This window comes from Mytilus trossulus, chromosome 12 (genome assembly GCF_036588685.1).
Source record: "Mytilus trossulus isolate FHL-02 chromosome 12, PNRI_Mtr1.1.1.hap1, whole genome shotgun sequence".
Classification (NCBI taxonomy): Eukaryota; Metazoa; Mollusca; class Bivalvia; order Mytilida; family Mytilidae; genus Mytilus; species Mytilus trossulus.
Window position 1 is genome coordinate 57,926,436 of NC_086384.1, and position 128,287 is coordinate 58,054,722.

Here is a 128,287-nt window from a genome sequence, read left to right on the forward strand (position 1 = left end):
TAGCTGATCTGTAACAATAACATCTTCATGCCTTATATATCATGTACTGTAGTACGCCGCTAGATTAAAACTGACGTGGAAAGGTAACATATGGCCACCGATAACTCTTTTATTGAGAGCCCAGGTGGTCGTGTGGTCTAGCGGGACGGCTGCAGTGCAGGCGATTTGGTGTCACGATATCACAGTAGCATGGGTTCGAATCCCGGCGAGGGAAGAACCAAAAATTTGCGAAAGCAAATTTACAGATCTAACATTGTTTTGGTTGATGTATAGACGAGTTGTATATACATTATGTGCACAGCCATGTATCACCATCATTGATGGCGATCCGATGGATACATCTGTTGTAGGGTTGTCACTGTCTCAGACGTACTTATGAATATAATTATTTTCTGTGACTGTATCTTACATTAATTTGTAGGATCCTTTACTATAGATAATTTAGCTGATCTGTAACAATAACATCTTCATGCCTTATATATCATGTACTGTAGTACGCCGCTAGATTAAAACTGACGTGGAAAGGTAACATATGGCCACCGATAGCTCTTTTATTGAGAGCCCAGGTGGTCATGTGGTCTAGCGGGACGGCTGCAGTGCAGGCGATTTGGTGTCACGATTTCACAGTAGCATGGGTTCGAATCCCGGCGAGGGAAGAACCAAAAATTTGCGAAAGCAAATTTACAGATCTAACATTGTTTGGTTGATGTTTAGACGAGTTGTATATATATATATATATATATATATATTGATACTGATTCAAAAATGGGCTTACCACATCACTGTCAAGTAAAATAAAATTAAAAAGTTCAAACAAAAACAAAATCTGATTTTATTTCGTGTCAGTACATATGCACTTGAAAGGGACAAACTGCTAGACAACACATAGACGGCACGATTCAAATATGGTACATTTTGTATCAAATCTTAATATTATTTTCAATAAAACTATTAATATATAGAAAGAGTGTTGGTTTTAAAAAAACTGAAATTGGAAATTTGATTTCCATTGAAACTGCATCTAAAACTATCATAATTAATAGACCTAGCTTTCCAATGTTAGCATTATATCTTAATTGCTTTGTATTTAGTTTTTTTTATCGTTGTTGTGTTTCTCGTTTTAAGCTCACATGGCCAAGATATTTTTTTTATTATTTGAAGTTTGTTGTCCGGCATTGTCTATCGTAAGTCAAGTTTACTATTACCCTTCTTTCCAATTTTGCTTTCTTTTTTGTGCCATGGCTTGTCAGTCTGTTTTTTACTTATGAGTTCAAATATCCTTTTGTATCTTTCACCTCTCCTTTTTAAACATATGACATGACCATGATGATAGTAAAATTGGAATTCATCAAATAAATAAAATCATCATATTCTCTGGTGGCATTTTTATGGAAAATACATTTAATTTCTTCAGAACAATTTGTTTAACATAACATTATCTTTAATTTTGAGCTTACTTGCTTAATCCTTTTGCCCCTTGGCGGAGTATAGGCCACTAACGATATTTCTCCAGCTCGTTCTGTTTTTTTCATAACCTCTCCACATCATGCTACGTGTACCATTCTTTCTCCATATTGGCTGTAACATTCCTTCTCCATGTGCATCCCTATGCCCGGTCAAGCTTTACTTGTGGATTCCACACTGGCAGTAAGGCTTGCCTTGTAATGTTAGTCTTTGGCTTCCTCAGTGTTTGTCCTATCCATCGTCATTTTCTCTTTTCAACTCTTCATCAACTGGGGATTGGTTGGACTTTTCTCAAAGATCTTTGTTTGATATCTACTCAGGCCATCTGATGTTAAGGATACGCCTGATGCAGTTGTTGACGAAGACTTATATTTATGAAGTAGGTTTTTGTTAATTTACAAGTCTCAGCTCCATATACAAGTATGGGTTTTACGTTTCAATTGAACAAGCATATTTTTGGTCTTAAAAGTGATGTTTCTTGCTTTCCAAATGCATCCCATCATGTTAAATGCAGTTCTAGATTTGCTAATTCCGATTTATTTCGTAGACTTGTAGAAGACACAATACCGTGCATAGACAGAAACATATGATTTTAACTCTAATCTCTCTGATTGGTTTAATAGTGGTACACAATTTAATCTCTTCCAAAGTTTCAGTCAAAACAACTTGGGTCTCTGACATTGGTTAGTTGTTTTTAGTATGGTACCTGTTTAAAAAAAAAATCTTTTTTCATCGATCAACAGTTTTCTTTATCTTAAAATTGTTTTAAACAGGCATCAAATGAAAGAGCATTGAAGACCCTCAATTCCAAAAAAGTTGTGCCAAATACGGCTTATGTAATTCATGCCTGTTAAACATGTTAAAGACGATCCTAATAAAATTGAGAATGGAAATGGGGAATGTGTCAAAGAGACAACAACCCGACCAAATAAAAAAACAACAGCAGGGGGGTCACCAACAGGTCTAAGTATTTCAAATAACTCATAATTTGCAGTAAATTCATGAATACGACCATACTATTGATGTTCAAGGCAACACCAAAGTGCTGACCACTGGACTTGTGAAACCCATTAAGTTTGCCAAAGAGATGACAACTTATTCCTATCGGTTATGTTTTCAATTACTCAATAAACAACTTCATCGATAAACATACCGTTGTTATCTCATAAGTTTTAAGTGTCCTACAGTTGAAGCATAACTAAATATGTGTAATCAGTTTAATTTATGTTTGGAGCTGGCATGTCAGTATACGTAACTGCTAGTAGTCCTTTGATAATTTAGGTATTATTTCCACTTTGGTCAGTTTCGTAAAAGTAAAAGCTCAATAATAAGTTAATATTGATATTAAAAGACCTCCAAACAAAAAGGGATGTTCAGATCCACGATTCCGAAGGTCGAGGGGATTTGAACAGCTGTTTTTGTGCGGAGGTCTTTTAATGTCAATAGTACCTTAAACATTGAACTTTTACTGACTTACAAACCGTCAAAAACGTAAGAAAAGTACAAAAGAAATTACTTGCAGAAGCCTTAATACCCTGAATTGGACCAGTCTAAATATATCTAACTTAAATAGTACTCACACTGGTATATACAAATAACCATTTCCAAAGTGCATTTGAAACGGACCGATTAAATGGTAGTACATCATTTAATTGTCTATTGATTCTAATATGACTTGCTTCTTTAGCTTTGTAAAGAACACTGGGATAAATGTCTCGATAAAATATACTTAGCGCAGACTCAGCAATAAACATAATAATGGCTGTTACAATATAGAATGTACTTCCCACGTAAATCTACATGTTTTGAAACCTATAACTGAAAGGTTCAAAATTTATGTAAATATATTACTGCTCACTCAATCTTATAATTATAATTCATAACAGAATTTTAAAACTTCTACTTCATTACAACATGGCCAGCTGAGAACCACCTCCGGGTCCGGGATTTCCTCTCTGCGTTGAAGACCAATTGGTGGTTTTCATCTGTTTTCTGCACTTTCGTCGGGTTGTTGTCTCTGAGACATATTCCCCGTCTCGATTCTCAATTTTATCAAATTAGCATCTTGAATGAGTCAACAGGTGGGAGGATGGAATTTTCCGATAGAGTTATATTTACCGTGGGGTTCGAAAAACAATATAAACCGGTCCGGTGATGATTACTTATCTCTTTACATATAATACATTAATAATTCCTTTTCTCAAACAATTAATAGGGGTCGAACCCATAATCCGACAGTCCCATAATCCGACAGTACTGTAGTCCGACAGTCCTGTAATACGACAGACCGATAGTCCGACTCACAGTCACTTGTCTCTGAAAAACATGCATATAAAGATCCTAGTATAAAGACATGGAACAATTGTAATTTATTTTTTTACGCAAAAAAATAATGTGTCAAATAGCTCAGTAAGACGTCTTCATACCTGTAAACTGACCAGTATCCTGCGGGTTTGACCTGAGAAAAATAAATAACCCAGGAATTCTGAAAATGACCCGATTTCACTATATTCAAAGCCTTCAGACTGATTTCACAAATGATTGCAATGCCGGTAAATTCGTAATTCTCCTTGGACAAGGAGTTCAACTAGCTGTGTAAACTCAATTTATCTGACCCATTTCAGTGCATGGCTTCACTTGGCAGCGTTGGTGTCAAACACACGCACTGTTGATTAACAGTCATTACCCATGCTTTATGACGTTAATAATTGTCTTTTACAGTTGTTTTAAAATAATAATTTGACTCATTTCACCTTTCACAGTACACTCCTTCACTTATATTTTTTTTTATTTTAAAAAGATTAAATCTAGAAAAAAAATGAATGCAAAAACATATCAGAACAAGAAAGTGTCACAAATACACGGATGCCCCATCCGCACTATCATTTTCCATGTTCAGTGGACCGTGAAAATAGGATAAAATATATAATTTGGCATTACATTTAGAAATAGCCTAATAGGCTATCATAAAGAACATGTTTCCTAAGTTTCAAGTTGATTGGATTTCATCTTCATCAAAAACTACCTCGACTAAACTACACTTTAACTTGAAGCGGGACGGACGAACGGACGGACGAACAGACGCATATACCAGGAAACATAAAACCATATATGGGGCATAATAATATTTCACTATTTTTCTACCTCAGAACAATTAACAAATAAAAATATTTGAAAATGACTTTTTTCATCTATAATACATCCTTTACTTATTTAACTTTATTTTTTATTATAATCTAATATCATACTACATAGAAAGACAAGGTCGGTAAAAACTTCCACTTGTTGAACATCGGAATCGGACCGTGTATGGACTGTATAGCCAGACAAGGCTGATTAGAACCTCAAATATAAGTAAAAGCATTTTACCGACCGTGCATGAGTTGTATAGGCAGTCTAGATCGTCAAAACATCCATCAGAGACATATAATTATAGTGTCTCTCCTTCAATATTATTAGTTACATGTTGTGTTAGTGACCTAATACGAGATGTATGGGGTGAGAGCGAAGATTCTGTGCTTCATACAAAATGTACTTCGGTCAACGCTTTTACACCCCAATGAAGTTACAAAAATGTATTCAATTTATATATAGGACGATAACCATATCCTTTGCAGCAGAATATCGAGCCCCCCTCCACTCAGTAGAAGAGATTCGTATCGGACCATCGGACTGTCGAATTAATGGACTGTCGGAATATCGGACCGTCGGACTATCGGACTGTCGGACTACTGGACTGTCGGAATTTAGGGTTGTCGAATTATAGCTACGCTCCCGTTGTAGAGTTGTCACTGACTCAGACGTACGTATAAATATAATTATTTTCTGTGACTGTATCTTACATTAATTTGTAGGATCCTTAACTATATATAATTTAGCTGACCTGTAACAATAACATCTTCATGCCTTATATATCATGTACTGTAGTACGCCGCTAGATTAAAACTGACGAGGAAAAGTAACACATGGCCAGCGAAAGCTCTATTATAGAGCCCAGGTGGTCGTGTGGTCCAGCGGGACGGCTGCAGTGCAGGCGATTTGGTGTCACGATATCACAATAGCATGGGTTCGAATCCCGGCGAGGGATGAACCAAAATTTTGCGAAGGAAATTTACAGATCTAACATTGTTGGGTTGATGTTTAGACGAGTTGTATATTGTGCCAAGTTAAATGAAAAAAAATCTGCGGATTTTTATAATCTACACAAAATACAAAAAAAAAAGAAATTTGATATCAAACTTTTTAACATTCTTAAAATTTTCCAACCATTCAATAAAATGTTATTTATTAAGGTTTCCCCGATGGCATGATGCACTCCGCCTACAGCTAGGTAGGTATGAGGTATTCGAAACACCAGAGCTGTGAATTAAAAAAAAAAAACCGGAATGGTATACCCGTAATTGGTTCTTAATATTAGACAACATATCTTTTTAGATTATTTCCCTTTGGCTAATGCAAAATAACATCAATAATCAGTTACTAGGGCGTTTATCTGGGTATGTATAATCAACGTTTGTTGTTAAAGGTTAAACACATGTACAAAATCAGCATGATCATACGCGAAAATTGCGATTAATTGGTCACTCTAGTATAATGTTGATAGCAGCCCCAGAGGCTCCCATATATATAAATAATTTTGGATAGAGAGATGGTCGGGGTTCTGATTCTTAAATCCTGAGCTTAAGAACATGAAATCCCTAGGTACCGAATTAAATGAAATTTAAATGCCGACATCCCGAAATTCGAAAAAAAAATTCAAGGATCCTGAAAGGATCAATCACAAAATCCTGACCTTTAAATCACTTGACTTGGGAGTCCCAAGATCCCCCCTCCATGTATACATCTACATCATACGACGCAGTGGCGGATCCAGAGGGGGGGTCCGGGGGTGCGCACCCCCTTTTATTTTTGCCGTTCAATGCATTTGTATCGGGACATATGTTTTGCACCCCCCTTTGCCCTGGGTTAGCACCCTCCCTTTCGAAAATTCCTGCATCCGCCCCTGCGACGATCCATCAGCACATTGATGACTATAAGTCGGCGCATCGCAAACAGACACTTATATATAAAATTTAAGGTTCATCATAAGGAATTGAAAAATATGGCCGTGTTTACACCTCAAAAATTACTATGAGTACAGACAAACTGGTACATCCAGGAAAGTTTTAAGGCATGGCAGGAACTAGATATATAAAAGTTATATGAAGTCTACGTTTCAGAAAATTAAAAACTTACCTGGATTTTGATGTCCATTTTTTTCCAGTCTGCAGAAGATAGCAAAATAAACAAACACCCGAGTTTCATTTGATACGGTCCACTCAGTTACCCATTTTAAACCTGTTAAATCACCTATTGTTTACAGGTGTCTATTGTCCATCTATTGTCCATTTAAATCAATACTACTCACAACATTGATTTTATGAGGGGAGCTCCTCAATCGTTTTCACTACTTAGTTAATTTTTGCACCTTCTGCAGGAACGAAAAAAAATGGATAGCAAAATCTAGATAAGTTTATAATTTTCTGAAACATAAAATGCATTTAAAATTTATATATCTAGTTCCTGCCATCCCTTAAAACTGTTGCAGGTGTATAGGTTAGTCTGTACTCAGAGCAAAATTTGGGGTGTAAATACGGCCATTTTAGCCAAAAGGTTATGATGAACCTTAATAACTATTAGTTATCCCGCCTGCCCTAAATAGAAGGGCGCCCCGCCCTTGGTGCCCCTAACCCCGCCCTTCTGCCCTCCAAAGCCAAATAATGCCCCCCTCTGCCTTTTCAAAAGATACATTTTACAAATTTCATGCCTTCTGGCTTTTCCGGTAAAATTGTTACCTGATTGTGTAACACTAATTAACTGACAATTAAGTTTAATAGCTAATGCCTTTGGCAGTTTTATCACCCCTGCTAATGATTGTTCACTGCTAATTAGTGGATTTAAGATAATTGAACAAATACTAGATATGTAATACAGAATGATAATTTTATAGCCATTTGTAATGTTTACGTATCATAGCATATGTACACATAAAAAAATATATTTTTAAATAAAATTTAAAACAATTTAAAAGGCATACTAAGTTTTGACTCAATTTATTAGTAGATTGGTAGATTGGTAAAAACGTTTTGTTTTATAACCACGAGTATGAAATTAAAAGAAGAACCAAAGAAATATGTATTTGAACATAACAAGATTGCACCACTTCCTGTGTTATTTCTTGTATTATAATCCTCCTTTCATAGGAGCACTTAACAAATGCTTTCATTTTTTAACCATAATGGAGTTTATACCTACCGTAATATATGCAATGTGCAATGTATTATTGCAGCATTATAATATAATCATCTCTTGTATCATCTGTTATATTTATAAAACTCCCTACTTAGGAGCACTTTGGTGTGCACTTCTTATACTTTTTTGTAACAATTTAAATGATTACAAGTTAGGTAACATTCAATAACACAAATACTATATGTCTAAACAAGTAATTTTAATGTAGATAATTTTATTACATAACAAATTCAATTTTGTTAAGCTCCATCTTTCAGAATTACTTGTTTATTTTTATAGACTTGTATAATTAAGTTATATAAATTATAAAATTAAAAAAAAAAAATTCTAAGGATTTTTTTCCTGATCAAAATGCAAAGTTTGCATAAATTAACATCAATTAAAATGATATGCTTTGTGTCATGGTATGATAATTTGATAATAAAAAAATCTTTCTGGAACCAACACTTGGAACACATTAATTTCTGAATAAGGTTAAAATACAAGTAATGTTTTGCAGCTGAGCCTATCAATATATATATGTATTCAAGGTTATTAATACACTGCCAAACAGTGCCCTTACAATTTGGGTTATTGCGCTAAATTGCCCTTTCAGACAAGTAGCACCCGTCTGTCCTGATATTCAAGCTGGACTTAGTCTAATGAGTGCAATAATTCAATACTAATTTTGTGAAAAAACGAAACAAAAATTAACGCATTTACCTTATTTACAAACACGTTAGATATCTAAATATACTGAATCTCGAACAGTATTTAATAACTAAGAGACAATCAAAGTGTACTGGTAAACATACTTTAATATAACGCTAGAGCTAAGTAATCTACACTCTACACAAATACATATTGCAATACGATGCACCGTTATACTGTTATATTATCTGCTACAGTTTGTATGTCTATCAACACAACCCAGAGCTCACGCTACCAGGCGGCTTGGGCAAATAAGTCGCTTTCCCGACCGTCACTTTGCTTTCCCTGACCCCCAAAAGGGAAGACAAGTCGCCCTGTTGTTTATGATACTCGCTTTCAGTCGCTTCCGTCATCGGACATTTTCAATTTATTACCAAGTTGATGAAACATCAACTTTATATTGATAATTAAAGAAATTCAGACATAATCGATTCATTATGTTATGAAAAGAGGATGAAGCATTGTTTTTGCAGTGTGTAGCAAGTTATTTAATAAAAATACAACTTTTTATCACTTCGTGCACTTCCGAAAGTTCCGGTGCTTGTTACTCAAAAACGTACATTAACTTAACTTTCGGCTGCAAAATAAGTTTTTTACTTCATTTAAACGTGATAACAGTTGCCTCCAGTAAATTTTCAATCCATTTATTTCATTTAAATGTCATGATCCTTTCCAAATAACTTGTCAAACATCATTTATTTTTGTAAATTTTCTTGCAATCGTCCGCTATTGACAGATTTCTAAACTACGGATCGGAAACGGACAAGCTATGACCGAAATCAGTATTTTTACAAAAAATACTACGGACGCACGGATGGAACAGCTGACAGAAGAATATTGATCCCAAAAGGGAAAATTACGCATTCCACACGCATTAAAAGATTTTGGTTACATCTAAATAAACTCATCATTGATTGGTGTATATCATTCCCTATAATTTAAATGGATTGTTGTAAACTATTGTAAAGTTGCTTTAATCTTAGACTATAACACTAATGTCAATATATTATGGCCCAGCTTACCTTTTTATATCTTTTGATGAGAAACACTAAATTTCATACACAAGCTTGGTTTTAATTAAATTGTAATTGTTATTTTATAATTTCTGTACCTTTTTAAAATTTTTTTTTTTTTTTAGTGCTTGATATTTAGTTGGTTGTTTCTCACAAGGCACTTAAAATTTAAACAACTTTTAATTTGAAATGTTACTTTAATTGTATACTAAGATAAAAATTAAACAATATAAAAAGAACATTATTTACAAATGAACGTTTATTCTACAGTAAAATCCAAACATTGTAGCGCACCACACGAATGACCACTTCTCTTTCAATTTTCACCACTTCTCCCTATCAGTTTCAAAATGAGAAGTCACTTCTCCCTATAATTCTGAAGTAGTCTGAGCCCTGCAACCATGCATTTGACAACGTGTGAGTGAACTCTGAACTACATAAATATTTATGGATGAATGCAATTAACAATAATTCAAAGGTTTCAAGTGCTTCTTTGGTCATTTTGTTGTTCCAGGGTCTCATTGGGGTCTAAGCGTGACGCAGGATTGTCGATTTTTCGTAAGCGTGATATGTGAAAGTCAAATTATTGTGTTGTGAAAACGTGAAATGAGGTCTAGCGAGACACACAGGAAATTACAAAAAAATGAGAATTGCTTACATACATAGTAAATATAATAAGCGGGTTATAGGAATCTGATAAAACACTGTAAGCGGGATCTGTGATGAAAACCCCCCAAAAAAGTAAAATCGCAAAAATACTGAAGTTAGAGGAAAATCAATACGGAAAGTCCAAATCACATGGCAAAATCAAATAACAAAACGCATCAAAAACAAATAGACAAGAACTGTCATATTCCTGACTTGGTACAGGCATTTTCAAATGTAGAAAATGGTGGATTAAACCTGGTTCTATACCGCGAACCCTCTCTCTTTAATAACAGTCTCATCAAATTCCGTTATATTTACATGATGCGTTAAATAAACAGTCACAATTAATAAAATAGTCAGCATATGGGTACATCAGTCATCATCGCATAACAATTTTAAAAGGGACAATTTAACAGAACACAAAAACATCTATCTACAAACACATGGATTGACCTGAGTGTCTGACGTCATAAAATTAGTTTACGTCACATAAATTTGTCGTTCAATGTGCATACAAATAGTTTTAAAATTTACATAGGCAATGTAAGCATACAGAGTTAAAAAATCAAAAGTATTTAAGAACAAATTACAGAAATAGACCGAGATTTAAACTAGTCCAAAAGTTATAGGTAGAATTTATGAGAATCCAAAAATAGTTAATTCCACTACGCGATTGAATGATTTTGACGTTTGTGGTTCAACGTATATAGTAATTCATAATAGAAATAAATAATAATGACATATAATAGACCAAAATGGATGATACCCCCTTTAATTTGTTGGTCTTTTGAATTTATTTTTGAATGAAATCGGCATCACTGTGGACCACAAGTTGACCCAATATCATGAATATTGAACTGTGATTTGAACATCATGTCTGTATTCTTTATTTTTTTAGCTCATTTTTTCTATAGATTCTATATACTTTTTGTCCATCATTCCATTATCATGTTTTTCTCCTGTCTTTGTTTATATTTTAGCACCTCATTATTCTCTCGTCTTTATCATGTTTATCATGTTTATATATTTGTCTTAGTCTATATATATATATTTGTCTATTTTTGTCTATTCTTTACACTTTTTATGCCCCCTGTAGCAACAGGAGCACAAGTCTGTCCTTCTGTCTGTCCCACCAACATTATATAGTTCCCAAAATTGGTTTCTGTTCTCTAATTTCAGCTTGCTGCAACGAAATGTATGAATCTTTTACAAAATGCTGTTTCCACAAAAAACAGATCAATCATGAATTTGGGTAGCGTTACTTTTACTATTCTTGAGTCAGTCAGTGGTACTACTTATACAAGTTATTTTTATTTACTTGTAGAAGTAAAACAAAATATACACATTTAAGTAAATAAAAAATGTTTGAATAATCTCCCCTTAATTTTCTTAAAAATGTACTTGCATAAGTAAATTTATCTTACTATCCCACAAAAATTCTCTAGTTTTGAAATGTAAAATCATGCCTTTAATGATTTTTCCCAGGTTTGCTCAATTGTTTTTATTAGAGTTCAATTGTTTTATCTCATTAATTCAACAAAGAAACTGATTGCGCAAAGATATTAAGTATTTGCAAAAGGCCATCAAAAATTTCTCCAGGGGGGGGGAGGGGGGGGGGGGGGGGTGAACATTAGCAGTGTTCTGGAGATAAAAGAAAAAAAGGATTTTCATTGTCCATGTAATTATAACACTTGAATGATCAGTAAAGACATCTGCAAAGGGCAGATAATTTAAAATTCTATTTGAGCATAGAAATCATAAGAATTCAATAAAAGAAGTTGGATTGACTTTTAAGCTTACCTGGCCCGAAGGGCCAAGTGAGCTTTTCCCATTACTTGGCGTCCGGCGTCGTCGTCCGTTGTCCGTCGTCGTTAGCATTTACAAAAATCTTCTCCTCTGAAACCACTGGGCCAAATTGAACCAAACTTGGCTACAATCAGTATTGGGGTATCTTGTTTAAAAAATGTGTGGCGTGACCGGGTCAACCAACCAAGATGGCCGCCACAGCTAAAAATAGATCATAAATAAATCGGACAACCTGTTGTTGGGTTGCTGCCCCTGAATTGGTATTTTTAAGGAAATTTTGCTGTTTTTGGTTATTATCTTGAATATTATTATAGATAGAGATAAACTGTAAACAGCAATAATGTTCAGCAAAGTTAGATTTACAAACAAGTCAACATGACCGAAATGGTCAGTTGACCCCTTTAGGAGTTATTTCCCTTTATAGTCAAATTTTAATCATTTTTCGTAAATTTTTGTTATCTTTTACAAAAATCTTCTCCTCTGAAACTACTGGACTGAATTAGCCCAAACTCGGCAACAATCATCTTTGGGGTATCTTGTTTAAAAAATGTGTGGCGTGACCTGGTCAACTAACCAAGATGGCCACCACGGCTAAAAATAGAACATAGGGATAAAATGCAGTTTTTGACCTATAACTTAAAAACCAAAGCGTTTAGAGCAAATCTGACAAGGGGTATAATTGTTTATCAGGTCAAGATCTATCTGCCCTGAAATTTTCAGATGAATCGGACAACCCGTTGTTGGGTTGATGCCCCTGAATTGGTAATTTTAAGGAAATTTTGCTGTTTTTGGTTATTATCTTGAATATTATTATAGATAGAGATAAACTGTAAACAGCAATAAGGTTCAGCAAAGTAAGATTTACAAATAAGTCAAATGACCGAAATGGTCAATTGACCCCCTAAGGAGTTATTGTCCTTTATAGTCAATTTTTAACAATTTTCATAATTTTTTATTAACATTTCCACTGATACTACTGGGCCAAGTTCATTATAGATAGAGATAATTATAAGCAGCAAGACTGTTTAGTAAAGTAAGATTTACAAACACATCACCATCACCAAAACACAATTTTGTCATGAATCCATCACATATATTAAGGTGAGCGACACAGGCTCTTTAGAGCCTCTAGTTTACTTCTAAAAGTAAAAAAATCTGAATGTCTAAGGGACATAACTCAGCCAAAATTTATACCCCCGCTTTAAAAAAAAGGGGGGGGGGGGTATACTGTTTACCTCTGTCTGTCAGTCAGTCAGTCCGTCCGTCCCATATAGATTAGACCGTTGGTTTTCCCGTTTGAATGGTTTTACACTAGTAATTTTGGGGCCCTTTATAGCTTGTTGTTCGGTGTGAGCCAAGGCTCCGTGTTGAAGGTCGTACTTTAACCTATAATGGTTTACTTTTTAAATTGTTATTTGGATGGAGAGTTGTCTCATTGGCACTCACACCATATCTTCCTATATCTACTTGTATGATTTTACACATGATAGCCAAGTTGAAAATTTTCGTCACATTTTTCTCAGGAACTACAATACAAGGATTTTTGAAATTTGGTTTCAAGATTTATATAAGTCAGCTATACCGTGTGATGCCTTTTCAGATTTATCACTCGACAACTTCATGTTTACCAAACACTTGCATATTTTTACACTATTAATATTTTCCACTTGCGGCGTGGGTATCATCAGTGAGCAGTAGCTCGCAGTTTCACTTGTTTTTTTACCTATACAAGTAAATAAAAGTCACTTGTATAAGTATCCTACAAATTTACTTATATAAGTATATTAATATTGCTTCTTCAAGTAATTAAAAATAAATTGAACAAGTAGTACCCCTGACTTTGAGTTATGTCCTTTAATCATTTTATTTTAATAACATTAACTGCAAGTGGACCAGGCTTTATCTGTGTCCATGCATTTGGCGACACATCCAAATGTATTTGCCCATTGTTCTCAATTCCACAGTCTTCAGCTTGAAAATATGTGAAAAGGTCAGGAAAACTTTCCAAAATATATGATAACAACGTAGTTCCATAACTTTTCGACTATCATCTTTCTTAGTTTTCCGGTCTGTGTTTTTATAAACCAATTTTTCCTTCTGGCAAAATTTGAAATTGGTATTCCACTCTTACATTACACACCACTGATGAAACCCAAACAATATCGGAGAAGGCTATATTTTTACCTACGCAATATATAAAAAGGTTTACATTTTTACGGCTGTCAATTTTGACGGGACGTATTATGGTACATGTATACACATGTCCTGTGTCTGTCCGTCTGTCCGTCCGTCTGTCTGTCTGGCGTAAACATGTCGCACCATTACTTGAGAACGACTTATCCAAATTTCATGGAACTTAATATAGTTGTTTCTTATGATGGTCAAATAATCTGTATACTTTTTGGTGAAAATTAGATTTTAACTTTTTGATTTACGGCACTTTGCAACTAAAACAGGGGTGTGTTTTTTTTCACATGTCGCACTGTATCTCAAAAACGATTCTTGATAATGGCTTTAAACTTTAAACACTTCTTAGTTATATTAATCTGAATATCTGTATACTTTTTGATGATGATTCAAAATTTCATTTTTGAGTTATTGAGTATTTTGTAAAAAAGGGGGAGGGTTTTTTTTACATGTTGTGCTGTATCTCAAAATCGATTTATGATTATTGCTACAAACTTTACACATGTCTTTGTTATATTAATCTTAAGATCTGTATACTTTTTGATGATGATTCAAAATTTCATTTTTGAGTGATTAAGTATTTTTTGATTAAATAAAAAGGGTAGGATAACAGAACCCTAGTGGCACCTTATCAATTAAGTATTGGATTATTTAGTTGATACTCCAATATATATACCACTTTCATAAACTTAAAATTGATTAGTAACAAGATTCAATCAGTTTGTTTGCATAATATGAAAAATTGATAAATTAAATGCCTTTAAATTTGTCAGAGCAATAAACAGTAGACATATATACAATTATAAGTTTGCTTTTTAAAAGGCAAGCATCATGTATATTTGAACTAATTTAAGAGGGTCTAATTGTGAATTAAAATACTGCAGAAAAATGGACTAAAAGAATTAAGTATAGAGAAAAAAAGGACCAAAATAATAAGAAATATGGAATAATGAGGTTCTAGAGAATAAAGAATAGGGAATGGGGGAAATGTATATAAAGAGAATTAAAAAAATGGCTTGAAAGATATAGACCCTGATTTAAAACATGTGATGTTATTGTTATAGAATTGATTTTTTTGGCTCTTGGAGCAGTACAATATTCCATTGGGAAAATTTGCTACGAATCATTTTATTCGCACGTTATAAAAGTTTCTATAGTTCACTGTTTGTGATCATGAATATTTTAAAGCAAATATCAATATTTTAATTATGTGTTTTTCTGGAAAATATTATTAAAAATATTAGAATTATTATTTTTTTTATAATTTTTAGGATATTATGTGGAAAGGTGCAATATATATAATGAATAAATTTATGGTTCATCGGATGAAACAGAAAACAAGTCTCAACTGTAAGTGATTTTCTTTTTTAGAATTTTTCTCAATATCTCAAAAACTAAAATCATATTTTAGTTTAGAACATTGTTAATAGAATATTAAAAATGCATGCAAATTTCTGTATTTACAATATATGAATGAACATAACAAAGGAGATTACAAAAAATATTCAATGTATATGGCCTATAGAAAATTATCAATGGAACTGCAACCCACACATTATTACCGAAAGACATTAAGATGCCTGAACATAAAGTCTAAAACAATAGAATGGTAACAAGCTTTATAAATCAACCTAAATCATGTAAATCTTTGGGAAAAAAATTGTAAATACATTGATATTAACATGTTATTTGGCTTTGACAGCCATCAAAACTGTTTTTTGAAGAAAAAAAATCATCTGCTGATCCTCACTATTATCATGATTATTTCTATTGCAAAATATCAAAAATATGGTAATTCTTTGCAACAATTGGGTAGTCGAAACCTTTGGAACACCACTTTTCAAGAGCTTTGATCAAAATAAACCCACAGGCATGATAGATAACCTGAAGATTCCTCTTGATAAATTTTGAGTAACTGGATACTTATATAAATTTAGTATATATACATATGTATGTACATGTACCTTGCAAGGCAATGGTGTCTGTCAGACAGTTTTCACTTGACCTCAACTTTACATTTGATGCATTGATCAAATCCTTTAAAAAAATTAAACTGTAGACGAATATTTATGTATCTTATTCGGACTAAGTTAGTATTAGCAAAACTGTTCTAAAAACTGATACTAGTACCTAAGAAAAATGTTGGAATGTTGGTCTTTGGACTAGCAGTTAGAAAAGATTTGGTGCAGACTGGGTGAATCACTTTTACTGTCCTCGAGTTAATATATACCTTTATACCATTATGTGCAAGAGGGGACACCATCTATGTACAATGGACACATGTTATATTTATTTTGTTTCATAGAGCTACATAATTTTTCATTTTGAAAATTTTCAATAATAAATTTGTTTTTAATTTTATTTCAGAAATTTATATTTATATTGCTTAAACAACAAAAATTTAAACTATTTTAAATGCTGATCATAATAATTATTTTATTCACAGAATGAAGAAAATTGTTTTTTAATTTACAGAATTAAGAATAAGAAATGAAAAGACACATATCTAAAGAGCTGCTCGAAGCAGAAAGACTGGCTAAACAGATGGAGTCTGAGGAATTAGTCACACCACTACGCCTCCTATTGGTGCTCATCATTTCTGTTGTCTTGGTTACGGCTGTATCCTTTAGCGCTGCCAATAAATCAGATTATTTACTTTCCTCATCTGATGAAACAATTAATTTGACTTCAGTTCCTTATATTTATGATTACACGAAAGCTGAAAAAACAAGGGAAGAGAACATGGAAATTTATAACCAACCTTTAGATCAGTGGAACGTAGAAAAGAGGTCAGGCCTGTCCTTAGATGAATTCTGGGATATATATGATGGCAAATGGTAGGATTTTGATGTATCAGCATATGTTTTGTTTTGTTGTATATATATATGAGAAAGAAGTACAGGCCCGGTATAAGGACCGATTTTGGCCTCAAATTTCAGGTTCATCTGACAAAAGATTTTGACCACTTTTTAAACACTTAAGTGTCTATTTCATTTGAATCAATTAGTTTATGTGAAAGATTTTAACTGATTAAGTCATTAAAAACGATCTGATTCAAGCTTAAATATGAAAAATCTACCAAATATGCTGAAAAATGTCACTTTTCAGATGGTTTTTGTCAAAAATGAAAGTGGCTGCATCCGTGTTCATCCTCAACTTTTATATATGTTATGTATTTTCGTAAAATACAACTTACATTTCAATATTAAGGATGAACACGAATGCAGACACTTTCGTTTTACACGAAAACCGTATAAAATTTAACTAAAATGCTAGAATTGCGACGATTTTAGTAATTTAGCATGACTTAATGGTGCTAGTTCCCAATATATGTGCATTGTATTGTCAAAAACAGCCCATATTTATGTAGCGGAAGCATTCTACTGTCCAAAAAATTACTAAACATTTTAACAATTTTGTAAAACTGCTATATTTTGGGGCCAAAAAGGGGTCTTATGGGACCTACTCCTTTATAGTTTATACACACTATAGCTATACACATGCTATAATGATGAGTGCTTCATGCTCAAAGATAAAAATTGTATTAAATAAGGGGTAAAAACTATGAAGTTCATGCCTTTTGCAGTGATTAAAGTTGGCTTCAGGTATTGAAGTGAACTTGTGATTATTGTGTGCACATTATAAGAAATGTGACAAATTTAGTAGAGTTGTGTTTTCAACGGAAGTTTGTTATTTGAAATGATTTGTATTGAACAATTTGTAAAAAACTTGTTAAAGATTTTGAACATAGTTCCAATAGGCTCTGGAGAAAAGCAGGCAAGACATGTCAGTGTGTGCACTCTTGTCATAAGATGTATGTTTTTTATCGAGTCTATATCATTTTCATGGTTATGTAACTTTATATTTAGGACTATCAACATAATAACAATGATTAGAAAAGATAGCAAAACATTTCAGTGTGTGCACTTTAGTTTTCATAGTAATTATTATTATAGAAAAATAAGAAAATGTGGTGTGAAAAGCTAATGAGACAACTATCCCAAAAAAAGACTATAGAACACAATGAATAATAAAGAAAAACAGCTCATTAGCCTTGACTTTGAAACTGTTTGAATGATGAAACTTTTTTTATAAATTATGAATTTATGTTTTGTAGGCCTGTGATAATAACAGATGTTGTTGATAAATGGCCAGCTATAAACTGGACTAAACGTTTCTTTCAACAAAATTATGCAGATGAAAAAGTTATGGTGAAAGCTGTTGTGGTGAGTAGGTCTTTTCTCATTCACATGCGTTGTCTCTCCTTGGAAGCTGTTGTGGTGAGTAGGTCTTTTCTCTCTCACATGAGTTGTCTCTCCTTGGAAGCTGTTGTGGTGAGTAGGTCTTTTCTCTCTCACATGACTTGTCTCTCCTTGAAAGCTGTTGTGGTGAGTAGGTCTTTTCTCTCTCACATGAGTTGTCTCTCCTTGAAAGCTGTTGTTGTGAGTAGGTCTTTTCTCTCTCACATGAGTAGTCTCTCCTTGGAAGCTGTTGTGGTGAGTAGGTCTTTTCTCTCTCACATGAGTTGTCTCTCCTTGAAGCTGTTGTGGTGAGTTGGTCTTTTCTCTCTCACATGAGTTGTCTCTCCTTGGAAGCTGTTGTGGTGAGTAGGTCTTTTCTCTCTTTTCTCTCTCACATGCGTTGTCTCTCCTTGGAAGCTGTTGTGGTGAGAAGGTCTGTTGTGGTGAGTCGGTTTTTTCTCTCACATGAGTTGTCTCTCCTTGAAGCTGTTGTGGTGAGTAGGTCTTTTCTCTCTCACATGCGTTGTCTCTCCTTGGAAGCTGTTGTGGTGAGTCGGTTTTTTCTCTCACATGAGTTGTCTCTCCTTGGAAGCTGTTGTGGTGAGAAGGTCTGTTGTGGTGAGTCGGTTTTCTCTCTCACATGAGTTGTCTCTCCTTGAAGCTGTTGTGGTGAGTAGGCCTTTTCTCATTCACATGCGTTGTCTCTCCTTGGAAGCTGTTGTGGTGAGTAGGTCTTTTCTCTCTCACATGAGTTGTCTCTCCTTGAAAGCTGTTGTGGTGAGTAGGTCTTTTCTCTCTCACATGAGTTGTCTCTCCTTGGAAGCTGTTGTGGTGAGTAGGTCTTTTCTCTCTCACATGAGTTGTCTCTTCATGGATACAAATAAAATATTTGATCGATTATTGTGTTTTGATAAATTAAATGACTTGTAAATAAAAGACATGGTACAATGTTTATATATATGTAAACATTCACAAGACATCAATTAAACAACACAAAAAACCACAACACATTCATGCATCTTCAATATTCAGGGTTATATGTATATAGTCCACAATTTTTCACTCCAAAATAAATATTGTCAGACAGAGGCGCCAATATTAGAGTACTTTTTGAAATAATACGATTAAAACAGCCCTTATACTATCAAAACAGTAGATGACATTGTCCTGGTCATATAAATCGCGTCATCTATATTGCTTTTTCGGACCGGTCCAATATTTCAATATCGACTGGCAATGAATCCTAAAAAACATGTAAGCATATATTGTCCATGTAATTCAGGATTCATAAATTGCCAGTCCGTATTTGAAATATTGGCCCTATATTCACATTATTGCCAGGCAGTATTGGAAATATAGTACGATTGCCTTGATATATATAACTTATTGTCTCTACTTTAAACAGTCTATGACATACTTTGCCATGTGCACCATTTTTCAATTGCTTTTTAACAGTAGTTCTTTTAAAGTGCTTCTTCTGAGAAGTCCAGTTTATCAAAGTTTGTTTCTAACTCATGTTAAAATAGCTGAAAAGAAATGCAACAAATTGAATGATTTATGTTTTTCTCCATCAGAATAGAAAACCTGCAGCATTAGCAGTTGACATGGACACTTTTATAAGTGAGCTGGACACTTCTGGACCAAATGGTTGGACCTATCTTGAGGATGAACTATTTATTATTTTATAATTAAATTTGTTTATTTTATAATTACAACAACAGGTGGTATGTTTGAAATACTGTAAACCAACTAATTTTCGCGGATACTTTATTTCGCTTTTTACCCTTTCTTGACCACTTCGCGGCTATTTAATTTCGCGATTATCTGATTTACTTGATGAAGTTTGTTAAGGAAAGATCAAAGATTGACATATTCGCGACAATTTATATTCGCCTTATTTTTCTACTCGCGAAAGTCGCGAAAATAAGTTGGTTTACAGTACTACAGCATAATTATTGATCTCTATCATTATTACATGTTTAATCATGCTCATCCCAAAAAATCTAAACCCAAAACAAGTGCAATTCTTAACATTGTTAGCTTTATGAATCACATTATTCTGTGTTTAATTACAGGTGTATGCAGAAGAAAATTTCTTTAATCTGTTCCCAGATGAAGTTAGACCTTGGGACTGTTTGATGTTGTGGGGTTCACAATTTTCTAGGTCCAGTTTACATATGGACCCTTACAACTGGACTGCTACCAATGCTGTTTTGTATGGACAAAAGTCATGGATGGTAAGATATATTGACATTCATTTATATAAATTGTCCATCAAAATGGCCTACCCTGCCTACTGGCCATTCTTAGTTTTATATAAATTTCCATTAAAATGGTTATTTGAGCCTACCCTGCCTACTGGCCATTCTTAATTTTATATTAATTTCCATCAAAATGGTTATTTGAGTCTAGCTACCCTGCCTACTGGCCATTCTTAGATTTTACATCAGTTCAAAAACACCATCTTGATATAGTACGTAGTGCTAATCTAGAAAGCAGAAACACAGTAATATAGTAAATGATTAAGTATTACAGAATACCTAGGCTATACTTACTTAGACTTAAATTGCTACTTATATTCAATCAACGAGTAAAAGCAGTAAGTCTTTTTTTAATGAATGAATCGATGTTAACATCAACCGGTTGTATGTTTGAAATTCTTAATGTGGTACCCAACACTTTCGCTATAATTAATTTGGCTCGTTTAGATTTCATAAAATTTTGACAAAGTATTTACTTTGATCCTTTAAAATGTTTAACAAAAATATAAAATTTCAAAAGTTTTGAACCAACCATTTTATTAGAAAAATATATAGCAGATTGACAAACACCAATTTTGATCACTGAGAAGCTTCTTGTTCCCTCTACAACACAATGTAATTAAAACGTTTAGATAACTTTACAGAGTTATCTCCCTGTAGTGTTAGGTACCACCTTAAGCATAAGCATTGATCTTTATCACTATTACACGTTTAATCATGCTCACCACCCCAAAAAATCTAAACCAAAAAACAAGTGCAATTCTTAACATTGTTAGCTTTATGAATCACATTACTCTTACATGTATCCAAGCTTAATTTGAAATATATAAAAAAGAAGATGTGGCATATTTGCCAATTGAGACAACTGTCCACAAGAGACCAAAATGACACAGACATTAACAACTGTTGGTCACCGTAGGGCCTTCACCAATGAGCAAAGCCCATAATGCATAGTCAGATATAAAAGGCCCCGACAATGTAAACCAGTTCAAAGGAGGTAACTAACAGCCTTATTTATATAAAAAAAATGAATGAAAAACAAATATGTAACACATAAACAAACAACGACCACTGAATTACAGGCTTCTGACTTGGCTCCACATACATAAATAATGCGGCGGGTTAAACATGTTAGCGGGATCCTAACCCTCCCCTAACCTGGGACAGTGGTATACATGATCTCCGTGACCTGTTCAACGATGGTGCAAAAATGAGCAAAACCCACACTGCATAGTCAGCTTAGAAGCCAGAAAGGACAAATTTAAATAAAACAATTTATGGGAGAAAATTATATTCTTATTTAGGATAATTATCCTTTCGGGACTATTCAGTATTGAAATGTCAGTAATTTTTTTATCAAGAAATAGTCTAATGTGTAAACTGCTGAAATAAATAAAGAAGAATTATTTTTATATTTTTGTTTACAAGCTTTTTCCACCAGGACAGGATGAGTTATTATATATATATCCAAAGAGGAAATGTCATTTTCCACTGGATTGTGTCCGATATGATAGGTATAAATACACATATTGTTGTTGTATACATTTACAGATACATTAGTGGTGTAACGTTTTGTTACGAGTAAAACATTGTAATTCTATACACTTGTGGTTGTGATATGTGTACTCCAGACACATTAGTGGTGTAACAATTCACTGGGGATAGAAGTTTAAAATTCCAAAATTAATCAAAGTCTTATACATGAACAATTGGACACTTGCATAAGGTCGATTTCTATATGAATCGGCTCAGATGCACTCTTTAGTCAGGTTGTTGTTTCTCTGGCATATACCCCATTTCCATTTTCAATTTTATGTATAAAATCTTTCCTGAAATATTGCAAAAGTACATAATTAATTGTGTGTAATGTTACACCTCTAACACACTCTTTAAAGATGTTCTTGGTGTTTGTATTTAATCACTGCTTTCAGGCTCGTAGCCAGGAATTTTCAAGGGGGTATTTGGGTTATTTGGACTCATGAACTTGACTTTAACAGTCACAATTCAAACAGAACGTTGACTTTAACAGTGCTTATTTGTTTTCAAGGGGGGTTCATCAGAACCCCCACAACCCCCTGGCTACGGGTATGGCTTTTAAGAGCTTGTATTTATTTACTATCGTAATAGAATTTTATTTTGTTTGTATAAGTTTTCCATTTGTTTGTAATTGTTACAGTAAAATTTGTAATTTGCCGAGTTATCTTGACACATTTATATTTACCATAAATCATAGATAAATGTAAATTCATGGACATGAAAACCCAACATTGTTGAAATATTTAAAATTTTAATGACTTTCTTAAAGTATCTTGGATGTGTACCAAACTTGGACAGAAGCTGTGGCAATTAATTTTATTTCGTTTGTAATAGTTTTCCATTTGTGTGTTATTTAGTGTAAAATTAATTTTTTTCAGAGTTGTCTTGACACATGCATTTAATTTACTTTTTAAAATTATTGATCTTTTGCAACTTTCAAATTATTATTAAACTTTTGTAACTTTTAAATTATTATTAACATTACATTATAGACACATGTAGATTCATGAACTATACACAACCTTATTGAATTATTATTATTTTTTTAATAACTTTCTTGGATTTGTACTTAATTAGAACAGAAGCTTCTTACAATCCACTATAGTATGTAGAGGAAAATATTTGACATGGTACTTCAACTGCATCAGGAACTAACATTAGTAATTCATGTCAAAATACTGAAATCTTCACAATTTTAGTATCACTGCTAACTTTAGACGTTTCGTGACTCAAATAGAAGTGGCCACACTTGTGTTCAGTCTTAATATTTTGGAAAACACTATGAACATGATGAAATTAATTTAATTTTTCAATGGTAAAAAATTGTTATGCAGAAAACAAATGATTTGACAGTAAACATTTAGCTGTTCATAATGATGCCTTCTGAACAAGATTTGTTTACTTTTGCAGATTTTCATAAAACTTTAATTTGTCATATTAATATCCTTAGCTAAAATTCACTGTTTTCTATTTTCAGCCCAATTGATGCTTTTGTGCCAGATTCAACCAAGTACCCACATTTTGATAAAGCCCAGTATCTAGAGGTTACAGTTACTACCGGAGAAATGTTAATTATCCCAACTGGATGGTACCATCAGGTAAGGAGAAGTAGGATTTGGAGAATGAATTGATTTTTTAGCTCACATGGCCAAAAAGGATATGTGAATTTTCTCAACACTTTGCGTCCGTCGTCCGTTGTTAAATTTTACAAAAATCTTCGCCTCTGAAACTACTAAGCCAAATTTAACCATACTTGGCCACAATCATCATTGGGGTATCTTGTTTAAAAAACTAACCAAGATGGCCTCCATGGCTGAAAATAGAATATAGGGGTAAAATGTATATTTTTGCTTATAACTATGAAACCAAAGTATATCTTTTATATAAGCTTGGATTTCATTAAATATAAATTATTTATGTATTGTCGAAATGCGCATCTGGTGCAAGAAAATTAGTTAAATTTTATTACTACCACTGGGTCGATGCCTCTGCTGTTAGACTATTAGTCCCTGAGGGTATCACTAGCCCAGTACTGGCATGAACATACAGATTTTTTGTGTTAATAAAAATTGCTGTTTCAAAATGATAGAAATTGTTATAAATTAAGGAATGTACAGTAAAACCTGTATAAACCAGCTGGCTACGGGACTATGAAAAAGGGCCGGTTTAGACAGTGAGCCGGTTTATTCAGATTTCTGTTATGACCGGAAGTAAATGACTTGTAACGTCCGATAGTTCCATAAAAGTTCCACTTGATTGTAAAGAACATCTGATCAATTAAAATACTTTCACTTCATTTTCCATTGTTTGCATTTGCATCATAATGCTCTCGTTGTTCGGATTGTGAGATGAGAGTTTCAATTTACTTCCATGATCATTTATTTGAAATGTTGGAATGGCCGATTAAAAAGCCAGAATATTATCAAACGTAATTTCATCACTATCGAAACGTTGTCGTACAGTGTACTATACGCATTGATTGTTGTCATCCGGTTGTTTTTCATTATCAAGGTCATTTGTTTAGGGGTTCACAGCAGGGAACCAAAGGTTTCAACATCACGATGTAAATTTCTTATGCTGCAATTTAAATTTGTTTATCTAAGTTACAAAACGTAAGTTAAATCCGAGATATATTCGGTGTGTCTTGTCGTTTAATTGACACGTTTATAATGTTTTAATAAGTAATACAGCTCACTACTGTACGATTGTAAGTTTACTTCAAAGTTTAACACCTGACTAATTGATTATCCTGAAAAGTCATATATTGTATAAACAAATATGTTTTGATTGCATATCGATCATTGAAATTATTTAAGACAAACTGGTTTTGACAGGTAATAATTAATGTAATCAAGAGTATTGGGACTTCATAATTAGACCGGAATTTGGAATACACAGGGTCCGGTTAACAAAGGGTATTTTAACAAAGACTTTGAAGGGAAAAAAACTGGGACTTTCATTTTCGGCCGGAATGTACAGGTAGCCGGTTTATTCAGGGTCCGGTTTAATCAGGTTTGACTGTATCTCCCACATGCAAAGCTCTCACTAGTAGCACGATTTCAGTCTGAAACGGTCATTTTGGTCTGATCACATCTTGATTGACTGGATTTACCGCTAGAAAAATTCGTCAAGATATTTCAGATCGTTTAGTCGCCGTTCAGATCGATAGCCTCATCAGGTAAATCAGTTCGTTAAGGCGTATCAAGACGGAAAAGACTGAATCGTCTAGCGGGTTGTTTAGACCCGTTAAGACCGTGTCAGACCAAAACAGACCATGGATACAAAATTACGTTCAACATGTTCAGACCCTGTTTAGATCCGTTTAGTATACCGGTTTGATAACACGAGTTAATGCATTTTAGATTAATTTGTATATATGTTTTTTTTTTATATTAGGATTTGTTTGAAGTATATTTTGATTAATTACAAAGAAAAATTAAATCTTCTGTTGATTCTTTATTTTTTTTCTTGTTTTGTCGAGGAACTAATAAATTATTCGTCTATATATGTTGTTTATTTTTTAATAAATGTTAGTTTATATAAATGTATATTGGTAATTAAATGCAAGGACGTATGTTAATTGTATACACACCAGAATGTATGCCATAAACCTTAAAATGTTGTGAACACCGGTGAAAATGTTTTTCGTATTTGAAGATTAGTAACGGAAAATCCTAAACGTAACCTAAAAAAGTTAAGGATCCACAGAAATGCACCGGAGGCAAATTAACACATGCATATTTTGGTTTTATGTATGACATTTGCTTTAATTCGTTTTCTGTTGATATATGTCCTAGTTAACCGTTGAAGCTGTTGCTTTTTGTTTGCGTGTGTATTAATTTAGTGAGATTTACTCTATTTAAGTTGGAAAAAAATATTCCCGACATCCGGAAATTCGAAAAAAGACTTCTCAGATCCCGAAACCTGATCATCATACTGCATTCATTCAGTCTCTGTCGGGACAGTGTTAAAGTATCACCGTATAATATTCATTTTCTAATCCATATGATAGGTATACTGTACTTAGTATACATATGGCGTTAACTTAAACAAAATCTATTTTAGTTAAAATGGTCGAGTTCGATGGCACGTGCTAGTAATCAACCGGGTCAACAGGTAACAAAATCAATGATCCGTAACGTAAGAAAGTACATGCCTATTATATATTACAATTACTCTCATCATCATTCTTAATAGAAAGGTGCCGTAGGGCTAAACATTAATAAAGAATTAATGAATTTGTGTATACACGTATTAGTGATGTCTGATCGTCAGTTTTTAATATACATGCTTATGTTTTCAAGATTTTAAATTGAGCAAAAAAACATGAACTGTTCGGAAGTTTGTTAAGTATTCAAAAGAAACTTTTCGCTTCTCTACTTATATAGTTTACAGAGTATTCCTTTAAATTATGTCAGTTAAATAAAGTAGTGTGTATTTGTATTCTATTTATTTTGCTAATTGTATCATTATAATATTCATTTTGTATTTCACTACTATATATACTTTAAGTTGTAGTGTGATTGATTGTTGTTTGTTAAAAGTCCAGTGGCAAATATTTCATGCCTTTTCAGGACCAGCTGTAAGTTGAAGACATATATGGAACTCACCGGTGTAGTTTTCACGTGTTATAATAGATAAAAGAATAATTAATTTCTAAAATATCGAAACATAAAGGAGGCAAGGCGCATGGAATACCCGCACTTATCAGTTCTTTTCTCTGTTTTGTCTTAAAAAAATAATGTTATTTTTTAATTTTTTTTTATATGTTTATATAATTCACGATAACTGCGGTGCATACGTGCTGTCAGACGAAAGATAAATATGTGCCCTTTAAATGTCTTTTTTACCATGGATCGCTTGCTTTCGTCGTATTGAATGGAAGCTGCGCTCAAAGTACTAATTCTTTGGCGTATAACGACCAACCATGATGTGAACAATCTTCTAAAGATTAATTTTGAAATGTCTGACATTGTAAAGTTCGACTACAGTAAAACTTGTAAAATGCATTTTTTTGTACAAAAAACACTTCATTTTGTTATAAAAATTTTAGTTCGATAAAACCTTTTTTTTTCATACATTTTTTGTTCGATTTAAAGCCAATGTTATCATTAACTACGTTTCAATATTATTTTACAAATATTTTATCATATTCCATCCAAAATAAGAGACTAATTTTTCATGTTTTAAAAAATTAAGGTGTTGCAATACTTTTTTCCATGTGTATATATGTTTCTGCATGGGTGATTTGTACAGTTATATAAATACAGATTTAATGTTTTACACTAGTAATTTTGGGGCCCTTTATAGCTTGTTGTTCGGTGTGAGCCAAGGCTCCGTGTTGAAGGCCGTACTTTAACCTATAATGGTTTAATTTTTAAATTGTTATTTGGATGGAGAGTTGTCTCAATGGCACTCACACCACATCTTCCTATATCTATTGGGATCGGCAGTTTACCGACTGGCGGAATTAAAGTCATTTTAATAACAAAAAGTATGCTGAATTAAAACGTTCACTTGTATATATATATACACAGTTACACCTTAAAATGTCTCTGTACATCATTGAACTAAAGGCTGGTATTTGTAGTTGAGAATAGACACATATATAATGTCCTATCTTGAAGCCATGCATGTATAGTATAAAGTTGTTTAAAATATTTTGGACAAATTTTATAGATACCAGCAAAAACTTCCTCTGAAATTGTACACAGAAATTTTAAATTTTAAATTAGCTTCGCATCCTAATAAAATGATCCCGCTTTCTGGATCGTTACACAATACAAAGTCATCATCTTTGTTTGTAACAACACCAATAGCATCCACTATTCAGTGAAATTCTGCTGGAATTTAAGTTGAGCCGGTGAAGTTTTCTTCTCTCTATATACATTTACTGACGCACATATTTTAAATCTTTTTTTTCTTAATTTTCTTCTTCAATTTTGAAGAGCTCTGGATTTATTATTTTTCTAGGTAGCTCTGACAACATATCATTTGCTTTTCTTTTGCTATAGGTAAAAAAATATTTACAGGTAAATATGGCGCAATTTCATTTAATTATTTGGTAAAAAATAAAGGTTCCGTTGTCAGCATTCACGCCGACTAATTCAGCATTTAGGTTCAGTCTGTGGTTAAAGTTTTGTTTTACATCAAAATCGTTGTCAAACATAATGGAATTTCGGGAAATTGGGACATTGGCTTCTTTATGTCCAAAACACAGTATCCAGGGGAACATTTTGCATATATTTATTTTCATTTTTCCGTATTTTACTACTAGATGGACTTCGTTTTTCCTGAACAGTTAATTTCATGTTTTGTCTGATGTTAAAGATTTTTGTGCAGCCATCAATAACCGGTTTGTTTAACCGTACAGTTGCAAGTTAAATGCATGTATCCATGCAGGTCAAGATCATGATAATAATAAATGAATGTTGAAACTATTTTGTTCTACATGGCGCTGGACTTTCACTCGTTTGTTCAAAATGCAACAGTCAGACTGAGAGCATGTATATATCTAATAAGTGGGCTTTTTTCCACCTATTTTCAAACTTGAAAGGAGACCTCTTTCAGCGACACGAGTCTGGAACATGTACATGTGGCAGTTGCAAGTAATAGCTATATAAATATAAAAGAGAAGATGTGGTATGATTGCGAATGAGACAACTGTCCAAAAGAAACCAAAATTACACAGACATTAACAATGTCACCGTACGGCCGTCAACAATGAGCAAAGCCCATACCGCATAGTCCGCTATAAAATGCATTTCAAAGATACTATAATTAGAATGAAATGTTATAGAGTATATTAAACGTACTTACAAAATATGTCATCTTGTAGAATGTGATTTCACAAATATATTATTTTCAAATTCGCAGTCCAAGTCAACGTAAAATCAGTTACACACATTTTTCATGCTATAAATCCATTTTAACAATATCATTTCAAACACACACTAGCTTGCCTTTTCATTAATTTAAATAATACAAATTCAGCTAAATTTTGTTTATTCCCATCAACAGAGAAATCTCACACTTATCCTAGACGTTAATAATACTCATGCACTTCAATTTTATTAAACAATTTATTGATACGGATGACAACACTTTAAAAATACGGTTACATCAGGGTGTAAAAAAAGTGAATTTGTTTTAATTTGAATTCAAAGATAGATTAAACGGTAGCTTTAATAGTGAAATGTACTATTTTTTGAAGACTCGCCTAAATGTATGTTGCATAGATGTATTTGACCCCAACAATTTTATTAAGATCATGCTGTAAATTATATTTATAAAACCATTCATTTGTAAAATACCGCATATATCTGCTCACTGTTTGAATATAGAAACTTGTCGATTTTATAATATTGAGACATATCCGAGATTTTGTAAAATGTGTGATAAACAAGTAATTGAAGATGAATATCATTTTATTTTAGTATGTGAAAAGTATAATGAACTTCGAAAGAAATTTATCAAACCATATTGTTGGAGGAAACCGTTGAGTCATAAACTTATAAGACGATCAATGCATTTGAACGGGGACATATAGTTGGAACTCGACCCTTTTTTTTTGTGTGATCGGTTGGGACCCCAATACAGGCTCATAGTATTTTGAAGCATTTTTGAAGTAATCAAATATAATAAACCAGAGACATATATAACTTGTAATTTATGTCTCTAAATGGACGAATGATAATTTTTACGAAAAGAAAGAAAAAGCAAGTCTATCCGAAAGGTGATTGTCTATTTGATATTTAAAAGGAAAATGTATAACTATAGTGTGTTCATTGTAAACTTAAACCATAATGCATAGAATTGTCTCTGCATGTTTATAACAGTCACAAGTCACTTCTAGAATTAAAGGTCAGCGATCGATTAAAAATTCGTGCAATTATATTTTGTCAAAATTTTCCAGAACACGTTAAATTTGATATCAGAGCCATATAATACATGTTTTATATCTTTGACTATTATGCTAGTAGACTAGTATAGTTTTCTCAGGTTATATTCTCCGTTGATATGTATCTTTCCTTTAAAGTCTTGTTTTTTTTTCTCTAACACTTTAGAATAGTATATAGGGACCTCTTCCGAAAATAATCTTTCAAAATGCAAATTTAAAACTTGTATGTCAAATAATTTGACCACATGACAAAAAATTCTACAATAAACATTGGTCACGCTCGACAGATTTCGATATGAGACAGTCACACGTGCCGTTACAATAGCCAGTGTACACGCATCAGCGCACACATGTATGTCAAATAGGTCTGATTGGAGGAATGTTTCCGAAAACACGCCTACCTCAAACTAATACCCAATCAAACGCCTTTACCAGAAACATAAATAATACTTGGAGATTTGGTTGCGTATTATATTCTTTTATTATTTTATTATTTACTTAATCTTAAATTTTTTACTTTTTTTATTCATTTATTTATCAAAATTTTTGCTTTTTAAATTTTTGTTTTTATTAAACTTTCTTATCATTCTAAATTATTTAAATTACGACATGGTAAAAATATTAAATTATTTAATGCCCAAAAAGGCGCAAGCCAGGGCCGACCGTACAAGGGCTGTATAGCCAGTCAAGGTCGTTAAAAACTTCCATTTGTTGGTTGCGTATTCAACATTTGAAAAAGTTTATAAAACTCTTTAATTCGAGCTAAGAAGCAAAGAATATGCCCGAAATGCAAGTTTCCCAATAAATTTCAGCTATCTAGTGATGAAAATAAATTAAAAAAAAATACAAATTAAAAGTTTTTCGAGTTATATAACTAGAAGTCTTTTATCTGGCAAGAACAGCCCAATTTAGCGGACAAGCAGTCAAGTTATTCTTTTTGCTGTTACTGAATATACCAAGAAAGAAAATAAATCCCGATATTAATTTGAAACTTTGTTACTGAATACTTTTCCAAGAAAATATTCACATCTCTTGGTAACATGCATGTCGGAACAGAAAATTATCTTGGGACGTCCAGTAGCATATATATAACGTGCATGTTGGAACAGAAAATTTGGCATACAGTACTTCAGAACGATGTTCACATTAAAATACATTATACCCAACAATTGTGATGACGAATTCCTTCCTTTGTTCGAGAACAATTTTATTTAAATAGAAATCTGTGATTTTACTTTGTCCATTACTTCGACGAACCAGAGCAGGTGAAATATCGACCTGTTTTTAATTCAAATTGGTTCTCTTCTTCTTTTGGTATACAATAGTCCATCGACATCCCACGATAACATGCTCAGTGGCGGATCCAGGAATTTTCGTAAGTGATGGCCCACTGACTGACCTAAGAGAGGGACCGCTCCAGTCACGGTTCAGTGATTCCCTATATAAGCAACCAATTTTTTTCCCAAAAAGGGAGGGGGCAAACTGCATGTTTATTTATGTTTAATTGTCATTTTGCTTATTTTCTTTGGTTACATCTTCTGACATCAGACTCGGACTTTTCTTGAATTGAATGAATTTTAAATGTACGTATTGTTATGCGTTTACTTTACTACATTGGCTAGAGGTATAGGGGGTGGGTTGAGATCTCATAAACATGTTTAACCCCGCCGCATTTTTTGCGCCTGTCCCAAGTCAGGAGCCTCTGGTCTTTGTTAGTCTTGTATTATTAAATTTTAGTTTCTTGTGTACAATTTGGAAATTAAGACACTATACAAATCTTTGGTTACATATTTGTTTTTGTTCATTTATTTTCATAAATAAGGCCGTCAGTTTTCTCGTTTGAATCGTTTTACTTTTTCTTATCGGGGCCTTTTATAGCTGACTAGGCGGTATGGGCTTTGCTCATTGTTGAAAGCTGTACGGTGACCTATAATTGTTAATGTTTGTGTCATTTTGGTCTTTTGTGGAGAGTTGTCTCATTGGCAATCATACCACATCTTCTTTTTTATATTTAAATAGTCTCCCCTTAATTTTTTGTCTGTAGTGTTTTTGTTGATTGCTGTTTAGCACATATTTGTTTGTTTGTAGCTCATGTATACTAGTATAAATCAAGTTGTCATCACTGTTGGGTTCTCGTCTGAATTTTTTACATTAACTCTGTTAGAAGCCTAGCTCTTTCCAAGCAGAGCCATTTATAGGGTGCTCATCATGAAGTTTAAGTTTTTGGTCTTTGCTGAAGGGTGTGCAGTGACCTATTATATAGTGACTAAAAAGAAAATCACTTGGTCTACATGGTTTATAGTTTAAGTTATGAAAGTCGTCTCATCAAAATTCATACACAGTGGTGGATCCAGGGGGAGGGTTCAGGTGGTTGGAACCCCCTTTTTTGGACGATCATGGAATGGGGACATTTAGTTGGAACCCCCCCCCCCCCTTTTGTCTTGGGTTGGGAACCCCCCTTTTTTAAATGGCTGGATTCACCCCTGATACCATATCTCCTTAGGCAAAAAAAAAATTATGTTTGTTTCCAACATGTTCAATGTAGCTTACAGCTTCTGAGAAACAATTCAAACATTGATGACCTTCTGCTGTTGTCTGCTCTGTAGTCAGGTTGTTGTCTTATTGGCACATTCCTCATTTCCAGTCTCTAATTTCATTACAAAGTATCTGAGAAACAAACCTAACCATGTTAACATTGTATTAAACTGAAATAACCTAAATCACTTAAATTATCCATGAAATAAAATTAAGGTCAGGTCAACCTAACCTGATAGACAAGTAGACCTTGCAATGTACTCATATACAATAAAATGTATCCAATTACATGTAATAAAATGTAACAGTATATTTTACACTCATTCACTGAACCAGCTCTTTTAGCTTTTATAAATGTAACGCTCTATTAAAAATAGCTTACATCATCACCCCAAGACTGTAATACATATTTCTTGCATATATACAACCAACTTTCATGACTTTAATGTAAAGCGAGACAAAATAAATTGATACTTTGAAGTACATGTATTGTTTAATATGTTCGACTACTACATGTACTAGTATAAAATGCCAGTTTCAGAATGAACAGTAATTTAGAAGATTGTCAACATACATGTAGATTCATTCAGACTATTTGAACTACAAATGTATACAGCAAGCTGTCATTTGACTCTAAGTCCAACCAACAACCGTGTCAGGGCTGTAAAGCTTGTCTAGGTTGGTGAAACTTCCATAATCATGCATATATGACACTAACCAATAGTGACGGACCGTGACAGACCCTCACGAAAGGTCAAAAAGGTTTAACACTCCCAGCTGGTGGTACATGAAGCTAACAGTAGCAACACCAGCACAGAAATTCTTATTATATCCAAATTCTTATTTTAAATGTATAATTATCCAAGGTGAATTCAGATATATATGATCATGATGATGCACTTGTAGTATTGACAATGATCATGATGATTGTAAGATAATCAATGAAACTATGAATTTTCATTATTCCAATTTCCTACTTTTTTTCCTATGAATTTCAAGTTTGCTATTTGTTCAATTCACAATTTCCTTTTTGTCCAATCAAAACATCCCATCAACATCATGGCATAATGCGGTTAGCTTTATCAACGTTATTTCCAATTGCAATAAGTAACTCAAAATTATGAATGAATCCACCGTTTCGCAATTTACAGCTACAGAGGTGAGGTACCGTATGAGAGTAATTTAGTGACACTATATATTTCCTATGTATATATGATAAATATGCCCCTTCATAATCTTGCTGGGAATCATGCTCAAACCAATGTGATATCTTATCTACAAAAAAAATTTACATTAAGAATTAAGTATTTATAACTTGTATTACATGCGACTTCTATAACATGTATAAAATTAAATAAGTCAATAGCATTAATACTATTTTATATACTACTGTCAATTCCGAAATTAATGTGAGGTTTTTATTATTGCGAAAAATGCGACTGAGTTGTAAACGCAATAATTTAAACGCACATTTTGTGATATTCTATATGAATTAAACAGGATTTTTCACAAAATCGTAAAAATTAAAATCGCATTTAAGTCTAAAATGAAAAATTCGCAATAATTTGCAAGCAATAATTTCTGAATTTACAGTAACTACATGTATTTGATTTGTGATATTTGTAGTAATAATAATTCAACAAATTCTTTTAATAATACTTTTTTATTTCAAAATAGAATTTGTAGAATATTACTACATACATGACAAAGCAATGGTATGCATAGATTATAACATGTTATATTTAAGTTCTACAAAATTTAGAGCAAAACCAAATCATTGATAACAATTCAGGGGGAGTCCAGCCATTTTGAAAACCAGGACAAAGGGGGGTTCCAATTACATGTCCCAATTCAAATGCATTGATCCTCAAAAAGAGAAAGGGTTCCAACCCCTGGAACCCCCCTCTGGATCCGCGCCTGCAATTTAATGAAACATGCCTGAAAAATTATCTTAAATTTCTTATTACAAAAGTGTAAAAAATAGTTGTTAAGGACGCAATGCTGTCACATCATTTGGAATCAGGGCACAATATCAATATACTCTTTTTTTTGCCCCCGGCAATTTAGAGGTTATTGCATATGCAAACCCAAGCCTTGAAGGTATTCATAACAAATATGTGATAAATTATAATTATTGTACATCACCCACCAGTGGCTATATAAATAGGTGCATCATCATTGTAACATACATGTACATGTGAAGATTGGTTGGTTATGAGTTATTAAAAATCCAGTGACAGATATTTCAAGCAAATTTTAGGACGTGACAGTTATCAATACATTATTAAACATACAATAAATATGAATATGTAGGGTTACTCTAGTCCAAATAATTATGACGTTTGGCAAGGCTATTTAAATTTTTTTCTGGGACGCCTTCCTACAACGTCCTAGGAAGGCGTCGCAGAAAAAAAATTAAATAGCCTTGCCAGACGTCATAATTATTTGGACTAGGGTTACTCTATCAGGGGGTTAGGTCCACACAATGGTTTAGGCAATAAACAGGTGTGTATCCAGCCCTTTTTAAAAGGGAGGATTTAAACCATAGTTTATATGTACCTTTTTCAAATCATGCATTGATCTTCCAATAAGGGGGGGGGGGGGTCCAATCACAGGAATAATTTTTTTTACAAGCCCAAATTCTTACTTTGCCTTTGAACAAGTTACTGTACAAGAATGTGGGGTATTAGAAAGTCAATTCATACCTGTATGCACAAATGTAACAAATGTAAACATCTTTCCTTCAAACTCTTGGCCGGATCAATGATTATTCTCATGTCTGATAGGCATGTTTTAAAATATTATTCATTTATACTCACCAATTGTAATTTCCAGCTCAGCTTATATTGTGCTGTAGTGTCCATCTACCATCATGGCATGTCAACGAATTTGTGTAAAATAAATTTGCCATTTGAAGATGCCGACATGCGACAAGTAAAGAGGGTACGGTAACGTTAAATCGTTTACGGGCGTATTTTCCGTTTTTAATCAAACTTGTCAGATTTGATTAATTATCGTCGGAAAATGTCCCTAATGGATAGTAATTCAAATTAAACCAGCTTTATTATGCTGTATTCATGTTATATATATAACCTGGTCTTCAAATGTACTTCAGGTACACTGGCCTTTTTCTGCTATAATATTCAAACTTTATCTTTTAACAAAGTCTTCTGGTGTGTAATATTTTTTTTTATAAAAGGCTCTCGAATTATAGACTAAGTGAAAAATAAAGATGGAAAGTCAAACGCATGAGTCTGGCAAAAATGAACGGACAATGGCATGACAGTAAACGGAAAACGAGAAAAGACATAGATTCTAGTTATATATATATATTTTTCCCTGCCTCACTCAAATGCAATTTATATAGCCAACATTAAAAGTTAAATGAATGCATTCATTTACAATATTAAAAAAATGTTACATCTTAAATTAATTAAACATAACTATTAAGATCACGCGTTTTCAAGTGTTCACGCACAGGCACTTGTCTCAGAAAAAAAATAATCCTATATACCTTATTATAATAAGGTATATAGGAAATTTTTTGGCACTTGTCTGTTCACGGCCGACCTCCGTAATTATTTAATACGGGTGTAGAAATGATCTATTGCGTCAACATGACAAATTTTTCACCACCCACGACAGTCTGTTATTGCAAAAACATGTAGTGTAATCACTTGTAAACCTTTAATATAAAGGTTCAGGTGCTTACATTCAATGAATAAATGTTATTTCGGCAATCTGTTGAATTTTTTTTAGCCATTTCGCGGCGGTTTGTTCAGCAGTATGACTTTGAGCTATTTTTTAAAATATATACAAAACATGTTAAATAGGATGTAGTAAGAATTCAAATTGAATATTTTTTTTATTTAATTAACATGATTAAAGGGACGTGGTAGACTTTCAGTTAACATAAACCGTCTTCTTTCTAACTTTTATTTTATTTTTAAAAGGGGAGCAACCCCTGATAAACAATGGGAAAGTTTCACTCGTTTTGTGTCCAAATGATTAAAATCTGAACACGACTGGACACGGTCTGACAACATCTTGACGTAAGTTTGTATCCATGGTCTGTTTTGGTCTGACATGGTCTTAACGGGTCCAAACAACCCGCTGGACGATTCAGTCTTTTCCGTCTTGATACGCCTTAACGAACTGATTTACCTGATGAGGCTATCGATCTGAACGGCGACTAAACGATCTGAAATATCTTGACGAATTTTCTCTAGCGGTAAATCCAGTCAATCAAGATGTGATCAGACCAAAATGGCCGTTTCAGACTGAAATCGGGCTTCTAGTGTCTGATTCCTTTCACGGATTTGGCTATACTTTTTGGACCTTTTGGATTATAGCTCTTCATCTTTTCTATAAGCTTTGGATTTCATTAAATATTTTGGCCACGAGCATCACTGAAGAGACATGTATTGTCGAAATGTGCATCTGGTGCAAAAAAATCGGTACAGTTAATTTTATTAGAGCAAATTTGACATGGGGTTAAATTGTTTAAGATTGTCAAGATCTATCTGCCCTGAAATTTTCAGGTGAATCGGACAATGGGTTGTTGGGTTGCATACTTGACCTCATTTTCATGGTTCGATTCATGGATCAATGTTTAGGTTTAGGTCTGTTTCTTATATATATAATTGTTAATAGAGCAACTTTTTTCTGTGTAATATATACAACTGCATATAGAATTATTATTTTGTTGATTTTCTTTTTATTTCATATTTGTTCCATGTACTACTACAACATATATATTTCCATGGTTACAGGCATTTAATGAAGAGGAGACTCTAGCTATTTCTAGTCAGATCATGAACAGAAATAATTACCTGGCTGTGTTAGAGGAAATCATTAAGGGAGGGAATATCAGTAGAAAGAAATTACCTGCTTATTTCAATACACTGCTACCACCTGATCAGGTAAGAAATAATTACCTGGCCTTGTTAGAGGAGATCATTTAGGGAGGGAATATCAGTAGAAAGAAATTACCTGCTTATTTCAATACACTTCTACCACCTGATCAGGTGAGAAATAATTACCTGGCTGTGTTAGAGGAGATCATTAAGGGAGGGAATATCAGTAGAAAGAAATTACCTGCTTATTTCAATACACTGCTACCACCTGATCAGGTGAGAAATAATTACCTGACTGTGTTAGAGGAGATCATTAAGGGAGGGAATATCAGTAGAAAGAAATTACCTGCTTATTTCAATACACTGCTACCACCTGATCAGGTGAGAAATAATTACCTGGCCTTGTTAGAGGAAATCATTAAGGGAGGGAATATCAGTAGAAAGAAATTACCTGCTTATTTCAATACACTGCTACCACCTGATCAGGTAAGAAATAATTACCTGGCTGTGTTAGAGGAAATCATTACTGGAGAGAATATCAGTAGAAAGAAATTACCTGCTTATTTCAATACACTGCAACCACCTGATCAGGTAGGAACAGAAAATAACAAAGTAGAAGATCAGGGCAATAGATAAGGAGGTTTCAGGTTAGGGGGAGTGTTGGGATCCCGCTAACATGTTTAACCCCGTCACATTATTTATGTATGTGCCAGGAGCCTGTAAATTCAGTGGTTGTTGTTTGTTTATGTGTTACATATTTGGTTTTCGTTCATTTTTGTTGAGCCTTCGACTTTAGTCGAAAAAGCGAGACTAAGCGATCGTACATCCCGTCGTCATCGTCGGTGTCGTCGGCAGCGTCCACAAATATTCACTCTGTGGTTAAAGTTTTTGAAATTTTAATAACTTTCTTAAACTATACTTGTTTTCTACCAAACTTGGACAGAAGCTTGTTTATGATCATAAGATAGTATCCAGAAAAAAAATTGGTAAATATAAAATTCCATTTTTTCCGTATTTTACTTATAAATGGACTTATTTTTTTCTGCGGGGAACATTACATTCCCTCTGTGGTTAAAGTTTTTAGAATTTTAATAACTTTCTTAAACTATCCTTGGTTTTTACCAAACTTGGACAGAAGCTTGTTTATGATCATAAGATAGTATCCATAAGTAAACTTTGTGAAAAGATAAATCCATATTATCCATATTTATCTTTTAAATGGACTTAGTTTTTCTGCAGGGAAACATTACATTCACTCTGTGGTTAAAGTATATAAAATTTTAATAACTTTCTTAAACTATCCTGGGTTTTTACCAAACTTGGACAGAAGCTTATTTATGATGATAAGATAGTATCCAGAAGTAGACTTTGTGAAAGGAAGACTCCATTTTTTCTGTATTTTACTTTTAAATGGACTAAGATTTTCTTTCAGTTAACATTACATACAACTTGGACAGAAGCTTCTTACAATCATAAGATAGTATCAAGAGAATTATTTTTATTAATTTTTTTTTCTCATTTTTGTTGAGCATGTTGAGCCTGCAATTTACAGCAAAAGCAAAAGCAGGCGAGACACTGGGTTCCGCGGAACCCTTACAATTTTTTTTACATAAATAAGGCAGTTAGTTTTCTCGTTTGAATTGTTTTACATTGTCTTATCGGGGCCTTTTATAGCTGACTATGCTGTATGGGCTTTGCTCATTGTTGAAGGCCGTACGGTGACCTATACTTGTTAATGTCTGTGTCATTTTGGTCTTTTGTGGATAGTTGTCTCATTGGCAATCATACCACATCTTTTTTTTTATATTTACAGATGCTATTGGATATGTTTCTTACGTCGTAACTACAATCCCCTTCCCTTTTCATGAATTTGACCTACCAAATAAGGGTATTTACCAGATTTGTAATAACACAAGCAACACAATGAGTGCCACATATGAAGCAGAATCTGCTTATCCTTCTGGAGCACCTGAGATCATCTTCAATTTTTCCGAGGGTTGGTGTTGCTTTGGCCTTAGTTTTCTATGTTGTGTTCAATATGTACTATTATTTGTCTGTTTGTCTTTTTCATTTTTAGCCATGGCGTTGTCTGTTTATTTTCGATTCATGAGTTTGACTTTTTCTCTGGCATCTTTCACCCTTCTTTTACATTTGCAAAAAGCAATTAATCACAATTTTCTCAATTTTTTACCTTATATAGATTGCTTCCTATTTTTCAGGTGAAGCTGTTCTTATCTCTCCTTCATAAGAAGATTTTAAGGAAAGGTAAAGAGGTGACAGAGGGTGTATTGAAAGACATGCATCAGAAGAAAGTGTTGAACAGTTGATAATTAGGATTTTGTATTCGAACATGTACAATAACCATACTTTTTTAGACATTTATAGTTTTCTAATTAAAAGTTAGTAATTTATAATAAGTCGTTGATGTCAAACCCTTATTTCAGTGCTTGTTGTGGGTTTGCTGTCTGTCATATAAAAAAGAAGAAGTGGTATGATGGCTGATGAGATAAATCTTCACAAGAGACCAAATGACACATATTTTTTTATCAATCAATATTGCTTCAACAGAACTCCTGACATATTTGGGCATTACGAAATTGTTGCAACAGCAGAAACAACAAAATCAAAAAGTGATATTGTTTACCTCAAATTAATGGAGAAAAAGGCTTTTTACCTCTGGAGAAGAAGCCCAATTTGAAAAAAAATGAATTAAAATAATTCCCAAAAAAGATAACTTTTTTCCCAAACAGTGAAGTCTCAGTGGAAATTGTGAATGAAAACAAACTGAAAAACACTCATTTAAAAATCCCCAAAATGACTATATGAGGGTCTATTTATGTACCATCACTGACAAAATGTAGTCTTATTTTAAAGCAGGATTTGAATCTTGAAAAATGGGTATGTCAATTGAAGTTTCAGTCAAATTCTTGGTTTATATAAAATTTCCAAATTTGATGAAAATGATGCATATTTTTCCAATAAAAAAAGGGTAGAGGTAGTTTTGAAAATAGCCAACAATATCACTGTCAAAATGAACAACATGAACAACAGGAACAACTCGATGAAGTTTCCGTCTTGGTCACCTGTTGCAAACCAATATTTTTTCCTTATCCAATCCACCATTATTTTGCAATGGCAGTCCTCATTTCATGCATTACAAGGCCTATATTCCGTTGAAATAAAATGTACCTATTGGTTTAATTGTTGATTTTTTTATGTCCTGAAAATATATGAAATATTTGCCACTGGAAATTAAACAAGCACCTATCAATGAACCAGTAGTTCTTGAGATTATTTGTGTGACATTTGTCTTTCTTATGGAATGTTGGTGTTAACCTTCAGCTTCGGTATTACTCTTGGCAGCAAAATTAGAAATAGGACAATTTGCAGAGAAAATTGAAATTTAAAAGTACAAAGATGTATTTGAACAAATGTTGAAATTGTTGTTACAATTAATTAGACAAAAAAAAAAATATTCATTCATACACAGAAAACAGGCAAAAGATACCAAAGGGACAAATATAGGTCACCGTATGGCCTTCAACAATGAACAAAGCCCATACCACATATTCAGACAATGCTATTATGGTTAAAACTAAAAGACCACCAGACAAGCAACAGCACAAAAAAAAAAAAACTAAACAGTTAAAAAAAACCGACCATCAGATAAACACCAGCAACACAAATCCCACCAAAATCTGGGTCAAAATCAGGTGCTCAAAAGATCCTGCTGGACAATGTTATACAAATATAATATTGCTGCTATGTACAAAATGATGGTAATTCAATGTTACAAAAGGGTTAAAGAAACCAATATATTTATTATTATCATTAAATCGTAACCCATTGAAAAAGAGGCAAATAGTGGAGCCTTTTAATTTTCCTCTGAGTTCAGTATTTTTGTGATTTTACTTTTCACTCAAATGCAAAAATATCATAAAGTTAATAGTTAAAAACCATAACATTAATTGTTAGAAATAACTATCACTACATTTTTTTTTTAAATATTACACAAAAAAGATTTGTATTAAATATCCTGTGGAACTAAATAACATAACAATCTTAAAATTCAGTTAATTATGAGTGTATGGATGATGCTTACAGAAGATAGAATAATAGTTAAGAAAAGTGGCAACAAATAAAGCATAGTGGAAAATGGGTAAAAAAAAAAAAAAGAGAGTAATGGGGTGCTTAAAAAAAAAGGTCTAAATAAATTTAAAATACAGAATAAAGAAAAACTACCAAGACTCTTGCATACTTTTATTTTTTTTTATAAAAAATGTGAAAAATTTGAAAATTTAAGTATTTGATATATAAAAGACTTATTTCTGAATTTAATAGAGTAACATAACTATGGTCATCAGAATATGCCAAATGCTGGCGTCATTGCGTGCGCACTATATATGTCAGTGTAAACACTAAAATAACTGGGTGTTGAAGATTTTTTCTTCAAACTGGATAGAACAGAAAAGCTTTAACATGTCTATAAAAAAAGTAAAAGCACAAAAATACTGAACTCCGACGAAAAATCAAAACGGAAAGTCCCAAATCAAATTAAAAATTAATTGACAAAACACACCAAATGAATGGGCAACAACTGTTATATTTCTGACTTGGTACAGGCATTTTCAAATGGTATATTGAGTAAACTCACACATTACAGAATTAAAGCCGGCTTGATAACTGAGATATTGATGACTGATTGGTAACAAACAATTGTGTTAGTTACAGGTGGTGGTGAAGAGTAAAGCCGGATTGATAACTGAGATATTGATGACTGATTGGTAACAAACAATTGTGTTAGTTACAGGAGGTGGTGAAGGGTAAAGCCGGCTTTTATAACTGAGATATTGATGACTGATTGGTAACAAACAATTGTGTTAGTTACAGGGGGTGGTGACGGGTAAAGCCGGCTTGATAACTGAGATATTGATGACTGATTGGTAACAAACAATTGTGTTAGTTACAGGGGGTAGTGAAGGGTAAAGCCGGCTTGATAACTGAGATATTGATGACTGATTGGTAACAAACAATTGTGTTAGTTACAGGGGGTGGTGATGGGTAAAGCCGGCTTGATAACTGAGATATTGATGACTGATTGGTAACAAATAATTGTGTTAGTTACATGGGGTGGTGAAGGGTAAAGCCGGCTTGATAACTGAGATATTGATGACTGATTGGTAACAAACAATTGTGTTAGTTACAGGGGGTGGCGAAGGGTAAAGCCGGCTTGATAACTGAGATATTTATGACTGATTGGTAACAAACAATTGTGTTAGTTACAGGGGGTGGTGACGGGTAAAGCCGGCTTGATAACTGAGATATTGATGACTGATTGGTAACAAACAATTGTGTTAGTTACAGGGGGTGGTGACGGGTAAAGCCGGCTTGATAACTGAGATATTTATGACTGATTGGTAACAAACAATTGTGTTAGTTACAGGGGGTGGTGAAGGGTAAAGCCGGCTTGATAACTGAGATATTGATGACTGATTGGTAACAGACAATTGTGTTAGTTACAGGGGGTGGTAAAGGGTTATTTTCGTGCAAGATGTTTTGCCATTTTTATTTTATGTGCAGGGGTGAAAACAGTTCGTTAATCACCGTGAATCGTAAAATCAGTAAACAGCTAAACGTACAAGAAATACTTGACGGAATGACTTTTGACACACAACACAAGCTATGAATTCCTTGTTTAAATGGTGGTAAAGTTGCTGCGCACAAGGAAGCTATTAGACAAATAGTTTCAAATGATGAAGCTGAGATAATCCCTTCGTAATTTTTACGGACGCCATCACGAGTTGGTTGACCGTTATGGAATAACCGTTTCACAAATGATAGCGGATATGCTCCTTACGTCGTAACTACAATCCCCTGCCCTTTCATAAAAGTGACCTACCGAATACGACTAATGAAAATAAGGAGATGTGGTATGATTGCAAATGATATAACTATCCAACACAGGTTAAACCAAAATTGAAAAAAGCAGATATCAAAATGTACTCGAGAATGATAAATTTCCTTGGCAAGAAAATCTATGTCAAATACCAATATTATCAGAAGATTATGCTAAAAAAATTATCAAAGGTACCAGGATTATAATGTAGTACGCCAGACGCGCATTTCGTCTAAATAAGACTTATCAGTGACGCTCATATAGAATATTCATAACGCCAAACAAGTAAAAAGATGAAGAGCATTGAGGATCCAAAATTCCAAAAGGTTGTGCCAAATAACGCTATGTAATTTATGCTTGGGATAAGAAAATCAAAAGTTTGTAAAAACAGGAAATTTAGAAGAAAAGAACGACCACATTATTGATATCCATGTCAACACTGGAGAATTGAATACTGGGCTGGTGATACCCTCGGGGACGAAACATCCACCAGCATGGCATCGACCCAGTGGTGTAAAAGTAATCAAAGGTACCAGGATTATAATGTAGTACGCCAGACGCTCGTGTCGTCTACATAAGACTCATCAGTGACGCTCATATAAAAATATTTATAAAGCCAAACAAGTAAAAAGTTGAAGAGCATTGAAGATCCGAAATTCCAAAAATTTGTGCCAAATACGGCTAAGGTAATCTATGCCTAGGTTAAGACAATCCTAAGTGTTTCGAAAAATTCAAAGTTTTGTAAACAGGAAATTTAAAAAAATGACCACATTATTGATATTCATGTCAACACCGGAGTGTTGACTACTGGGCTAGTGATACCCTCGGGGACGAAACGTCCATCAGCAGTGGCATTGACCCAGTGGTGTAAAAGTAATCAAAGGTACCAAGATTATAATTTAGTACGCCAGACGCGCGTTTCGTCTATATTAGATATTATGTTCTTTCACTAAACAATTCAAAATTTGGTGACTATGTGGAACGCATCTATCCCATCGAATTGGAGATAAAGGATACTACAGATACAGTTAAGTCAGCTTCATATCTTGACTTACATCTAGAAATTGACAATGAGGGTCGGTTGAAGACAAAACTTTAGAACAAAAGAGATGATTTCAGCTTTCCAATTGTGAACTTTCCATTTCTAAGTAGCAACATTCCAGCAGCACCTGCATACGGGGTATATATCTCTCAATTGATAGATATTCCCGTGCTTGTATTTCCTATATTGATTTTCATGATAGAGGGTTACTGCTCACAAGGAAGCTATTAAATCAAGAGTTCCAAATGGTGAAGTTGAAATCATCCCTTCGTAAATTTTACGGACGCCATCACGAGTTGGTTGACCGTTATGGAATAACCATTTCACAAATGATATCGGATATGTTCCTCACGTCGTAACTACAATCCCCTTCCCTTTCATGAATTTGACCTACCGAATTAGACTATTTACCGGATTTGTTATCACATAAGCAACACGACGGGTGCCGCATGTGGAGCAGGATCTGCTTACCCTTCCGGAGCACCTGAGATCACCCCTAGTGTTTGGTGGGGTTCGTGTTGTTCATTCTTTAGTTTTCTATGTTGTGTCATGTGTACTATTGTTTTTCTGTTTGTCTTTTTCATTTTTAGCCATAGCGTTGTCAGTTTGTTTTAGATTTATGAGTTTGACTGTCCCTTTGGTATCTTTCGTCCCTCTTTTAGACTCATAAGTGACGCTCATATAAAAATATTATAATTATTATAATAACTACATGTATTTTTCAGGTAAACAATTACAATTCATCGATATTCCCGATATTTTCGAATTATTTGTAACCTGTGATCGAACAGCTGCACCAAAAGGAGAACTTAAAAAATTCCCACTATCTGGTTCCCTATTCAGAGTCACGGGCCTTAGTGTCAAAGGCTTAAAACTGAGTAAAGAATTACCAATATCTGGTTCTCGTTTTAGAGTTACTGGCCTTGATGTCAAAGGATTAAACAGAGTAAAGAATTCCCACTATTTGGTTCCCTATTCAGAGTTACGGCCTTGGTGTCAAAGGATTAAAACCGAGGAAAGAATTCCCACTATCTGGCTCCCTAATCAGAGTAACGGGCCTTGGTATCAAAGGATTTAAACCGAGTAATGAATGCCCACAATCTGGTTCCCTATTCAAAGTTACGGTCTTGGTGTCAAAGGATTAAAACCGAGTAAAGAATTCCCACTATCTGGTTCCCTATTCAGAGTTACTGGCTTGGTGTCGAAGGCTTAAAACCGAGTGAAGAATTCCAACTATCTGGTTCCCTATTCAGAGTTACGGGCCTTGGTGTCAAAGGATTTAAACCGAGTAAAGAATTCCTACTATCTGGTTCCCTATTCAGAGTTACGGGCCTTGGTGTCAAAGGAATTAAAACCGAGTAAAAAATTCCCACTATCTGGTTCCCTATTCAGAGTTACGGGCCATGGTGTCAAAGGCTTAAAACTGAGTAAAGAATTCCCATCATCTGGTTCCCTATTCAGAGTTACGGGCCTTGGTGTCAAAGGATTACAACCTAGTAAAGAATTCCCACTATCTGGTTCCCTATTCAGAGCTACGGGCCTTGATGTCAAAGGCTTAAAACCGAGCAAGAAATTCCCACTATCTGGTTTCCTATTCAGAGTTACGGGCCTTAGTGTCAAAGGCATAAAAGCGAATAAAGAATCCAACTATCTGGTTCCTTATTCAGAGTTACGGACCTTAGTGTTAAAGGATTAAAACCGAGTAAAGAATTCCCACTATCTGGTTCCCTATTCAAAGTTACGGGCCTTAGCGTCAAAGGCTTAAAACCGAGCAAAGAATTCCCACTATCTGGTTCCATATTCAGAGTTACGGGCCTTAGTGTCAAAGGCATAAAACCGAGTAATGAATTCCCACTATCTGGTTCATATTCATAGTTACGGGCCTTGGTGTCAAAGGATTAAAACCGAGTAAAGAATTCCCACTATCTGGTTCCCTATTCATAGTTACAGGCCTTCGTGTTAAAGGATTAAAACCGAGTGTTTATGAAGGATAAAGTGGCCATGGATAACATTTTGACTTATGATACTATTTTCTGATTTTTTAATATGACATCGAATATATGCACATTAATGACAAACTATAGCCGTCAATTTGACTATATATAGTTCTGTTCCGTATTTTACATCATATATATATCGTGAAAAACTTAAACTTTTGGCATTATTATATAATAATAAGGAGGTGTGGGGTGTTATCCAGTTAACATGTTTAACCCCGCCATCTTTTGTATGTTTAGGACTGTCCCAAATCAGGAGCCTATAATTCAGTGGTTCAGACTCATTTGTTGATGTTTACCATACAAACTTATGTTACTATAATAATATGTTCGTATGCATATTGCCTATGTACACCTTAAATGTTGGTTGCTATTTTCCTTAAATCTTTGGGCCTGTCTTAAATCTTCACAACGCATATTTTATTCAATCAATCATTCATTCGCTTTTAATATTTCCTATTTTAAAACTAGTCCTCTTCTATTTATTGAATAAGGGTATGATCCCACTAATATTGAATAAGGGTATGATCCCACTAATATTAAATAAGGGTATGATCTTACTAAAATTAAATAAGGGTATGATCCCACTAATATTGAATAAGGGTATGATCCCACTAATATTGACTAAGGGTATGATCCCACTAATACATGTATTGCATAAGGATATGATCCCACTTATATTGAATAAGAGTATGATCCCACTAATATTGAATAAGGGTAGGATCCCACTAATATTGAATAAGGGTATGATCCCATTCATATTGAATAAGGGTATGATCCAACTAATATTGAATAAAGGTATGATCCCACTAATATTGAATAAGGGTATGATCCCACTAATATTGAATAAGGGTATGATCCCACTTATATTAAATAAGGGTATGATCCCACTAATATTGAATAAGGGTATGATCCCCTAATATTGAATAAGGGTATGCTCCCACTAATATTGAATAAGGGTGTGATCCCCCTAATATTGAATAAGGGTATGATCCCACTAATATTGAATAAGGGTAGGATCCCACTAATATTGAATAAGGATATGATCCCACTAATATTGAATAAGGGTATGATCCCACTAACATTGAATAAGGGTATGATCCCACTAATATTGAATAAGGGTATGATCCCACTAATATTGAATAAGGGTATGATCCCACTAATATTAAATAAGGGTATGATCCCACTAATATTGAATAAGGGTATGATCCCCTAATATTGAATAAGGGTATGATCTCACTAATATTGAATAAGGGTAAGATCCCACTAATATTGAATAAGGGTATGATCCCACTAATATTGAATAAGGATATGATCCCACTAATATTGAATAAGGGTAGGATCCCACTAATATTGAATAAGGATATTATCCCACTAACATTGAATAAGGGTATGATCCCACTAATATTGAATAAGGGTATGATCCCACTAATATTAAATAAGGGTATGATCTCACTAATATTGAATAAGGGTATGATCCCACTTATATTGAAATCTTGTGATTTATACCACGTTTGTTATTGAGTTGTTGTATGCGCTTTGATGAATTGTTCAACAGAAGAAGTAAATCAAGCAAACAAAGTTTCAATCGTATTGTGTTATATGCAATTATCACTATTTGTATAACCAAACAGGAAAATCACAAAGAATACTAAACTCCGGAGAAAATTCGAAACTGAAAGTCCCTAATCAAATGGCAAAATCATACTATAAAACACATTAAACGAATGAACAACAACTGTCAAATTTCTTAATTGGTACAGGTATTCTCAAACTAATTTATGGTACAACGAATGATATTACTAGAATAGAACAAATTAAATGCATTTTAATAATGTTTTTCACGCACGTGTGTTCGACTGTTATGGACAACAACTGTCATATTTCTAACGTGGTACAGGTATTCTCAAACGAAGAAAATGATTTATTGAACCTGGTTTTATAGCGCTAAACCTCCTACTTATACATTTATATGACAGTCGAATTACATTCCATTATATTTATAACGATGCATGACAAAAGAACTTGTAAAAACATCAAAGGATGCGATTTTAGCAAGATTACAACAAACAAATATTTTAACCGTTTGTTCTTTTGTTACCTCTTCATGCTCCCGAAAATAGAATATCGATTCTAATGAAAGGAAATTGGTAATCAATTTTGAAAGCTTAAGTAGGAATAATCCACTTCGAAAATTTTGGATGCAATGTATTTTTTTTTCAATTGGCATTTGTAATACAGGTATGGTAATCCAGATGATTAATAAGATTTATAACATAAGCAATATGCTGCGTACAAAAAAAATATTAAAGAAAGAAGCTGTTTACAAAGAAAGTTATAAAAGAAAAAAGCTGTTTACCAAAAAATAACAATAGGTCTGAACCAAATGCGACAAAACGTGGTTAGAACAGTTCCTAAGAAAAGCATATTCTTAAAATGATGAGTAGGAAGCTTTCATTTGCGGTGAGAGTTTTAATATATTCGAACCATGAAGTATGTACGAATCAGTTAGTGATCTTACCGCCATTTTGTTTATGTCTACTTAACATTTCAAATAATCAATTCTACAAAAGTATCGTCCTGACATGAACCTTTTATTTTCCACTTGACTTTAAGCAACCAACAATCAATCAATCGGCTTTAAAAGTGCAAATTTGATCACGTAAATTGTTTATATCGTTTAAAAATGAGCAAAAAAGAACATTATGGGTGCAATTTAAGCAGTTATAGATTTTTTAGTGCAAGTAATTTAGTTTTTATATTTGGTTCATCATTTCAGATAAAAAGAATTCATAACAACACAATAATGACGAACAGGTTTTATTTCTTAATTGCAATGTCATGAAAAGGAAAAAAGCACATACTATAGAAATAAAGTAATAGTTTTACTCTCTACATTTTAAACCAAAATATGGCATAACGAGCTCCACTACTTGCAACGCTGAGTTAGAGAACGAAGAGCGAGAACTGAATGCGTTTACAGCTAAAAACACATCGTCATTCTTTGACGGTTTTGTCATCTGTTTTTCAACTTCCGGCCATATATATCCTGGCATCCATAGCTGCCACGCCCCACCATATGGATAATTCTGCCAATAACAGAAAATTCCATTTATTGGTGGTGGTATGTCTGAAAGTTGAAGTCGATATATGGCAGACAAATATTTGTTTGTAACTTTGACAATTTCTTTCCCAACGGAGATGACCACATCCCTATTATTTATATTACCATGTTCCCTTTCAATTAGTTCCTTCCAGTATGAAATATAACCATCGGTATACATGGACAGTAGTATGGACTTGTTGGATTAGCTTTTGATGTACCGAAATCGGAGGTTTGCTTTAATGGGGTATCTGATATAGCATATTTGGAGTAAACCGGAGAATTTCTCCACCAAGTGAAATTGTAGGCTAGGAAAAGTTTCCCAGCGCTGACATCTTTCACTGATTTGGTTATGTATTCTCTGATATGCGGTTGGTGCAAACCTTTCCAGTTCAGCCTTTCATATGATAATCTATTGACTGCAAGGATGATCTTTTTAGCACACTTCTTTATCAAAGGTTTATTCTGAAGACAAAACATTTATTTTAATGTATTTGCATACTGTTTAATATACTTTATAGTGAAAACATGAGTATTGTATGTATAAGTAACCAATGGCAGTAGTTCTGTATCTGCCTTTCGTGTGAAAATCAATCACGGCTAATACAGGTTCAATTTATTTAAACTTCATAAGACCCGGACTTTAGATGATGGTAACATAACATTTGTACTCGCTTAACACAGGTGGTTTCATGAGCAGCTCTGATTGTAAAATGTTGTGTACATTTCACCATATACCTTTGTTTTTATTAAGGGTATGAAATATGCTACATTAATTTAGAGTGCATGCATTGCTAACCAAAATTTCTTAAACGTTATGTGGCGTTTGTTATATACACGCTACAAATGTAGAAACAAACACATCGTTTAATCACTGTTTACTGACCCTATTTGAACTTTCAATAACCATGATAACGCATCCACGTGTTGTTGGTAAACAGACTTTTCACAACCGTAAAAGTAAAAATAACGTTCAATCATGGTGAAGTTAGAAACAATGGTAGCGTTTGTTCTAACACAAGATGAACAACAAACTGTAGGCGTTGACTTTCTAACACAAACTACACAAACGACTAAGCGCGCACATGTGTTGATTATTTGTTTCTAAAATACGTTTGTAAAGTTGACATACAATTTGACAAACTATGCAAACGCTACAAATGCGCCTTGTTGCTTGTCGTTTGTTTGCTAAAACGCTACATTTGTTTCTAACTTCAAACAGATTAAACGAGGTATTTGTTTCTACGTTTGTAAAAAGTCTGATTACAAATAACATGTACATGCATTATTCAGTTATTGAAAGTTAAAAAAAGGGTAAATAAAGTCTTATTAAACAATGTATTTTTTCTACTTTTGTAGCGTTAAGAAAACAACAACAAACCCGACACAAAGTTTACAAATCAAGGCAACAGGAGTATACCACTTTTTTAAACTCGTAAATAGATGGACCAAAAAATCGGGGTATAACCAACTAAAACTGAGGGAAACGCATTAAATATAAGAGGAGAACAACGACACAACATAAAAATGTAACACACACAGAAACGGACTATGCATAAGACAAAATTTACACATTTGTATTATAATGAGTTTACTAGTATATGAATTAATATTGTTTTATAAGATGCCATTGCTAGTTGACATTTCACCAGCTCAGTAGTCAGCACTTCGGTGTTGACATGAATACCAATTATATGGTCATTTTGATAAATTTCCTGTTAAAATTTTACCCCCTTCTAAACACCTATTGATTTTCTTATCCAAGAAATAGATTACCTTAGTCGTATTTGGGACATCTTTTGGGAATTTGGGTCCTTAATGCTCTTAAAGTTTTAACTTGTACATGTTTTATGGCTTTTAAACCTTTTTGATATGAGCGTCACTAATGAATCGTATATAGACGAAATGCGCGTCTCGCGTATTAAATTATAATCCTGATACCTTTGAAAACCAATATAGTTTTTCCATTATACATTTAAATAGTATTTTATACATCAATTACCTTAACAATGCTTGTCCGTCCATTTCTTGTAATCGTACGTTCGAAGTACAAGTTGTAATAACCATTTCTCATTTTCTTAATTGCTTTTAAGTGGTGATTCAGCTTAACATTGTGCCTGTTGTTTAAATATATTACATATATATTTTTAATTTAGTTCAGATGCAATGAATTTTGAGAATTGATTTTTCCTTGTTGGCTTTTGTCTTATATTTGCTTCGTTTCATGGAACGAAAATATAAGTTGTTTCATCAATTAAGTAAAAAAAAATTAAATATCTGCATTCGCTCAGTTGTACACTTGATAGTAACATTGATATTACTAAAACACATGATCAGTTATTAATTGTGTTTTTCAAGCGATGTTTTACTTAAATTTACGGTATTTTCCAAACACAATGTCTTATCTACAGCTCAACTGATAAATGAAAACGTGTGAGATAATGATGTGTGAAGTAGAAATTTACATAATAAAGTTAATTAACTAATAAGGGTATCTGCCAAGATGTTGCTTATCTTCTGCATAAAAGATTTGAACGAGTGCTATGAGTGAAGCAGGATCTTAACTTCTACATATAAGATTTGAACGAGTGCTATGAGTGAAGCATGATCTTAACTTCTACATATAAGATTTGAACGAGTGCCGTGAGTAAAGCAGGATCTTAACTTCTACATATAAGATTTGAACGAGTGCCGTGGGTGAAGCAGGATCTTAACTTCTACATATAAGATTTGAACGAGTGCTATAAGTGAAGCAGGATCTTAACTTCTACATATAAGATTTGAACGAGTGCCGTGGGTGAAGCAGGATCTTAACTTCTACATATAAGATTTGAACGAGTGCTATAAGTGAAGCAGGATCTTAACTTCTACATATAAGATTTGAACGAGTGCCGTGGGTGAAGCAGGATCTTAACTTCTACATATAAGATTTGAACGAGTGCTATAAGTGAAGCAGGATGTTAACTTCTACATATAAGATTTGAACAAATGCTATGAGTGAAGCATGATCTTAACTTCTACATATAAGATTAGAACGAGAGCTATAAGTGGAGCAGGATCTTAACTTCTACATATAAGTTTGAACGGGTGCTATGAGTGAAGCAGGATCTTAACTTCTACATATAAGATTTGAACGAATGCCATGAGTGAAGCAGGATCTTAACTTCTACATATAAGTTTGAACGGGTGCTATGAGTGAAGCAGGATCTTAACTTCTACATATAAGATTTGAACGAATGCCATGGGTGAAGCATGATCTTTACTATTACATATAAGATTTGAACGAATGCCATAAGTGAAGCATGATCTTAACTTCTACATATAAGATTTGAACGAGTGCCATAAGTGAAGCATGATCTTAACTTCTACATATAAGATTTGAACGAATGCCATGAGTAAAGCATGATCTTAACGTTGACATATAAGATTTGAACGAATGCCATGAGTGAAGCATGATCTTAACGTTGACATATAAGATTTGAACGAATGCCATGAGTGAAGCATGATCTTAACGTTGACATATAAGATTTGAACGAATGCCATGAGTGAAGCATGATCTTAACTTCTACGTATAAGATTTGAACGAGTGCCATAAGTGAAGCAGGATCTTAACTTCTACATATAAGATTTGAACGAGTGCCATAAGTGAAGCAGGATCTTAACTTCTACATATAAGATTTGAACGAATGCCATGAGTAAAGCATGATCTTAACTTCTACATATAAGATTTGAACGAATGCCATGAGTAAAGCATGATCTTAACTTCTACATATAAGATTTGAACGAATGCCATGAGTGAAGCAGGATCTTAACTCCTACATATAAGATTTGAACAGAAGTCATGAGTGAAGCATGATCTTAACTCCTACATATAAGATTGGAACGAGTGCCATGAGTGAAGCAGGATCTTAACTTCTACATATAAGATTTGAACGAGTGCCATGAGTAAAGCATGATCTTAACTTCTACATATAAGATTTGAACGAGTGCCATGAGTGAAGCATTATCTTAACTTCTACATATAAAATTTGAACGAATGCCATGAGTGAAGCATGATCTTAACTTCTACATATAAGATTTGAACGAGTGACATGAGTGAAGCATGATCTTAACTTCTACATATAAGATTTGAACGAATGCCATGAGTGAAGCATGATCTTAACTTCTACATATAAGATTTGAACAGAAGTCATGAGTGAAGCAGGATCTTAACTTCTACATATAAGATTTGAACAGATGCCATGAGTGAAGCAGGATCTTAACTCCTACATATAAGATTGGAACGAATGCCATGAGTGAAGCAGGATCTTAACTCATACATATAAGATTTGAACGAATGCCATGAGTGAAGCATGATCTTAACTTCTACATATAAGATTGGAACGAATGCCATGAGTGAAGCAGGATCTTAACTCATACATATAAGATTTGAACGAATGCCATGAGTGAAGCAGGATCTTAACTTCTACATATAAGATTTGAACGAATGCCATGAGTGAAGCAGGATCTTAACTTCTACATATAAGATTGGAACGAGTGCCGTGATTGAAGCATGATCTTAACTTCTACATATAAGATTTGAACAGATGCCATGAGTGAAGCAGGATCTTAACTTCTACATATAAGATTGGAACGAGTGCCGTGATTGAAGCATGATCTTAACTTCTACATATAAGATTTGAACGAAGGCCATGAGTGAAGCAGGATCTTAACTTCTACATATAAGATTTGAACGAATGCCATGAGTGAAGCAGGATCTTAACTTCTACATATAAGATTTGAACGAATGCCGTGATTGAAGCATGATCTTAACTTCTACATATAAGATTTGAACGAAGGCCATGAGTGAAGCAGGATCTTAACTTCTACATATAAGATTTGAACGAATGCCATGAGTGAAGCAGGATCTTAACTTCTACATATAAGATTTGAACGAATGCCATGAGTGAAGCAGGATCTTAACTTCTACATATAAGATTTGAACGAATGCCATGAGTGAAGCATGATCTTAACTTCTACATAGAAGATTTGAACGAATGCCGTGAGTGAAGCATGATCTTAACTTCTACATTTAAGATTTGAACGAATGCCATGAGTGAAGCATGATCTTAACTTCTACATATAAGATTTGAACGAATGCCATGAGTGAAGCATGATCTTAACTTCTACATATAAGATTTGAACGAATGCCATGAGTGAAGCATGATCTTAACTTCTACATTTAAGATTTGAACGAATGCCATGAGTGAAGCAGGATCTTAACTTCTACATTTAAGATTTGAACGAATGCCATGGGTGAAGCATGATCTTAACTTCTACATATAAGATTTGAACGAATGCCATGAGTGAAGCAGGATCTTAACTTCTACATTTAAGATTTGAACGAATGCCATGGGTGAAGCATGATCTTTACTATTACATATAAGATTTGAACGAATGCCATGAGTGAAGCATGATCTTAACTTCTACATATAAGATTTGAACGAATGCCATAAGTGAAGCATGATCTTAACTTCTACATATAAGATTTGAACGAGTGCTATGAGTGAAGCATGATCTTAACTTCTACATATAAGATTTGAACGAGTGCCATGAGTGAAGCATGATCTTTACTTCTACATATAAGATTTGAACTAGTGCCATGAGTGAAGCAGGATCTTAACTTCTACATATAAGATTTGAACGAGTGCCATGAGTGAAGCATGATCTTAACTTTTACATATAAGATTTGAACGAGTGCCATGAGTGAAGCATGATCTTTACTTCTACATATAAGATTTGAACTAGTGCCATGAGTGAAGCAGGATCTTAACTTCTACATATAAGATTTGAACGAGTGCCATGAGTGAAGCATGATCTTAACTTTTACATATAAGATTTGAACGAGTGCCATGAGTGAAGCATGATCTTAACTTCTACATATAAGATTTGAACGAATGCTATAAGTGAAGCATGATCTTAACTTCTACATATAAGATTTGAACGAGTGCCATGAGTGAAGCATGATCTTAACTTCTACATATAAGATTTGAACGAGTGCCATGAGTGAAACAGGATCTTAACTTCTACATATAAGATTTGAACGAGTGACATGAGTGAAGCATGATCTTAACTTCTACATATAAGATTTGAACGATCGCCGTGAGTGAAGCATGATCTTAACTTCTACATATAAGATTTGAACGAGTGCCATGAGTGAAGCATGATCTTAACTTCTACATATAAGATTTGAACGAGTGCCATGAGTGAAACAGGATCTTAACTTCTACATATAAGATTTAAACGAGTGCCATGAGTGGAGCAGGATGTTAACTTCAACATATAAGATTTGAACGAGCGCCGTGAGTGAAGCATGATCTTAACTTATATATATAAGATTGGAACGAGTGCTATAAGTGAAGCAGGATGTTAACTTCTACATATAAGATTTGAACGAGTGCCATAAGTAAAGCCGGATCTTAACTTATACATATAAGATTTGAACGAGTGCCATAAGTAAAGCAGGATCTTAACTTCTACATATAAGATTTGAACTAGTGCTATGAGTGAAGCATGATCTTAATCTCTACTTATAAGATTTGAACGAGTGCTAAGAGTGAAGCATGATCTTTACTTCTACATATAAGATTTGAACGAGTGCCATGAGTGAAGAAGGATCTTAACTTCTACATATAAGATTTGAACGAATGCTATAAGTGAAGAAGGATCTTAACTTCTATATATAAGATTTGAACGAATGCTATAAGTAAAGAAGGATCTTAACTTCTACATATAAGATTTGAACGAATGCTATAAGTGAAGAAGGATCTTAACTTCTACATATAAGATTTGAACGAATGCTATAAGTGAAGAAGGATCTTAACTTTTACATATAAGATTTGAACGAATGCCATGAGTGACGCATGAACTTAACTTCTACATATAAGATTTGAACGAGTGCCATAAGTGAAGCATGATCTTAACTCCAACATATAAGATTTGAACGAGCGCCGTGAGTGAAGCATGATCTTAACTTATACATATAAGATTTGAACGAATGCCATGAGTGAATCAGGATCTTAACTTCTACATATAAGATTTGAACGAATGCCATGAGTGAAGCATGATCTTTACTTCTACATATAAGATTTGAACTAGTGCCGTGATTGAAGCATGATCTTAACTTCTATATATAAGATTTGAACGAATGCCATGAGTGGAGCAGGATGCTAACTTCTACATATAAGATTTGACTGACCGCCGTGAGTGAAGCATGATCTTAACTTATACATATAAGATTTGAACGAATGCCATGAGTGAAGCATGATCTTAACTTCTACATATAAGATTTGAAAGAATGCCATAAGTGAAGCATGATCTTAATTTCTACATATAAGATTTGAACGAGTGCAATGAGTGAAGCATGATCTTTACTTCTACATATAAGATTTGAACGAGTGCCATAAGTGAAGCATGATCTTAACTTCTACATATAAGATTTGAACGAGTGCTATGAGTGAAGAAGGGTCTTAACTTCTACATATAAGATTTGAACGAGTGCCATGAGTGGAGCAGGATGTTAACTTCTACATATTAGATTTGAACGAGCGCCGTGAGTGAATCATGATCTTAACTTATACATATAAGATTTGAACGAATGCCATGAGTGAAGCATGATCTTAACTTCTACATATAAGATTTGAGCGAACGCCATGAGTGAAGCAGGATCTTAACTTATACATATAAGATTTGAACTAGTGCCATGAGTGAAGCAGGATCTTAACTTCTACATATAAGATTTGAAAGAATGCCATGAGTGAAGCAGGATGTTAACTTCTACATATAAGATTTGAACGAGTTCCATAAGTGAAGCATGATCTTAACTTCTACATATAAGATTTGAACGAGTGCTATGAGTGAAGCATGATCTTAACTTCTACATATAAGATTTGAACGAGTGCCATGAGTGAAGCAGGATCTTAACTTCTACATATAAGATTTGAACGAGTTCCATGAGTGAAGCAGGATCTTAACTTCTACATATAAGATTTGAACGAATGCCATGAGTGAAGCATGATCTAACTTCTACATATAAGATTTGAACGAATGTCATGAGTGAATCAGGATCTGTTTGCCACTATAGAGAAACATTATAGTTTACATGTACCTTAGAATTTTATTAGTGTTCGTTTTTCTCATTCGCTAGGTGATTTTGGGACAGTTGTCGTGTTATTGTTTTTATATTTGATCATGATTTCTTCGGTTTTACTTTGATGTTGCTATCACCTTTCTCATTTTGAACTCACCTTCGACTCGCCCGAAGGAACTCTTCAAGAAGCTTTTCAGGTATAGAACTAAATCCTGATGTCACTGTAAAAACTTCATTCTCTGCATGAGACGGAGACGATGTAATAACCTTTGCCGATGCACTTAAACCTAAGCTAATGAAGGAAGCTGTGTCTCTGATATAATTCTGTGCTTCTGTGCTAAGGAATTTATGGTACAACGAATTTATACTACAAAAATAGAACACAAATATGAAATGCATTTTAGTAATATTTTTCACTCACGTGTGTTCGACTGTTATTTTCGTTTTAATTCCAGCCCGGGTTTTCCCCCTGACATACTGATATACTTATTAAAGCTTTTAAAATTAATGATTTTTCCTTTCGTCAAAAACATGTACGATTCTTATATTATAAAGTAAGATTAACAGATGGAGGATAAAACGTAAAATCACATAAATACCGAAGAAAATTCAAAACGGAAAGTCTCTAGGACAGTTAAATTTTATTTTCTCTTCAATTACAAACAGAATTGAGTATGGAAATGGGGAATGTGTCAAAGAGACAACAACCCGACCAAAGAGTAGATCAAACCTTTTTGGGCAGAAATTAGTTCTTCTTCTCTAATATATTCATCTAAATTAAATGCCGATCATTCCATATGTCAGTCAAGGCAGGGGTTATGACAATTCACATCCCCATCAAATTATTGTTTTAAGACTCAAAAATAAGATCTTTGAGAAATATATTGAAATAGTTATTTATTCTTGGTCCTATACATTTTTCGCTATGTATTTGCTCTATTAATATATTTTCTAACGGAAGTTGAAATAGGTGTGTATTCTTGGTCCTATACATTTTCTCTCTATGTATTTGCTCTTTTAACATATTTTCTAAGGGAAGGGGAAATAGGTGTTTATTAGACCTCATAACACATTAAAAGAAAAAATTACAGTTGTCAACAATATATCGTCGTCTTTCTAAAACTTGTCACACTCAAACTCGCCAAAATATTGTTTGTTGATCTTTGTGTAGAAACGTCTTGAAATTGATTATATAGTTAAGCTGCGGTTTGACGGACGTATAAACAATCGATCCTTTTAAGTCGGATCTTTTATATTATTTTTGATCTAACATTCCTAATTTATTAAATTGATGCTTAACTTTCCTTGATTTTGACACTTTTGAACTATTATATTTCAGAACTTTTGTTTTATTCACCATCAATCATGCATTAATTTTGAATAATTGATATGAATAAAACAAAAGAAGATATCACCTTTGCTTGTACATTTGAAGTCCATCATCATCTTTAATTTGAAATCGTTTAGCATCTTCAGGGACATTTGTCGTTAGTACGTCGGTATAATTCGTAAACATTTCCCTGAAATTATATTACAACAGATTTTGATAAAGAAATAACCAACTATTTTTTATCATCAAAGTTTTATACAAAATATAAAGTATAATTGAATTACATTTATGATGGGGAACTTTGAATATGTGAAGGTATCATTTATTCATAAATTAGTATAATTATTATATTGAATGGGCATGATATAATTTTAAATTAAGATCATCAATCAAGAAATATTACGGTCGTCATCATGAGCTGATTGGCCATTATGATAAAAGTGTGTCAGAATCAAAATATGATTTTCTTTCGCAGTCTTAATAACTTTTCATCATAACCGAACTGAACAAAGAAGTAACACGATGGGTGCCGTATACGGTAAGGGAAATGCTTACCCCTTCCGGAGCACTTGATTCACTACCTGATTTAAGTGGAGTTCGTGTTGTTTTCTAATTTATCATGTTTATGGCATTTCTTTAGTTTTCTAATTAATGACGTATTTCTGCAAAGGTCGGACAAGTGAACTATTTCAATTGTTCATGATTACATTTGATAGTTAAAACTTATTCAGGGATACAGATCTGATAAATGTAAGCAACAACTTAGGTAAAATGTACCATTGAAGTTGACTAACTGGTTTCTGCTCATTCGGAAGTAGTTTGTAAGGAGTACTGGTATCCCCTAAATCCTTGTATCGAAGATGTGCTCCACGTACGTGTACAGTAGTATCAGCTGATGCTCCACTGCCTAAAACAAATTTTTGGACCGGAAGTCCTAGTTCTCGTATTGTATCATACAGTAATTTGTGTGCTGGAAATATACATATTATATAAAAATATGTAATAAGTAGTAAGATCAGTTTAAATCATATCAATGCATTATTTTGATAACTAAATTTCAATATTGAATTAGATAATGCAATGTTATAGTGATGATTCATTCAAATGTAACAACAGTTTATCCCCCCTTGCAGATCAAAAAAAATTCTATTTTATTTTTGTTATTTCCTACTCAATAAACACTTTTCAACGCCTAACGAACAATAACAAGGTGAACCATCCTTTTTATTATATAATTGTAAAGAGCAGTGTAAATTTTCATATTGGCAAAGTATAAGAAAATGTTGCTCGGGAAAACATATACCGATGATCTATAAGAAAAAAAAATGAATTGTTCTTTCCGAATATAAAGAAGCTGAAATTTAGAATTATAATTTTAGTTGATGATTTTTGTTTTAAATTTGACTCTTTACTTTTTTTAATCTTACGTGTTGCAAAGAATCGCATAGCGCCGAGCTCAATATTGATGTCAGTAATATCTTGAAATTTCATCTCCCCCCTTGCAGATCAAAAAATTTCTATTGTATTTTTGTTATTTCCTACTCAATAAACACTTTTCAACGACTAACGAACAATAACAAGGTCAACCATCCTTTTTATTATATAATTGTAAAGAGCAGTGTAAATTTTCATTTTGGCAAAGTATAAGAAATTGTTGCTCTGGAAAACATATACCGATGATCTATAAGAAAAAAAAATGAATTGTTCTTTCCGAATATAAAGAAACTGAAATTTAGAATTATAATTTTAGTTGATAATTTTTTTTTTAAATTTGACTCTATACTTTTTTTATTCTTACGTGTTGCAAAGAATCGCATAGCGCCGAGCTCAATATTGATGTCAGGAATATCTGGAAATTTCATCGTGTAACATCTTCCTCCGACTCTGTTAGAGTATTCGTACACAGTTATGTGTTTATTTAGGTTTCTGAGTCTCCATCCAGCGTATGTTCCAGCTATACCGGCTCCTATTATAGCTACATCATCACATGACCTCGCTTTAAAATATACATCAGAAAATACTGAGTTTAGTAAACATTTAAATATGACATCTTTATGTTACCTGATTGCCCCAATATGAAATAAAACCATTAGATTGTGCGTACTAATTCCAGGATACAACTTTCTGTTTGAAGAATAATCATGTATGTTATTTTAAGATTATGTTTAAGGTGTCGTGTCCCTGAAAAAACTGACTCTATATAGTATCATTTGTTACTTTTATAATATGGATTGAACGTCATATATCCATGTTTTCTTCAAAGAATTTCGTTATTCTAGGACATTTGTGACTTCTGGTACAAATGAATAAAAGGAAGGCGAAAGTATTGTTTGTCCTTTTTTATATCTTCTTTTGCTTTTCCGACCCTATCCACTCGGTTTCTATTTCTTTTTAGTCCTTTAATTTTACTCCTAGGTTTTCATCAAATATTTATTTTCTCTATCGGTATATATGTTTGTATAATTCCTCCTTTCACAAGAAACATACATAAAAGAACATTGAACAAACTTTTGGAAACATATGAAAGTGGCATTGCTAATTAAGTTCAAAATGTTTTTTTTTAAAGCCGACCAACAATATTATTCATTAAACACTAGTACAACGTTATGACAAATGCAGATATGGTCCTTATAATATACCATATGCAAATTAGCCAGTTGTAGATATAAACAGAAGGAGTGTGGGATTTACATGTCAAACCATTTTTTTAGAAGTACACGTTACGCCGATTTAAATGACATCGCTTGTAAACATGAAAAAATGTCTTACTGGAATAATTATTATGTAACACCTTGTTGAAAAGGAGTGTAGCATGTATAAATTATCAATATATTTCTGTATAATGTATTGTAAAATTTCGTTTAAGTATATACTTTTATTATATAAGTTAAATTTCTTATACCATAAATATTATATCTTTATTTATTTACACAGCTACGTTTGCATAGGCACTATTTCTGTACCAAAAATCAGTCGTACTATAATTCCACTTTTGATATTCAGTATATCAGCGACATAATATTTGAACCGACTTTGATAAGTTTGACCCGAACTTATCAAGTCATCTTCTGGTTGCTGGTTAAAATAAGAAAACACTTTAAAAAGCTTCAAATACTTTTTTTCTACATTTGAAAATGTCTGTACCAAGTCAGGAATATGACAGTTCTTGTCCATACGTTTTTGATGCATTTTGTTTTTTGATTTTGCCATGTGATTATGGACTTTCCGAATTGATTTTCCTCTAAGTTCAGTATTTGTTTGATTTTACTTTTTACTTGATACAAGTGATAGCCGAAAAATCATTGATGGTAGGTAGGGAACATGAGCGACTCGTTCTATGATTTTTCATCAATGTCCTTTTCCAAGCAAGTCTGTCGGCCCGAAACCAACCCTCGTTTTTGGACTGGACTTTTACACATTTAGGATTGTTTTAAACATACGAGTTTAATAAAAGGATTGGCGGAGATGTATAAGAATGCAGTATTTATTACTCATTTTTGTAATCATTATCAAACTGCTACTTATTTTGGATGTTTGAATACGCAGTACATGTTGTATCTGCTCTACCCGTGTAAAATTTAAAATATTATACTAGCTTAGATCGGTCAGGGCTGTTTATTTGGACTGTATTACCGCGCAGTTGTAAAATTTTATCTGTGGTCGATTTGGAGTTTTAGAGTGGTACTAGTTCATAAAGCAAATTACTATACACACTTTTGCCTATCTTTGCAGTCTTCTTGTCGTGTTTGGAATTATTGAATTGTATCAGCGTCACTTATGTTCTCTTAAACTGGATGTTTTGTTTACATTTCAAGATTGTGATAGTTTTTATAATCAAAATAGATTAACAGGATTCATTTCAAATCGTGATTATGCAGATGAAGCATATCTTTTATCTGAAATATTTTACATTTGTTCGTTTTTTGTTATGTTTTGGTAATGTTACACCCTTTTAGACGTGTGATCAATGTATTTGGTAATCGTCAATAGTAGTGAACATGGTTTATCAAATAGAGAACACCAGTTGTTCGACCTGTTAGTCAAATGCTTTTTGTTACAATATACTTTTGCACTTTTTTGCCTTTTGAAAAATGTTGTTTGTACTGTTTTTAGACCCCTCTACAACGAAATTTGTTTTACACACATACGTATAAAGATGGCGGTTTTTATCAAACGCAATTATAATTTAAGGAATTAATCATATTTACTACACAAGGCTTTTTGATGATATTTACAATTTTATGACAAGTGCAGTTATAGTCTTTATAATATACCGTATGAAAAGTAGCCAGTAGTAGATATGTAGGACTCAAATCTATGGCAGATTCCTAATCTATGGCAAATGTGACGTTACAAACGCCAAACAACTCAAATCTATATATGGCAGATTTTTGTTTTCTCCAAATCTATGGCAGATCTAACATATAACATCACAATTCAAAAACGCCATATTAGATCGTCACCGCCGCAAACGATGGCAAAACCCATAGATTTGAACACCATTCTAGATGACAACAATTTGACGATTGTTTACATAAAGATGTGACCCATAAGCCAGAAAAGGGACACAATGTGCTGTAGCAGCGTCTCTTATGTTCTCTTAAACTGGATGTTTTGTTTACATTTCAAGATTGTGATAGTTTTTATAATCAAAATAGATTGACATGATTCATTTCAAATCGTGATTATACAGATAAAGAATATCTTTTATCTGTAATATTTTACATGTGTTCGTTTTTTGTTATGTTTTGGTAATGTAAAAACCCTTTTAGACTTGTGATCAATTTATTTGGCAATCGTCAATTGTAGTGAACATGGTTGATTAAAAAGAACACCAGTTGTTCGACCTGTTAGTCAAATGCGTTTTGTTACAATATACTTTTGCACTTTATTGCCCTTTAAAAAATGTTGTTTGTGCTGTTTTTAGACCCCTCTACAACGAAATTTGTTTAACACACATACGTATAAAGATGGCGGTTTTTATCAAACGCAATTATAATTTAAAGAATTAATCATATTTACTACACAAGGCTTTTTGATGATATTTACAATTTTATGACAAGTGCAGTTATAGTCTTTATAATATACCGTATGGAAAGTAGCCAGTAGTAGATATGTAGGACTCAAATCTATGGCGGGTTCCAAATCTATGGCAGATTCCTAATCTATGGCATATATGACGTTACAAACGCCAAACAACTCAAATCTATATATGGCAGATTTTGTTTTCTCCAAATCTATGGCAGGTCTAACATATAACGTCACAATTCAATAACGCCATATTACATCGTCACCGCAGCAAACGATGGCAGAACCCATAGATTTGAACACTATTCTAGATGACAACAATTTGACGATTGTTTACATGAAGATGCGACCCATACGCCAGAAAAGGGACACAATGTGCTGTACCGGTCGAAGTCCGCTATGAACAAAGACATCGCGCTTTTTCACTAGCGGATATTTCAGAAAAGGAGTTATTAAAGTAAACATTTAACTGTCTACGGTTGGCAAAGTTTATAAAGTGAAACATGAAATTAACGGATACCAATTTTATTTAGATTGTCATAAAATAAAAAAGAGGCCATAACGATGAATAACATATTATTTGAACGTTCAAACTGTTCATTTTTATTTATCCCCCTTTTTTATTTATTAAAAATCCATCTTCTTGTTTGTTAAGGGACATAAGGTTCATTGACCTTCATTACTATTTGGTTAAATAAATGCACAGATTAGAACATGTTTATTTTTACAAGGCACATCATTTCAATCTTGAAGTCTGTATTTATGTTATGAATTCATCATTTACGTGTTTTTGCCGCCATTATTTTGTTGACTAGTATTTACTGTGTATTTCACAAATGTTTATAGACATGCTTCCGTTGTCGTACATGTTCACTTGTTGCAATTTTTTTTACCATAGACGTGGAAACAATAAAATATCGCAAAAGATTAGGAAATTACAAAACTTGACATAGATTTGGATTTTTAAAAATCTGCCATAGAATTGGAATGGCATGACATCTTATTTGCCATCGATTAGGAATATGCCATAGATTTGGAACCCATCATGGATTTGAGTCTTACATATATAAATCGAAGGAGTGTGTGATTAAAATGGCAAGTCATTTTTGTCTTAAAGTACGCGTTACGCCGATTTCAATTTTAACGCTTGCTAACATGCAACATGTCTTTCTGGAATAATTATTATGTAACACCTTGTTGAAAAGGAGTGTAACATGTATAAACTATCAATATATTTCTGTATTATGTATTGTGAAATTTCGTATAAGTATATACTTATCTTATATGACATAAAAAGTAACCATAAATATTATATCTATGTTTTTATACACAGCTACTTTTGCATAGGAGCTATTTCTGTACCAAAAGTTAGTAGTACTGGAATTCTACTTTTGATATTCAGTATATCAGCGAAATAATATTTGAACCGACGTTGATAAGTTTGACCCGAACTTATCAAGTCATCTTTTGGTTGCTGGTTGAAATAAGAAAAAACTCCCAACAGATGCAAATACAGTCAAATAAGTCTTATATCAGGTTATCTGCATATTGGTATTATAAATATTAGCTGTTCGACACAATATGAATGCTTTTGTGTCTCGTTCGCTGCGATCACTCTACAAAACACGTCATTTTGTGACTCACAGCTGATATTAACATCGTCAACATGCTGACAACCTGATAATCGATACTTACAAAAGTTAATATGCCAAAAAGCTTAATAAAAGAAGATATTGTAGGATTGCCTATCGTTCAAATATCCACCAAAGACCGAATGATGTAGATTTAGGCCTTCAATAGTTAGAAAAATTCATTCTGTAAATAGTTAGCGACAACAAGCACCAGCGTGACAAAACGTTAAATCGTTCAAACTAGAACCAAAGGTTTCAAGTGGAAAAACAAAAGCAAAGATGGTATAAACTGCAACCAACGACACACAATACATCACTGCATACAAGTGAGGGATTTAGCTAGCTATAAAACATGTGTTTAAGCTTTTGAGTTTGTCATTTGATTAGGAACTTTCTTTTTTTTTTAAATTTTATGCGAAGTTCAGTGCGTTTGTGATTCTACTTATTACAGGCTCCTTGCTATCATTTTGCGACTCTCGTTGGTGCATTTTCTTTTAAATGTTATGCATACAAATTGTTATAAAAGAAATGAACCAGTGACTCTCCGTATATGATTTTATCTTTGTAAATAATTTTTTTTTTTTTTTTTAATACTTATGTTTCAATTTGTATTGAAAACTGCAGTTGATATTGAAAACTGAAATAAGATAAGAAATGACTTACAGTAATAACGACGTCTTTTATGGTGTCTAGCCTCTATAGCCACAACAAATATCATGAAAATTATACCAACAAATTTCCATGCAGACATATTGTAATACTGGAACATGTCTGTATGTTCATATGTAACTCAGGGAAAAACATCAATTTATATTAACATTATATGCTGATCAAGTTTCTTTTCGATCACGTGTCAATTTAAAAAGTCTCAACTGAAACACATTAACATAACAACTAAAACAATACAAATGACGTGACTAATTTAATGTATGCAAATGATACGCAACATATATTTTAAGAGGCACTTAAATGATTGATTTCATATTTTGAAGAAATAATTTAAGGACCGGTTTGACAGGATGTTTTTAAACAACTGTAATTTTTTTGCAGTTATTCAGGTATTGTAATTAAAAAAAGTAAAATAACAAAAAATCCGAACTCCAAGCGGATTTAAAAAACGGAAAGTTCTTTATAAAATTGTAAAATCCATCTAACGAATGGAAAATAATAGTCACAATTCTTACTTGGTACAGGCATTTCGTTAGGCAGAAAATATTGCATTATAAACCGTTTATGAATAGAAACACCTCTCACTTGTGTGCCATTAATTGTAATCATAATCTTATCGTATGTCGAAGGATTTGCAATGAATATTATCAAATATGCTTGGATTCTTGAAAAAAAAATACCAAAATATTTTTTAAAACTTTTTTATTTAAATTGGATGCATTTCCCCTGTTTTAAAGATTAATACAATGTTCAGCCATATATTTTGAGTTTACATAATGTGTAGTGAGCATTAGATATGTACAGTTTAAATTCGTTATTTTAATTGATAACTTGTGCATAAACCCGATTGTTTTTTTTCAAATCAATTTTTTTGTAGTTTTCACATTAAATTGAGCCAAAAGATTTAGCAGAAACACACTGAACTCATAGAAATATTCATAACGAAAATTCCTTGATCAAATGTCAAAATCAAAAGCTCAAACAAAGTTACTGGATTCCAGCGATGGCCGAAAAATAAGTGATGGTATGGAAAATGAGGGACTTTTCTTAAATGACCTTTCCCAAGCAAGTCTGTCAGCACTTAACGAACTCTCATTTAGTACTGGACTCGTGTTTATACTGATGAAGGATATCTGTTAACCGAAATATTTTACATTTGTTCGTTTAATTGTTATTAGTTGGTAATATTGTACCCTTGTAAACTTGTGATCAATTTATTTGACGATGAATTTGTCAATGGCAGGCACCATGGTTTTTTAAACGAACACCAGTTGTTTGACCTGTAAGTCAAATGCGTTTTGTTTAAATATACTTTTGCACTTTTTTGGCCTTTTGGAAAATGTTGTTTGTGCTGTATTTTGACTCCTCTACAACAAAATTTGTTTTACACGCACACGAATAAAAATTGCGTTTTTTTTCAAACGCAATAATAATTTAAATAATTAACAATATTGACTTCACTAGTTTTTTTGATGATATTTGCAACTTTATGATAAATGTAGTTATAGCTAATTATATACCACATGAAAAGTAGCCAGTAGTAGATATACATAGAAGGAGTGTTGGATTAAAATGTCAAGCCTTTTTTTTTTTAGAACACATCACACGTTTCAATTTCATCGCTTGTTAACATGCACTGAAATAATTATTATGTAACACATTGTTGAAAAGGAGTGTAACATGTATACATTATCAATATATTTCTGTATTATGTATTGTGAAATTTCGTATAAGTATATACTTTTCTTATATAAGTTAAGTTAATTATACCATAGATATTATATCTTTGTTTATTTACACCGCTACTTTTGCATAGGCACTATTTCTGTAATAAAAATCAGTGGTACTGGAATTCCACTTTTGATATTCAGTATATCAGCGACAAAATATTTGAACCGACGTTGATAAGTTTAAAATAAGAAAACACTTTTAAAAGCTTCAAATACTTTTTTCTAACTTTGAAAATGTCTGTACCAAGTCAGGAATATGACAGTTCTTGTCCATACGTTTTTGATGCATTTTGTTATTTGATTTTGTCATGTGATTATGGACTTTCAGAATTGATTTTCCTCTAAGTTCAGTATTTAACTTTTTACTTGATACAAATGATAGCCGAAAAGTCCGTGATGGTAGGGAAAATGAGCAACTCGTTTTATGATTTTTCATGAATGCCCTTTTCCAAGCAAGTCTGTCGGCCCTTCCCCAACCCTCGTTTGGTACTGGACTCTTACACATTTCGCATTTTTTTAATCATACGAGTTTAATAAATGGATTGTCGGGGATGTATAAGAATGCTGTATTTATTACTCATTTTTGTAATCAATATCAAACTGCTACTTATTTTGGATGTTTGAATATACAGTACCTGTTTTATCTGCTCTACTGTTGTAAAATTTAAAATATTATACCTGCTTAGATCGGTCAGGGCTGTTTATAGGGACTGTATTTCCACGGAGTTGTAAAATTTAAAATATTATACCAGCTTAGATCGGTCAGGGCTGTTTATTGGGACAGTATTTCCACTGTATAAATTATCAATATATTTCTGTATTTTGTATTGTGATGTGAAATTTCGTATGAATATATACTTCTCTTATTTCAGCTTTGTTTGCAGAGGAACTATTTCTGTACCAAAATCAGAAGTACTGGAATTCTACTTTTGATATTCAGTATATCAGCAACATAATACTTGAACCGACATTGATAAGCTTTACCCGAATTCATCAAGTCATCTCCCGGTTGTTGGTTCAACAAAGAAATCACTCCCAAAAGATGCAAATACAACCCGATACGTCTTTTATCCGGTTATCTGTATATTTGCATCATTAAATATTAGCTGTTTGACAAAATCTGAAGGCCTTTTTTACTTAAGTACTTTGATTTCTATAGCCGACCAACACTATTGTTAGTTAAACACGAGTTATCTCCCGAAGATTTTGAACTTTTAAGGATATAATAATATTGACTTCACAAGTCTCTCTGATATATTTGCAACCGTATGAAAAATGCAGTTATTATAGCCCTTATTATATACCATATGTTAAGTATCTATCGGACATGGGATCCTTGGATACTTGGTGTCATAACTAATAATGCACAATATAAGGACATATCATTAACTATAAGAAATACACATCAAATTGCAACAAAAATAATAATTTAATGAATAGGTTGTCACAACACCACAAGTGTCCAGTTTCAACACTAAAACGTGTCTATTATAAGTATGGATCCTCTGAGTTCGTTATACATGATACTGTTGTCATTTCACTTAGAAAACGTCCATTACAAGTCTGTTTACGTTCTCCATAGTTCAGTATTCTAAATCGGGTAAAACAACCAGACGAATTGATGCAGGCCTCAACCCTGCGTCTCATCCCTCCGGTTAGTCGTCGGATGTCCTACTGGGGTATTTGTCGCCATTCTAGGTGCAACGCTACTTCCAAGTGACGTAAATTTTATACAGGTGGTTCGGTTGCCTGTACCTAATGGCCTAACGTGTCCTAAATATGCTCTTTCGGATTTAAATCAGGGCTCATTGCAGGCCATAATAGAGCAGTGACTGCTTCGCTTTGCAGAAATGCAGTAACCACCCTTGAACGATGCGGCCTAGCGTTGTCATCCATCTGCTGATCAAGTTTTATTCGATCACTACGGCTGACACTCGGCTAACCGATAGATTGGTCGTTTAATCTATATTGAGTATGAGGCTATATGGGCGGTTGGTCTATTAATCGGGTTGGTTATACGTCTGTTAAGGGTAAAACGCTCAATTTTATGTTAAACTCTGTTAAATATACACATGTTTGCCATTTTATTAGAACCAAATCAAAAAAAGAAAAGTGTCTGACAATATGATATTGATTTTGACGTCACGAAGGTCTAATGGCTGCCTAAAAATTTCACGATCCTTCAATGCAGAATTATTATATATTTCCGTTGATCTCATGACTTTTAAAGTGTTGAAATTTTCTAAAGCATCGTTCAAAATTGTTCGAAGTTATTTGTTATTACTGGACACTCCTATATTGTATTCTACATTTGAGAATTCCTTTGAGACAGTGGTCCATTGTGGATGTTGTTTTTTTAGGAAAACTCGATTCGTGATTTACGATGGATTTTACTGTTTGATGGACTTCAAAATGTGTAACGGTACAGTCAATTATACTATTTGTTATCAATATTAACATTTTTATCGTAACAAAACACAAACAAAACAATATTTATAAATCAAAACCATGTTCATCACGTCATATAAGAAAGCCCGCGAAAACAACGTTAACGTTTTCCTGAACTGTTTGGACATTTAATAATGGAAGTATACATTGATGGAGCATGCAAGAATAACGGCAAGCCATTGGCAAAGGCCAGTTAGGGTATATTTTGGGAACCAAATAATATCAAAAATATAAATGGTCCAGTTCCTGAATCTAACAAGCAAACAAACAATACAGGGGAACTGTATGCTGCCGTAAAATGCCTTCAACAAATACACGAAAATCAAATATCAAACATTGTACATGTGTAACAACATTGAATGGACCGACGATGAAGAAGAGACTATACTGATGAAGGTAACAACCCCGCGTCGAAGTATCTCCATCAATAAATTTCGCAAAAATTATAACAAGGCAAATTCTCCGACTTCCTGTACCATGTCAACACTCAGGAGAAATGAAAGTCTTTTATTGTCAACTTCTGAGGAAGTTTTAAATTTAAATGATGCCCTTAACTGTCATATTGACTCGTCAAACAATCAATTTCAAGAGATAAAAGACAAGTTTGCATCATTAACAAATACGGTCAAAGTTCAAATCAATTAAGCTTTAACCTCCGTCCAAGAAGTTTTTACACAAACAGAGCTCATTAAATCGGATATCGATGTTAAGAATAAGGCATTTATAAATACATCCAACAGTTTGTGGGACAAATTAAATGCCGTTTCAAATGAGATTGAATATGTAAATTTAAAATCATCTCACGTCAACGATTTGACAAAAACTGTGACCGAAACACCAAATCGTAAAAGAGAGGAAAACATTTTAGCTTCAAATAAATCAACACCTGGAACATACAGCAACACGTTCTGAGAATATCTCGGATTTTTCTGGACACTTATGGTGTTAAAAACTTTATATCACTCCGAAAGTTTTACTTTGTAGGACGAGGCGCGGAGATGATTGCCTGCAAATTTTTTAATGAACAACCGTTCACCATCACACGCTACAACAAGGTATCGATCTCGCGATCGGGTCTATGACCTATCGGTATTTAAAGGTAAACCAAATCCCCTACTGTAATATCAGGGTCTGACGACGGGGTAGACTGCATTTAGAAATTGCGCTAAATCCGCGATTTTTATTTCGAGCCTCGTGCTGTGCGCGAATAAGGTTCATTTCAGAAATTGCCAATTGTTCATGCGTAGTACATGTAGTAGCAATAACTAGTGTATTTTCAGATCGAGGAGAATGATCGCGTTCCTCAGGAAACTACTCATCTTCGAGCACAGCGATGGCATTATCGGCAACTGGAATTTTGCTCCGATTTTAACACGGCCAATTTCAATTGATATGTTGAGTTGCTTTAAATATGAATCGTCACATAAGGGGCGAAAAACCCGGGGCCGGGTCAACTCGAACTACAACACTGGGACCGTTTAAAGGATTTAAAGGTATCAATAAGTGTATCAATAAGTGAAATAGCCCATCTCGCAAGCTACCCAGTTTTTCGTCTTTGATAAAGTATGTACTAGTGTACGGCGTTACAGTATGAGGGAACCATTTTAAAGACGCGCATGCCACGTGAATCTAACAATGTATTTAGATTTTTAATAGTTGGGCCCGGTTATTAAATTGGTCCACATTGAGGTCTAAAGGGTCTAAAATTGAGCATTATTTGATTTCATCAAAAATTGAATTCTTGGGGTTCTATGATATGCTGAATCTTACCATGTATTAAGAATTGGGATATTGGACCATAATAGGTAAATGTCCAATTTAAAATTTTCAAGTTTTTAAATTTAAGTTCATAGACCACATTCATGCTGTATCAGAAACCTATGTTGTGTCAACTATTTAGTCACAATTCAAATTCAGAGCTGTATTAAGCTTGTGTCCATACTTACCCCAACTGATCAAGGTTCGACATCTGTGGTCGTATTAGGATGTGCCATGAGGAGCATCTGGTTGTAGATTTGTGTCGTTATATTACTGTCTCAAGGACGAAATACAACATCATATTTTTGTCTTTCATGTGACCAGGTGGAATAAGGCTCAGATAAATTGAATGCAGAACGTTCATAAAAGTGAGAGGGTTAGCGCTATAGAACCAGGTTTAATCCACCATTTTCTACATTTGAAAATGCCTGTACCAAGTCAGGAATATGACAGTTCTTGTCCATTCGTTTTTGATACGTTTTGTTTTTTTTATTTTGCCATGTGATTATGGACTTTCCAAATTGATTTTCCTCTGAGTTCGGTATTTTTGTGATTTTACTTTTTTCATATATTTTAATAAATATAACATAGAATAGAAGGCAACGATATATCTGAAATATACAGACAATGAACTTTACATATAAATGCATATGAATATATCAATTTGTAGCAAATAATGTATATTATGTTTAATTACACAATTGCAATTAAAAAATAATGCAAAATACAGTTAAATGACCACTCTGAATGTAAACAATTTGTTAATCAATGCTTATGGAAACTGTTCACTAAAGTAAGTTGACAATACTACTATATAAAATAGTATATAACATTTAAAGTTAATAATAGGTAAATATGATAATATAAAGTTTAAAATATAACTAGCAAAGAAACTGAAACTAAATAAACTATGTAAGTCAAAAACATTTAACCGTAAACTAATTTGAAAAACCCTTAAATGTAAATACCTTACAATGCTGGCTACGGCACTTAATGTTGTGTCTGGTGTTTCTTATTCTGCATTGACAATTTAGTTAAAAAGTACAATATACAATAGCCAAAAGGTGAACTGTTTACCTAGATAAAACCAGATAAAACAACTACTAAATAAAGTAGTTTGTTCAATAGCCAGTGGTGAGTTAATACCAAAGAGCCCAAATAGAGTATTTTGGATTCATTGAACCATATAACAAAAAATATGTTCAATATAGTAAAAACATTATAGTATAGGGTAACATAGTTATAAACTAAGTACAAAGTTGGGAATAATATCAAATAGATACTATGTATATACATGAACTTGTCCACATTAAGATGCTGTGTTATTGACGAATATGTCATATATAACGGCAACAGTGGTACAGTACCCTATCTTTCCTTTATTATTTGTGTCGATAAGGTTTGGTCTGGTTGACATATATGTCGTATTTCTTTTATTTTTGTCAATTGAGTACTGTGTCTTTGATGTATACGACACATCCTATTTAAGTAAATGCTACAAAACCCTATATGCCACGGTTTTTTTGTGTCGTTCAAGTATTGTCTGGTTGACTGATTAGTGAAACATTGTTTATTTGTGTTTTTAGGATTGATTTTTTTTATGACGGATATGACAAATTAATAGAGTTAGTATTACTTTGTTTCATTAAAAAGAAAATGACGAACGTAGGTACACGTATCTAGTTTTTGAAAGGGATAAATCCTACTTTATGAAGAATCACTCCGATTCAAACAAAAAAATCTCTGAAACTGACATTATGAAGATGCTTGATTTCTTGATTGACAACATATTTGTTACGTTCAATTGGAGAACATGTTTTAGTTTTTAAAATGACGGAATTCCAATGGGAACCAATTGTGCCCATCTTCTTGTCGACTGGTTATGAGACTAACTTCATACAGGAACTTCTTAGGAAAAAAGATAAGAAGTTTGCAATACCCTTTAACATTACGTTCCGCTATATAAATGGTGTTCTCTCACTTAATAATACAAAATTTGGTGACTATGTTGAACGAATTTTTCCCATCGAACATGATATAAAGGATACCGGAGTATTACAGATACAGATAAGTCTGCCTCATATCTTGACTTACATCTAGAAATTGACAATGAGGGCCGGTTGAAAACAAAACTTTACGACAAAAGAGATGATTTCAGCTTCCCAATTGTAAACTTTCTATTTCTATGTAGTAACATTTTAGCAGCGCCTGTATACGGAGTATCTCTTAATTGATACGATATTCCCGGGCTTGCGTTTTCTGTCATGATTTCATTGATAGAGGATTGTTGCTCACAAGGAAGATATTCAAACCAAGAGTTTCAAATGGTGAAGTTGAAGTCATCCCTTCGTAAGTTTTACGGACGCCATCACGAGTTGATTGACCGTCATGGAATAACCTTTTCATAGATGATATCAGATATGTTCCTTATGTCGTTACTACAGTACCATTCCCAAAATTTTCACGAGTGTGACCTACCACATTAGACTATCTATCGGATTTGTTATAACCTAAACAACACGACGGGTGCAACATGTAGAGCAGGATCTGCTTTTCCTTTCGGAGCACCTGAGTTCACTCTCCAGTTTCTGTTGGGGTTCGTGTTGTTTGGTCTTTAGTTTTCTATGTTGTCTTCTGTACTATTATTTGTCTGTCTTTTTTTTATTTTTTATCCATGGCGTTGTCAGTTTCTTTTCAATATATGAGTTTGACTGTCCCCCTGGTATTTTTCGCCCCTCTGTTCGATTGACTCGTTTGGTTACTATCTCGTTGACCAATATTCCCAGTTAGCACCATGCTCTCTTAAAATTATGTCCTAATCCGCTTTTATTCTTTTTTTTTAGAGACAGTCAACACACTCCGACAGGTTCTATTTTAGGACATACCTATTGTTTATACTATACATTTGTTTACGTTTAAAAAAGTGTGTCCCTGGTCCTTAAGCAAAAAAACAATTAACCATTGGCGTAAATACCAAATTGTTTGTATGTGTGCCAATGAGTAACATGACACATCTGTGTTATGATTTCTTTCGTTAGAGTACTATACAATTGATTTATGATACATCATATTCTAGGATATGTCTCGTTAACATTGTTCACATTTAAAAAAAAAAATATTTGAAGCTGTTTCACTGCTAGTACTTGTGTCGTCAATGTTGTATTTCATATTCTTTTTTATTATAGCGTCGTACGGGTATATTAGTCTTATTGACGTGTATTCCACATATTTGTATTATGTATGTCGTAAGGGTATAGTCTTATTGACGTATATCACACATCTTTTTTATTATTTGCGTCGTAAGGGTATAGTCTTATCGACATATATTTTATATCTTTTTATTATTTGCGTCGTAAGGGTATAGTCTTATTGACGTATATTCCACATCTTTTTATTATCTGCGTCGTAAGGTTGTAGTCTCGATGACCTATATTTCACATCTTTTTGTTATCTGCTTCGTAAGGGTATAGTCTCAGTGACGTATATTCCACATCTTTTTATAATCTCTGTCAAAAGGGTAAAGTCTCATAGACATATATTCCACATCTTTTTTATTATCTGTGTCATACGGGTATAGTCTCAATTACGTATATTCCAAATCTTTTAATTATCTGCGTCGTAAAAGTATAGTCTCAGTGACGTATATTCAACATTTTTTTATTATCTGCGTCGTAAGGGTATAGTCTCAGTGACGTATATTCAACATCTTTCTATTATCTGTTTCGTTAGAGTATAGTCTCAGTGACGTATATTCCACATCTTTTTATTAGCTGCATCGTTAGGGTATAGTCTCAGTGACGTATATTCCACATCTTTTTATTAGCTGCATCGTTAGGGTATAGTCTCATTGATGTATATTCCACATCTATTTTATTATCTCCGTCGTAAGGATATTTAGACAATATACGTATAGTTTCGGCACGAAACGGGAAAATGCGAGGTTTTAAAGCCTCATACAAATAAATTTCATATTTCAAGACACTATACATATATTGTCTTTATACTGAAATCGAAAAAAAAAATGAAAAATGAAAAAAACATGTAACAAAAATTGTTAAAAAAAGTGTTTGGAATTTCCCTCTTGGGGTACCATTTTTTGGTATTTCCCTATGAGCGTAGTCCAGGTGGTAAGACATTGGCGTATTAAGGAATTAGAAAGGGTAAATGAACTTAATTAATAGCATTTGATAAACATGATATATAAATAACCCATTTGAAGACATAAAAGTTTAAATTCAAAAAAGTTTGACCATTGTTTCTTTACGTTGTCATGGTCGTGACGTGATGTTGTTGATGAAATACAATAAGGAGGCGGGGCTTATAGGTCAATTGGGGTCATTGACGTATAAAGCTAACGTTTATACGTATAGCTTTATCTGTACAGTAAAATAGCTGATTGCAGTATAAAGTCTCATGGATGTATCTTCAACATCTTTTTATTAGCTGCATCCTTCGGGTATAGTCTCATTGACGTATATTCCAAATCTTTTTTTTTTTATCTGATCCAGGATAAAGTATCATTGACGTATATTCCACATCTTTTTATTATCTACATCGTTAGGGTATAGTCTCAGTGACATATATTCCAAATCTTTTTATTATCTGCGTCGTAAGAGTATATTCTTCTTGACGTATATTCCACATATTTGTATTATCTGTGTCATTAGTGTATAGTCTCAAAGACGAATATTCCACATCTGTTTTGTTATCTGTTCCAGGATATAGTCTCATTGACGTATATTCCACATCTTTTTATAATCTGTGTCATACGGGTATCTTTTTATTATCTTCATTGTAAGATAATAGTCTCAATTACGTATATTCCAAATCTTTTAATTATCTGCGTCGTAAAAGTATAGTCTCAGTGACGTATATTCAACATTTTTTTATTATCTGCGTCGTAAGGGTATAGTCTCAGTGACGTATATTCAACATCTTTCTATTATCTGTTTCGTTAGAGTATAGTCTCAGTGACGTATATTCCACATCTTTTTATTAGCTGCATCGTTAGGGTATAGTCTCAGTGACGTATATTCCACATCTTTTTATTAGCTGTGTCATTAGTGTATAGTCACAAAGACGAATATTCCACATCTGTTTTGTTATCTGTTCCAGGATATAGTCTCATTGACGTATATTCCACATCTTTTTATAATCTGTGTCGTAAAAGGAAAGTCTCATTGACGTATGTTCCATATCTTTTTATTATCTGCGTCGTGAGGGTATAGTATCATTGAGGTATATCACACATCTATTTATTATCTGCGTTGTAAGGACATAGTCTCATTGACGTATATTCCACATCTTTTTATTATCTTCATTGTAAGATAATAGTCTCAATAACGTATATTCCAAATCTTTTTATTATCTGCGTCGTAACAGTATAGTCTCAGTGACAATTATTCAACATTTTTTATAATCTGTGTCGTAAAAGGAAAGTCTCATTGACGTATGTTCCATATCTTTTTATTATCTGCGTCGTGAGGGTATAGTCTCAGTGAAGTATATTCCACATGTTTCTATTATCTGTTTCGTAAGGGTATAGTCTCATTGACGTATATTCCACATCTTTTGAATATCTGCGTCGTAGGAGTATTGTCGCATTGACGGATATTCCACATCTATTTTATTATCTCCGTCTTAGGATATAGTCTCTGTGATGTATATTCCACATCTTTTTATTAGCTGCATCGTTAGGGTATAGTCTCATTGACGTATATTCCACATCTTTTTAATATCTGCGTTGTAATAGTATATTCTTATTAACATATATTCCACATATTTCTATTATCTGTGTAATTAGGGTATAGTCTCATAGACAGGGTTTCCGATGGCGGTCGAATTTGCGAAAAAATAATAATTGTGGCGATAAAAATTCGTCATTTGCGAAAGAATTTGTCCAACGAAATATATAGAACGCTTTATTTTCCTCCATCTTGTTTATTTACTTTTTTCGAGTTTCTCGGACTTTACCCGATTAGACAATATTCGGAATTCACCTTGACCTCATTAAGGTTTGGACAGAAAATCAATAATCAGCTGATTGCATTTTATAGCTATCGACAACAAAGGACTATATTAATAAAGGTGTTGATTGAATTGTTTGACAAAATGATACGGTTAAATGGCTTCTGCTAATTGTCACATACAGAATTTATTCACCACTTTGCGACGCACGTGTTTGAAGCCAACTTTTGACGTCTCCTCCGCTTTTAAAGATAGTTTTGAAAAGAAAGCTGTTGGTGTGACAAAAAATGTCCAAAAGCAAGAAAAATCGCGGATTTAAAACTTTTAATTATCCTTTGACTTAAATATCGGTAATTGATAAGAAAGACGTTTTTAAAGTCGTTTGAGAGAATACACGTGTTTCAAGCCTAGTTTTACGTCTCAACTTTTTCATTTACGATGGTCAAGAAAAGAAAACTGTCGTTATGAAAAAATCTATCCAAAAGGTTGGCTCGAATGAGAGTAGCCCATCAATGTAATGACTACACATGAAACGAGGTATCAGTTTCATGTGATAAAAGCTTTTGTTTTGTTGTAAAAAGACTTCTTAGTACAAAAGGGAACATCAGTATTTTTCTTTTAAAGAAACTTTTCCTACGAACTATACTGGTATTATATAATCAAAACATGTCCATTAATTTTGTTATATTCCAGGACGTATATCTTCTTTATTATTAAAAGTATAGTGGCCCAATCAATTAGAAAAGTTGTTTAAAATACAATGAATAGTTTTAAAAATATCTGCTGTTTTAAAGTAAATTTTTAGTGTTTATTCATTAACATGTAAACTCTAAAATAAGTTTGAGAGCATAATCATAGACACAATGGGCAAAATCATCTCATTTAAGGGAAAGGGGGAAAAGGGGGGGGGGGTATGGGTAGAAAAAAACGTAAATTTTAAACGAAAATATAGTTATGTTATTTGGCGCAAAAAATAATAAAGTGGCGAAAAATATATTGTTTTGGCGAAAGAGGTGGCGAAAAAAATAATTGACCCAGGGGAAACCCTGCTTTTGTTATCTGTTCCAGGATAAAGTCTCATTGACGTATATTCCACATCTTTTTATTATCTACATCGTAAGGGTATAACGTAAGGGTACCCAAATTGCACCGAGTACCCAAATTGCACCTATTTAGAAAAAAATAGCAACAAAAATCTTACAAGATTTCCTAGAGACTAAACAATTTGTATTTTTATGATTTGATACTATGCACTTCTTTCAACATAGGTAAACATATTTAGATAAATTATACACAAAACGTTCATGGTTTTTATCAACAGATGAACTGGTTACTGAAAAAGCAAAATGTACGAAAACGTCACCATGCGACGTCATCAAAACGTCATCTTTTTAAAATAAGCAAATATAATATATTATAAGTATCCATTTCGTAAAATATGAAGAGTAAGCATGGACAAATATCCTATTGTTCAAAATATTTGAAGAAATTAAACAAAAGCCCGGTTATTAGACTTTTGACGATGTGAATCTAAGCATGGATGCAATTTGGGTACTCCTCATTACAGAATCATGGATAGTTTGGAGGTTGATTCAAACCCATTTTTCAATGACTCAATATGGATTAAAATTTAAATTGGTGTACCTTTACAATCAAGAAGTATAGGGCTACAAAATAAACACAGTAGGGACATTTTTTTCTGGATCATAAACAAACGTAGGTGAAAAAACTGTCAAAATGGGTGCAATTTGGGTACCGTCACGTTAGTCTCAGTGATATATATTCCAAATCTTTTGATTATCTGTGTCGTAAGGGCATAGTCTCAGTGACGTATTGTCCACATTTTTTAAATATCTGCATCGTGAGGGTATAGTCTCAGTGACGTATATTCCACATCTTTTTAATATCTGCGCCGTAAGAGTATATTCTTATTTACATATATTCCACAAATTTTTATTATCTGTGTCATTAGGGTAAAGTTTCGTAGACAAATATTTCACATCTTTTTTGTTATCTGTTCCAGGATATAGCCTCATTGACGTATATTCCACATCTTTTTATAATCTGCGTCGTAAGGGTATAGTCTCATTGACGTATATCACACATCTTTTTATAATCTGTGTCGTAAGGGGAGAGTCTCATTGACGTATGTTCCACATCTTTTTATTATCTGCGTTGTAAGGGTATAGTCTCATTGACGTATATCACACATCTTTTTATTATCTGCGTTGTAAGGGTATAGTCTCATTGACGTATATTCCACATCTTTTCATTATCTGCGTCGTGGGGGAATAGTCTCATTGACGTATATCACACATCTTTTTATTATCTGCGTTGTAAGGGTATAGTCTCATTGACGTATATTCCACATCTTTTTATTTTCTGCATCGTAAGGGGAAAGTCTCATTGACGTATGTTCCATATCTTTTAATTATCTGCGTCGTAAGGGCATAGTCTCATTGACGTATATCACATGTCTTTCTATTATCTGTTTCATACGGGTATAGTCTCATAGACGTATATTTCGCATCTTTTTTTTTATCTGCGTCGTAAAGGTATAATCTCCATGACGCATATGTTCTATATCTTTTTATTATCTGTGTCATGAGGGTATAGTCTCATTGACGTATATCACACATCTTTTTATTATATGTGTCCCGAAGGTATAGTCTCATCGACGTCTATTCCACATCTTTTTATTATCTGCTTCGTAAAGACATAGTCTCATTGACGTATATTAAACATCTTTTGTTTATCTGCGATGTAATGGTAAAGTCTCATTGACGTATAATACACATCGTTTTATCATTTGCGTCGTAAGGGTATAGTCTCATTAATGTATATTTGACATCTTTTTATTATCTGCGTCGTAAGGGTATAGTCTCATTGACCTATATTCCACATCGTTTTGTTATTAGCGTCGTAAGGGTATAGTCTCATTGATGGATATTCAATACTTTTTAGTATATGTGTCGTAAGGGAATAGTCTCATTGACGTATATTACAAATGTTTTAATCATCTGCGTCGTAAGGGTATAGTCTCATTGGCGTACATTTACCATCTTTTTTTTATTATCTGCGTCGTAAGGGTATAGTATCATTGAAGATGTGGTATGAGTGCCAATTAGCCAAATCTCCATAAAAGCCAGAATTTATAAAAGTAAACGTTTATAGGTTAAAGTACGGTCTTCAACACGGAGATTTGCCTCACATAGAACAGCAACCTATAAAGTGCCTCAGAAATTACTTGTTTAAAACCATTTAAACGGGAAAACCAACGGTCTAATCTAAAGCAAACACTAGAAACGAGTATGAACCACGACAACAATCGACAAATGCTGAACATCAGATGATTCCTGACTAAGAAGAGGTGCAAACAATTGCACACTATAACATTTGAATTGACATGTCTTAACTTAATCAAAAGATATATTAACTCAAATGAACATAAATAAACTCATCATAGATACCAGGACTAAACTTTGTATATACGCCACTGAACGAATACATTTGATCGATGACAAACATTTTTCCTTTTTTTTCTCGTTTTGTTTCTGTCTCCGTCACATATATCACATCTTTGTCTTATGTTTTGTGGTCATGACGTACTATATCACTGACGTTTATTTCACATATCATTTTTCGTTTGCAATTAATGTCATTGACGTATAAAGTAAAGGCAACAGTAGTATACCGCTGTTCAAGACGTATAAAGTAAAGGCAACAGTAGTATACCGCTGTTCAAAACTCATAAATCCATGGACAAAAAACAAAATCGGGGTAACAAACTAAAACCGAGGGAAAGGCATCAAATATAAGAGGAGAACAACGACACAACACCGAAACGGACCAAGCAACAGACAAAACACCACGAGAATAACAAATATAACATCAAAACCAAATACATGAATTTGGGATAGACAAGTACCGTGCCACGTCTTATCTCAATAACTCAAAAATAAGAGAAAACATAAACGACTCAACGTTAAAATGCAACACACACAGAAACGAACAATATTTTAACAATGGCCATCTTCCCGACTTGGTACAGGACATTTTTAACGGGGAATAAAAGTGGGTGGTTAAACCTGGTTTTATGGCATGCCAAAACCTCGCACTTTAAAGGCAAAGTTAAATATAACATTGAAATGACAACCTAATAGTACAGGACTACAATACAAATAAAAAGGAGAACATATTAGACAAAGAAAAGCATGATTAATAGATAACAAAAAGCATCAGGTTTAAAATTCAATAACGTATACCACTTTGGCCTTCTTTTTCTGGCCTTAGTTTTCGCAAAGATGTAAAATATTAAAGGTGGTTTCTACGACGTTAAGTGGCTAATATAGGACCAGACAGGAGAAAATTGAAGTTCTTCGTACATTTATGTCTACCAAAACAGATATGAGGTTGGGTTTGGTTGGTGTTAATGATATAAGGGACAATGAACTGAAGAATAATAATGACAAACTTTAATTTTAATTTTTGTTTTATATTGAGGTCAGTTGAAGATTAAAGACATACACACATATGATTAAACTTTCTACAATAATCTTTATTGCAAACGCGAAACACTCGCGGTGAGTTAAAATGCAAACATTACACATTGTGTTACATAAACAAAAAACATACAACATTTCAAAAAGTTCAAATTAATAATAAATACATACAACAATAGTTGCGGGTTCATAAAGGATGCTCTAAAATGAGCCATTAACAACACATCCTTGACGTATACAAAATTTTCAACAAATTGCATGTACAGCTGTTTCTTTAAGCGGCAATCATGTATTACAAACACAAACAACTACACGCATTTAGTTATAACAAATTTTGAACCTTTAAGATCGTATTGTTGTAATTCTGTGATATAAATCATAATTCATTTAGTTGAATATTCGGGTGATAACACGAACCCATAAATTAATTTCGAATGACTCTGTGTAAACAAATCTGAATCGAATGAACTTATTACAGCCGATTGTATTGAGAGTGTAGGTAAAGGTAATATAATTGGTTAATGTGCTTGCTAGGTGAACCGGGAAGTCATTATTAGGTAATGTATACAAACACACATTCATTGATCTACAATCTGTCGATACATGTTTCTTGACACTGCACTAGGTCATGTTTTTCACTGACTGTTTATGATGTCTTCACACTAAATCCATTGGATGTTGGATGTGTACAGATTGATAATTCAGTCTTGGATGCATGATTTTCTTTTATTAGTTGTTAGTGGCTTTGAATTAGCTGTCACTTAACTGCGAGTACTCTCAGATCTGTTCATTGTGTCTTTTTGCTGTTGGGATGTACAAGTACCCGGCCACGTCCACTTGTATTTTGTCTATCTGATGTTTTAAGCCTTTTTTCAACTGATTTTTATAGTTCTTATATTGTACTGGTGTACCACTGTCCCAGGTTAGGGGAGGGGTTTGGATCCCGCTAAAATGTTTAACCCCGCCACATTATAAAATTGAGAATGGAATATGTTTGAATGTGCCTGTCCCAAGTAAGGAGCCTGTAATTCAGTGGTTGTCGTTTGTTTATGTGTTACATATTTGTGTTTTGTTCATTTTTTTAATATATAATGAGGCCATTAGTTTTTTCGTTTGAATTGTTTTACACTGTCATTTCGGGGCCTTTTATAGCTGACTAATCAGTTTAATTCAGGTCAGGAGCTGTCATGTCAGTTAACTGCTAGTAGTCTGTTGTTATCCATGTATAAATGTCATTTTGTTACATCTTCTGACATTGGACTCGGACTTCCCTTGAACGGAATTTTAATGTGCGTATTGTTATGCGTTAACTTTTCTTAATCGGCTAGAGGTATAGGGAAAGAGTTGAGATCTCATAAACATGTTTAACCCCGCCGCAATTTTGCACCTGTCCTAAGTCAGGAGCCTCTGGCCTTTGATAGTCTTGTATGATTTGTAATTTTAGTTTCTTGTGTATAATTCGGAGTTAAGTATGACGTCCATTATCACTGTACTAGTATACATATTTTTCAAGGGCCCACCTGAAGGACTCTTAAGGGTGTGGGAGTTTCTCGCTACATTGAAGATCCATTGGTGGCCTTCTGTTGTTGTCGCTTTGACTCATTTCCCATATCAATTTAATTTTATTTGTTCATTGTTGAAGGCCGTACGGTGACCTGTAGTTGTTAATGTGTGTTTCATTTTGGTTTCTTGTGGAGAGTTGTCTCATAAGCAATTATATCACATCCTCTTTTTTATATATACTTCCCTATTTTCTAAATATGAACACACGAATACACTTAAAACATGTCATACAGTTTAATATAAATAGAACTTCTAATAGCTTAATCTGTGGTTTGTCGTCAAGTGACAAATATGTCAAGCCTATTCAGTACGAGAACAAATGAGCAGTCTATATTGAATGTAAGTTTTTCAGGATGAAAAATAAGAAATGAAATGAAAACCGGAAACAGTCAATGAGACAGAAAACCGACAACACCATACTATTTTTAATGTGTTTAGATTTTATTTTAAACCAACACATTCGTATAGAATATTTGTTTCGAATACTAAAAATAATGACTTAAATAAAAATGTCCTCTTAAACAATGTATAAATGGTTTTAAAAGATATCATGCAATATGATTTGAATTTTGTTTTCTTCTTCAAACATTAAACAGTTAGTGTATATGTATCAAAGAACAAATCATCTTTACAGCATTACTTTTAATTCCCATTTACAGTTGATTTGTTGTCACACATAAAGCGTTGAGCACACCAAACATCTACATAACACATGTGTTAATATTGTCTGTAACCTAAATACAGACTACAACTGTACAGATCATGACAATCAATTTAAAAAGGTAAAAAGTAAATAAAACAAAAGTAAACAAAAGATTTTTTTTTAATAACAAAATACACAAACAGATCCGAGTCCATATACACTCATTGTCTGAAAGAATAATTCATGTTTATTTCGATTGCTTTTTGACGTCAAAAAGAAAAGCATCACAATCATTACAAACAAGCAGACTATTTTCTTTTCTGTCAAAATAAATTCCCCACGGTCCATCCAATCCATCAGATTTGGTTAGAAGTTCCCTATGGTGTTTACCATCATTTGATACAACTACTACAATGTCTTTCGTATAATCAGTCACATAAACATTCCCCTCATCATCTGTTGTCACACGACGTAAATCTTGAAATTCATCCTTTTTAAACTTCCACATTACTTTTCCATCTAACGAGCAGCAGTATATTGATGTATAGTATATATAGACCAACCTGTCTCTGTCTACTGTCATGTCGTAGATACTGCCTGTAGGTACCGGTATAGTACGTATTACTTTACCTGTCAGGTCCATCACATGTATTATACTCTGATCAATAACAACGTACAGGTTATTATCATTATATGATATTCCGCGGCAGTAACCACTGGTGTTTATTGTACTGGTGACAGAACGTGTAGATATATCTATTATCAGTATGGTTTCGTCACTACAGGATACTGCTACAGTATTACTATCTATCTCTGTCATATACCATGGTCTATAGGACAGAGACATGTGATGTTTATCAGTACCGTCTGAATTACAAATAATAAGTTGGTTATTACCAAAGTCGGTAAACACTAATGTATTGCCTATTTTGATACAGCTAGAAATAGTCAGATGTTCATTTGCTGTCTTTTTTATATTAAACTTTAAGCGCAAATTGACTGACGCAGGAAGGTTGTATTTGACAGGGGTTTGAGCTTGGATGAATGAGTCTTCTGTGGTTGTTGTATTTTCTGAAATAGAAAAAAAAAAAAAAAGAAGCTTTTAACAAATACCTGATAAAATGGATTGAATGTTGTAACTTATCTCTTTAAGTTAAGTGCACTATGAAATGTTAATTGGCAAAGAGAGGGGTTAGCGTTGGATTTTTTTTTTCAGATTGGTATTGTTCGGCGGCTTTTTATTCACCTTTGCACATTGTCCTATAGTTTGTGTTGACAGAATATTCTTTTCATCCGGTTTTAGGAGAAGTTATTATTTTTCAGCTCTTTCGGTTTATAAATCCGCTTGCTCCACCCTAGCAAATCTTCCCCTTATTCAAGGAATGTATTAATAATAGACATTGAAAACAAAAGAGAAATGTGTTGAATATATTCGTGTACTGGACAGATCTATGCAGAAGAACAACTTATTTATTTCAAGCTATCTATGTCATGTTCTAGAAAGAAACAATTTATTGTATAGGCATCCTCTGTCCTTTCTGCCATGCATTTTATTCAGCATATTGTTGGGTTTTTAAGGATACATATCAATTTATTGGCTTTTTCGTTTATTTTTCTCGGAAATCATAGAACCAACCGATAAAAAAAACACAAGACGCTGAAAAAATACAAGAGATATTGGAATGATTGATTGATTGATTGTTGCCTGTCCCTAACCAAATTACCCTCATTTTCCAGGAGCAGTCTAAATTTCCCCGACGCCTTTATTACAAAACCTACGTATTATATTTATTGTTAATTTGATCTCGTCCTGAATATGCATGAAATATTTGCCAGTGTACGTTAAGCAACCAACATCAATCAATGAATCAATTTTACAATTATAATTTCTGAGGCAAAGAAAGAAAACTAGAAATCCGGACTATTATGCCGGCTGCATACACTATGAAAAATATTACCATTTAGCGCCATGATCATTGTTCCTCAATTGTTCATCAATTTTTAATTGCAGTTCTGATAAATATAGTATATTATATTGTCACTGAGTGCCATTCAAAAGGGTGACTGAGAAATAAAAACATGGTCAGTTCAGTTTTTCGTCCAATAGGCAGTAATGCTCTTGACAGAGTGGGGCGTCCGTTTGGTTATGATGGGTGTACAAGTACGCAGCCACGTCTAGTCGGAATGGGGATGTTAATATATATGTCCCCTGACGACAGAGTGCTACAAACTGTACATTAAAAACTGTTAAATCAACTCTTTGATAGGTCCTTAGGTGGCCTGTTGTAATTCTGAATATCTGTACTTGGCAAAACTTTTAGGAATGTCCTCAAAGTCCTCAGTGCTCTTCAACTTCGTTCTGTATTTGGCTTTTCAATTTTTTTTATTCAAGCGTCACTGATGAGTCTTTTGTAGACGAAACGCGCATCTGCAGCAAATATAAAATTTCAATCATGGTATCTATGATGAGTTTATCTGTCCCATATAAACTCATTTCCAAGTGCCAGTGCACATTTTCCTGACCCTCAAAACGAACGACCTCTATTAAAGGAATTTACTCTTTGTATTTATTGTTAATTTGTTTTCTTCCTGATCATGGGTGCAATATTTGCAACTGGACGTCACACAATCAATCATATCACGGTGTGACCAGTTGTTTAAATGATTATTATAAAATTCTACGTAAATATTACTGAAAAAAGACACACAGCACGGACATTTTAATGCCTTTAACTGATTGCACCTACATGTAATCATGTAATAGGGGTTTTCATATATGCACATTTTACATTTGAATGTCTTTTTTTTTTTAAAGTTTCATAGGTCAAAACGTTGCTTATTAAAATTGGATTTTCAGGAATGAAATGTAAGTGCTAGAAGTGTGCCAGAATGCATAAGTTTGCACAATGTATCTTAAAATTTCAGGGGGCTTTAAGCAGCCCCATCACCTTTGCCAAATAATAATTTTAGTTGATGCTTAACAGTATACCGAGTCATAAACGAGTTGACAACTGTATGGAATAATAATTAACGTACCATGACATTTAGGGACTTCTGTTTTATAGTTCCTTACTTAAAAGAACTTACCGTTTAATTTTATTCTTAACATGTTACCGTCTTGAAAATGAACGACACATTATAATCCTGGTACTTTTGATAACTATTGACACAGGACGTATTAAGCAAAAAACAATCCAATTATTGTTCTCTTCTGAACTTACTTTTAACGCTTTGTGTTGTTTTTCTTGGTATAATCGCATGACTAAAAGTATTTTCTTTTAATAATGGGAGAAATTAAATACAGTTTTGTGCACTTTATTACAGGATATCTTTCGGTTACTCTCATATCTCTCAGGGAGCAAGCTTTTCAAAAGATCATCCTAACCCAGGATAAAGAAATCGATATGGATATTAATATCTCGGTTTGAGGGTCTTTGTTGCAAGTGGTCTCCGGTGGATCTGATGAATGTATAAATACGCACTAACATCAGATTATGATTGGGTGAATGCATTATATGACTTTAAAACGACTTTCTGTAATTTTGGGGAACCTCATTTTGCCTATTGCGGAGAAAATGTTTTGTCCAACGGCATCATGACCTCATTGTGTACATATAGCTGTCCATATCGTAAAGCCTTTCACAACAGTTGATATATGTTCAGAGTTGACTTTTACATGTGTTCTCATGTTGTGCTCTTTAAGAATATGAAATATGAACTCGAAATCCAAAAAAATGAATCTTTACAAATCTTGTGCGAGTTGGGTACTCATTGATAAAATGCAGTATCAGAGATAACCCTCACAGTTTAGTGCAATTTTAGTAATATCCTTTTGGTGTGGCTCGGTACTTATACATCCCGCAATTGTGTTATTGTGCTATGGTCATTTTTTTAATTCTTGTCTTTCATTTTTGATTGTGTGTTTTTATGCCATTTTGTTTTTTCCTTGTTGACATATTGGTTGGTTTTTAAAGTGATAAAGATTGTAACACAAAGTGGACTTCTGCAACCCTATTTTTGACATTTATTTCATATTACGTCTGTAATTTTTTTTCACACATTGTAACTTAATGCGACATACAAGTGAGCGGTTTATCTAGCTATACACTCAGTGCTAATCACTCATTTTCTATACAAGGAAATACCTGCACGAAATCTGAAATATGATAGTTGTATTCCATTCGTTTGATGTGTTCGAGCTTTTGATTTTTACATTTGATACGATTTCTCGAATAAATGTAGTAATGTAAAGATGTGGTATGATTGCCAAGGAGAAAAATCTCCACGAAAGACCGAATGTCTTAGAATTTTACAACTATAGGTTATCGTAAGGCCTTCAACAATAAACTTAAGCTAGTCCGTATAGTGAGCTATAATAGATCCCGAAACGACAAATGTAAAACAATTTAAACGAGAAAACTAACGGCCTGATTTATGCCTGAAATGATAAAAGTAGACACAGTAAACAGCAACAAACGACAGGCACATACAATCGTGTCGAGATTAAACATATTCGCTGGCGTCAAACCATCTTCAAAACCTGGGACAGTTGTGTAACAGTACAATATATATAGAAAAAATCAGTTGAAATGGGCGACACAAAGTACACATCTGAGAATATTCGCAGTTAACCTAAGATAGTTAAATGTCAATAACAACTGATCTAAAATCATGTTGCTTACACTAAATTTCTCTTTGAATTGACAACTATTAGTATGTTATGTGTCTTTTCTATCGCCTATCCAACTTACCTTCAGATGTTTGAGTTTGTGCGTTTGCTTCTTCTTTTTCTGAAATACAAAAAATGTTGATAAAAAAAGCCTCGATTATATATAGTTGGTTAAATTAAAGTGCTCAAGGTGGTATAGGAGTCTAAAATAAAAAAGATAGAATTTGTTCGTACTTTACAAATAAGTAGTATCTATTGATATATATAAAAAAGAAGATGTGGTATGATTGCCAATGAGCTAACTATCCACAACATACCAAAATGACACAAACATTAACAATTATAGGTCACCGTACGGCCTTCAAAAATGAGCAAAGCCCATACCGCATATAGTCAGCTATAAAAGGCCCCGATAAGACAATGTAAAACAATTCAAGCGAGAAAACTAACGGCCTTATTTATGTAAAAAAATGAACGAAAAACAAATATGTAACACATACACAAACGACATGAATTACAGGCGACTTGGGACAGGCACATACATAAATAATGTGGCGGGGTTAAACATGTTAGCAGGATCCCAACCCTCCCCTAACCTGGGACAGTGGTATAACAGTACAACATAAGAACGAACTATAAAAATCAGTTGAAAAAGGTTTAACTCATCAGATAGACATAAAATAAAAGTGGACGTGGCCGGGTACTTATACATCCCGACACAAAAAGACACAATGAACAGATCTGAGAGTACTCGCAGTTATCTGACAGCTTGTTCAAAGCCATTAACAACTAATAAAAAAATCATGCCTCTAAGACTAAGCAATCAATCCGTACACATCCAACATACAATGGATTTAGTGTAAAGACGTCATAAACAGCCAGAGAAAAACATGACATTGTGCAATGCCAAGTAACATGTATCGACATATTGTAGATCCATGAAAATGTATATGTATATAACATACTAGTAATATTTAGTTAGCTTTTAATCGACTGATAACAAAGTCAATATTTATACCAATAAAAACAATATTCAATGATCTTATCACAGTGTTGAATAGGTAACCTTTAAGAATAAGTTTATTTAAAGGAGCAACAAGTTTACATGGATCATTTCTAAATTTCCGGGCACGGTTAACAACATTTCCGTAAAAATGAGGATGTGCTATCCCGTTTGAAATAAGTTTTCTACAAGTACAACCAAACTTCAAAACCAAATATTTATATCTATGGAAAAATTTAGTTAAGGTTTTAAGTAATTTATGGTAACGATATCTCTGGTTTAATAATTTACCAGTAATACATAGGTTGCGTTCGTTAAAATCAAAAACGTCACAACAACGGGCATAGCGAACAAGTTGTGAAATGTCAACACCGTAAGATGGTGCCAAAGGAACATCACCATCTAAAAATGGAAAATTAACAATAGGGAACGAAAAATCGTCTCTTTTGTCGTAAATTTTAGTGTGTAGTTTCCCGTTTAAAACCGAAATATCTAAATCCAGGAAAGGACAGTTATTACCGAATACATTTGATTTATTTAAAGTAAGTTCCTTGGGGTAAATTTCAGCAGTATATTGAGAAAATTCTTGATTATTTAACGAAAAAATATCATCAAGATAACGGTAAGTGTTGTTTAATTTATCAATTAAATGCAATTTCGACGGGTCTTTACTGAGTTTAGTCATACACTGTGATTCGTTACAGTACAAAAACAAGTCTGCGATTAACGGGGCACAATTAGTGCCCATGGGGATACCTATAACCTGTCGATAAACTTTGTTGCCGAAACGTACGTAAATATTATCAAGGAGAACATTAACAGCCTCAATCATCTCATCACACCTCCAGTAAGTATATCTAGCATATTTACCTTTCTCATTAAAGAAGGAGGCTTTAAATGAGTTGCAGCAAATATATCTACATTCAGCTTTACCAAACGACCATTTAATTAAATAGGTAAACTTTTGTTTAATAAGATAGTGTGGAAGTGTAGTGTAAAGAGTAGAAAAATCAAAACTATTAACAGAATCAAAAGGACCATCAAAAGCCCGCAATTTATCTAAAACATCCAAAGATTTTTTTACACTCCAAAAATGGTTTATACCACTATGTTCATATATTTTATTACAATAATTTATGATAAGCTCTTTAATAGTAGTTAATGAACTAGTTAAGAGCACTGACAAATTAGTTGTAGAACACTAACTAGAGGCCGAGATGAAACGATATTTAATTCTAATGCAACAACGTTTGTAACGTTCATTTTGATTGGATAACGTCACATTTTTACATGGCATCAATTGACAATTGATGCTATGGGACGTACGCGCAAGCGCAGACGACATATTGCAGATTTTAATTACATGTTTTAACGTTGATTTCTGTCAGTTTCATTAGAATGGAGATAACAATATTGTATTTTAAGCTCCGACGGCATCAATTGGGGATTTGATGGTCGCAAATACCCGTTTACTGTCTCCGCTAACGCGTCGCCAGTAAACTTAATTTGCGACCATCAAATCCCCAATTGATGCCGTCGGAGCTTAAAATACAATACAGTTATCTCCTAAATGGGTTTTTTATGTAGTTTAGGTAGCCATTCATAAAAGGGACCTTCAAATGTTCAGAAAAAGCCTTAAACTTTGATGTGGTTGTGATATGCTTGTTTACTATATGCCTCTCTGTGAAGCGGATGGACTTAAATGTAGATGAATTTAAAATTTCATTCTTAAGAACGTCCGTGTAGTATTAACGTCATACCACAACCACATTGTTGGCTGCTTTGTCGGCCGGTACAAACACAAACCGCTTTGAAAGTATTTGAAGTTTATTTCTTATTCTGGAAATAGGTGTATTATGTACTCTTATTATTTACTTCTAAATTATTTTCAAAATGTGATATTCTATTATCTACCACATTCATACATTTATTTAAATAAGAATCAAGAGATTTTTTATCAGATTTTTCCCGTTTACACCATTTTTTACAAAATGAGGAAAGAGCATCTTTGGTGACTTGACGACACTCTTTCCAATCTATTTTAGATGGAGGACGATATTTTGGTCCTTTTTTCAATTTTATTTTTACCTCTCTGTCCTGGACGATATTGAGGTCCCCTGTAATAACATGGCCATAGGGAACATATCTAAACTTCGACGATTCACAGTTTCAAGTTAAGGGAGTATTACTATCTATATTCACGTCGGATGTAACTAACGTATAATTAAAAATTAAACTTCTGCTGGGTTTTTTGTATGTGTAAGAAATTATAGGTGGTTATATATTATCAAAATAGGGAGGTATAAAGTTTGGAACGGTAGAGTCATCAAATATACTAGATAAGTTGATAAAATCAATACCTCTGCTAATATATTTAATTTTCAAAAAATGACGTTTATGATCTTCAGGTTTGTCGATACATGGGAACAGCCTATGGTTGCAAAAAGCTGTAATTATACGAGAATATTCATACAGTGGACTGAAGAATGAGATGGTGTCGCACTCTTTTAAAATATCATGTAATTTACTAATGGGTATTTGACCCAGTTTACATAATAACTAATGCCTACCAATATTTTTAAATATAGAAAGGAGATTATCAAGTGTATAATTAGTTATCAAAGGTACCAGGATTATAATTTAGTACGCCAGACGCGCGTTTCGTCTATATAAGACTCATCAGTGACGCTCATATCAAAATATTTATAAAGCCAAACAAGTAAAAAGTTGAAGAGCATTGAGGATCCAAAATTCCAAAAAATTGTGCCAAATACGGCTAAGGTAATCTATGCCTGGAATAAGAAAATCCTTAGTTTTTCGAAAAATTCAAAGTTTAGTAAACAGGAATTTATGCGATGTTTAACTCGTTGATTTCGATTGATACGTTTCCCACGAGACCTATTATTTCGTTGTTTTTTATCAATAATATCCATGATATCAATAGAGGACGTAGTAGATATATATGTTCCCTTGTCCAAGTATATTGTCATTTAGATCCAGGGGATAAGCTGTTTGAAGTCGTTTAATCCAAGACTGTTCGATAATTTTACGGGAATCTTCAAATTGTTTATGTGACTGCCCTTGTTATTTCTGGACCGTTTCGAGCGGTTGAAATCTAATAAATTTAATATTGTGGTTGTGTTTACCTAAATTTTGATAAATTATGCTTTTAAATTTTTTAGGTTTTCGGAAGCGGTATAGATGTTCCTGTGTTCGTTTAAAAAGCTCACGTCCTGTTTGTCCTACATATTGTATACCACACTTTTGCTTAGTTCATGTAACCAGATAAATGAGGCTTTGGGTTTTTCATGTTATGTCACAGGAAAAAGAAAGCGAAAAAGCTCTCCCGTTCACTGTTGACCATATAGTATTATCAGAAGATAATCTAGAGCAGGTTTGTCATTTTCTGGCATATTTGTGGATATACACGTGCATTTTTATTGAATAATCTGGCTGCAGCAGCATTGCCACCTTTAACACAATTATAAAAACTGCTAAAGGAGTAAGTTCGGTAAGAACCATATTTGGCCCCAATTATAAAGTTCATAGTTACAAGACAAAAAATGTTTTAAGTTGCCTTAAAGTCATGTTAGAAAGTTAAACAGAACTGTTTTTGTCAAAGTTTAATTCTAACACGTTGATTTTTACATCCAAAAAAGGTCAAAATAAGGTATTTTGGTGAAATTTGACAAAGTCAGCTAGATTTCAACCAAATGAAGGACCAGGAAACATAGAGCGCAGGCGTCCAAAAGCTTAAGATTCAATTAAGACATGTGAAATGTCTTCACAAAAACAATTTTAAAAGATCTTTGTTGTCGACGTATGCGCTCTATGTTTCCTGTCCAATTATCGATGGAAATTCACCCATTTTCATTGATTTTTTTGTGAAAAATCAACACGAGTACAACTTGTGACGTCATAATGAAACGCAGAAACGTAATTTTTTTAACAAAATGGTGTATATCCTAGCTAGTCAATGTATTAGCTATAATTTATCGTGATATTGGTCGATAAATCTGAATTCGAAATTTACACTAAAAAAGGGGGCCATTTTAGGACCTTATCGAACATACTCCTTTAGATGGGGAATTTTGATTGAAGGCGGTTGAATTTATATTTGGGATAAGGTTTTTATAGCACGTGCATATCCTTGAGGGATTTGAGTTTAGTGTTTTCTTACCATTTCGTAAAATCAGGATTATTTAAAGGGTTATGAGAAGATAAAATGAGGCCGAAAGTCATAACATTGAATTAAGAGTTACAGTAACGGAATATATATAAACAATTTATAAAACAGTCGAAGAATTCTTATAAAAACTATATTGAACAGCCCGACAAACAAAGGCGTATATAACAAGACAGACATGAAACAAATATAGGTCCGAGAAAACAGTTATGATGTAGTGAATTTATCTATTACAGAAAACAACAAAATTCTTTTAACAAAAATTAGCACATGCTCGATCCAAAACATATTTTTAAAGTGTAGTGTATTTATTTGGGGACACAACATCCTAATTTATGACCTTTTTAAACTGGACCAGATCACTAATTTATCTAACATAAAATTACTATGAACTGTTTAGACATGTAATTTCCATTCCATATGACTAAAATATTATAAGGAAATAAAATTGAATCAAATGTAAAACACTGTCCGCATAAGGGACTATATTCGTAGACAACGAAAGAAGGACGATAACTGTGTCCCGGACCTATTAAAGAAATTATAAGAACACTTAGTAAAGCCATAGATGGGGGCAGGATAAAAAAAATAGCGTATAAGAAATAGATCATTAATCATAATAATAGAATAAGTAGACAGCTCTCTCACAAGCAAAAAACCCCTAGCTGTAAAAATATAAGGGCAAACACTACAGGCACGGGGACACATTCTACTAAATCCACACAGCACGAGTAACAAACCCTGCAGAAAATATAAAAAAGAAGATGTTGAAAAATATAATAAAAATGATAGGTCACTGCGCATTACTCAAGCTACAGGACGTGACAAATTGACACATTTTGTATGGATTACGCAGGAAAAAACACCATTTTGTGATTAGAAACTAAACAAAATGATAGAATTGTTAAAAATTTAATCCAATTTAAGTTAGAATCCTTCAGAAAATGCACTGTTTTAGGGTTACCTCCCCTTAAAATGCCAATTCAATTTTTTTTTAAACAACCAAAAATAATCATCATTTGCAAAAATATTAATATTATAAGTTTTATTCTTATAAATTGATTCTTTTAAATGAGAATTCACATTAAATATATGCATACCTGTATCAAATTTTGCAAACTTGATAGAAAATATTGTCTTTTGGTTCTCTATGTTTTACAATCCAAGATGGAGGAAGACATCCATACCACCTTAAGGGGGGTTTATATTTTATTATCCACCATTTTACAGTACTTGCACATTAATTGTATTATTAATGTATTCCCGTCTTGTAAATGAATGAAACATTTGATACTGGAAGAAAATAACCCCAGTGTGATTGGTGAATATAAATTTGTTCACTAAAGGACTTTTTTCGACCAGCAGAAAAACCTTTTCAAAAGAAAACGCCCTGTTGGCTGAATGGGATGTACAAGTAAGCAGTTACGTATGGTCAGAATGGGAACGTTACATTCGAAGCTTCGTGTAGAGAGAATACCACACACTCTGTGACATGGCAACTCTTTGTCCCTATCCAATATACCCTTATTTTCAAGTGGAAGCCAAAATTACCCCGACCGTCATCCCATGTATGAAATATTTACCACTGGCCGTAAGCAACCAATCAATTGTCTTGATAATGAATGAAATATTTGCCACTGGTCACTAAGCAGACAACAATCAATCAGTATATGACTTATGAACTGCTTATCATTAAGAACATTTTGTTTTGTGGTTTGTGAACTAAGAGCAATTGGATATTATAATAATAAGGGGAAAAGTTTTATTATATATGAGTTCTTTCCGTTTTGCAATGATCTGGTAGGGAATAAAATCACCATAAATACCAGGATAATAATTTTTGATTCGCTTTTGCAATGATCTGCTAGGGAGCAGGTTTCTCGGCAAAGCTCCTCTAACCAGGGTAGGAAATTTTTTTAAATCTTTCTTTCACAGGGGTTGAGTGTTGTCGCAACAAGTTTACTCCGCAGAATGTTAGTATATGCATCCAAGTCGGAACAAAAGAGGGACGAAAGATACCAAAGGAACAGTCAAACTCATAAATTTAAAACAAACTGACAACGCCATGGCTAAAAATGAAAAAAGACAAACAGAAAAACAATAGTTAACATGACACAACATAGAAAACTAAAGAATAAACAACACGAACCCCCTAACAAAATAGGGAGGTTGAATAAATAGATATTTGTAGAATAACGCCCATCTTCCTGCAGTTTAATTCTTACACCATTGCTTTACGATAACCGTAGTCGGCCTATTATGAAGCTTAACTTTTGAGCACATGTCATCTGCCATCAAAATCCTAAAGCCCTCCATAACATTCTACACACTTTGATGATTGATTGATTGTTATAGAACAATGACAAATATTTCATATATGTTAAGGTCGAGAACAAATTATCAACAAATACAATATGTAGATCCTGTAAGAGAGGCAATCCGAGATAAAGGTCTTTCTTAACACGAGTCATCAGAATCAACATTTCAATTATTACCATACCTGGCTGCAAACTTGTACATCCCGCACAGCCAAATGAACGCTCCATTTTGGCGAGGGTTCTACTGCCGGTCGGGGAAAAAACAATGGTGACCATATTTATATTCCCCAGTCCTCCCTGGGGACACAAACTTTGTATGGTGACTATTAAATATGATTTTAAGTTGTGCTCTTTTTTGATATGCGACTGATCTTGTAGATAAAATATAAAAACCAACCAATCTTCGTCGAATTATCTTTTGCTCTTTGGTGACTCGTGGAAAAATGCAGGTTTTTTTACAATTTGGATATCAGAAAATAATCAAAATGTTGCATTCATAATTAAAGAGCTTGTAATAAAAGATTTGTTCAAATGTTCTTGCCATATCTCATGTTTTGAGTGGCAATGATTAATTATCATTGTCTCTTGTAACGACGTCAGACCAAGAAAACTCGAATAAGTTTGAATTACAATTCAGGTAAGTACATAAATGTAATAGGTAGGACCAAGTGATTCGAGAAGCTTAACAATATAAAACTGGTTGTCAGAATTAGATTATACTATGCACTTCGATTATGCTGTAGTTGATGATATTATTTGGGAGACAAAAAAGCTGTTTTTTTTTTATAAATTAAATGAACTTTGTGTGCTGTTTGGCTTTACGATATTTAAAGTATTGTTATAAATCCATTCTTTAAAGAGGCACAATATGTTTTAAACTCCTGTTCACTGATTTCACTCAAATTCTCATATTTGATCAACAAAAACTAAAACGTGTATCCAAATTACAAAAAGTCTAAAATAAACAATAAACAATGCATGGACTTCATAGTATGTATCGGCATTTTGTGCGGATTTTTTTTTGTGTTTATACGTCATCAACCGCAAAGGTTGACTAGGAAATATAAATATGGCCACTACAACTGTTCTTCCGTCAGGCAGTTTAATCATTGGCAAAGTCGAGCGTCTGTTTGACTGTGCGGGATGTACAAGTACACAGTCACGTCCGGTCAGAACGTTAAATCCGATGCCTTGATGAAGAAAATGAGAACGGAAATAGGCAATGTGTTAAAAAGACAAAAACATGACCTAAAATCATGTTAAGAACCCTTGCAACAACTTTTTGAGTGGTCCTTTTGTGGCAGGTTGCGAGGCAAAATATCTGCCCACACTCAATTTACTCCAATTATCCAGTGGTAGTCCAAATTTATCCTTTGATAACCACCGAAGACTGCTGACGGTCATATGACCCGTTATATGCTCAAATAAAAAGCGACCACGTGCAATTGGAAATTTTCTAGGTCTGTTTCATTCATATTGTTGGTTAAAAAGTCTGTTTATCATCGTTTATACCTGTATATGAATGATTGTTTATGGATCAAATCATTCAATGAAATGGTTCATCCTTATTTCACTTTCAATGCTGACATTATTTTCCTTTTAAAAGCTGATTGTATAGGTAACCCAACTACAGATAAGGGTTTAAACTGAAGGTCACATGAACACGTATTCAATGAGGTCGAATTATTCACTTACAAGTGAAAAATATATCAGAAATATTCCTTAGCTTATTTTGACATAGTTGAAACAAACTGTATAAAACGTATAATTATTTAACTATTTCACTTTCATAAATGATTGAAGAAAAAAAATCATATATTTTGTTTACGTTGCTAATGCCCTCTTTTAGTGAATAGAAGGTAAATTACTAATTGTAGCTACTTTTTAAAGTTAAAGAAGACAATTGTTAATTTTCAAAAAGGCAAAATTCGAGTAACACAACGTTTTTGGCAGTCAACTGTTAAACCTGTTTGAAAATAATTGCTTGTTTGCAGAAGTTGAAGATGTTTAAACGTCCTAAACGACAATTTATCATAAATTAGATGACAATGAGAACATACAATACCTAAAAAAATAAATGAGATGACAATGAGAACATACAATACCTAAAAACATAAATGACAATAGGAATGTCCATTTGCCATTCTTGAAATAAAAGGTACTTTTAGTAAATGTTAATACAAATTTGTTTTACAAAATTTATTTTCGCCGCCTGGTCCAAAGGGCCAAGTGAACTTTCCTCATCACTTATCATCCGTCGTCCGTCGTTAACTTTTACAAAACTCTTCTCTGAAACTACTGGGTCAAAGGAGTAGGTCCGGTAATGACCGATTTTGGCCTCAAATTTCTGGTTCATCTGACGAAAGATTTTGACCACTTTTTAAACACTTAAGTGTCTATATTTCTTTTGAATCCATTAGTTAATTTGAACGATTTTAACTGATTCTGTCATTAAAAATGATTCAATTTAAGCTCAAATATGAAAACTCTACCAAATATGCCGAAATATGTCACTCTTCAGATTGTTTTTGTCAAAAATGAAAGTGGCAGCGCTGCATCCGTGTTCATCCTCAACCTGTATATATGTTATGTATTATCATAAAATACAACTTACATTTCAATATGAAGGATGAACACGAATGCGGCCACTTTCGTTCTACACTAAATTTAACTAAAATGCTAGAATTGTGAAGACTTAATGGTGCTATTACTCGATATATGTGCATTGTATTGTCAAAAACAGCCCATATTTAATTGCAGAAGAATTCTACTGTCCAATAAAAAACTGAAAGTTTACATTTTAACATTTTTGTAAATCTGCTATATTTTGGGCCAAAAAGGGGTCAACATCTTTCGTTATATGAACCTGAAATTTGAGGCCAAAATCGACCCGTACCAGACCTACTCTTTTTATAATTTACAGCAAAGTAAGACCTTCAAATAAGTCAACATGACCAAAATGGTCAATTGACCCCTGAAGTAGTTATTGCCCTTTATTATGAAATTTAAAAAAAATTCATAAATTTTGTAAATGTTTGTTAATTTTAACAAAATATTTTCCACTGTAACTACTTGGCCAAGTTCATTATATAGATAATTGTAAGCAGCCAGAATGTTCAGTTAAGTAAAATCTACGAACCCATCATTGACATCACCATCACCATAACACGATTTTGTCATGAATCCATCTGTGTCCTTTGTTTAATATGCACATAGACCATGGTAAGCGACACAGACTCTTAAGAGCCTCTAGTTATAATCACTTTAAACCGTGTCTTTTCAACGAATAATTTATGTTCAGAGGTGATATCATAAGGTAACTGAGATAGAAAATATGATATTTTGAAAACAAATTTCTTTGCACGAAACTTACACTCTCTGACCCATTAGAAAAAAAAAGAGGAAAAGTTTGTACGAGTTTGATATTTTATTGTTTAAAATAAGGGTATGAATAGTGAACTAAGAGTTTTATCAGGGTTGATACATTCCATAAACGAGGTAAGACAATCCTATTCGTGTTACGTGTGTGGTACAAAAAAAGAAACAGTACAATCGACCTTAATAAACAGTTAAACAAATGTTCAAATTCTGTACATACATGTAAGCACGGGTTTTTGATTGTTGTAAAATATAAATATTAGAGGTGTCGGGTATATTTCAAAACACATAACTAAGAGACAACTTAGCACAATTCAATTCAGAAAAATGCAGAAAAAGGTTTTGAAAAAATAAACAAACTGATATGAATTTGCTGTAAACAGGTCCGAACCACAATAATTTTGACATTAGACTACATTCGTGTACCATTATTGACTAGAATAAATGTGTATAGGATTATGAATTCTAAGTGAAATATCTTAGCTATTTTAACAATGGAGACAATATGTGGTTATGAATGTTTATACTTTTTCCGTTGCATAAGAGAGATTTCTCAGAAGCTCATTAAACAAAACTGAAACCAACTTAGAAGCCTATTAACAACTGTTTGAGGGGTCCATAGGTGGCCTGTTGCAAATCTACGTAAATACCTCATTTCCCAGTGGCTATCCAAATTAATCGGTCCTTGAGTGTGACTTGGGAATAGAAATATGATCACTGCAGGTCTTCTTCCGATCGGTAGTAAAGCCTTTGACAAAGTGGGGCGTCCGTTGGCTCTGTGGGGTGTACAACTACGCAGCCACGTCCGATCAGAATGGGTACTTTAAATCCAATACATCCTGTAGAGAGAATGCCATGCCATCTTTACATTGAGAACCTTTTTAACAGCTATTTGAGGGGTCCGCAGGTGGCCGCTGGTATAAATAAAGTTCTATTCCTATCCATTATACCCTCATTTTTTGTGGCTCTATAACAGGACCTACTTATGTGATGAATTTTTAATTAGTTCTTATTCTGAACTTGCATGACATATTTGCCACTGGACGTTAAGCAACCAGCAATGGACGCTCAGTAAGCATTAATCAATTAATATATAATTTTTACAGCTTAATGTTGACATAATAACCTTCAAATTATCACGTGTTGCTGTTGATTAGTTTTATCTTGGGTAATCTCGATTTATTAGACTAATACAAAGATATTATCAACCAATTAATAATTCATTCAGATAAAATTAGGGTAGGGACATGTTAATTTAAAAAAAAAATAAACTAGTTCTGCATGAAAATAAACACCCACGCGGCAATGTTTCTTATAAGCGTGCTCGAATAAAAAAAATCAAATTAGTTCAAACTAGAATGGCTGAAATATAGATATAGAATATAGATCCGTAACATTTGTTTTACGTTTAAAGTTGTTAATTGATGCATAATATAAATATCGTTTCAACAAAAGTTGCTCTGGGTAACTTAGAGGAAAAAGGGAATTTTACAAAACAGAAAAGCAATTGACAATAAAATAATATCCATCTCAATTTTGTTCTCATGTATATTTCAAACGAATTTCAATTAGACATTTTTTAGTTTTGATCGCACGGAATTATGAGAGGTGTTTCAGTTAATTGCGCCTATGGAATGCTGTCTCATTGACACATATCCAACATCTCCTTTATTAAGACTTTACAGCAATCGAAACTCTAGTTATATTCAATGAACTGTATAATTGTTAATACAACGAAACAATTTAAAAATTATGAACCTCGATTTATGTTCTCACAAAACTTTAACGGATTGTGTGCACCTAAATGAGCGGTATCATATGCTACTTGAATGATATTTCCACGAACAAAATATTGTTAGATATATGTTTGTATATTCAAAAAAATCTGATCAGTGGAGTATTCAATGTAACTTCAAATTTGTTGTGTGCTAAAAATTATCTAGAATATAAATGATTTTTATGAAGGTCCTGGATTCTTTTCACAAAATCTTAAAACGGAAATTGATTTAAGATTACTCTAAACTATTTAACAAATAAGAAGTAATGCGAAAAAAAAGTTGGAAAGCTAATCCAGTACAAACGTCAGCTTTCAAAACCAAGCATTCAGAAAAGTTGTAAGTCGGCCAAATTCGGCTAAGCCAGTCTATATCGGAAACCCTTAGTGTTTTGAATATTTCAACATGTTATTAAAGGTAAATTGATATTTTAATAATACTTCAAGTTAGGACAAACATAATGTAAAAAGTGTTTTCTTGAAATGAAACTATCGTAATTAACTCCGGATGCGAACTCCAGGTTTGTCCATCACTTTAGTTTAAAAATATGGAACTGTGGTATGAAAGCGAAGGAAATAACTTTCAGCAAATGGATATGAGCAACTACTTATCACCATACAGGGTTCAACAAGTTGTAAAACTAATATGGAACAAAAAACACCGTCTTCGGGGTGATAATGCTAATGAAACCCCTCCCCCCCTTCCGAAAAAAAAAGATATTCGTATTTCTGCTTTAAGGATAAAACTGCTTCTTTTATTGGGCTGAAGTGAATGGTTTTTTTACCATTTTTATAATTTTTATATTCATTAACATTTCTCCTACCGGATTTTACGAGTTCTGCATATACATCTGTTTTCCCCAGGAAGTTTTTTCCATTTCCTTTCATAAGGAGGGTATTAAAAACTCCTTTTAAGGTTCTGTGTAAGCTGTCAGTCGAGTGGAATATCTTATGTTTTACTTCAAAATTAACAACCACATGTCCTTTGTTTCCCATCAAGCATGGTCCTGTGACTTTTTCTGGCAGGTTAATTTTTGGTTCTCCGAACTCTTCTGTAACATTGAAAAAAACATTATTCATTAAACCATAATCTTTCAGAATAACATTTCTATTAAATTGATTAAGCTAAGATAGAAATCACAATGGGAAACACGATGAAAATAGTTGCCTGATCAATACATTTTAATTGAATATTTATAGTGATGCAAACAAGGGGGTATCGAAAGAACAATCTATGAGACAGTATTTTTTTTATATTAAATCGTTATCTCAAAGTATACACAGAAAAATTAAAATACGGGTATTAATTTAAACTTGTCATATGCTTGGCAAAACGTCATATGACTTTCTGCCATGTTTTTGCAAATCACAATGACTTAATCAGAAAGTATTTGCAAAAGACATTTATCTATGGTGAACAAGTTAATTGTCTCTAAGTAATATCACACTTTAATACCGTAAATTGGGATTTCTCTGGAAAGGCATGTATTTTATTTTGATGTGTGTAATTTTGGGGCTTCGTCCGATCGATGTCTTCAATTTTGGAATAGTAGTAGTGAACAAGTTCATTCATATCTGCCTTATTTACCCGTTTATTGATAACATATGAATGACCTTAACCCGAATAATCCAGAGGTTATATAACATTCACTACGATCACCCCATTATCCTCGAGAACAGAAGTGGATAGAGGGCGCTGAATTATTCGAGTTGTAATGACCTATACACAAACTAAACACGACAAAATAACCCTAATGAAAGAATCGGATACGGATGTAATTGCAAATAAGTCCGTATCGCAGGGTTCAAAGCTGAATGAAAATATGAAACAAAATCTAAAAGATTAAAATCACTTTTTGAATAGATTATTTATATTTTTACAAATTTTAATCTTTATCTTAATAGCAGTACATGTTGATCTTTTGACGATTAAGGATCTAAATGTTAATCCTTATGCCTCCGGCAGTACATGTTAATTAACTGAAGATAAATAATTACAAGGAGTTTTGATATGATAAATTACCAATAACGGCGTCTAATCAGCACTAGATTGGCACATTTATGACATGTGTGAATGAAAATTCATATTGTGTTTTCTTAACAATTTCAGAAAATGACAATTAAGTAAAAACCATATAATCTTGTTGTCAAATCATACCAAGTATTTTTTTAAAAGACTATGGATAGAATTGTAGGAATTATACGGACGATATAATAGCATAACGTATACTTCCCAATGATTAATATTACGAAATTATCATACAGGTAAGCGATTTCTGTGTTTCAATTTTTAGTCTTTGCTTTATTTTCGAGTGTTTAATTTTGGCACTTTCATTTGAGGCACCAATTAAACCAAAATAAAACTACAACCAAAGTAACCCAATTTTCGGTAACGCTTACTTACCTGCAGCACTTGCAATTACTGCATATGTTTGCGTACGGAAATAGCAAATCAATTTACAAAACTTGAAAAGTTTTTGGATGAAGTTGCTGACTTCACTCTGGAATAGGCCGTCATTTAGAACTACTTTGTTTTTAACATCAATAAAAAGAATGATACTGCCTTTCTCGGCTCCTTTGAAAAAGATGTTTTCACTGTTGACATGGTTGAGATCTTCTTTTAGCGAATTTATACGATGGACTACGTCTTCACTATCGTCTACTTCATGAATTATTATTTTCATTTGTGTGTAGCCCTCCTTTAGATCTTTAATAAAAAGTGCAAATTTTTAGAGATGAATTTATTTATTTGCAATTCTTTTCTTCTAAATGAAGAAAACAATATGTTATAGCGTATACTGACGACTGATTTTTTCAAACTTTGCCATATAAGGGGAAATAACTCATGTAGTATTTATTAATGAATGTGTTAAAAATTATACATATTTTGCTTTGAAGATAGTAAACAAGTCTTGTGACCTCAATTGTGTTCTTTTTTTCAGAAGTTATAAAAGTCATCTTTTCATGTTTATCTTTAAGTTATATCAAATAGTTTTCTTTTTAAGACCCATAGCTTGGTTTGTGATGTATAACCTTTATAAATTGTATAACCTTTACAAAATCTTCTTTTGTTGCTCAATCTATAGCTTAAAAGTCCACAAACTGTTACTTTTTACTATATTTTTGCAAAAAAAGCGTGATATGAATTACATTTTGTCAAATTGTCTTATTCTATCAATTTTGATTTTAAAAGACACCGTATCTTCCTTATTTTGATTTAATTTGATATAAAGATGATAAACAGGACAAAGTTTCCAACATCCCCATCATGTGCAAAAGAAATGAATGGATTTGAAAAGAATATTATAATGTAATTGGACCTTGTATTTGTTGATATTATCCTGCAGCATGCTATTGAAACAACTCACTAAGTTATGAGTAAGCAAATACAGCTATTTAACAGCATACCCGAGGCATGTAACTAATTTATATGACACTTTGCAAAACAAAGGAAAGACGAAAAGTATGAACTATTTTTTGATATGCTTTTTTTTTTATTAAAAGTTCCGAGAAAAATTGATAAATAAGTTCTTGTTTTCGAGCTCAATAAATGAATAATTACACGTAAATAAACAAATGTAAAAACTAACTTTTACTGTGTATGAATAATGTGGTAAACTAAATTTATATTTGGATTAAGAGCAATAAAACAACATGTTTAATTTTACCTTCTGCTCTAATCTTTTCAATTGCTGCTTCTGTCGACTTTCCTATAAAAATATGAATTTCTTTTCCTGGATTTCCAATAACAAACCTGAACTTTTCTACAAAAGGAAATTTAATAAAAAAACAAATCAAAATGTTCATTAATTCAATACCATTGTTATCGTATGACAAATAAAGGCAACAGTAGTATACCGATGTTCAAAACTCATAAATCGATAGGAAAAAAAAACCAAATCCGGGTCATAAACCAAAACCTAGGGAAACGAATTAAATACAAGAAAATGACGACACAATATTAAAATGTAACACACACAGAAAAGAACTAAGCATTAGACAAAATCCGATTCGAAACGTTATATATTCACATAGACATAGTTTAAATTGACCTCTAAAGAGGTTCTTTATTAGACAGCTTTTATTCACATAAAAACAAGATTTAGAAACCAAAATCTAAGAGATGTTAGTGACCTACCAAACCTCAAATTGTCACATAAGTTAGATTATAGTATTTGTCGTCATACAAATCGTTATTTTAATTCGTTCATTCTGGGCATCATACAATTGACGAAGCTTTGAAGGTTGGCAATGTGTAATATATCAATACACTATTTTAAGTGCTTTTGCATAACTTAGATTGTCATGCTCTGAAAGAAAAAAAAAAGGATGATTAGGTCAACACATTTTTGGGAACACACACATCAAGGCGCCAAAAAAACCATACCTTTCAATTGTTCAATATCTGCTCGAGCATCGAGTAGTTTCTTCTCAGTTGCAGGATCAAGTACACAAGTCTTGCATTGCTCGACCTCATGTGCATATCCATTGTTTTTGGGTTTATTCATGTAAGCATCTATTCTCTCTCCGACTGCTATAAAGGTAGCGAAAAAACCTTCAAACACGGGTTCCGATATGTTAGCATTCACTCTATGAACAAAGCTATTCCGTTCCAGCCTTATACGTTCAATGTCATCACCTATTTTTAGTTCTATATTATTCGGGTTCGACCCCCATTGTCTAGATGGTGGCGGTATAGGAAGCAGCTTGACAAAATTTACAATTATTTTGTAAGATAGACTTACATCAATTTTGGTATATTCATCGGTCATTAATGTATCTACCATATCAAGCTCAATTCTGTTTAGTTTTCTTCTGAAAGGAGCATTCCCCATAATATCGGTGTAGAGGGTTTTTGCTGGAGTTCCGGTTTGTGCTATTAATCCTTGCATTATCATTGGAAATACTTCCATGACCACCATACTGCACTTTGCACATCTGTTCTTGTCTAGTGGTGAAATATATATGGTTGCAGCTGTAAATTAAAACGCAAACACCAATAACCATGATTCATTAAATCAGTTAAATTTCAAAAACAAAATGGTTTGATTGACAAAATCAACGTATCAAAATTGGCAGACGACTCCTTATAAGAAAAGATGCCATACATAAACAAATGTAAACCATTAATATTTATTTCCTCATTATCTTGAAAAGATAACATACGGGTAGAATCTTTATATAACAAAAATGATCAACTTGACAAAGTCGTCAAATAAGTGAAATATCAGAAATCAGAAATCGTAAGAGAACTTATTCTATGAATTAATCCTTCGAATCGACGATAGTTATTACAATTTTGTTTCTTTAATTGTCCATTATGTTGAAAACTATTATACATAGAGGTTAGCCTTTAACGGCACTAATTATATAATTAATAAATCAGTAAGTTCAGATCTATTTATAGGTAAAATAGTAAAAACCGTTGGAATATAGTGAACATAAATGAATGGCTAATTTTATTAAGGCACAATTGTTAGTTAACAGTATTGTAAATATTTTTTTTTATCAAAATCCTCATAAACGACTGCTATTGAGTTATAAAGGTCTCCCTGACGTCTTGTTTAACATGTTGCTACTCAAATGCAACGTAATGAGATATGTAGCATCAAGAATTGTGTTAATCTTGATAATTTTCCCTTTATATATTTAAGTTGATTTTAACTTCTGAAGTTTATGGTATAGAGCATTAACAGTTTTGTAAAATTGTAGAATTGTGTCTAGCCATAAAGGGTTTCATTTGGTATGTTTATTGTATTTTTTATTGTTTAAAATATAATAACTTAAAAAAAAAACGCTGGACTGTATACATCTAGACTTATTCTACAATACGGCATTACCATTGATTTCTTGCATCAGTGTCAGTTCTTGAAGCATACCAGATATATTTATATCAGAGCTGTGAATCGTTTGGTACAACTGTAAACAAGTATCTTGAAAGAGATATTCATCTACTCTCTTAAGCACCTGTTGTGTTCTGTTTTGAAATTCTTCGTAATAAAGTTCTGATATTTCCTCCGTCTTCCTACTGATAACGTCATTTGCAGCATTAAGTATTCTCTGAACATCATCGCCGATTTCCACTTCTGTATCGTTTGGAACATTACCCCACTTACACGACGGTTCATGCAATACATTTTCGTATCGCAAAATTTTATAGCATAGTTCAATGGTGAAGTCATCTATATTTGGAAGTTTTTCCATTAAGGATATTTCATCCACTGTAAATTCGATAGGTATGTGTTTCTGTTTATATTTCACTTGTAAACCTCTGGGACTAACGCATTCTTTAAATATTGTTTGCATAACTTTTGGGAAAAGTTTCTTGACAATATTGCCTAGTCTTACTTGTCTTTCTTTAGATGTAGCAGACATATTTATAGTTGTTGTGTTCAAATTATATACTACAATAATAATTTATAAACATTACGGAATGTATTTTCGGCAATGCATACATGTGATATTTGATACACGAAATAAGAAATTAACACAATATATAAAAAAGAAGATGTGGTATGATTGCCAATAAGACAACTATCCACAAAAGACCAAAATGACACAAACATTAACAATTTTAGGTCACCGTACAATACTAATTTTTATAAGTATGTGTTATTCAATTGGTAAAAGTTTTAAATAATTCCCTAACGCAAACTTAGTAATATTTGCCTGCATTGTAACATCATAACCGTATATCCGGAAAAGGATATTCTATATTTGTAATTGTAAGAACTAAAGTAGTATGAAGAATGGTATATATGTTGCAATTTACTAATATACATATTACAGTGCAAATACAGAGTCCGAAATATTTAAATATGAATTACAATGAAAAAAAATGAGATCATGTTCTGTCAAAAACTTCTAGATAGTTTGCACATTTGCATAAACAACATAAGAAATCGGAACACACTGTTAAACTCAGAGCAGTAAAACTAAGTTTATTTTGCTATATTTGTTCGGAAAAGAATTCAACTTTCGCTCTACATATACATGTTTTCAATCTATTAGGGCGTTGCAAGATGATTTTAAATTCGGTTTTAATGTGTATTTTCATCAAAATCTGTACAGAGTGAGAGTTTCGTTTAATTTTTATCAAATTTGAATACATTATGAATTTCCTCAACAGCCTATTTGAAGTAAAGTAGCATAGTGATTACTGCATTAACACTTGTATTTTGAGGATTATGTCTTAATATATTATATGTCTCGCTACATATTAGTCTTTAATAATCTTTAATTAAGACAAACAGTTTAATTCTAGAAATGTTTGGCTCCACAGAGGTGTACATCAGTAAATGTTAATTTTTTCTATCGATAATTTTTGAAAATAAATATCAACCTGATCATTTTCTCCAATGTTGGATGCGAGGTTGGGTATACAGCACTTATATATGTCAATTTAGCATACCAGTGAAACTCATCAATCGAAAATAAACAGACAACTCAATGTCTAAAAATAAAAGGACATACAGACAAACAATAATCACATGACACAACATAGAAAACTAAAGAATAAACAACACGAACCCCACCAAAACTAACGTTGATCTTCTGTGCTCCGGAAGGGTAAGAAGATCCGGATCCACATGTGCCATCGGTCGTGGTGCTTATGATATTACAAATCCAATAAATAGTCTAATTCGGTAGGTCAGATTTATGAAAGGGAAGGCGGTTGTAGTTACGACGTTAGGACCATATCCGAAATTATTTGTGAAACGATTTTCCATAACGGTCAACCAACTCGTGATGGCGTCCGTAAACTTTACCAATATTTGTTTGCAACTTCACTATTTGGAACTCTTGATTTAAAAGCTTCTTTGTGAGAATCAACCCTCTATCAAGAAACTCATGATAGGAAATGCAAGCACGGGACTATCGTATCTATTGGGAGAAATATACACCGTATGCGGGTGCTGGTGGAATGTTGCTATTTAAAAATTGAAAGTTCACAGTTGGAAAGCTGAAATCATCTCTTTTGTCGTAAAGTTTTGTTTTCAACCGACCCTCATTGCCAATTTCTAGATGAAAGTCAAGATACGAGGCACACTTAACTGTAACTGTGTTAACCTTAATCTCTAGTTCAATGGGATAGATGCGTTTGACATAGTCACCAAATTTTGAATTATGTAGCGTTAGAAAATCATCTATTTATCGGAAAGTATTTTTCAAGGATATTGCTTACTTCTTATCTTTCTTCGTAAGAAGGTCCTGTATGAAGTCAGCCACATAATAATAAAGAAACAAGTCGACAAGAAGAGAGGCACAATTTGTTCCCATTGGAATACATATTCCAACTTGCATTTGTACAACATCATCTGAGCTCTCTTACATTGATTTGTTTTCTCAGTTATCATTAGGAAATTGTCAAAAATGTCCAAAAATTGCAATTTTTTAAAATCCCTCCTTTTTACATTTGACCACAATTATCAAACAATATGCACCACTTTGGCATTCAATGACATGCTTTAATCGAAGGGTATTATATAAATGTTCAAAATAAGACATAGATTAGCCGTGAGGTATATCGGTTCATTATTTTTTTTAATTTACCTGATTTGTCACTCCACTAAACAGTGTATGTAAAGTGCGGATCCTAAAATATCATTTTCACTGTATATGCCAGAAATTTCTGATGTAGAATGATAAATAAACAGACGACTTTTTTTATTTTTGAAGAAAATGAAGAAAATATGTTAAAATGTACATGTCAAGAAACACATAATACGAATAAAACAAAGTAAGAGATGTGAACGGGTTTTTTTCGCGCCTAAAGCCAATTAGCTGTGAACTATATACTAAAATAGATGAATATTTAGGACATTTCACAAACAGGTCGTGCAGGTGTTTTATAACTAACATGTAAGATGTTGTTGCAAAAAAAATATTCATTTCAACACAATTATTAAAGTTGTATAACGTAGAATAGGTTTTGTCATTCAGTTTCTTCATATTGAACTGAATTCCACTATGATGCTTTCTTTATGCGAGTCATGTTTACTGTCGAATAATGATACTATTCTTTCATTTTCACTGTAGAGCGAGTCATTAGTATTGTATATGCGGAGCATTTTCACTGAATGATTTTTTTTTTATCTATTACAGCATGTAAAGCAAGACTTAAGTTAGCTTGTTTGCTTTGTTTTTTTTATTGTACAATCATTATGATAACACTCAATTTAATTAAAATATAATAATTATATAAATACAGGTTGAACTATGCCGACATGCATTAGGAAATTAGCTGTAAAGCCTTAATTTAGCCGACTTGCTCAAAGAATAGATAAAGTAAGAGACGGATTTGATAGCATTTAACTTACGGAGGAAAGTTTGGGTTTAAAACACTCTAAAATAATTCAATAGAAATATCTTTTGTTTCAAATGTATTCCATTTAATTTCTTATAAATCGTATAGGGATCTTTATCCTTGTTATTTTTTTATCCATTTCCATGACACTTCACCACTAATTACGTACATCTTGATATAGATTGAATCGTTGGTTTTCTCGTTTAAAAGGTTTTACACTGGGGCCCTTTATAACTTGCTGTTCGGTGTCAGCCAAGACTCCATGTTGAAGACCGTATTTTGACGTATAACGGTATACCATTATAAATTATGACTCGAATGGAAAGTTGTCTCATTGTCACATATGACATCTTATCTATATATGGCTCAAACCGAAACGAGACGAAACATAAAGGGATAAAACACACTTTTTTAATATATTTTTAATAGGCTTAATATGAGTCAGAAAAGAGTAGAATAGTGGGTCGCGTTGGGGTATAAGCGTGACGCTGAATTTCCGATTTTTTTGTATGCGTGACACGTCGAATAATTGTGTCGTGAAAACGAGAAATAAAGTATAGCGGGTCTCAGAAATTTCAAAAAAAAAGAACTGCATCGTATAAGCGGGATACGGGAATCTGACAAAGCAGTAAGCGGGATCAGGTATCAGACCCCCCCCCCCCCCCCCCCAATGAGACCCCAGAATAAGATATTTATTTATCTCATCATATTGTTACAGTCATGCCTTCAACAACAAATGTATCCCATGCATGCATTTTCATATTTTGGTCCCTTTTTCAAGTTTGTGGTCTCCAAATTTATAGTCTTTATGGATATTTGGGGTTCTTTGACATGCTGAATCTAACCGTACCTCCAGTTTTGCCAAGTTACCGAAATAGCCGACATAGAGGTACTAAGGGTCTAAGATCATCAAACATGAATTGTAGCATGCATGTCGTGTACACTTACCCAAATGTGCATTGTTTGACCTGTGTGGTAGTATCCACTCGCGGGTCTAGAAATCGTTTCATAAGTAAGGCCCAATAACTGACTGAGAGGGGGCCCGCTCCAGTGATTTCATATAAAAGTGACCAAATGTTTTCCCAAAAAGGGGGCAACCCCCTGTCCCCCCTAAGTCCTCCTCTGGTATCGAGCTATGTTTTACGGATCATTGTTTTTGTATCAAGGGTGCTCTACGTCACGTACCAATGCAAACACAAAAGTTCGCCCACACACCTTACATTTCATGTTTTAATGACTGTGGATAATTTATGTCACATACCGTTTCACCTTATACAGTAAAAATCATGCAAGCAACAATCGAGTCAAAAACATTTATTCTTCCGAAAACTGTCTTTTTCAGAATAAGGAAATTGAAGCAGTTGATGGTACAACTGGGAAAGTTAATCTTTTATAAGCTTTTCTGTCACCATGCGTTTCAAGATGCATATTTCTCTGTTCGCAAGTGTTTGTATTGCGTGGATGATAACGTCCTCAAATGTACTCGTCTTTGTTTTACATAGACTGCACTTAAACTCCGCCTTATTAACCTTTGAATTAAAAAAAATACAGAAAGATAGCCGTACGGTGACCTATAGTTGTCAATGGCTGTGTTTTTTTGTTCTATTGACAATCCTATCATATCTTTTTTATATGATAGGAAATACAAGCCCGGGAATATCGAATCATTTAGAATATGTCTAGTCCACACGCAGGCTCTACTTGAATGTTGCTACTTATATATGGAACGATCACAATAATGATGCTTAAATCATCTCGTTTGTCAGTCAATCGATCCATTTTGTCAATCAATGAGTTTAACTGCTCCTCTGGAATCTTTCGTCCGTCTTATATACAAAATAAATGCAATAACCGAATCTTCAATTTGACACTTTATATGAGTGTTTAAATGCTTCAAACATAACTTAAATAACAAATAACAAAAATCATATTGATTTATTGAAACTGGCAGTAAAACTGACTTCCACTCAAAATTAAATCTACAACGTACGAGATATGCATGCTGTGATTGGAAAAAAAATGAACAATTTGCTTTAACAAAATGAAGTAAAAAATGTATTTAATAGTGTTGTCAACGGTTAACCGGTTAACCGGTTAATCGGTCGAACGACTGAATACCGAATACGAAAAACGCTAACCGGTTCACTGGACTTTTTTCAATTTCGATAAATTTGATAAAAATTTGTGTGGTGAAAATCAAATCATTAAATAGTTATGTTTGATTTGTCGTCGTGGTAATTAGTTTGACAGATCAATTGTCCAGTATATTGATTGCTATTGTTCTTCCTAAAAACATAATTGGAGTTATAGCATGTACAATGCCCTATAGTTGTTAATTTCTGTGTCATTTTGGTCTCTTGTGAAGAATTGTCTCATTGGCAATCATACCACATCTTCTTTTTTATAATTAATCATTTCAAAATGAAACACACCCCATTATTTTCGGAGACAACAAGAGAAAAGGAAAGAATAATAGGTTTCAGACATATGACATATTCAATTCTACGAGATTAAGATTTTTTTTTGATTTTTTAATCTGAAATTGGTATAAACGCTATAGTTGATACGGTGTATTTGATTATTAAGAGTCAAAACGCCAGGAATCCTCACAGAAAAGCCTGATAATGCAAACGGAAAAACTTCAATTCTAAAAGCGTATTTATGACTTGGATGAAAGGTTGTCAAATTGACACTCATACCACATCTTATATTTATGTGTAGGGTTCTATTGATAAGGCTTGCAAACACCAACTTAAATTACCGGTTAACCGGTTAATCGGTCGAACGATTATCCGAGTAACCGGTTAGGCAAAAGTGTACGATTTGACAACACTAGTATTTAAGAATAATAAAATGTATTTAAGAATAATAAAATGTATTTAAGAATTATAAATTGTATTTAAGAATAATAAAATATTTACCCCGAATATTTAGATTATACAAAGTATAAATACCACTATCACATTTGTGTTAATAGTGAGTCATTTTGTCCTTAAGATGTCTCATGTTTAAGTACATAGTTTTTCCTATCTTAATATTGTTACAGGACATTTAGAGTTATATAAGAAAATAATAACTGTAACTTGGTTAAGAAAAAAAACAATGTTGGGAGAAAAAATAATCATGTTCAAGGTTAATATTACACTGCAGGTTTACGGTGTTTGAGAGAGACATGACATATTGTTTACATGAACTGTTATTTAATCACAGAGCAGATAAAGGCTATAGATAATATGGACTTCATACGTGAGACATGTACTTGTAGTATGTGAAGCGGTAACAATCACTATATAGCTTACGTCAGTAACTATTCTGATAAATCACAATGACCGATTTTTACAAAATCAGTTAATCTAGATATGTTCGGTATTTGAAATAAACGTATCTGCTCAAGCATATTTTTTTCATACATTGTCTACTTGACTGTTTTAGACGCTTGGTACACTGATGTTTTGAAAGTTTATCTTTGATTTTAAACAATTGATACAAAATTAATTAAACATCCACCACCGACATGATAGAATCAGCCTGATGCACATACAACCGAATTCGTCCATTGAGTCATTTTAAAAGTCGGTGGAAGTTTTGTTGTTTTTGTTATCTTTTAGAAATGAAAATTGATGAAAACTGAAAATTTATACAAGTTACAAAATGTACAAAAATTAAAGCAAAACGTAATGAAATAAATAAGCTGCAATATAAATTAAACTTTTGATATGGAAGTGGCAAATATTGTAAAAAAAAAAGAAATGCTCATTAGCTATTTTTATCTGCATATCACTTTTGCTAACTACCACTTGTAATTTTTCTATTCATCAATCTTTATATTGTTGATCAATATCATTTCCAATAGAATTAATAATGGAAACCGGGAATATATACGAAGGACAACCACCGGACCAAAAAGCAACAACATTCATCATAACCATTGATCTCTAATGCAGAAAAAAAATATCGAATATTGAGTATATAAAAAAGAAGATGTGGTATGATTGCCAATGAAACAACTATCCACAAAAGACCAAAATGACACAGACATTAACATTTGAAATTGGTTTCAACTGGCCACTAAATAACAGGTAAACTTTATATTTTGTTTAATTTGAATTGATATGACAAAGTTGTGAAATTTTAAGAAAATTCTTTGATAAGCTTAGCTTAACTCAATTTGGAGTTAACGGAATATCATTGGGTTTTAATTTCTACTTGATATGCATATTCCTTTGCTTAATCTTTAGTTTTCTATGTTTTGTCTTCTGTATTATTATTTGTCTGTTTGATTTATTTATTACCCATGGCGTTTTCAGTTTATATTCAATCTAGGAGCTTAAATGCCTTCTAGTATATGTCGTCCCTCTTTTTTCAAATGAATTCAAAAGATTTGATCATTGTTTTATTTCAGTTGTCTCAAATATTTCGTTGTTGCCATAGCATTTTCAAATGTTGAAAGGACATCGGTTATTTTCTTGAATACATGTAGTTATCAAAGGTACAAGGATTATATTTTAATATGCCAGACGCGCGTTGCGTCTATACAAGACTCACCAGTAACGCTCAGATCAAAATAGTAATAATGCCAATTTATTAAATTAAATTATTAAATTAAATCCTCAACGTTAAATTTCAAACTAAACTAATAAAGGCAACAATAGTATACATGTATACCGCTGTTCAAACCTGTAAACATTTGAATACAAATAACAAAATCGAGGTAACAAGCTAAAACTGAGGAAAACGCATTAAATATAAGAGGTGAACAACGACACAACAGTAAAATATAACACACATAAAAACGGACTAAGCATTAGACAAAATCTGATGAGATTAACAAATACAACAGTTTAACCAAAAACATGAATTTGGGATAGAAAAGTACCGTGCCACGGCCATAGTAATGTGAATTCAACCTCAAATATAAGAGAAAACAAACGACACAACGGAACACAACTTTGAAATGTAACACACACATAAACGATCTATAATATAACAGTGGCCATATTCCTGACTTGGTACAGGACATTATTTAAAGAAAAAAAAAAGAGACAAGAGCCTATCATATTAAAAAAAATATATTGGCTTGAGTACAGAGTTTTTTTGTCAAGTACAACAGAAAAAATTGCACACAACGTGTTATTGCATATGATATAAGATAAAAACCATCACTGGAAGTTTGCAAATTAGATTATCACCACGTTTACTGTTTATAAACCTAGTAACCATCTAAACTCAAATATCCAAAACATTCCATAAAAACACCAAACAAAGGAACATAATTGTACAAAGATGTATGTTTATCATTCAGAAAATTGTGACTACCATGGAATGGAGTAATATTTTTTTGCAACTGTCACATTTAAGGAAATGTTGTATCCGACCATATGTGCATGCAGCCGGATTCGACGTACTATAATTAGATGGTATTACGCTTAAAGGAGACTGTTTTGTTGAATAAACTAGATGTAAATTTGATAGTCAGCTTTTGTCATAATCAGTGTAAACATTTGCGAAAAAAAAAAATAATGCAGGACAATATCTACAGCGACTCGAGCAGTAGTTCTTAGAAAAATCAAAATCAAGCCGCACCGTGATGGAATATAGTTTGGATCAATAAATAATAAAATAGTTATCTCATCTGCCTACAAACAGCTGAATATGATACAAAAGATGACTCTACGACAATTAATACAACCAGACCTCTTTTCTAAAATATTATGTATCTTTTGGTCTATGTATATCTCTCATTTCTTTTAAATTTCAACTCAAAACGGCCAAAAACTCAAAGTATTAAGGTACCTTTCACACTTGTATGCAAGTCATACGATAACAAATGAGTTATTAAAGTATTCCAGCTGAATCAAGTATTCATACATACATGTATATATACTGACTCTGTGACAGTTTTGAATATTTTAATTTTGATTTGCAATATTTCACATTACATTGTAACAAACTAGTTCAATGGAACATGTGCAGCTTGTCATATTAGGTGCAATACCACAACTGTTTTTATTTAAAGTAAAGTAAAGTGTTATGCTATCAAGTACTGCCAAATTTCACATAACATTTCATTACATTTGTTATAACCAACATTGAAAGTTAACCAATCAGATGTTCACCCCTTTTTTTCTTGCTAACAAGCTTCAGTAACCGTGTAATCGCAAGTTTCAAAATTATTCTATAGAAACACAAAATAAAAAAAAATGGTTGTTTGACTGCAATTACATGTAGTTACTTTATCAATTTCCTTCAACTTTCAAATTCGAGGAACTATGTTTGTTTCTATCCTTTTCGAATGCAACCGGATGTGACGTTCTATAATTTGGTGGCATTACAAATCAAGGTTATAAAGCTCAACAACGATTATCGCAACAATCTTAAAAGTCAAATTTGATCGTCATTTAGTCAAAGAAATTTTTTTTTACTTACATGTTTGCCTAAGTTACTTTTTAAAACAGAAATTACGTATATGTGATGTCATTTATAACCGAAAGTTTTTGTTGGAAAAGATCAATATTGTAGATTTCGAAAACCCTGGGGCTAGATATCAGAAGAACATTAAAGCGATTAGATTGGAACGAATGTGTGAAACGGCAAAAGAGAGCATGTCAGGGTTTGCAATGCCAAACAGTTACAAATGGAACAGACATAGACACTTTGTTGATGCAAACATATGAAGATGCTGAGTTTTGAAATGCTTTTCTTTTCGCTCAATTCAAAACAGTTGAATGAGGGCTATAGAACTGCAAAAGCACTCTACAATCACAAGGCATAATGGCACAAATCATGTAAAACAAATGTCACATCTCAAAAGATTTCATCAGTAAAGGGAAAATATACTAGATAAGTTGCCAATTGAAAGAAAACAATAAGTAAGATTATAATGTATAAACAAAGTCAATGACTGCAGTGTATTTTTTCTGAGGTGATGTATCTGTAGAACTCTATGATGCATCGACATTTTCAAATCGACAAAAATAGGGCATGACTGTGCAATACAAGACATGTTCTCTGAGCCAAGGTAAGAGCTGAATATGTCAACTCACTAATATCCTGCTTAATGATTGATAAAACTTGACAATATAGCAAATCAGAGAGAACAAGACACAGAAAGAAAGCCAGGAATCTTTTATCCTTTGAGCTGTGCTTTCCAAAATAATAAAATACATTGATCTGAAAGAGGTCTTGTATTAATCTCCAAGCTTGCAAATCACGCTATAATAGTTCAATTGTGAAACTCGTAGTCATAAGGATACAAATGACACTTATCAGTCCTCAGATAGAGAGTAAGATGTCTAAAAGATTGTGAAACTGATTAATTTTGAAAGCCTACATCGAATGTCCGTGTAAATCTTTTTATAGTAGCAAGCCTCACTCTTCAAACTATTCTAGTTACTTTGACTATGAAGAGGCCGTCACCATCACGACTAAAAGGAATTGCCTGTTTCAGAACTTCCTGAACATATTCATTGAGAATCCGGAAAAAGACGCAACCATGTATGTGTGCTTGCATATCATCTATGGCAGATGGTTTTCAATTTTTAGAAATGTTTTATTAATCATTCCTTTAATGACAACTCATATTTACTAGAACATTTACTGTACAATTTACAGATATCATCAATTTCAAATTTTAAAACAATTCCAGACTCGTCACTGTTTCTATAATTTTGGCGAGGCCCATTCCATGGATAACCGATTCTTGACTTTCTTTCTGTGTCTCAAATTCTGTCTAACTGTCTTGTCGTGTAGTTTTAGCAATCATTTAGCATGTTTACCGCTCCTGAAATATTAATCTCCAGCACCGAGTCTGGCTAAAAGAACAATGCTTAGTAATTCAAGTGACAGTGACGTACACTATTGTCGATCATAATTGTAGATGCTTCATGATAATTTATAATCAGATACCTCATCCTGCAGTCATTGTTTTGTTGATTCATCAAAACTGTGGCAGGTTATTTTACTGTTTTTTTTTCAATCCGTGACTCATCTTATACTTTTTTTCGTTTTGCCTGACAAAATATATTTTCATCTTAAGGTTTCCCTTGAAAGGATTAGTACCTTTTGCCTTGCAAGGATTAGTACCGTTTGCCTTGCAAGGATTAGTACCTTTTGCCTTGTGATTCTCCCCTTACATGGCCTTCATCTACTTGGAACAGTTGTATGCTTACAACAAATGACTGATTACCAGCTCAAATGTGTATGTCTGGTTTTTTAGCTCACCTGGCCCGAAGGGCCAAGTGAGCTTTTCTCATCACTTGGCGTCCGTCGTCCGTCGTCGTCCGTCGTCCTGCGTCCGTCGTCGTTAACTTTTACAAAAATCTTCTCCTCTAAAACTGCTGTGCCAAATTAATCCAAACTTGGCCATAATCATCATTGGGGTATCTAGTTTAAAAATTGTGTGGTGTGACCACGCCAATAGAACATAGCGGTAAAATGCTGTTTTTGGCTTATAACTCAAAAACCAAAGCATTTAGAGCAAATCTAATTGTGGTAAAAATGTTCATCAGGTCAAAATCTATCTGCCCTGAAATTTTCAGATGAATCAGACAACCTGTTGTTGGGTTGCTGCCCCTGAATTGGTAATTTTAGGGAAATTTTGCTGTTTTTGGTTATTATCTTGAATATTATTATAGATAGTGATAAACTGTTAACAACAATAATGTTCAGCAAAGTAAGATCTACAAATAAGTCAACATAATCAAAGTGGTCAGGTGACCCCTTTAGGATTTATTGCCCTTTATAGTCAATTTTTAACCATTTTTTGGTAAATCTTAGTAATCTTTTACAAAAATCTTCTTCTTTGAAACTACCAGGCCAAATTTGAACAAACTTGGCCGCAATCATCATTGGATATATAGTTTAAAAAATGTGTGGTGTGACCCGGCCAACCAACCAAGATGGCCGCCATGGCTAAAAATAGAACATAGGGGTAAAATGCAGTTTTTGGCTTATAACTCAAAACCCAAAGCATTTAGAGCAAATCTAACAGGGAGTAAAATTGTTTATCAGGTCAAGATCTATCTGCCATGACATTTTCAGATGGATCGGACAAACCGCTGTTTGGTTGATGCCCCTGAATTAGTCATTTTTAGGAAATTTCGCCGTTTTTAGTTATTATCTTGAATATTATTATAGATAGAGATAAACTGTAAAGAGCAACAATGTACAGCAAAGTAAGACTTAAAAATAAGTCAACATGACCTAAATGGTCAATTGACCCCATAAGGAGTTATTGCCCTTTAAAGTCAATTTTTAACAATTTTCATAAAATTTGTAAATTTTAATTAACATTTTCGACTGAAACTCTTAGGCCAAGTTCAATATAGATAGAATGTTTGTAAGCAGCAAGAATGTTCAGTAAAGTAAGATGTACAAACACATCACCATCACCAAAACACAATTTTGTCATGAATTCAAATGCGTCCTTTGTTTAATATTCACATAGACCAAGGTGAGCGACACAGGCTCTTTGGAGCCTCTAGTTTTGTATTTGCCTGGCATTGTAAATCCTCACGTGTCCTCTCTTTGCGTTACGGAATTCTTTTAAGTAATTTTAATAGCTACGCAGTTTTCCTTTTCAACACACAGTGGTCATAACTCATATTGTATATACCCATTTGTGTTATGGTAAAAAAGTAACTAAGCCCTATATGATTAACTGCAACTAAAGGAATTTACGTATTTTTTTACATATATTTATTTGTTAACCATGTTTACATACCCATTGCTTATTTGAGCACTTGGTGAATATATCCTATATTAACAGTCATAAATAAATGACTAGCAAAACTAATTGTAAATGCAAATAAAACTTAGTATTATCCTATTATGATAGCGAATAGTGATATATTGGTTATTTACGTTTCCAAAATGGCCACCATTCAAGATGGCCACTAAATACTTCAATAGTTCTCAGTTGATATTCTTTGTCATAAGAAATACAAAAGTTTATCAAAATTGGTAAAGAAATATATTTTTTATATTTTTTCTAATTATTTTTATTATTTTTTTGGGCATGGATTCACAATGGCCGCCAATTTTGATTTTCTTATTTGGGTCCATAGCTGAAATTGCTAGTTATGACTTCAACTAATACTCTGCAAAGTTTGATGCTTTTACAACAATCTGAGCAATTGTTTCACAATTCGACTGGACTAATAGTATCTCTTGTATTACCAGATAATAAAGTAAATAAGTACAGTTGTTATTCAGGAAAATTTAAAAATGAAAGTCAAATTTGGGATTTTTGAAATGGTGCGCCAGCCAGGAAAACGTGTACAATAACGTCAGATTCAATGTTCTATTGAAAGACAACTCTTTTCATCAGAACGAACTAGAAAAAAATATGAAAATCACTCACAACTTTTTTGAAAAGTGGTCGATATAAACTATGTGTGGCTTTATTTTATAGAGTACACGTGGCACGTTCTTTCTAGAAATGTTTAAAACAAATCACTGGTAGATATTCTTTAATACTGGAAACTGTTTTCATTCTTAAGTTTTATTGTTGGAGGGAATGATATAAATAAAGGCAACAGTAGTATACCGCTGTTCAAAACTCATAAATCCATGGACAACAAACAAAATCGGGGTAACAAACTAAATCCGAGGGAAACGCATATAAACCATATTTTCCAAGATCAAAACAATAAGAGTCATAAAATGTTGAACCTGTATCTGATAGGTACAAATTACTGTTTAACATGAAAGCAAAATTATGCTTGTAGGTTTGATTTTTTGAACAGATTGGAAAGTATTCACGGACCATGTAGACGCAGATTAGAAAATTTATTAATAAGTCAATTTATTTTTGAATAGATTTTGCTATGAAACGTTGAATCCGACAAACACTCTTTAACAAATGTTTAAAGGGGCACTAGCTGTCAAATTAATGTTCACCGATTTGACTCGAATTTTCATAATCGATTTATAATAATGTAAATTATTTATCTAAAGTACTAGAAGTCTACAATAATAAATTTTCATAGCATTGGCTCAAAAAAATATAGCTTCGTTTCGTTTGTACTTTAGTCAAGGCGCCATCTACTTAGCAGAAGGACGAAATATACCAGTGAGATATAGCTTCGTTTCGTGTGTACTTTAGTCGTCAAGGCGCCATTTACATAGCAGAAGGACGAAATATACCAATGAGACAGTCAAACTCACACTAATTAAATATCGAGATGCCCTTATAACACATCCAATGACCATTTACGGTATATAAACATAAACATAAATATAGATATAAATAGATTAATCGAAATTGTGCAATTGTATTTTTCTGCGTCTATTTAATTTCATATTATAGATTTAAATTGATTTTTTTCATCGTTTTTACCTTTAAACGTTAAAAGAATGATTTTATGGTCGATCGAATCAGTCAATCAAAAGATTTACATATGTTTGACTTTCAATGTTGACATTCTTTTTATCGTTTTAATAAAGTGATCATGCACGATCATTGCATTATCCTTCTTAAGCTAACGAGTTACATTGATGTTCAGATGCATACGGATTTAATGAGGTCGAAATATTTAATTGCAAATAAATAATTAATCTTCAATGTTTCTAAGCTTATTTGTCAAAATTTAACCATACTTGCTGCTTAAAGCGAATTATAAAATCCCGATCTTTTCTTTCACGCATCGTTGTAAATATAACGGAATTTGATGAGACTGTCGTAAAAGTGAGAGGTTGAGCGCGATAAAACCAAGTTCAATCCACCATTCTCTCTACATTTCGAAATGCCTGTTCCAAGTCAGGAATATGACAGTTGTTGCCCATTCGTTTGATATGTGTAGTCATTTGATTTGGCCATGTGATAAGGGACTTTCCGATTGAATTTTCTTCGGAGTTCAGTATTTTGTGATTTTTCCTTTTTCATTAATGATTGAACAAAAAAATTCCTATTTTATAATATTGATATACCTCGTAGCTAGTTCCCCTTTAAAGGAACTTAACTTAATTGTGTGACAATGGAGCTGTACATGTTAACGCACCCGGTGTCACTCATTTTGGAGAAAACAGTGTCGTTTGGGTTTTAATTTCGACCTGATTTATTTGTTCCTAATGATATTTAATCAGTGTTTTTTCTGTAATGTTTTTAAATGGCTTATTTTGTCTTAAAAAACGTCGGATACCCTCCTTAAATTTAATCTGCAAAAGTTCAATTTTTATGAAATGTCTTTAAAAAAGATGCTGTCAAAATAATAGACTAAAGGCTGTCAAATTGACAACCAACCGTGTTTTTTTGGAAAAAAATGACATTTGCAAATCTGTACCCCAAACAAGATCTAGTTAACAAAACAAAATAAATGTAGGGTTCAGAATGGTAATCCTGAAATAAATCTAAGTAGCATGTGTTCTTCTATAAGGAAATAAACACAGTAACGATAAACACTTAAATCAAACATGACCGTTATGAAAAAACAGCAGACAACATAGATTAATTTGTAAAGATTTCGTAAAGGTATTGGACAGATACTGTCAGGTGACAGCCGTACATTACAAAATTAATATCCGATATTTCCTTGAAATAAAACAAAAATCACCAAAAAGCAGGGACTTGTCTGTAATTTAACTCATTCTCGTTTATACCAATAAACAGCAAAAAATGTCATTTTCTCATTTATCAAGGACGATAACTTCTGAATGATAAGAGTGAACATGTCCACTGTTAAGCTAGATTCCTGATGTGTCATCATAGAAATTTTGAATAAAGAATAGTCCAGTAGAAACGGACCTTAACGCCAGTCGTAGTGAATTATCGTCGGAAATCCCGGTTAAATTTGATGGATTAATCCTACCTTAATAGTTATCAAAGCTTACAGGCTTATTATTTAATACACCAGACGCGCGTGTTGTCTTCATAAGACTCATCAGTCCACTAATGGGTCTTCAACGTTATATTACATTTTATTTGTTATCAAAAGATTGTGTTTGCTTTTTTTATGCAAGGCAGTGTAATTTAGACTAATTTGTCGCAACCTTGAAAATGATTCAGAGTGTGTCCATATTTGACATTGATAATCAGACATAACTTAACAATTGAGCAAAGTGTCATTCTTTTATCACCAATCCCACAATTCCTGGTAATGTATGCACGTGTCAGCTGATCTAATATAGCGCATATTGATACCGCGATGTAGTTTTATTATCGTATATCATTATACAAATATAGAATTTGTACTGATTGAGCATTTACATTTGTCATCTAATCTTCTAAAATTGAATTTGTTTAGTGTTTAGTATTACATTGTATATTATATTATACAGTTAACACTTCAAATGATAAAATTTTACATCACTGTTAGAATGTTATAATAGTTCACGCAAAAAGATTTCTCAACGCCTTCAACATGGTATATTTTGTATGCATGGTCCACCTGTAGGCATCATTCCATTTCATACAAAGTTGTATTGCTGCTCGATAAAAATTCAAATATAAAAGAATACTTCTTAGAGTAATAAGAAGTTGCGTCCCTTTGGCCATTGTTCCCTGCTATATAGTAAGCAAAATTAATGTTTTAATAACCTAATGTTCAAAGATTTTCTGTCACTTTACCGATTGAGACATCTTAGCTGAGTAATGTAATCAATCGTTCTCAGTTATACAAAAAAACAACTTGTCATGTTCCCATTTATCACGGACGATAACTCCAGAATGATCAGAGCGAAAATGTCCATGTTTTAAGCTGAGACCTGAAAACCAAGACACCAGTTGTACTAATCAAAACCGTGACACCAGTCGTACTAAACAAAACCATGACTCCAGTCCTTCTAACCAATAATGCATAAGCGTCAAGAAATTAAACTTTATGTTGACAACAACATTCCAAAGTGTCATAGTCACTAGTGAGATGTAACCAATACAGACAGTTTGCAAAGCTCTCAAATTCATTTCAGAATAAATTTTCGACAAACATATAACGCAAAGTTGAATTTAAAGTCTACAAATATTGATATCAAGCTTATAATAAAATCCGCAGTATGTACGATTTAATGCCCTTATATGACGTTAAAGTGTTGCCAAAATAGCTAACAAGGAAACTATATACATGTTAAAAAAATATTCGTGCAATAAACGTATCGACAAGATTACAAGGTATTTACAAACTAACGAATTGTCTTCCTTACGTAGTAAAGAGTCTTAATCTGTATGTCAATATGTCTCAATAAAACTATCAACACAGATGAACAACACATTCTTAACCTTAAGGCTTTATCTGATAAGATATGACAGGGGTGTGTATTTCACAAACTATTAAAAATCATTATAAATTAAGGAATGTATCTCCCTCTTGCAAAGCTATGAACTTTTCACAGATTTGGTTCTACTTTTTGGAACTTTTGGAATATAGCTCTTCATCTTTAAATAAGCTTTCGATTTTACATATTTTGGCCACGAGCATCACTGAAGTGACATGTATTATCGAAATGCGCATCTGGGGCGGAAACAATTGGTACCGTTAATGCTCAAAACATATTTTTGAAAAGGCAGGAATGTGTAAATAGTATGAACATTAAAAACATATAAATAAGGAAGAATAAACTACGTCTAAGTTTTCATTTATCCTATCTTATGAATAAAAAAAAATACGCTTTGAGAAACAACTAGTTATCATTTGAATTTTTAAAGATTTAATCAAACATTCTCAAGATATGCTATAACATAAACCCACTACATGCCATTTTGAAATTTATCAAGAACGATAACTCATGAATGACAAAAGTGAAAATATCCAAAAATTGATAACAAATTATAGACTATTCCGATTAAATTTGATGGATTTCTGCAACCTTAACAAAGTGTATTGCTGATAGTAAGCCAATAGGACATACTATCAGTGTGACTTACCCTTCAGCTGTATCTTCAGTAATAACAAATAGTAATCTCGTGATGCAGTTTTATTATAATATCATTGAACAAATATAGTATCTGTATAACATAATATACATTTGATCTATCCATCTACAACGTAATTCAGTTTAATATTTGAAATGATAGTATGTCATGAAACTACATGTAACTGTTCAATGATTACAATCATTCAGTGACATAATCTGTTTTTTTTTTGTACTGATACAATATACATTCCAATAGAAACGAATACTTATTTAAATCAAAAGAAGTTCCGTCCCTTTGGCCATTGGTCCCTGCTATATAGTTAACACAATGATTTTTTAAATAGCGTAATTTCTAAAAATGTAGTTGAGGTATTGTAAGGACACTGTTTGGCAGCCGACCGCCGTACATCAACACATTAATACCTGAATTATCCTTTGGAATTACAAAAAAAACCATGTGATTTGTCTGTAGTTTACCGATTGAAGCATTTTAACTGAGTGATGTAATCAAGCGTTCTCAGTTAAACCAAGAAACACACTTGCCATTTCCTCATTTATCACGGACGATAACTCCAGAATGACAAGAGTGAAAATGTTTATTTTCAAACTTGACTTCTTAGTTGTTATATCAGAATTTTTAGATTAACAATTGCTGAATGCACACAAACCGTGACACCAGTCGTACTAACCAATAATGATTAATCGTCACGAACTTAAAGTTTATATTGACAACAACATTCCAAAATGTCAAAGTCACTAGTGAGATGTAACCAATACAGACAGTTTGCAAAGCTCTAAAAACCATTTTAGAACAAATTATCGAAAAAAAATTACGCAAAGTTGTTTATAATTTCAACGAATGTTGGTTCATGTTTTGAGCTAATAATAAAAGCCGCAGTGTATAGGACGTTCATTGCTGTTATACAACGTTTAAGTTTTGCCAAAATAGCTTACCCGGAAACTATATACATGTGAATAAATAATTGTACAGCAAAATGATCGACAACATAACTAAATATTTAAAAACTAATCAAGTGTCGTCCTTACGTAGTAAAGTGTCTTAATCTGTATGTCAATATATCTCAATAAAACTCTCAACAAAGATGAACAACACATTCTTAAATGTACTTCACCTTAAGGCTTTATCTGATATGACAATGGTGTGTATTTTATGATACTCAAACAAACCATTCGACTTTGTTGTCATTAAGTATATTTTTAAAAAGTAGATTATTCGTACGGCCTTTATTAAATATCGTCATTCTCATACCAATTTCCTGCGTATGATGACTGTATCTTAATATGTTCATTAGGAAATGATCTAATCTTTTCTTTTAGAAGCCAGGCATGCATAAATACGTATGAACATTCAGAACATATAAATAAAGGTAAATAAACTACGTAGAAGTTTTCATTTATCGTATCATATAGATAAACAAATTCGCTTTGGGAACAGTAAGTTAACATTTGTATTTTTAAAGATTTAACCAAACATTCTCAAGGTTATTATATTACATAAACCAACTAAATGCCATTTTGAAATTTATCAAGTACGATAACTCCTTGATGACAATGATGTATCTGTCGTACTACAACCAAATGATAACAAATTATAGAATATCTCGATTTAATTTGATGGAATCCTGCCATCGCAACACAGTGTATTGTCGATAATAAGCCTATATTTCATACTTGTAGTGTGACTTACCCTTAGCTGTATCAGCATTATGAACAAATAGTGATCCCGTGATGCAGTTTTAATATCATATCATTGAACAAATATAGTCTTTGTATAAATAAAACATGATATACATATAATCTATTCATTTTCAACAGTTTTTAATTTTAAATTTAAAATAAAATGTTGTCAAGAAGCTACACATAAATTTTCAATGATTAACAGTTATTTGGTGACAACATCGCGTTTTACTATAAACAGTTC

The 128,287-nt window shown here is 33.0% G+C and overlaps 2 protein-coding genes and 1 pseudogene across 2 annotated transcripts; 2 read left to right on the forward strand and 1 right to left on the reverse strand.

The window, feature by feature from the left end:
• The first annotated feature begins 5,898 nt into the window (after positions 1-5,898).
• LOC134692624 (uncharacterized) lies at positions 5,899-37,553 on the forward strand. The gene is made up of 10 exons (XM_063553084.1): positions 5,899-5,960; positions 15,371-15,449; positions 16,575-16,936; positions 18,217-18,325; positions 19,915-20,016; positions 20,416-20,577; positions 22,030-22,115; positions 23,615-23,735; positions 37,345-37,490; positions 37,523-37,553. The coding sequence occupies exons 3-10, from the start codon at positions 16,590-16,592 to the stop codon at positions 37,551-37,553; spliced, it is 1,104 nt and encodes a 367-aa protein (XP_063409154.1). The 5' UTR covers positions 5,899-5,960; positions 15,371-15,449; positions 16,575-16,589.
• Positions 37,554-37,602: 49 nt separating this feature from the next.
• On the forward strand, positions 37,603-39,772 carry LOC134692941 (uncharacterized; the record flags this gene model as incomplete). The annotated part of the gene is made up of 2 exons (XM_063553586.1): positions 37,603-37,809; positions 39,648-39,772. Coding segments are annotated over 2 exons (315 nt in total), but the record flags the coding sequence as incomplete, so codon positions are not given.
• Positions 39,773-49,248: 9,476 nt separating this feature from the next.
• On the reverse strand, positions 49,249-108,566 carry LOC134692625 (uncharacterized; annotated as a pseudogene).
• Between the last annotated feature and the right edge of the window lie 19,721 nt (positions 108,567-128,287).

Excerpts from the sequence above, each read along its gene's own strand:
- LOC134692624 (XM_063553084.1), top strand. The coding sequence starts at position 16,590 with ATGAAAAGACACATATCTAAAGAGCTGCTCGAAGCAGAAAGACTGGCT. Across the intron at positions 16,937-18,216 it reads GATATATATGATGGCAAATG|GCCTGTGATAATAACAGATG; the intron begins GTAGGATTTTGA and ends TATGTTTTGTAG. Across the intron at positions 20,017-20,415 it reads ATCTTGAGGATGAACTATTT|GTGTATGCAGAAGAAAATTT; the intron begins ATTATTTTATAA and ends GTTTAATTACAG.